This window comes from Schistocerca gregaria, chromosome 2 (assembly GCF_023897955.1).
Source record: "Schistocerca gregaria isolate iqSchGreg1 chromosome 2, iqSchGreg1.2, whole genome shotgun sequence".
NCBI lineage: Eukaryota > Metazoa > Arthropoda > Insecta > Orthoptera > Acrididae > Schistocerca > Schistocerca gregaria.
Window position 1 is genome coordinate 585816263 of NC_064921.1, and position 144179 is coordinate 585960441.

Consider the following 144179-nt stretch of genomic DNA (forward strand, 5'->3'; position numbering starts at 1 on the left):
TACTGGGATCGGTTACCCACCTCAGACATCAACACTCGCATCACTGCACAAGACATCACACTTGTCCTCTGCTCCAAATGCAACACTGACCCTGGTCATTATGGCGACACCTACCGAAACCTCAAGGAATCCTCCCCCCTCCCAATCCTTCCTGACAGTCCTTGCTACCCTGTCCTCCTCTCCACTGGATTTTACACCAACCTTTGGAAGACTTCCCATGTCCTGCCATTCCCTAAACCTAACAACCCCCCCCCCCCCTCTGATACCTCTTCCTCTCATCCCATCTGCCACACCTCACTACTCAGTAAGGTCTTCAAGGCCATCCTCTCATCGTTTCACTGCCACCTTAACCAGCACCACCTCCTTCCACTTACCCAGTGTGGATTCCGGCCTTCCTTCTCCGCCGATGACCAGCTCCTTAACCTTACCAATCTCCTTTCCCTTCAACTTAACACTCGTCGCTCCATTATCTTTGTTTCCCTTGATCTCCAGAACGCCTACAACCATGTCTGGCATCCCAGGCTCCTCTTCAGACCTATGCTCTTCCCATCAATTTCGTCTGTCTCGTTGCTTCCTTCCTCTCACATCGTCCCTCCTATGTAACTATCCACAATTCCAACTCCCGTAATTTCTGTCCCTCTGCCGGCGTGCCCCAAGGCTCTGTCCTATCCCCTCTCCTCTATCTCCTGTATACTGCTGATGTGCCAAAACCTCCCCCACATGTTCATCTTCTCCAGTTTGTTGATGACACCGCCTTCCTTGCCCTTTATTCTACCCTTCAACGGTCCTAACGTACCCTAAAAACTCACCTTGACCAATTCACCACTTGGTGCAACCATTGGTTCCTCCGTACGAACCCCTCCAAGACCCAGGCGATCATCATAGGTCGCACCACCTGCTCCTTCCGTCTCCATGCTTTCTACCTCACCATTTATGACTGTCCTATCCATCTCACTCCTACCCTAAAATACCTTGGCCACAGCCTCGACCACCACTTCACCTGGACTCCCCATATCCTGGCCATCCAAAACAAAGCTCACAACCGACTCCGCCTCCTGAAATTCCTGTCCGGCTAGATGTGGGGTACTACCATTCGTATCTTAGTAGCGAACGAATTTGCAAGAAAGATAGTCATGTGGTTAATGTCCCCTGGTAGCTAACAAACGATTGTTTGATACCTTTCTTATTTCCCGTTTTGCTGCACAAGCAGCTATTTGATAAATGAGACACCTACTATTGATTACATAGTCCATCGCATACTGCATGCAATCCATGGTCTAACATAATATGCACCATTTTAACTAAAGTTTATAACAGTACAATAGGCAGTATTGTTACACCGAGACATGGTTTTTTTCTGGAGCGTTCCTCGTTTAAAATAGCATTTGAAGTCGAAGTAAAAAAGAAATAAAGCGGACGTTATCAAGTGATTCTTTAACCAAGATTCACGCTTAATTATTAGTATTTCATTAGAACATTATAACTTCCACTCATACAGTGCTCTTATTAGATACAACCAGTAAATCCCCCACCTCTGAGCCTTTAAAAAATCGAGCTTTCATATATAAAACAGATTCAAGCGTCTGTTTACTTTAGAAAGGGGTTATGTCTAAATATTATTCGTCAAGCATGGTAACAAGAAAAATTTAGATAAGGCTTGAAATTCTGTTCAAATTTTGCTAGACCCTCTACGGCATCATATGTTCTGCACAATGATTACTACAATGATATAATTTTGCAGATACCTTCAGTGGTATATGTGGATACTGTCTGCAAAATATGATGCAAATAATGTCAGTAGCGAAGAAGTAATGATTTATAACCCCATGCCACTTTCAGCGGCAGTTTCGCTCCCTCTTCCTCTATCCGCTCCTCCGCTCTCTACGACAAGGCCGTTAGCAGCATGAGGGTGACTTCTTATGCTAGAAGTCGTTGGCTGCGGTTGCTGATGATGTTCATTCAGAATGTAAGCAGTGGCGGGCTTTGAGCCCCGTACCGAGGACGTTTTGATTACTAATCAAAGACGCCAACCCCCTTTTCTTTGTTGATATATTTTTTTGCGGCATTGTACGTTGTATTTGTTCGGGTCGGATGTCACTTGACGCTCGTTCATCATTGATCCACGAACTCGGGACCATTGACTCTCAAGGACAAGTGCTCTAGCATCTGAGATACCCAAGCACGCCCTTGACCACGGGTACTTTGAGGGACTGTTTACCATTTTATTCACATGTCAATGTCACACTACCCCAGGATCATGCCACAGAACGAAACAAAAGAGGAGGGCTTAAATAGCATAAATGTACTTTGCTGTTGCTGTTGAACGGTCCCTTGTGGCTCCAACTTGTACACAGGAGCAAATATTGCAGTCGTGCTGTGCGGTGCGAACGCGTTCCTCGAGGATGCAGCACTACAGTGTCCTCAGAGAAGGCTTGAAACGTCTGAGGGAGTCAGCAGAACCAATCGTTGTCAAGAACGGTTTCCCTTTGCTCATCGCACTGCGAACTATCGTTTTCGACCGCGGAATGTGTGGGAATCTATGCCCAAGGGAAAGGGGTAGCTATATTCACGCCATTTATGCCATTGCTTGAGGCCCCTTTCGAGTCGATTCTGAGAAATTACAAGAAGGGGTGAAATGGGGGTAAGACTGCCTGTGACGGCCTTTCTGTCCTTCGCAACATTGACTGTGGCGTTGAGAAGAATTGTGATGAAATTTGGTGCCGAAGTGGCATCGTTAACACACTTTGCAGCTCACATAAACTTCTAAGTTGAGGCAAGCGTCACCACCTCGCTGTATGAAGCGTTGCCGAGCACGAGAATGACGTCCCAGGGCGACAAGCGTTTCTACTACTGCAGGGGAAGGCTTTAGACACCTTTGAACCAAATTTCACACTAACGCGTCGTAACGGTGGGCAATTACGGGGTTTCGAAAAGTGATGCTTTAATTCTGTTGCGAAGTGTAAATACCAATGGTGTCGTTTTGGAATCAGTTGTATTGTATGTCGCAATATATGTCAGTTACGTCATTACTTGATCATACAAAATTGTCGTATTAATGCAGTTCATGTGGTATGTTCAAGTACGAAAAGAAACTTTCATGCAAATTGTCAACAATTTAACATAAGGACGAAATGTAATTCTATAGTTGCATCATAACTAAAGCACGTTCTTTGCATTTTGTATTCTATGGCGTTGTTGATAGCAGAATAAGCGGTGTTCTAACTGATTTTATGGACAAAAGTGCACCTTTTTATTTTTAATCTGCTAATGCTGAAATTTGAATGTTAGTTTCAGACACTTAGTAGTGAGCTTCGTGTGTTGTTGGCCCGCCACCGCCTCACGTAGCCGACTACCGGCAGCGCGGCTCTTGTAACGCACGGCGGTCGGCCTGCGCAGCGGTGAGACACGGTCACCAGACGTGCCAGCTGAGTCCCGTCCACTTCCACTTGCCCTCCCACAACACACGTTCATGGTTGCCTAAAGCCGGCGATTTGTAGCACGGCAAACAGTAGCGTGTGAAAACAAGGGATTTGAGGGTAAAAAATATTGCCGACCCCGTCCGAGTCGGGACGCGACTTGCGTGAGAGGAAACAGAATACAACCAGTGACAAGACGTGCTCGGTACTTGGTGCTGCTAACAGCCGGACCCGGTGAGAATAAGAAATTGGAAGAATACAAAAACTACCGCACTGGCACGAACGTGCGAAAGAGGACAGGCGAGCAACGACACATTTCCATTACTCTGAGTCCGCTGTGGGTAGTTCAGTCGTGCAGGGCTCGTGTTCACGCCATTTAGTGTTTGTCATCTTCTGTTACGGTACTGCCGCCTCGTTTTCTTATTCCATTTACTGGGGTCACTAACTTCCTGCCTTACTTGTCAGTGAGCGGCAGCAGCAGCGCATATCGATAAGAGCACTGTCGTACCATCTCTGTAGCGACCGATAGTATTTCCGTCGTCGTGTGTCTCTGGCACCAGCAGTGCAGTCGGGACGCAGCAGCAGTGAAGTCGGGGACGGAGGGCCGGTGAGGCGCGGACACCCACTGCTCGCCGACCGCTGGCGACACACATGAACTGTCCGACGGAGGGAGATTGGATCGGGACGACCGTTGGTTGGTCGTTCGGTTGGTCGTCTCATCGGCCGACGTATTTTGGTCCTTTCACCGTTTCCGGGCCTGGCAATTGGTCGGTTGGCGCGGAGCAGCGAGGAAGTGTCCGTGGCGCGTGTCTGGCCAGGGACCGCTGGCGGCGTCCACGCGCGATCGGAGTTTGAGGGGCTGGTCCCATTGCTACGAGGTCCATGGCTCACTGATCCCAGACACGAAAGTTGAGTCTTTCCTTATCTACCAGCCACACAATGTGTCGTTTGAATTTCGTTGTCGGCTGTTGGGACATTCCCGCGAGCAACAACGTGTGTTTTCAAGTTGGCGAAATTCTAGCCGCCCTCCTCTGGAGTTTAACTTAACTTGATTATTTTGAATTGAAGTGCACCATCGGAATCTTCTGCCTTGTAGCCTTAACGTTCCCGTTACCTGCCCTGGCCCTTGACGCAGGCAGTGCATTTTCCTCGTCGTGTTGTGGTTGTCCAGCACGGCGTGTAGTTTCACATGTGAATGTGTAACTCGTTGTGGGCGCCGATACCTTCTGCGTTGTTCCATTGAACTCCCTGTTGTGTCCTGGTCGGGTGCAGCACAAGTTATCATGTCACTTGGTCTCTTGACTGTCTGTCGGTTGGGTTGCCGTCGGCTTGAGAATTGTTGGGCCGAATGCTTGTCTCACCAAAGCGAGTGTTAGTGTTTGAACTCCAGGCCGACTCTTGGAAACTTATAAGCGCCGTTTGATGTGCTGCCTTTTCTTATTTGTCCTTGTTGTTTGTTTATGTATGGCTTCTAGCCGCTTTTAAATTACAGTTGTTTTGCCCTCGAAGCGTGAGACTGAATGGCGCTTTTAGCTGGGAATTAAGTTCTAAAATTAATGTTTGGCTTGCTCTGTTTTAATGTTTTCCTTACTCTTATAATGTTTGTCAAATGAATAAAGTAGTATGTTCGAGTGCAACTGACAGCCACTCATTTTGGCTCCTTTCCACAAATTAAACTATCTGTCCTGTTCGAGTACAGCAGGGGATCTCAGTAGTGAATCGGAGGAATACGGATACTACTGGCTTCATCCGATACGAACGCGTACTACGTGAGAAGAACAAAACTTGTGAGTAACGAAACGTTTCAGTTAGTAACGAAACGGCACTTGGAATCTCACGGAGCACTCTTTAGTAACTAATGCCTACATTACCTGATCAAGATATCGAGTCACGATAATACCGGGTGTGCCCACCTTATGGCGGCTTCAGATCTGCTGAGGGGACTTTTCATTGGGGTGCATGAATGTCTATGGAGGAATGTCTGAAAATTTTTGCTAAATAGCCGGAACCACAAGAGGTAGTGATGTTGGAGCTGGGATCTGGAGCAGCACGACGTTCTGATTCATTCCAAAGTTATCCTACTGGCTTCAGGTCGGGACTGTGCGTAGTCTATGACAGGGTGCATGTCATGCTAATGCAAGCATTGTCTTCGGACCGCTCTTTTATTATGCGCAGTACACAATGCTATAGAATGTGTCAGTGTCATTCCGCAGTTGGAATTTTCTTAAGCGCAATACGTGAACCGCACATTAATCACAACAAACGTCGTCATAATCCACACCACCTAGTTCACTGTTGGCATTACACATCGTGATTGCAGGTAACGTTCTCCTGACATTCCCCAGACCCAAACCCTTCCATCGAATGGTCACAGTGTATAGCGCGACTCATCTCTCCAAATCACTATAGCCGTCCATAATTGCGGAAGTGTTGCCGGTGCAGGGTTTTGTGTACGAACTGATCTCACTATTATGTCCCAGAAATGTTCGAGGGAATTCATGTCGGGTGGCGAAATCATTCGCTCGAATTGTCCAGAATGTTCTTCAATCGCAAACAATGTGGTCTAGTGACATGGCGCACTGTCATCCAGTTGTTTTGGAACATGAAATCCATAATGTCTGTAAATGGTCTCTAAGAGGTTCAACTGGATCAGAGGACTCGGTTTAGTTACATTTTAACACGGCCCACGTCATTAAGGGAGCCACCACCAGCTTTCACAGTGCCTTGATCACAGCATGAGTCCATGACTTCGTGGTGTCTGTGCCACACTCGAACCGTACAGTCAGCGCTTAGCAACTGAAATCGGCACTCGTCTGACTAGGCCACCCGATCTGGTGACGAGCTCTGGACAATCGTTGCAGGCGGTACCGTGCTCTCAGCAAAATGGCTCTATGCACTATGGGACTTAACATCTGAGGTAGTTAGTCTCCTTGACTTAGAACTACTTAAACCTAACTAACCTAAGGACATCATACACATCCATGCCCGAGGCAGGACTCGAACCTGCCACAGTAGCAGCAGCGCGGTTTTGGACTGAAGCGCCTAGAACCGCACGGTCACAGCGGCCGGCGCTGTCAGCAAAGGCATTCGTGTCGGTCCTCTGCTGCCATAGCCCATTAACACCAAATTTCGCCGCACTGCCCTAAAGGATTGGCCCCACATTGATTTCTGCAGTTACTTGACGCAGTGTCGCTTGTCTATTAGCACTGACAACTCTAGGCAAACGCCGTTTCTCTCCGTCGTTAACTGAATACCGTCGGCCACTGTGGTGGGAAGTAATGCCTGAAATTTGGCATTCTTGGCAGAATCTTGACACTGTGAACTTTGGAATGTTGAATTCTCTAACAATTTCCTAAATGGAATGTCCCATGCGTCTCCTTCCAACTACCATTCCGCGTTCAAAGTCTGATATTTGCCGTCGTAGGGCAGTAATCAAGTCGGAAATCTCTTCAAATGAATCACCTGCGTACAAATCACGACTCCGCCAATGCACTGTCAATTTACTTCTTTTGTGCGGGATACTACCGCATCTGTATAAGTACAAATCACTATCCTATGACTTTTGTCATTTCAGTGGGTTTTTTTTTCTTTTTCTTTTTTTTTCTTTATTGAGTTTCGATTCCCTCCCAAGGGGGCGGGCTGGCAGCAGCTTAGTACGCCGCTCTTCAGCCTACAGTATTTGTTTTAAAAAGATGAAGATAATAAATAATAAAAGCTGGCGATAAAGGAGGTGACTTAAATGGTAAAATGAAGAAAATTGTGGAACTTAAAACATAAAACAAAGGGTTGATGATGCTAATAAAATACAAAGGAAGCAGAATAACAATAGACAGACAATTAAAAAACACGGCGACTGTCTGGTTTCTGCTCCCAAGCGATATAAAATTCACACCCAGCGACAGCATGATTTCTGTTCGCAACACTTTGGAAAGACGCACAACACTGAACACTCACTTGAACACTGCACGAGAAAGTTGGCACAAATATGACATTCCACATCCGAGGGCAGAGGGGGGAACCTGGACAGATGATGGGAAAAAAAGGGGGGAAGGAGAGGAAAAAACGAAGAGAGGGAGGGGGGGGGGAGGAGCCGATGGAGGCCACCTCACCTCAGTGTATCGCTCACCTCCTTTTATAGTGGCGGGTCCACCTCTCGTGACACGATGTGGTCAATTCCGGATTACACAGGGGTGTCTGGATAGCGTACGATAAGCAGCCCCCCTCCCCTCCACCTTCCTCTATTCGCCATATGGCATTTAATACCGAGGCAAAAGCAGTGGACGGGGCCTGCCGCCGCAGCGGAGCAGCGCGGCGGAACTGTGGTGCGCTGCCGCCATTGTTGGGCGGTCCGGCGACGCAGCTGCCGCCGTAACTCGGTGCGGCGCAACACGCGACGTAATTAGCAGCCGCCTCTGCGGAGGCGGCGGCGGCGGCGGCTGGCGCTAAATCAACGTCTGGGGGGCAGCGCCGCGCCGGCTCGTTACCGCGTCGCCCGCGCCTGCCCTGGCCTGCTCTGGTCGCGTGTAGGCTGCGCTGCGGCCGCCACGCCGCCATAGCATTGCATCCCGGCAGGTGTCGCTACCTGCCCGCGCGCACGCTATTTAGAGGAGCTCCCGACGGCGCAACGCAGACTGTCCGGCCTGCACACCTCTATACCGGGTATCTCAAACGTTTTGGATCGAAATGAAACAGGCGGCGGGGGGCCAAAACCGATTATATTGACATAGGGAACCAGTGGTCAGAGATACATATGTGTTATGCGTACATTGCGTAACAACAAAGTAGCTCATAGTACATCTACATCTACATCTACATCTGCATCTGCATCCATACTCCACAAGCCACCTGATGGTGTGTGGCGGAGGGTACCTTGAGTACCTCTATCGGTTCTCCCTTTTAAAGAAAGATGGTCGCTATGCCTCTGTGTGGGCTCTATCTGATTTCATCCTCATGGTCCCTTCGTGAGATATACGTAGGAGGGAGCAATATACTGCTTGACTCCTCGGTGAAGATACGTTCTCGAAATTTCAACAAAAGCTCGTATCGAGCTACTGAGCGTCTCTCTTGCAGAGCCTTCCAGTGGAGTTTATCTATCATCTCTGTAACGCTTTCGCCATTACTAAACGATCCTGTAACGAAGCGCGCTGCTCTCCGTTGGATCTTCTCTCTGTCTTCTATCAACCCTATCTGGTACAGATCCCACACCGGTGAGCAATATTCAAGCGGTGGGTGAACAAGCGTACTGTAACCTACTTCCTTTGTTTTCGGACTGCATTTCCTTAGGAAATCTGGCATCTGCTTCACCAACGATTAATTTTATATGGTCATTCAATTTTAAATCACTCATAGTGCCAACTCCCAGATAATTTATTGAATTAACTGCTTCCAGTTGCTGACCTGCTATATTGTAGCTAAATGATAAAGGATCTTTCTTTCTGTGTATTCGCAGCACATTAAACTTGTCTACATTGAGATTCAATTGTCATTTCCTGCACCATGCGTCAATTCGTTGCAGATCCTCCTGCATTTCAGTACTATTTTCCATTGTTACAACCTCTCGATACACCAGCAACATCCGCAAAAAGCCTCAATGAACTTCCGATGTTATCCACAAGGTCATTTATGAATATTGTGAATAGCAACGGTCCTACGACACTCCCATGCGCCACACCTGAAATCACTCTTACTTCGGAAGACTTCTCTCCATTGAGAACGACATGCTGAGTTCTACTTAACTTTGAAATACGAGTAACAATGATGTCGCAAGCGATGGGCGACATGCAGACAGTAATGTTCTTCCCTAAGGCAATGTCCAAGCAAGCAATGGATACGGATCACTAATAACTGATATCTTAGCCCTCTCTGTTAGGCCGTGCTAATGCTGTCCACTAATGATTCCCGCAGGAGAGGATGAAGACCTGCTTGCTAGTCTCTTGGCTGCATGTCTCCTGGTACAGCAGACGCCAGGGATCTTTGACAGGGTGTGGCTGAATTTCGTGCGCCATTGCCCTGTCCCCGTCCCCCCCCCCCCCCCCCTCCCAATGAACCATGGACATTGCCGTTGGTGAGGAGGCTTGCGTGCCTCAACGAATCAGATAGCCGTATCCTAGGTGCAACCACAACGGAGGGGTATCTGTTGAGAGGCCAGACAAACGTGTGGTTCCTGAAGAGGGTCAGCAGCCTTCAGTAGTTGCAGAGGAAACAGTCTGGATGATTGACTGATCTGGCCTTGTAACACTAACCAAAGCGTCCTTGCTGTTGTGCTACTGCGAAAGGCTGAAAGCAAGGGGAAACTACAGCCGTAATTTTTCCCGAGGGCATTCAGCTTTACTGTATGGTTAAATGATGATGTGTCCTCCTAGGTAAAATATTACGGAGGTAAAATAGTCCCCCATTCGTATTTCCGGGATGGGACTACTCAAGAGGATGTCGTTATCAGGAGAAAGAAAACTGGCGTTCTAGGGATCGGAGCGTGGAATGTCAGATCCCTTAATCAGGAAGGTAGGTTAGAACATTTAAAAAGGGAAATGGATAGGTTAAAGTTAGATATAGTGGGAATTAGTGATATTCGGTGGCAGACTTTTGGTCAGGTGAATACAGGGTTATACATACAAAATCAAATAGGGGTAATGCAGGAGTAGGTTTAATAATGAATAAAAAAATAGGAGTGCGGGTAAGCTACTACAAACAGCATAGTGAACGCATTATTGTGCCCAAGATAGATACGAAGCCCACGCCTACTACAGCAGTACCAGTTTATATGCCAACTAGCTCTGCAGATGATAAAGAAATTGATGAAATGTATGATGAGATAATAGAAATTATTCAAGTAGTGAAGGGTGACGAAAATTTAATAGTCATGGGTGACTGGAATTCGGTAGTAGGAAAAGGGAGAGAAGGAAACGTAGTAGGTGAATATGGACTGGGGATAAGAAATGAAAGAGGAGCCGCCTTGTAGAATTTTGCACAAAGCATAACTTAACCATAGCTAACACTTGGTTCAAGAATCATGAAAGAAGGCTGTATACATGGAAGAACCCTGGAGATACTAAATGGTTTCATATATATTATATAATGGTAAGACAGAGATTTAGGAAACAGATTTTAAATTGTAAGACATTTCCAGGGGCAGATGTGGGCTCTGACTGTAGATTAAAACTGAAGAAACTGCAAAAAGGTGGGAATTTAAGGAGATGGGACATGGATAAACTGAAAGAACCAGATGTTGTACAGAGTTTCAGGGAGAGCATAAGGGAACAGTTGACAGGAATGGGGAAAAATACAGTAAAAGAAGAATGGGTAGCTTTGAGGAATGAAATAGTGAAGGCAGCAGAGGATCAAGTAGGTAAAAAGACGAGAGCTAGTAGAAATCCTTGGGTAACAGAAGAGATACTGAATTTAATTGATGAAATGAGAAAATACAAAAATGCAGTAAATGAAGCAGGCAAAAAGGAATACAAACGTCTCAAAAATGAGATCGACAGGAAGTGCAAAATGGCTAAGCAGCGATGGCTAGAGGACAAATGTAAGGATGCAGGTGCTTATCTCACGAAGGGTAAGATAGACCTTTGGAGAAAAGAGAACAACTTGCATGAATATCAATAGCTCAGATGGAAACCCAGTTCTAAGCAAAGAAGGGAAATCAGAAAGGTGGAAGGAGCATATAGAGGGTCTATACAGGGAGAAAGTTCTTGAGGAGAATATTATGGAAATGGAAGAGGATGTAGTTGAAGATGAAATGAGAGATACTATACTGCGTGAAGAGTTTGACAGAGCACTGAAAGAACTGAGTCGAAACAAGGACCCTGGGTGTAGACAACATTAGATTAGAACTACTGACGGCCTTGGGAGAGCCATTCATGACAAAACTCTACCATCTGGTGAGTAAATGTATGAGATAGGCGAAGTTCCCTCAGACTTCAAGAAGAATATAATAATTCCAATCCCAAAGAAAGCAGGGGTTGACAGATGTGAAAATTACCGAACTATCAGTTCAATAACTCACAGCTGCAAAATACTAACGCGAATTCTTTACAGACGAATGTAAAAACTAGTAGAAGCAGACCTCGGGGATGGTCAGTTTGGATTCCGTAGAAATGTTGGAATACGTGAGGTAATACTGACCCTACGACTTATCTTAGAAGCTAGATTAAGGAAAGGAAAACCTACGTTTCTAGCATTTGCAGACTAAGAGAAAGCTTTTGACAATGTTGACTGGAATACTCTCTTTCAAATTCTGAAGGTGGCAGGGGTAAAACGCAGGGAGCGAAAGGCTATTTATAATTTGTACAGAAAGCAGATGGCAGTTATAAGAGTTGAGGGACATAAAAGGGAAGCAGTGGTTGGGAAGGGAGTGAGACAGGGTTTTAGCCTGTCCCCCATGCTGTTCAATCTGTACATTGAGCAAGCAGTAAAGGAAAGAAAAGAAAAGTTCGGAGTAGGTATTAAAATCAATGGAGAAGAAATAAAAACTTTTAGGTTCCCCGATGACATTGTAATTCTGTCAGAGACAGCAAACGACTTGGAAGAGCAGTTGAACGGAATGGACAGTGTCTTGAAAGGAGGATATAAGATGAATATCAACAAAAGCAAAACGCGGATAATGGAATGTAGTCGAATTAAGTTGGGTGATCCTGAGGCAATTAGATTAGGAAATGAGACACTTAAAGTAGTAAAGGAGTTTTGCTATTTGGAGAGCAAAATAGCTGATGATGGTCGAAGTAGAGACGATATAAAATGTAGACTGGCAATGGCAAGGAAAGCGTTTCTGAAGAAGAGAAAATTGTTAACATCGAGTGTAGATTTAAGTGTCAGGAAGTCGTTTCTTAAAGTATTTGTATGGAGTGTAGCCATGTATGGAAGTGAAACATGGACGATAAATAGTTTAGACAAGAAGGGAATAGAAGATTTCGAAATGTGGTGCCACAGAAGAATACTGAAGATTAGATGGGTAGATCACATAGCTAATGAGGAGGTATTGAATAGAATTGGTGAGAAGAGGAGTTTGTGGCACAACTTGACAAGAAGAAGGGACTGGTTGCTAGCACATATTCTGAGGCATCAAGGGATCACAAATTTAGCTTTGGAGGGCAGCGTGGAGGGTAAAAATCGTAGAGGGAGACCAAGAGATGAATACACTAAGCAGATTCAGAAGGATGTAAGCTGCAGTAGGTACTGGGAGATGAAGGAGCTTGCACAGGATAGAGTATGATGGAGAGCTGCATCAAACCAGTCTCAGGACTGAAGACCACAACAACAACTGCATTGCCCTGTATGCATTGAGACTGGCGGTCGTCAGTTTGAATAACTGGGGTGAATCCGGGAGACCTGAGCCATCGCCTGAGAAGGACCAGTGGCATATTTTACAAATTCGACGCTGCAGAGTAGCTTCCCCTACTCCAAAGGAAGCTTTTTTATAAACAAACGCAATGCAGAAGTGTTTCTGTCATTTTGTGTTATTTCTGAAGAAAAATCACACTGTCCTCTGTGGTAAGCCGAAAAATTTTATCGTGTAGTTACTTGATTTTAGTATTAAGACTTATTTACACATTTTTTCTGACAAATATGTAGTCATGAAACTAACATAATATGATTATCGAGTTATCTCCTTGCACACAGAGGTGTGGGTGATCCATCTGTCCCAGGCAATCGGGAGAGATGAACCAGTGTTATCTGCGAAAGATGCACCACTTGTTTTAATGTGAGAGAGATGTTTTCACCCCTAAGTGACTTGTATTGTATTTCTGTATTCCTGAATTTGCCTGAACATTTGTGTACTTCCTCCTTTCGTCGATCAACTGAAGTATTTCTTCTGTTGCACATAGTTTCTTCGCACTTACCTTCTTTGTACCATGTTTTTCATTCCCACTTCTGTGATTGCTCTTTTTAGAGATGTCCATTCCCCTTCAGCTGTACCGCCTATTGAGCTATTTCTTATTGCAATATCTATAGCCTTACAGAACTTCAAGCCTATCTCTTCATTCCTTAGTACTTCCGCATCCCATCTTTTTTGCGTATTGATTCTTAAACTTCATCCTACTCTTCATCACTGGTAGATTGTGATCTGGGTTTATATCTGCTCCTGGGTACGCCTTACAATCCAGTATCTGATTTTTGAATCTCTATCTGATGGTGATATAATCTAGCTGAAATCTTTCCGTATCTCCCGGCCGTCTTCCAAGTACACGTCCTCTTCTTGTGATTGAATGACCAACGAAAGGATAACTTTCTACGAGTAGAGGTGTGGAATGTCAGAAGCTTGAACGTGGTAGGGAAGCGAGAATATCTGAAAATGGAAATGCAAAGGCTCAACCTACATATAGTGGTGGTGAGTGAAGTGAAATGGAAAGGAGACAAAGATTTCTGGTCAGATGACTATACGGTAATCTCAACAGCAGCAGAAAATGGGTAACGGGAGTAGGATTCGTTATGAATGGGAAGGTAGGGCAGAGAGTGAGTTACTGTGAACGGATCTGTGACACTGCTGTTCTCATTAGAAACGACAGCAAACCAACACCAACAACGATAGTTCAGGTATACATGCCGACGCCGCAAGTTGAAGAGATAGAGAAAATATATAAGGATATTGAACGTGTAATTCAATACGTAAAGGGAGATGGAAATCTAATAGCTATGGGGAACAGGAATGCGGTTGTAGGGGAAGGAGTAGAAGAAAGGTTACTGGAGAATATGGGCTTGATACTAGGAATGAGAAAGAAGAAAGACTGAGTTCTGTTTTATGTTTCAACTAGTAATAGCGAATACACTGTTCAAGAATCACAAGGGGAAGAGGTCTGCAGGTACGCAGCTTAAGAGATAGGAATACCTCATCATTGCCCTCTGCCCGGCAGTCCACTACTCGTGGCTTCAACGGTGATTCTCGTACCAGCCTAACCTGGGTCCTGTCTACTGCTTGCTGCCTAATCGGTCTAATCATTTCCTTAGTCACTAAGAAGTCTGCGGCTTAAATGCAGGTCCTTTAATGTGTTCAGATCCTCGGGAACGTAGCGGCACCCCTTATTTAGGATTCCCCATTCAAGTCAATGTTCAGTATTTGTAAACCGCACTTGTTTGTCTTGCCTGGCTTTGGGAAAGTCTTGCGATAACAAGGCATGGATTAACTGGATCCCATTTGCTCATAGCGTCTGGATGCGAAGTATTACAATGTTAAACTCACTACATATTCAGTAACTGCAGAACTAACAGGCCAATACGGGGTAGCGTATTCGTCTCGAACAGCAATAAGACTTCGAACTAAAATAAATAATATAGGTTAACTCACCAGATTATACAACAATATTATCTGTAGGCTCGGGTACACGTTACAAAACATCTTGTCACTGCGAGATTTCAAGCCAAATTCATTTATTTTACATTACTTGTCTTCTCCCTTCGCGTTTGCCAACGATTATATGAGGAGAGATGGGACCCACAGTATGCAGTTTCTTCGCTTTTAGTTAGATGTTTATGCAAAATAATTACGTGGGTAAACTAGCGACAACACTTTATGTCATACACAATTTTTAATCGTTTATAGATAAAGTTTTGCATGAATTTTGAGGATTTTTGTTGCTGTTTACGTTTATTTCTAATTTTCTACCAACCATTAACCATTTCTACACATAAAGTATGTCCCAGGAGAAGTGGTCAAGAAGGATCATTCGAAGCAAAAAAGTCCACTGAACATGATCTCTAGAATGTATACCCTGAAAACTATGAACACTTCTTCCTCTTTTCCTCTTTGATATTGTAAAACGAATCTCTTCCACTGAAAGCTCTTTGCTTTCCGTATTCTGAGAGGTGGTAGTATGGACCAAGACAAAGGCCAATGTCCAGTGCACTTGGGCCCAAAAACACACAGCTTAACAATTATTAGCGCTTGTTCATCTTCTACGAAACATGTACTCATAGCTATCAGGAATAGATTTTAGAGCCCAAGTTCATTAAACTTTTTTGCTTAGAACAGTCGTTCCTGTCAAGTCCCGGAATATTGACCATGCCTCTGGGACAACCTGTATAAAGCAGTCCCTGAAAAGATTTCATGGTTTCTGGTCAGCATACACGGTCTACAGATAGGCTGGGAAGAGTTGTAGAGACCTCACTATTTGCTAACGACACAAACGCACGCCAACAGAAAAAGTGGAAGAATAGTGGAGCAATATAATGTTTTATTCTGCATTGTAAATCACATTAACCAGTATTTATCGTATGTTCCTTTACCAGTGTACTTCACTTTACAAGTGAATACGATTGTCAGTGAGCCAAGTCACCCCATCTGTGACAGCTTGCTGGGCCGAGTCCTAAAATTGACCGTACTCTCCTAGTTATACATAAAAAAAGAACAGTCAGATAATAATAAATAATTTAACAATTAAGTGGAGTTAAAAACGGATCCAAATTTTACTGATGCCTGACGGTGTAACAGAATCAAATTTTCCTGAGAAGTTAACCAATCTTCTAAAAATAACTCTATTGTGACAGTATTATTCAACAATCACTCATGATAAACGATGAATTTTTTGTTTCTTTGGCATTTCATTGCATGCAAAATGTGGCAAGCGAGTGTTCTTTTATGTGTGCATGTGTGGGACATCTTGGTAGCATGTAGAATTTTCCAACATTGTCAATGGCTTTTTGTTATTAAATGCAGGACTGTAGATACTCGACCTCGTTGGCTAAGTTGACAAACGCAATAAACAATATTATTATCTGCCTGCTCCTGCTCTTGACAAGTTACATCTTCATTGAATAAAAAGTTCTCAGTTTACCTGCCGCGTCAAATTTGGATAAAATCCCAAGCTTTCAATGACTACCTCCGTCATCTTCGTCAGGGGTGGTGGAAAATATTATGCCAGCCATGGGTTCGCCATTGTCACTAGTCATAGCTAACTTTTTCATGGAGGATTTCGAAGAACGAGCGTTGAACAGTGCTCCCTTACGTCCATCCTACTTCTTCAGGTATGTTGACGATACATTTTTAATCTGGCCACATGGCAATGAAGCACTGCAGCAGTTTGTGGATCATTTTAATGGGATACATCAGAAAATAAGATTTACAGTGGAGGTGGAGAAGGATGGGAAGTTACCCTTCTTAGATGTGCTGGTGGAGCGAAAATCAGATGGACGTCTCGGACATTCTGTGTACAGAAAACCCACGCATACAGATTTACATCTAAATGCGCGTAGTTAAACCACTCAGCTCAGAAGAGAGCTATGCTGGATACCTTGGTACATAGAGCAAGGACTATTTCGGACAAGAACCATCTCGGCCCCGAGATTAGCCATCTGACGACGGTATTCAGAAAAAAATGTATATTCTGATCGTGATATCAGATCTACTCTGGCGAAGAAACCTAGGAAGGGCGCTGTTCGAACAGATCAAGAGGACCAACACATCGCGCGGCTACCATTCTGCGGTGCAACGGCCACCAAGATCGGCAGAGTCCTGAGCCGGCAGGGAATTAGACCAGTCTTACGGCCACGCTGGAAGATTAAGGAAATGTTGCGATCCGTGAAGATAACCTCGACCTGAGAGTACCGGGAATTTTCAGCATTCGTTGCGAGTGTGGCAAAAATTACGTGGACCAGTCTATAAGAACCGTTGCCGATCGCTGTGTGGAACTTAAGCGTCACCTGAAATACAGGTATCTAGAAATATCAGCTGTGCCTGAGCACAGTCTGTTAAATAAACATAAGATTTTATTCGATGAAACCCGAATACTTGGTACGCTTCAAACTATTGGGACGCTGTCATCAGGGAAGCAGTTGAAATTAGACTCTGTGACAATAATTTCAAGAGAGACTCCGAATATGCACTCAGCAATGCATCGAAGTTCGAAATTGATAAAAAATCTCCCAGAGGGAGACTTCTTACATTCCTCGCAGTTCTGCGCCTGTTGCGATGGATGGCGCTGCAAGCAACGCTGGATAAAGTGCGCAAACAAAATCTATGGACATAGAGGCCGCCATCTCTGTACGCGCCGTTATCACCATGACGTCATCCAGCCAATGAGAAGCCGTCCACTGCTTATAAAAGCGGAAGTCTCACCGGTCTACGACAGCCAATTTTACCCCTGACGAAGATGACGTAGGTAGTCATCGAAAGCTTGGGATTTTATCTAAATTTCACGCGGCACGTAAACCGAGAACTATTTATGCAAGGACTCCGTCGCAAAAAACTTCGTAGTCCTCATTAACTGTTTGAATAACAGTACCATGTTCAACCAATATTCATAGCACATGTTGTGATTTGTATGGATGGTTTTGTTCCCGATAATCAGTGCCTTGTACTGTTATGAACGACTATTAGTTAAAAATTCGACCAGAGCTGCTATACATTTTTTTAACATAGAAAAAATTCATGCCCGTGGAGTTGTGACGTCTTTGACCGTTACTGCACACTTAAGTCGGGTTGACGATAGTCTACTCAAGCGATTTTGTACGGGTTGGGCGTAAAATGATGAGATATGGTTTTGGCCGTGGGCTCTTCTGCTACTGCATTAATCATTAGTACATCACACGGTCAAACTTTTTGTGAAATAACACTTCACACGACATGTACAGCGTAGTGAAGGAGTGTCGTAAAATGGCACACATTATTTCTTTTAGTATGGCAAGACGAATCGCGTACCTGACGTGATCGATGAGATACTAAAACTGGTACATACAAATCATTAACAAACGTGAAACATTTTGATGATGGAATACTGTCATGAACGGAAAGCCACTTGCAGTCAGCTATAGAAACACCACCATGGGAGCATACTCTGACAGAAGTGAAGCACCCAGGAGTGTATATGTTGTCGCTTCAGCGATTACAAAGCCGAGTCAAATTTCCAAGGAACCTGACTGTATGAGCTCACTTACCAGTGTGACGTGGCATCCCCTCTAGGATGGATGCATGTACTAATTAGATTTGGAAGGGTGTCGTAAACCCGTTGCTTCCTATCCTGAGGCAAGCTGACCCATAAGTGTTGTTAATGGTTCTTACTATCATGATTGTGGGCACTACGATGGAGTTGTTACCCGTGCTGGTGCCACACATTTTCTATGGGGGACGGGTCAAATGATCTTCCTGACCACGGGAGTACCCCAACGTCACGCAGAGAGTTCACAGAGAAATGTGCCAAGTGTGGACGAGCAATGTCATTTTGAGGAAAAGGTGCCACGACAGTGTTGTCGTGTTGTAGTGGTCTTCAGTGCTGAGACTGGTTTGATGCAGCTCTCCATCATACTCTATCCTGTGCAAGCGTCTTGATCTCCCAGTACCTACTGCAGCCTACATCCTTCTGAATCTGCTTAGTGTATTCTTCTCTTGGTCTCCCTCTACGATTTTTACCCTCCACGCTGCCCTCCAAAGCTAAATTCGTGATCTCTTGATGCCTCAGAATATGTCCAACCAACCAGTCCCTTTTTCTTGTCAAGTTGTGCCACAAACTCCTCTTCTCCCCAATTCTATTCAATACCTCCTCATTAGTTATGTGATCTACCCATCTAATCTTCAGCATTCTTCTCTAGCATCACAATTCGAAAGCTTCTATTCTCTTCTAGTCCAAACTATTTATCGTCCAAGTTTCACTTCCATACATGGCTACACTCCATACAAATACTTTAAGAAAAGACTTCCTGACACTTAAATCTATACTCGATGTTAACAAATTTTTCTTTTTCAGAAACGCTTTCCGTGCCATTGCCAGTCTATATTTTATATCCTCTCTACTTCGACCATCATTAGTTATTTTGCTCCCTAAATAGCAAAACTCCTTTATTACTTTAAGTGTCTCATTTCCTAATCTAATTCCCTCAGTAACACCCGACTTAATTCGACTACATTCCATTATCCTCGTTTTGCTTTTGTTGATATTCATCTTATATCCTCCTTTCAAGACACTGTCCATTCCGTTCAACTGCTCTTCCAAGTCGTTTGCTGTCTCTGACAGAATTACAATGTCATCGGCGAACCTCAAAGTTTTTATTGACAGCATGACGCCAGGGTACCACTTCTGTACATCTCGAAAACATAGAAGAATGGGACCTCTTTGCAGGTCCCCGTAATACTATCCGAAAATGGTCATATGGAGTGCAGAACCGCCATTCGTTGCTGAGCACAATTCAAAGCCATTCGTCGGCAGTCTATGGTTCCTGGTCACGGCACCAATCCGGAGGCAGCCGTCTGCGTTGTGTGTTAACGGCAGCCTAGCATGGGACGGTACTCTCTTAGTCTGGCTGCTGTCAGTCTCTGACCAACAGTGCGGAATGACGCAAAATGTTGCAGTGCACCCGTTACTCGTTCTCTGGTGGCAGGGGCCAATGTGAAAGGGCTACGATGTGCTTGGTGCACAATACGGTGTTTAACTGGACCCTTGATGAGTATGCTTGTCCAAAAGCCCCTCTTAATCCACACCGGACTACCTTCATTCCCGAATACCCCACAAATCTAGATGTTTCACAATTCGACGAGACATCCAAATGCAGATCTACAACGCATCCCTTTCAGACACTGTGTCACACGAATACGCGGCATATAGACGTCCTTCACAGTCATCACTCGACATATGATGCCTTTCAAATCCCTTTCATACCCTACCAATCCTGACAACAACTCTGAACACGAATGATAGTATATCATTCTGGTGGTTATTTTACCTGCCGCAAAGAATTGCAACTCTAATTATTTACCAACCTGTTGATGGTGTGAACGTGTAAGTATTTACATTGACGTCCGATCATGTCTTGCAAGCTGTAATGCACGTAGTACTTGAAGTTTGCATCGCTAATGGCAGTACTGTGTAAGAACACATTGCACCGAACTCTGAATTGAATGCTGACTCGAATTATATAATTTAAGAAGAAAAATCTAGAGTGCATTGTAGTCACAAAATAATACTTTAGTGATAAAGTTGTCCAGTTTTACGGCATGTAAGAAAGCAGATTCGAAAATTGTTGTGTTACTTTCCTCTATGGATCTAAATGCCCACTCTGTTACTTCTACAAGTCTGGAATAGAACCAGTGTCTTCTCACAGCCCCACCAGATGAAGTCCGTTCATGTTAGATTTGTTGATCTTGGCACCCAGTCCACTTCTCATGTTATTAAACTGAACTGCTTCAAGAATATATCAGTTAGATAATGTATAAGGGGCAATCAACTGAAAACGAGACAAATGGAGAATAACAAATAAACAGATTAGTATTTCAAAAGTAATCAGCATTACTGTTAATACATTTATCCCAACGTGAGACAAGACAATCGATGCCTTGAAGCAAATATGTTTGCGGTTGACTATGGAAACACGGTTGTACCCAGGCGAGCATCTCTTCGTCCGAAACAAAACGTCGATCACGAATGTCTTTCATCAGGATTAGAAAAATATGGGACTCGCATGAAGAGAGGTCGGAAATGAATGGAGGACGTGTAAAGTCTTCCCAGCGAAACTTCTGCAGTGCATTCGTAACAACCTTGACAACATGTGGACGGACATTATCCTTCAATATTCCTGTGCATCCACACTTTGCTACAGAAGTAACGGTTTCAAGCTCAAGAAGCCTAACAACTAGCGGGTTAGAGTTGTGCTGTCCACATTCCCGATGACGTCATTGGCAAAGGATGACCCAGTGGTCGGTCGTATCCTTTCTTTTTTACCTAATAGCATAGCATATCATATCAGGTGCCGACCCAGTACGACAATGAAAAAATGCAGTCTGTCAACGTTAGCCGTCCTCTCAAAGCCTTCAAAGACGGATGCGTCCATGGTGATGCTGTATGCAGTGGAGAGACTCGTCTGAAAATAGTACGCGATGCCACTCCAGTGTCCTGTCATTGGGCTCACCCATCTGGAAGCACCACTACCTGCTGCCGCAAAAAAGCATGCCGCAGCAATTGTCACCGTTCTGGAGACGTCGTTACACTGCCACACTGCCCAATTCCTGACTCAAACGACTTGCCGGGGTTGTGCGATCCTGCACGGCCGAGTAGACGATTGTGTGTCCTCTCTGGCGCTAGACGTGTTGGGCCATAGAAGTCTTGAAGTAGCGTTGGGATGAGCCTTCTCCCGTAGACCCATCGATTCCATATCCGCCTGGCAGAGGCGCGATACCGATCAACACGAGCAGCAGAACGGCAAACTGCGGGCTCTACAGACCATGTACCTGCCACTTTCGAATCCACATAATACGACCTTCTCACAAACAACCACACTTTTACATCCGATTCGTGAAAGAGAAACATGCTGCGTAATCTTTCCCTACATACAGTATGTAGAAAGCGTTACTACCGACTACTTCGTGCACTTGTGCCGAAGTGCTGATCAATTGCATATCTGAACATGCAGTACAGTTCATACCAGTGTGACGTTTGTTGCATGCCGCCTTCGTGTTGTTGGAAATTTAATGATCAGGAGTGTGTTTGCAGTTTCATAAAAAGTACGAATGTTAGTATTGACGTATCCACTTGGAGACCTGTTTAAAAGCGTATAGTCTGTTTGTGGACGCAATGCCACGCAAAAAACGCTGGAGACTGGAGTAACAGGTGTCTGATTCATCATGTCTTCCTTCCGCATACAAAGATGCTGCATTTAGGGTGATGCTACACAGAACACTCTCAAATTAGAAGAAAGGAATCCCCGGAAAGTATAAAAACACTACGTATATTCCGATAAACAGTGGCTATACAACCAAAAGAAACGAGTATTTATACACACAAATACACACAAATATGACAACAAATTGCCATACTAAGAAATAAGAGAAAATATTTGTTACCATGCTGTACCTTGGCCCCATTTCACAAAAAATTTCTAACATATTTACAAAAACAGCAACAAACAGTTGCATTCTCCTCTTACAGTAACTTAGGACTCCTATTGGTCCACGACTTAAGAAGAGAGTGCCAAAAAGTCTAGTATGTAGAATATCATGCTACAGTTGTCCTGCCTACTACGTTGCCAAAACAGGTAGAAGTTTAAAAATCAGTATCCAAGAACACAATAATTACTTCAGACATAACCACTTCGAATAATCAGTTATTGCACAGCACATACTCGAAACTAAATACACAATTAATAGCATACAAAATAATATCGTAGTATTGTACAATGAACCCAATCGCAAAACCCTATGTTTGTTATAACAAATGAATAGGAAGTTTTCCTTAACCGTAGCTATTTTAATAATATTAAAGTTGTATTTGAAATTTAGCAATTTTCAAATATTAAATTATTGCATAATTATAATATCTGACAATACATAATAAGCTCCATCTTTGGTTGCCACACATTATAGTCTTCCTTAGAGGAAAAAAAATGTGAAAAATGTAATTCGCAGAGATTAAGCTAGTCAGGGACTTAGACAGTGGGCAGGAATGCACAGTCCATGTATGGTGAAGCGCCAAATAAATTGCTATAGGCATGTGTATTCAAATGCAGAGCTATATAGACAGGCCTGCGGTCGCCAACGCCAATATAAGACAAGTGTCTGGTGCAGCTCGTAGATCGGTTACTGCTGCTATAATGGCACATATCAAGATTTAATTGAGTTTGAACCTTGTGTTATAGTTGGCGAACCAACGACGGGACACAGTATCTCCGAGGTAGCGATGAAGTGGGGTTTTCCCGTATGACCATTTCACGAGTGTACCGTGAATATCAGGAATCCGGTGAACCATCAAATCTCCTACATCGCTGTGGTCGGAGAAAGATCCTGCAAGAACGGGACCAACGACGACTGAAGACAATCGTTTAGCACGACAGATGTGCAACCCTTCCGCAAATTGCTGCAGATTTCGGTGCTGGGCCATCAGCTAGTGTCAGCGTGTGAACTATTCAACAAAACATCATCGTCATGGGCTTTAGGAGCCGAAGGCTCATTCGTGTACTCTTGATGACTGCACAACACAAAGCTTTACGCCTAGTCTGGGCCAGTCAACATCGGCGTTGAATTGTTATTGACTGGAAACATATTGCCTGATCGAACGAGTCTCGTTTCAGACTGTATCGAGCGGATGGACGTGTACGGGTATGGAGACAACCTCATGAATCCATGGACCCGGCGTGTCAACAGGGACTGTTCAAGCTGGTGGAGGCTTTGTAATGGTGTGGAGCGTGTGCAGTTGGAGTGATACGACTCAGACAGGTGACACATACGTCAGCATCATGACCGTTGTGCATTCCGACGGACTTGGGCAATTCCAGCAGGACTATACGATATCCCACACTTCCAGAACTGCTACGGAGTGGTTCCAGGAACACTCTTTTGTGTTTAAACTCTTCCGCTAGCCACCAAACTCCCCAGACAAGAACATTATTGAGCAAATCTGGGTGGCCTTCCAGCGTGCTGTTCAGTAGAGATCTCCCACCACCTCGTACTCTTACGGATTGATGGACAGCCCTGCAGGATTCACGGTATCAGTTGCCTGCAACACTACTTGAGACATTAGTACAGTCTATGCCACGACGTGTTGTGGCACTTCTGAGTGCTCGGGGCCCTACACAATATTAGGCAGGTGTACCAGTTGTTTGGCTCTTCAGTGTATGTAAACAAACACCACTCTCAACACTAAGTTACGTTTTCTTTTTTTTTTTTTTAATAGCACAAGTAAGTTTTTCTTCATATATGAAAACCACAGGCACAGTTAGTGACTGAAGACTTTTCACTGTTTTAAACCTCATACCGTCTCACATACGTGAACTTTACAGGATGGCAAGGTTACCACAGATTCTGCCTCAACTTTCTAATGCCGTGACGCAGGTTACCTGCACTGTCCTAAGGCGTGCTGTAGTCTCCGCATTATGGCAGAAACTGTGGTGCCGCTTCCATTAAAGTCTCCGTATTTCAGAATGTATAAGGTTTAGGATAGTGAGAACAAATCTGCCGTTACTAACTGTACCTCTAGTTTTCAATTTAGTGAAAAAACGTATATGTGGTGTTTAGAAATACGTAACTTCGGTTGAAAGTGATGTTTCTTACTTGTTGGGATCGTGTGTTCCTGCCCATTGTGTGAGCCCCTGACATATGTGCATCCCTGGTGAATTAATTCACACTGTTTCATTTCTGATATGTATGAGGTACCAAAATTTGGTAGAACACCCTGTATTCTGAATTGCATCACGTGACTTAATAAAACACAATTTTTATGTGGCTTAAGGTGTTCTTATTCGTACATTGTGTCTGTAAGACTACTTCCTCATTTTTGAATCTGATCACAGATGAGAAGAAAATTTCCTGTTAATAAATAGTTACACTCAGTTAGAGTTATAAAACTACCACAGTCTATAGTAGACTATCGCAAGTAACCATGGATTACGGTATCTCCATAGTAGCCTTCGTCAGTTCAGATAGTAACTGCATTCCCTGTATATTAAGTGGGTTGCATACCTATCTGGCACTACCTCATTTCGACCGCTTTGTCTTCGTATGCGATCAGTGTCGCAATACATTCCCCGAGAAACTGGAAACAGTAAATCGTCTAGAAACTGAGGATATATCACGAACTGCATAACATTTTTGTTCTACATAGTTATCCTAGTGTCTGTTATTTAAAAATAACAAGTGGTTATAGCAAAACTGAAACTGTCAATATTTAAATGAGATTTTATTCGAAAATTGTTGATTTTTAACCTGAAACAGAGGAATTTTGCAGTAAAAGGATTTATTACAGAGCACTAGGAAACGCAATATCCTCAAAAAAGGTCAAATTAAAAAAACGCACAAAAACACCAAAAATAGCTTAAATACTTCATTACAGCTATATAAAACATGTCTATGTTATTGATAAAAATTTCCACATAACAGGTAACTCTTGATTTTGATCAAGGATACATTGAGGATAACAAAAATTATATAGGTTTGTTAGGTTTGTGAATGTAAACGGTAAAAGTAATTCCTGCAGTTACGTAAAAGCGCAGAAGTTGCGCGATCAACTAATTTTTATCACTTACAAAATACAATTTATATTTTGCGAGGATAAAAAATACACAATGGACTAACAATGAATGATGTGTGGTTCTAATTATGTGCAAGACAAATAGACAAAAAACAAAGATAAACCGACTACTCCCAGTTCCTCTCTCGCACATTTATTAATGTTTGTTCCCCTACCAGTGCTACGAGCACTACCTGTGATCCTACTACTTACTACGTCATTTATGTACTGTATAATAACTACCGAAACTCAGTTTTGGTAGAGCGCAGCTCTTACAGGTTCAGTGAACACATTTTGTCCAGAACACAATTAAAGTGAGGTATGCGCGACCAGATGAGTTACGCACTACGAGCTGTAAGGGGAAGGTACTTGTAACAATAATTTTGTCGAGATATACGAGACGCTAGGAATCAGAGGTCGTTGAACGGAAGAGGGAGGGGCAGGGACGGAAGGCAACAATGAGCGCGGCTGGGGGCCCCTAATTAGTGTCGAGGCGGTGGCAGATAGTGGAGGCAGCTACAGCAGCGGCTGACAGCTACAGCGCCGGCGGCTGCCTACAAGCGCCGCGGCCGTCACCTGGACACCTCGCCTGCGTGAGAGGTAATTAGTAGACACTGACGCCACTGACACCGCTTTCCACGCCCCGCGAAGGGGAAAAAAAATGAGCAGTACGAGGTTTACCTGCGTGCCGAATGCAAAACGAGGTTCTGATTTTTTTTTTTTTTCCATCCATTGTATTCGGATTGAGGGACATACCTCTAGGTGGAGCTGATTGACTTTCCCTCTTCACAGGAACAACGGAAGCTGGTACACACCTCTGGCTAACTTTTGCAGATGCCGGTGTATAGGGTGGTCCACTGATAGTGTCCAGGCCAAATATCACACGAAATAAGCAACAAACGAAAAAACTGCAAAGAACGAAACTTGTCTAGCTTGGAGGGGAAACCAGATGGCGCTACGGTTGGCCCGCTAGATGGCGCTACCATATGTCAAACGGATATCAACTGCGTTTTTTTTTAAAATAGGAACTCCCGTTTTTGTTACATATTCGTGTAGTACGTAAAGAAATATGAATGTTGTAGTTGGACCACTTTTGTCCTTTTGTGATAGATGGCGCTGTAATACTCACGAGCATATGGATCTCAACTTTAGACGAACAGTTGGTAACAGGTAGGTTTTTTTAAAATAAAGTACAGAGCGTAGGTAAGCTTGAACATTTTATTTCGGTTGTTGTTACAGCGTGATAACCTGTAAATACCACATTAATGCAATAATTGCTCAAAATGATGTCCGTCAACCTCAGTGCATTTGGCAATACGTGTAACGACATTCCTCTCAACAGCGAGTAGTTCGCCTTCCGTAATGTTCGCACATGCATTGACAGTGCGCTGACGCATGTTGTCAGGCGTTGTCGGTGGATCACGGTAGCAAATATCCTTCAACTTCCCCCACAGAAAGAAATCCGGGGACGTCAGATCCGGTGAACGTGCGCGCCATAGTTTGGTGCTTCGACGACCAATCCACCTGTCAAGAAATATACTATTCAATACCGCTTCAACCTCACGCCAGCTATGTATCGGACATCCATCATGTTGTTGCTGGCCGCGGTGGTCTATCGGTTCTAGGCGCACATTCCGAAACCGCATGACTGCTACGGTAGCAGGTTCGAATCCTGCCTCGGGCATGGATGTGTGTGATGTCCTTAGGTTAGGTTTAAGTAGTTCTAAGTTCTAGGGGACTGATGACCACAGTAGTTAAGTTCCATAGTGCTCAGAGCCATTTGAACCATCCATCATGTTGGAAGTACATCGCCATTCTGTCATGCAGTGAAACATCTTATAGTAACATCGGTAGAACATTACGTAGGAAATCAGCATACATTGCACCATTTAGATTGCCATCGATAAAATGGGAGCCAATTATCCTTCCTCCCACAATGACGCACCATACATTAACCCGCCAAGGTCGCTGATGTTCCACTTGTCGCAGCCATCGTTGATTTTCCGTTGCCCAATAGTGCATATTATGCCGGTTTACGTTACCGCTGTTGGTGAATGATGCTCTGTCGCTAAATAGAATGCGTGCAAAAAATCTGTCATCGTCCACTAATTTCTCTTGTGCCCAGTAGCACAACTGTACACGACGTTCAAAGTTGTCGCCCTGCAGCTCCTGGTGCATAGAAATATGGTACGGGTGCAATCGATGTTCTACATCTACATCTACATCTACATGACTACTCTGCAATTCACATTTAAGTGCTTGGCAGATGGTTCATCGTACCACAATCATACTATCTCTCTACTATTCCACTCCCGTACAGCGAGCGGGAAAAACGAACACCTAAACCTTTCTGTTCGAGCTCTGATTTCTCTTATTTTATTTTGATGATCATTCCTACCTATGTAGGTTGGGCTCAACAAAATATTTTCGCATTCGGAAGAGAAAGTTGGTGACTGAAATTTCGTAAAAAGGTCTCGCCGCGACGAAAAACGTCTATGCTGTAATGGCTTCCATCCCAACTCGTGTATCATATCTGCCACACTCTCTCCCCTATAACGTGATAATACAAAACGAGCTGCCCTTTTTTGCGCCCTTTCGATGTCCTCCGTCAATACCACCTGGTAAGGATCCCACACCGCGCAGCAATATTCTAACAGAGGACGAACGAGTGTAGTGTAAGCTGTCTCTTTAGTGGACTTGTTGCATCTTGCATGTTGATGTACAATTTGAGATTCCCGTTTTTGAGATTCCCGATTCTCGAGCAATTTGTCTGCTACTGATGTGCGGATTAGCCGCGACAGCAGCTAAAACACCTACTTAGGTATTATCATTTGTTGCAGATCATGATTGACTTTTCACACGTGGCTGAATACTTCCTGTTTCCTTAAATAACATAACTATCCAGCGAACGATCTGGGCACTTGGATAATGTCGGCCGGGATACAGAGCAGCATACATAGCACACGCCCGTTGGTCATTTTGATCACAATAGCCATACATCAACACGATATGGACCTTTTCCGCAATTGGTAAACGGTCCATTTTAACACGGGTAGTGCATCACGAAGCAAATACCGTTCGCATTGGCAAAATGTGACGTGATACCACGTACTTAAACGTTTGTGACTATTACAACGCCATCTATCACAAAATGAAAAAAACTGGCCCAACTAAAACATTCATATTTCTTTACGTACTACACGAATATGTAATAAAAATGGGGGTTCCTATTGAAAGTATTGCATCTGATATCCGTTTGACCTATGGGAGCGCCATATAGCGGGCCAACCATAGCGCCATCTGGTTTCCCCCTTCAAGCTAGACGAGTTTCGTTCTTTGTAGTTTTTTCGTTTGTTGCTTGTTTCGTGAGATATTTGACCCAGTCACTATCAATGGACCACCCTGTATATATAGTGCGTGTGTATGTGTGTGTGTGTGTGTGTGTGTGTGTGTGTGTGTGTGTGTGTGTGTGTGTATGTGTAACAACTTTAAATACAGGGTGAACATTAATAAAACCGATAAACTGTAGGGACAGATTACTGACTAGAAATGGAGGAAAAGTATCCTATGAACACAGGTCTGGAAATGTATCGTCACCATGGTAGATGGTGCTGACGGTTGACATTTCCTCACACAATGTATCGTGTGTTGCTTGTGTGTGTCACACGCCTCGTGATTTACCCAGTGATCTGTAAGCAACTGAATGGTGCTGTGTTCATGTTGGGAATACGCTGAGATGGTGTTTGTGTATGGTCCAGCAGATGGGAAACGGTCGAGAGGCAGCAGCACAGCTATACCAAAACAAATACCCTCACAGACACCAGCCACGTCAACACAACATTTCAAAGCCTTTTTTGGACCTTTATGCGATCATGGATTCTTCCAGACTGACGAACGTACAATGAGGCAGCAGAATGTACATGAACCAGATTTGGAGGATCTATTTCTACAGGATACTGAGGTACACCCTAGCAGAAGCTTCAGGCAAGTGGCCCGGCAACATGATGTAAGCCAAAGTACGATTATGTGTATCCTGAGTGACAACCGCTACTATCCCTATTACCAGCGATCCCATTGAGGTCACTCTGAACATCTGTTGTGCTACTGATGCGATGCAGCTCTGCAGCTGTGATAGTTTGATGTCGTTGCACAGACGCCTTCCATTTCCAGTCACATGTTCATAGGACCTTTTTTCCCCATTTCCAGTCAGGAATTCGTCCGTGCAATTTGTCGGTTTAATTAATGGTCACCCTATATACGAGACGAGACAATAAAGTAATGAGACTGATTTTCTTTGCAAGATGTGGCAACCCTGCAGGCTTTGCTTAGGTACAATATCTTTGACCTTGATCTATAAGCTGCTTCTAGTCCAAGCAGCACATCGATGGAACTGCTCAGTCATGAGTGCTGTAATAAGTTAACACGTGTTTGTGTCTCTCGTCATAGAATTGGAACCGCATAATATTTCGCAAAGGTATGCCATTTGTTTTTCCATTAAATTGGGTGAAAACGCGACGACGACTTACGGTAAGCTTCAGAAGGCTTTTGGAGAGGAGGTTATGTCAAGAGCTCAAGTTTTTAATTGGTATAAAATGTTTAGTGAAGGCAGAACGAATGTTGAAGACCGCAGCAGACAACCATCAACCTCACGGACGGATGTCAACTTGGCCAGGGTGCGTGAACTCGTACGATCTGATCGAAGATTATCCGTGAATATGATTGCAGGAACTGAACATCAATCGAGAAACGGTTCGTCTAGTAATGATAATTGGATTCTGTATCACGATAATGCGCCATCTCATACTGCTCTGTCAGTACAGCAATTTTTAACCTCAAAACAAATTTCAGTACTACCACAGCCGCCTTATTCACCAGATATCACTCCGTGCGACTTTTTTCTATTTCAAGGAGTCAAAACGGCGGTCAAGAGACACCATTTTCAAACAACACAACATGTCCAAAAAGCTGTGACAAGGGTCTTGGAGGATATTACAGTAGATGAGTTCCACAAATGTTACCAACAACGGCAGAAGCGCTGGAAAATGTGTGTGCAATCAGAAGGGAACTACTTTGAAGGAGACAACACTAAACTTGAGGGAAACGGTAAACATTCACGTCAGTCTTATTACTTTATTGTCGCCCCTCGTATATAATATGGAACAATATGGTTACATCTATCCTGCTGCCCTTAAGAAAATTAAACTAAGCTCCGTCCCAACAGGCATCAGAATTCTCAACGGTGCCGGCCGACAGCCGGGTTGTTCTCAGCCGACTGGCGTCACTGGATGCGGATATGGCTGGTCATCTGGTCAACACACCGCTCGCCTGGCCGTTGTCAGCTTTAATGGCTGGAGCAGGTACATCTCCATCGAGTGGCTCCTCAATTGGCCTCAGAAGTGAAGAATGCACCACACTTGCCAACAGCGCTCGGCAGACCCGACGGTCATCCAAGTGCTAACCAAGCCCGACAGCGCCTAACTTTGGCCATCTGACGGGAACTGGTGTCACCACTACGGCATGCCCGTTGGCTCAATATCCTACAGTTGATGCCGTTTGTGTACTTAAGTTATTTACTTATTTATTTATGCTTCCGAATTTCTTAAGTGAAAACTCTTAAAGGTTATTAAGTAAAACAAATGCTGCAAAAGACTCTACAGTGAGGATACCTACAGCTATAAAACTATTACAGCTGTATCAAAAGCCGTTTTATTGGAGTCACGACCGTTTTTGTGGTATTACAAGCGCATCTGGTGGTGGTGGTTAGTGTTTAAACGTCCCGTCGACAACGAGGTCATTAGAGACGGAGCGCAAGCTGGTCTTCACATAATGGTTCCAAATGAGTTCCGGTCGGCATCTACCACGCACTTGGTAGTGGTATAGGAGCAGTGACAATTTTAATCTTTTCTCGAAGGTTAAAGCTAGCCTCACGACCCTTACTTAAATTGATTTAGTACTGTAGTAGACTCTTCCGGATCAATCTCCAAATCGGTACGTCATGTGATTTGTCTCGCGTGCTGCACGTCGCTGAGAGTCCACAAGTGAGGGCGAGCCAACGGGGCGCCGAAGACGGGCAGGGAGGAACGTTGCCTCGACGGTGCTGTTCCAAACTCCGATGGCACGCCTTCTAGTAAGTAAATTCCATACTCCAAATTGAGTAATCAATTGGTTGTCTGTTTCCCCGATGATTTTAAAAATTACGAGTAACGACATCAATTCCTTCTGCCTAGTTTGACCGCAGGTCTTCCATAGCTCTGTCAGACTTTCACTCTAATGTCTGATTCCCTTTGTCGACAACCGGTTTCTCGTTTATCAGATTAAAAGACATTTTTCCTTCTCATAGAGCCCCTCAAAGTAATCTTTCTACCTCTCCGCTCTCTGTGTTTACCATCGGAATTGTTTTTGCACCTTTGATGCTGACATCCTTTTCTTAGTCTTCTCTATGCTCAATCTCTCCATCTAACTATCGTTCCCATTTCGAGCTTTTTGATTTTGTTCCCCACACTTTCTACTCATTTCATTCCCAAGCGGTATATATATACTGTCCAACTTATGTGATTGCCCTTTACAGAGCTGTCCATCCTCCAACAACTGAGCAGTTAACCGGCATATTGATTATCGCCCCTAGAGCTTTACAAAATATCAAATGTAACGTCATTCCTCACTAGCCACCTACACAGCTGCACACGGCTCTGGTGGAGTGCACTCGCAGTGTCGTTGAGTCGGGCCGTAACAGGATTCGGTTACTCCTACTCCGCAAGAGATTACGCGTTAACAGGGATTACCGATCCGGCACCTGACGTAAAAGTGTTGAGCATTCGCGGAAACCTCTTCCATCTGCCCATACTCTGCCTAGGTTGCGACGACAAAGGTTTCGAAATTACATCCAGTACAATCGACGTATAAGTTGAGATGAACCTCCTGAGAGCATTTGCACAGTGACTTATCCACTGTATCACTTCACCTCGCTTGAGTGAATGGTAAACCGATACCGAAAAATTGTCTCATGTATAAAGGAAAATGAATGGTGTTCTTCACAAATCTGAAATGACAACTATGGATGATAGTCTAGAGCTGTACCATCCACATGCAGGATACTACTTCAGTGTTACAACATGTCCCAAAGATACGATTAATTTTACTTCTAAAAGTCATTTCCTTTTTGTCAAGACAAGGCCGTTCTTGACTACATCATCTATAACTGGCGTACATCTCGCTGAAAGTCGCATGTGATTTGAGTTCTTTGAAGGGGTGGGTGGGATGTATAATTACTCTCCAATGACTTGGCGCCATCGTCACACAGAGCGAGGTGGCGCAGTAGCTAGAACACTGGACTCGCATTCAGGAGGACGACAGTTTAACCCCGCGTCCGGCCATCCTGATTTAGGTTTCGCCTGATTTCCCTAAATCGCTCCAGGCAAATGTCAGAATGATTCCTTTGAAACAGCACGGCGACTTCCTTCCCTAATCCGATGACTTCGCTGTTTGGTCCCCTCCCCCAGACCAACCAACCCCATCATCACATATTATTTAGAGTCCATTGAAAATACTAAGTCCTATAACCAGTCACAGTTGCTACATTATATCTTACCTTATGTGTTTCGTCCTTCGGAATTATGTTAATTAATTACTCTAACAGAGGAGCCCGTTCATGGGAAACAGTAAGCTACAAGAAAATATCTATGAGTGAAGTAGAGATATAACTGAGGTCATTTTAGAAACAAATTCGAGGCTGACTGGCAAAACCGTGAAAAAATATAGAACCATATTTTCCTACGATCCACAAACGTTTAAGTATTAATCTATCAATATCACCGAACTTTACAGTCTTGTTAAGAGGTAAATTAAAAATGAAAGCCTATTTTAAACTGTTCAAAATAACTGAAGATGCACGGTTTACTTGTGCCGGAGAGGATCAAAGTATTGATTACCTGCTTTAGCTTGTATTATTGTAAGAAAAGAGAGAGACGTTCTAACGGAACAAATAACTGAAAAAGGAAGAACATGAGCCATCTATAAATCAGATTTACATTAGTCGAATATTCAGTCAGTACTTGGTGGAACATAAACATATTAAAAACTGAAACAGGATTGATGTTCCTTATACGTGAGTATCGATTTTTCTACATGATCTCAATCTGTCGAATAGATATCAATTGTAGCTCTGGCCCATGGGGCGTACGCCGCGAAGGAAAGTAGTTGTTAAGCAGCGCATAGAAGGGACGACTTATGTTTGAGTCCGGTTGGTGTGAGAACGGAGAGGAGCCGTTGCGGTGCTGAAGAGTGCCCGTTTTCTGCTACTACTGGACTGGGTAGTGGAGCTGCTGGAGTCACTGTTGACTGGAGTGTACACCGGGGAAAAGGAGAGCATGGAGGTCGGCATTGCTTTGGTCTGTTATTTTTAACACGAGTTGTGCGTGCCGTACCGAGACTATGTTCTGACCTTGTCTGACTGTAGTGGAATGAACGGTGAGCATCTTTTGTGCTCTGTCTAGCAACGCTGATTTCCCCAAAAGGAAAAATTGTGTTCTACGATGTCAGTGACATTCATCTTATATGATTCAGGTTTGAATCCCAGTGGGTACAATAAAGTCTGCCAGAAGTGTTGACCTTGCTTCCGCGCTGCTTAGCACTGTACTACAAAATCAGCTCCTAGTGTAAAAGAGAGATGTTTCTCCCATAGCTCCGTCCAGTCTACAAAAGTTGTTATTAGTTGAGCAGTGACTATTCAAGGCGGACGATGTGTAAACTAATTCAGGAACTGTATCTGTTTTAGACGACTGTTTGCTACTGTGTTCTCTGTCATTATTAGTGAAGGGCGTAGAAGCACCGGCGGGAGGCACCAACGGCGACCAAAAATAAAAATGTCAGCATTTGCCCAGTGTGAGTGAGCCACCGCCGGAAAAAGGAATGGTGTCGTGCACACTCCGTTTTTATTTCTGATACCAAATGCATTGTGAATTTTTTACAGTTGTTTTAGTGATAAGTGATTTTCCGTAACATCTGTTCTATTACTTAAGCTACTTTAATTATAATTTTATAAAGGTTCCTACTTTGAAGGATTTAATGATCAGGTACAATTTGTCCTTTGACTTTAACAGACGATCTCTGTGTCCGCAGCTCGTAGTCGTGCGGTAGCGTTCTCACTTCCCGCGACTGGGTTGCCGGGTTCGATTCCCGGCGGGGTCACGGATTTTCTCTGCCTCGTGATGACTAGGTGTTGTGTGATGTCTTTAGGTTAGTTAGGTTTAAGTAGTTCTAAGTTCTAGGGGACTGATGACCATACATGTTAAGTCTCATAGTGCTCAAAGCCATTTGAACCATTTGACGATCTCTATATATAAATGTCACTGCTTATTTCTATAATAAAGGTAAAGAAATTTAGTATCTCAGTTTTTTAAACTCTGTGAAGGTTATAGCCCTTGTTAGTATTAACTGCTACGTTGGGTGGAAATCCGTTGGATGTGTAACGGTTTGGACAGGTGCCCGGTAAAATTTTGAGTATTCTTGTTCAGCGGTAAGATTAACTTACATTGATTTAAGGGCTTGGTGCTACGAATTTTTTATGATAATTCTTAGAATACTAATTGAATGATCCTGCTTGCGTTAATTGTTCACCGGAGCAGAAGTCCGCTGGGTGTGTCCAATTATTTCGGTAAAACATTGTTAGTTTAAAAAATTCTGGTATTAGATTAAGTTTCTGATTACTGAAGGGGCAAGGCCCGCAAAAGTCTTCGACTTGCTAACTTCATTGGACACTACTGGCCATTAAAATGGCTACACCACGAACATGACGTGGTACAGACGCGAAATTTAGCCGACAGGAAGAAGATGTGTGATTAGATTTCAGAGCGTTCACACAAGGTTGGCGCCGGTGGCGACACCTTCAACGTGCTGACATGAGGAAAGCTTCCAATCGATTTCTCATACGCAAACAGCAGTTGACCTGCGTTGCCTGGTGAAAAGTTGTTGTGATGCCTCGTGTAACGAGGAGAAATGTGTACCATCACGTTTCCGAGTTTAATAAAGGTGGAATTGTAGCCTATCGCGATTGCGGTTTATCGCACGGCGACATTGCTACTCGGGTTGGTCGAGATCCAATGACTCTAAGCAGAATTTGGAATCGGTGGGTTCAGGAGGGTAATACGGAACGCCGCGCTGGATCCCAACGGCCTCGTATCACTAGCAGTCGAGATGACAGGCATCTTATCCGCATGGCTGTAACGGACCGTGCAGCCACGACGCGATCCCTGAGTCAACAGATGGGGACATTTGCAAGACAACATCCATCTGCACAAACAGTTCGACGACGTTTGCACCAGCATGGACCATCAGCTCGGAGATCATGGCTGCTGTTACCCTTGACGCTGCATCAGAGACAGGAGCGCCTGCGATGGTGTACTCAACGACGAACCTGGGTGCGCGAATGGCAAAATGTCATTTCTTCGGATGACTCCAGGTTCTGTTTACAGCATCATGATGGTCGCATCCGTGTTTGGCGACATCGAGGGGAACGCACATGGGAAGCGTGTATTCGTCATCGCCATACTGGCGTATCACCCGGCGTGATGGTATGGGGTGTTATTGGTTACACGTCTCGGTCACTTCTTGTTCGCATTGACGGCACTAGATGTGTTACGACCCGTGGCTCTACCCTTCATTCGATCCCTGCGAAAGCCTACATTTCAGCAAGACAATGCACGACGGCATGTTGCAGTTCCTGTACAGGTCCTCCTGGATACAGAAAATTCTCCAGATCTCTCACCAACTGAAAACGTCAGGTCAAAGGTGGCTGAGCAACTGGCTCGTCACAATACGCCAGTCACTACTCTTGATGAACTGTGGTATCGTCTTGAAGCTTCATGGGCAGCTGTACCTGTACACGCCATCCAAGCTCAGGCGTGTCAAGGCCGATATTGCGGCCAGAGGTGGTTGTTCTCGGTACTGAATCAAATGGCTCTGAGCACAATGGGACTTAACTTCTGAGGTCATCAGTCCCCTAGAACTTAGAGCTACTTAAACCTAACTAACCTAAGGAAGCGTCTAGATACGCTCGGCCACACCGGCCGGCCTGGATACTGATTTCTCAGGATCTACGCACCCAAACTGCGTAAAAATGTAATCACATGTCAGTTCTAGAATGATATATTTGTCCAATGAATACTCGTTTATCATCTGCACTTCTTCTTGGTGTAGCAATTTTAATGGCCATTAGTGTATTTATGTTGGCCAAATTGTAAACGGGTTAGAGTCCACTGAGATTTTTAAATTTAAATTTCTAAAAACAAGGGTGAAGGAAAGTGTTTTTTTTAATTGTTTAGTGATTAAAGGTCTAACTATGAGTCTACTGATGTGGCCGGTGGACAGGCGACGGCACCTATAACTTCGACGTCTTGTACCGTCGTTCGATGACGCTTCCGGACGCGTGTTCCTATTCTTATTTTGTTCCTCAAGACAATCTCTACACCCCTCAGAGTTTTGCGGGTTAGCTTTCAAATACTATGTACACTGGCGAAAGTAATGGTTCTATAACACTCCCTTGGGGCACGCCCGCCTTTACCTTTATGGTTGCAGATTTCTCGCCATTGACAAAGACATGCTGTTCTTCGTTTGCTAGAAACCTCTCACGCCAGTCATACAACTAGTGTGACAGTCCGTACCCTCGTATTTCCTTCATTAGACTGCAGTGCGGAACTGTATCGAATTCCTTTCTGAAATCGACGAGCACGGCATAAACCTGGGCGCCAGAACATAACGTTTTCTGGGCTCGTGGACGAACATAGCAAGTTGGGCTTCACGCTAGAGTTACCTTTCTGCTACATGATAAAACCACGTTCCTCTCACCTGATTTAAGGGGGGACGTTCATGAGAAATACACACTGTTTAAAACAAACAGCAAGTCCACAGTTTTGTAGATAAGGCAATAACATTTCGGAACATTACAAGAAATGAACACATTTACTGTTAAGTCCCTTGGATTACATACATTTAACTTTTTTCCGGGAATTTAAAGCTTTTATTTTCTAAAAAAACATATTATGTACCTTTCTCACAGACTATTTAAGAGATTTGTATAAATTTTTCCCTGTTTAATTTCTTTGCTTATAGTAAGCTTCTCTCATGAGGTTTGTTGAATATACCGAACAGCAGATTGTTAATAATCTTTAACTACAATTATCTAAGTATAAAATAAAATGTATGCAAAATTCGAAACAGTTTGCCTCATATCCCAGCTTACACGCATAATTTCAAAATTTACTCTTGAGACAACATTTACTGGGTTTATAGAAATAGTGTACAAACTTTCATAGTTCTTAGACTTCGTAGACTCTGAGAAAAGGTACATAAACTTTAAGAAACATAATTTTGAGAAACTGGTATTTAAAGTTCTGCATGGCATTTTCTTCCTTTGTCACCACTTCACAAGGCCCAAGATTTGTAATCAGGCTCCCCTTTCCCTTCAAGCCTTTTCTTCTTGTTCCCTGTTTTCTGCCTTCATTTCTTTACCAGGTCTTCAATTGAATTTTCAGCTGCAGAGATGTGCTGTAAATCTATTATTCCCAGGATGTCATGAGTGAAATTTACCATCTTAAAGCCCATTTTCTCTAATCGCTTCATCTTCCCTACGTTCCCAACATTAAGTACAAGAATCTGGAACCGCGAGACAGCTACGGTCGCAGGTCCGAATCCTGCCTCGGACATGGATGTGTGTGATGTCCTTAGGTTAGTTAGGTTAAACTACTTCTAAGTTCTAGGGGACTAATGACCTCAGCAGTTAAGTCCCATCGTGCTCAGAGCCATTTGAACCATTTTTAGGAAGGCCAGGTCACACAATTAATTATTTTTCAGGCACTTCGGATGCTATTACGTCACTGAAACTTTGGAAACCAATTGTCCATGAGTTCTAGTAACAAATCTGAAAAAATGAAAACTGAAATTTTCGGTCAATTTTATGAACGTCCCCGTTAAAGAGGTTCTCTTAAGACTGCGATAAGAAACTTAGGGTAATTTAAAATCCATCGTTCGACAAGAATATACGGAGCGCATCGTTTGTGGCGAGGCGTCCTTCCTGCGCCAGGAACCAGCGACCTGCGCCCACCCCCCTCCCTCCCTCGGTCCAGGGTGCGCCTGGCCGATGTAAAATATGTCAGCTCACCTCCTACTCTCCTACCCTTGGCGCCGGCCGCCGACCCTCGCTGTGATTCATATCCCGTATCCATTTACGTCGCCTACGCAGCACAGGATAGATGGAGAGGTCTGTGGAGGGAACGTTGCCAGCAAAGCTTACCGGATGAATATCGTACGACGGCTAACTATCATAGAGAAATCATTAAACATATGAAATAAAAGTACGAAAAAAAGACCAATACCGACATGTTTTCAAGCCTACATAAATAAGAGTCCATAAAAACTGTTACAAAGTCTGTAAATGTGTCACAAATGGAAAATATCTCGTATACAATGAGCAATACAAATTATAGTTTCACTTTTCCTAATCCTGTAATTATTTGCCAGGTGCCTGTTACCTTCGTCCTTATTGGCATATTCTTGGGCTCGACAAGAGCAAGATGTCAATACAAACGAAAAAGAAATGCCAGAGCATGCATTGTATTGTATAATGCCGCATGTCAGTTTGTGGGACGGAGTTCCCTGCCTGTTGCATTTAGTCAGTCGATACAGAGACGGTTAATGCTGTTTGTGGATGACGCTGGAGGAGTTTTCATCCGATGATTTCCCATATGTACTCGATTGGAGACAGATCGGATGATCCAGCGGGCCAAGGCAACGTCGACACTCTATAGAGCACGTCTGATAACAACAGGGATATAAGGGGTGAGCATTAGCCTGTTGGAAAGCATCCCCTGGAATGCTGTTCGTAAATGGCAGCACAACACGTCGAATCGCCAGATTGAAAAACAGTTTTGCAGTCTACATCTACATCTACATCTACATCTATACTCCGCAATCCACCATACTGTGCGTGGCGGAGGGTACCTCGTAGCACACTAGCATCTTCTCTCCCTGTTCCACTCCCAAACAGAACGAGGGAAAAATGACTGCCTATGTGCCTCTGTACGAGCCCTAATCTCTCTTATCTTATCTTTGTGGTCCTTCCGCGAAATATTAGTTGGCGGCAGTAAAATTGTACTGCAGTACTCAAATGCTGGTTCTCTAAATTTCCTCAGAAGCGATTCACGAAAAGAACACCTCCTTTCCTCTAGGGACTCCCCCCGAGTTCCCGAAGCATTTCCGTAACACTGGCGTGATGATCAAACCTACCAGTAACAAATCTAGCACCCTGCCTCTGAATTGCTTCTATGTCCTCCCTCAATCCAACCTGATAGGGATCCCAAACGCTCGAGCAGTACTCAAGAATAGGTCGTATTAGTGTTTTATAAGCGGTCTCCTTTACAGAACCGAAGACGACTATACACCTTCCCCACAACTGTCATTACATGCTTGTCCCACTTCATATCGCTCTGCAATGTTACGCCCAAATATTTCATCGACGTGATTGTGTCAAGCGCTACACTACTAATGGAATATTCAAACATTACAGGATTCTTTTCCTGTTCATCTGCATTAATTTACATTTATCTATATTTAGAGTTAGCTGCCATTCTTTATACGAATTACAAATCCTGTCCAAGTCATCTTGTATACTCCTACAGTCACTCAACGACGACACCTTCCCGTACACCACAGCATCATCAGCAAACAGCCGCACATTGCTATCCAACCTATCCAAAAGATCATTTATGTAGATAGAAAACAACAGCGGACCTACCACACTTCCCTGGGGCGCTCCAGATGGTACCCTCACCTCCGATGAACACTCACCATCGAGGACAACGTACTGGGTTCTATTACTTAAGAAGTAAGAGTGTGTGGGACAACCTCTAGAGTGCTACTACTGTCATACGAAATCGCATCCCAGACCGTAACTCCAGCTGCATGTCCAGTGCGTCTAGCACATAGACAGGTGGGTTGCTTCTATCCAACACAGAGTCGTCACTGGCACGAAGGCACCAGTTTTCATTAGTAAACACAATAGATCTCCACACTGCCATCCAATGAAGTCTCGCTTCACACCACTGAAGTAGCAAATGGCTGTAGGGCATCTTGGCTCGGAGCTGTCCTCAAAGTAACCGATTTCCAACAGTCCGTTGTGTAACTGTGGTGCCAACTGTCACTCGAACTGCTACTGCAGATGCAGTACGTTGCGCCAGAACCAAACACCCAACACGCCCGTCTTTCCCTTGATAGTGCCAAGTGGCCGTCGGGAGCGCGGTCTTCTTGCGAGCGTACAATTTCGTGACACTGCTGCTAGCAATCACGTACAGTGGCTACATTCCTGCCAAGTCTTTCCACAGTATCGCAGAAGGAACATCCAGCTTCTCACAGCCCTATTACAGGACTTCGTTCAAATTCAGTGATGTGTTGATAATGGCATCTTTGTCGCCTTAAAGGCATCTTGATTAACATCAACTCTCCACGTCCAATTCAAAGATAACCGATGCTCGAGACCGTTACAGCGCGTATTGAAAACAAACCTAATTAGCACGCTACTAGATCCACTCTCACGCGAAATCATGGTAGACGTCATTCGGATTTAGAAACTCGCCTAACAGCTATCGTTTATGTCGTGCAACTTCTTCTTGGTGTTGAGATTTTTTTTTTAAATCTGTGCACATAAACGAATTAGGACAAAGTTTTAGAAGCTCTCTTAAGTGTTTTTGCGTATGATGCTGTCATGTACCGTCTATTAAAGTTATCAGAAGATCAACTGGAATTGCAAAATAATGTAGATAAGATGTCTGTAGGATGTGAAAATTGGAAATTGTCTCTAAATAGTGAAAAGTGTGAGGTCATACACACGAGTACTAAAAGGGACCAAATAATTGTAGTGTCAACTGCTACTACCTACAAAATTCTAAGTTTCATCACAAATTTACACTAAGTGATGAAAAGTATTCGGACACCTGGCTGAAAATGGCTTACAAGTTCGTGGCGCCCTCTATCGGTAATGCAGGAATTCAATATGGTGTTTGCCCACCCTTAGCGATGATAGCTTCCATTCTCTCAAGCATATGTTCAGTCAGGTGCTGGAAGGTTTCTTGGGGAATGCAAGCCCATTGTCCCCGGAGTGCTGCACTGAAAAGAGGTATCGATGTCGGTCGGTGAGGCCTAGCACATCCCAAAGGTGTTCTATGGTATTGGGGTCAGGACTCTGTGCAAGCCAGTCCATTACAGGGATGTTATTGTCGTGTAACAACTCCGTCGTAGGCCGTGCGTTATGAACAGGTGCTCGATCGTGTTGAAAGATGCAGTGGCCATCCCAAAATTGCCCTTCAACAGTGGAAAGCAAGAAGGTGGTTAAAACATCAATTTAGGTCTGTGCTGTGATATTGCCGTGCAAAACAACAAGTTTTGCAAGCTCCTTCCATGAAACACAAGACCACACCATAACATCACCGCCTCGGCATTTTACTGTTGGCACTACACACACTGGCAGATGACGTTCACCGGGCATTCTCCATACCCACACCATGCCATCGGATCGCCACATTGTGTACCGTGATACGTCAGTGCACATAACGTTTTTCCACTGTTCAGTCATCCAATGTTCACGCTCCTCACACCAAGCGAGGCGTCGTTTAGCATTTGCCGGTTTATTAGCAGCCGCTCGACCATGAAATCCAAGTTTTCCCACATCCCGCCTAACTGTCATAGTACTTGCAGTGGATCCTGATGCAGTTTGGAATTCCTGTGTGATGGTCTATATACATGTCTGCTTATTACACATTACGAACCTCTTCAACAGTCGGCGGTCTGTCAGTCAACAGACGAGGTCGGCCTGTACACGTTTGTGCTGTATGTCCCTTCACGTTTCGACTTCACTATCACATCGGAAACAGTGGACCTATGGACGTATGACACAAGCGGCACCCAATCACCTGACCACCGTCGAAGCCCGCGAGTTCCGCGGAGCTCCCCATTCTGCTCTCTCACGATGTCTAATGACTACTGAGGCCGCTGATATGGAATACCCGGCAATAGGTGGCAGCACAGTGCACCTAATATGAAAAACTATGTTTTGGGGGGTGTCCGGATACTTTTGATCACATAGTGTATCTGCTGCTTCTCCCTCCCCACGGTGAGCTTAAACACCACCCAAATCGGCCAAACAATTATTTTCTCCAACAAGCCAATAATATTTTCAAAGTATCTACCTAAACGACTGAAGAGTGACTTTGAATTCTCCCGAGTCAAAACCCCATAGCGACCCTTTCATTGCAACACACTTATCCAGACTTACTCTTGTGACCGTTTTTAGACGGACTCTTGAGAGACTAACCAAAATTTCTTGAGTGACAAGCCAAGAACCATTTACGGCGAACTAACATATCATGCTAATTCTGTAACAGTAGGTGTTTCTTCTTAGCAGCCTCTGGCATGATCTTGAAGAAGCCAGCTACTACGTAGCTGTAATCTCTGCAGCACGCCGTTACACTGCAGTTGGCTGGTTGTAATAAACTCACTGACTTCTCTAGAAACCCTTTCCGTGTACATTACGGAACAAAATCTACGAACATTTTAACACACGCATATAAGAAAAGATTAAAAACTCATAAACAAACTCTCGATCCTTAAAAAAAAAAAAAAGAAAGAAAAAAAAACAGTGAACTCCGATAAGAAGATGAGGCGATAACACCTGGTAAAGCGCTTTTAATTTGGAACAATACATGGTGTTCTCCAAGTCAAGCACTTAAAGTTTGAGCTTTGTGAGAAGTTGCATTATCCTGTTGGTAGATGTCATCGTCCAGAGGAAAAACAAACTGCTTGTAGAAGCGGGTATTATCCCCAAGGGTAGACGCATAATTGTGTCAATCCAATGTGCCTTCTAGAAAAACGATATCTCCCACGGAATGTCACGAAAACATTCTCCAGACCTTACTGGATGTATGGTCCGGCTGTTATACAAAACACTTTTCTCAGGTGAACTAAACATGTTTCAGCACCTCTGCGCCATGAACAGTGGGTTTCCTTTATATAAGACAGTAAAATTTTAGGTTATTTTAAGTGATAACTAAGAAAATTGGGCCTAAAGACAGGTTTTATTTGTTTCTGTTATTATCTTGATTTTAGATTATGTTGTTTGCAGGACCATTTGTGTCTAGTTCTGTACCAATAGCTTGCCATCTGTAACTAAACAATGTTAATGTGAGGTTTATTAGCGAGTTAACATATCCGTTTATATTTAAAAGTAATTTTGTTGTGGCGCGATATTTCGTGCATATATTTGCTATTACTTACGTTCTGTTGTGCCAGATTCTTTTCTCTTGGGTTTTCATGAGTTGTTGAGCACCACAAACAAATGCTACACATATTGAGTGAGATTTTGATTGCAATGAACGTTTTTCACTTCACCAAAACACAGTGCATACGTTGTTATTGTATTTTCTAATCCAGTCAGCGTTCACATGTTCTCAAGCGAGATCGACGCCGAATTTTGATATTGTTTACTTTCTATCTCTCTTTCTGTGTGTGTGTGTGTGTGTGTGCGTGTGTGTGTGTGTGTGTGTGTGTGTGTGTGTGTGTGTGTGTGTGTGTGTGTGTGTCTGTGAGCATTTTTAGTTGTTTGAGTTGTCTTTTCTGTAAAAAACTTTATTTATAACCTGTATACATACCTTATGCTATTGCCTCCCGCAAACGACGTGAATTAGGCTCGTAAACTGACATTTTCAATCAAGAACAACATTATGATGCAGACACTAATCAACCAATGTTTGAATGAAGTTATGTTGACCAAGGCCCAAACTAACTGCCTGACGTCTGCGATCTGTTTCTTTCGACCGCTGTTTACCGTTGTCGCCGCCTATCGGCAAACGGCGGAAGCAAAGTTGTACACCTTGTAAAAAGGTAACATTGCTGGAAATGCACGAAATAACTGAGCATATGACATAGAGTTGAAGTTCAGTTTGGTATAAATAAATACGCCGGCCGCTGTGGCCAAGCGGTTCTCGGCGCCTCTGTCTGTAACCGAACGACCGCTACGGTCGCAGCTTCGAATCCTGCCTCGGCATTGATGTGTGTGATGTCCTTAGGTTAGTTAGGTTTAAGTAGTAAGTTCTAGGGGACTGATGACCTCAGATGTTAAGTCCCATAGTGCTCAGAGCCATTTGAACCATTTGAGCCACAAATAAATACGATTTTCATTTGTTCCTGACATGTATGAAATGCAGGCCACGTCCATACTACAGATTGTTTCTCTCCCTTCTTCACAACTGAGCCTGTTCCATATCCACATCCTTTCTTTCAGTTACTGTTCTGTCAGAACATTAAATTGTCCTCTTTATGACAGCTTCTATAATGACTATACCAGTACGCACAATATCTGTAACTTAACGTCAGTAACTTCATTTCTGTATATTATTTGAGGAAACATATAGGTTAAATAAAAAATCTAGCTGGAGAAAATTATGTTTGCGTAAATAACTCTGTCCGTAATACCAACTTCATTTATGGGAATGTTACTTTTGTAGCTGTATAACATCTCTGCCAGTTCTACGCTTATGTCATCTGCAGATGCTACAGTCGGTATTACGTCATTATTGGCTATGAAGCTGAGAACGGATTTATAACAAAAAAGACTGAATATAACGTATAAATTTTCCATCTTTCACCGGTTATTGTGTTCCGCAAGGCAGCGACGGAAAATTCAATCTTTAAATTTTTGTTTTTATTCATGGCACAGCACATTGCAAGTTGATAAATGGCAGGCTATAAAGTAATAATGTAAATTTCTTCAAACATTTGTGCAATCTGTATTGCTTGTTTCTCTGATATTAAACAATCTTCATTAACTTAATAACGACAAAGGTAAATAATGCAGCCTACCCCACATTCTAAGTACCGAATTTCGCATTTGTCAGGAGAATCACAAAACAATGTACTTCTCTTCGTACATAAATTATTTCTGTCCAAAAAATTTAGGATGTTTTCTGATACCACAGAATTATGCTGCTCAGCTCAGCACTATAGAATAAAGAACAAATTAAAAAATAAATAATTTATTAAGAAGGCTCCATGTGCCATACAAAGGAACTGACTAGTTCTAAGTTGCCAACAAGAAAGTTTTTGTTTCTAGTACCATTAATATGGCGACACTACCTTTTATTTGTGATATTACAAGCACATAAATACAACAGTAATGTCTTAACGACTAGAAATGTGGTCAGAAAAATCATTTCTCATATCTCCTAATTTTTTTTGCAAAAAAATAACAAAATTAAATTCAAGGAAAAAATTTCTTAGAACTAACTTCTTTTTCTTGGACGACTCCATTCCTGCGATCAGATACTGCATATTCTAAATCCCAAATTCCACATTTGTCAGGAGAATAAAAAAAACAGTTTATTCCTTTTTGTACATAAACAGTGTCCAAAAAATCCCAGTAGTGTCGAACGAAATGTGAGAGAAGCCCGTTCAATCGGGGACTGACGTGCTAGGACATGCATTGATACTATGAAATCGTTCACTGATAATGGTTAGGCACTAGCTAAAATCTAGATTTGCTTAATAAATCCTGAAAGAAAAGGAAGACTGATTGCTGTGCTCCATCATTTTGAAAGTGATATCACAGTAGTTGCGTGCATCCACTTTCCTAATGGAAGGTAACCTAATGAAGATATTGCAAAATATACTGTAGAACTCCCTGTGCTGTTGAGGAAGAAATGACAACATCGTCGACAGGTCTTTCTGTTTTGCAACTGATAAACGTGTGTATTTTGTCAGATGAAATTTTCTATTCTTCTGTTTCAAAGTAAAAGTCCGTAACATCTCTCTAAGATAGATGAGTGTGAGGCACTTTGATCATGCTGCATCTGCAATTCTAACACGAGAGCATCGACATCAATATTTCAAATGTTTCTTTAAAATCAAAGAAGTCAGTTGTACGCACTGGAATTACATCTCATGGGTTAACAGCTTTGGCTGACTCAACAACCTTGTGTAATAACGCCACGATGGCCTGGTTCAGGTCTCACAACTGGGCACCACTCCGGTCACTTGCGTATCCCTGAGCGAACGCTACCCGACTTTCCTGTCCACATACTGACTGGGTCCGATGTTGCTTTAGTTCGAAGATAAGGCAAAAACCTATGTATCCAACGAAGCGAAGCCACTGGCTAGCAACGTCTTCCTTCCACAACAGAGATGTTTTGTTGATACAAACAAAAGCTTTTGTTCACCCTGTTTACCATGCAAAATATGCACAAAGAGATGGGAAAGACTATGACGCATGGCACTTTGGAACTCCACAGGTAAGCATTGCTTGGCACAAATAGCATGTGGCATCTAATGATAAATATTCTTCATGGTTTGGCACTTGGAAGAAGAATAGGAAGATGAAACAGAGTAGTGAGAACACAAAGCGATGAAAACTCGTTTTTATTTATTCATTTATTTATTCATGTGCCATGATATAAATACGCTTATACAAAAAGTTTGTGTCCTTGCTCAATTTACATCTTAGCAACTGAAATATTTTTGTCTTAGCAGTTAAGAATCTTTGGAATGGTAACAACTGTATATGGAAGTGTGAAGTGGTGATGTGTTTGTTCACGTGCTCCGTGTACCGTATATGTTTAGCAAAAATAAAAGTGTAAACATCACCACGTTTATCTAAACACACACAGTGATGCATTCTAAAATAAATAAATCTTTCCGGACAGGAACAAATTTCGGTACATAACCTCACTTGCACACCAAGAAAATACTCTTACCGCACTTCAAAGGAACGTGTAAGTAAACATTAATTGCCGTGCATGGTGACAGCATCCTGAGGAAACGACGAGTCAATACAGATGGTTCAAATGGCTCTGAGCACTATGGGACTTAACTTCTGAGGTCATCAGTCCCCTAGAACTTAGAACTACTTAAACCTAACTAACCTAAGGACATCACACACATCCACATCCGAGGCAGATTTGAACCTGCGACCATAGCGGTCACGCGATTCCAGTCTGTACTGCCTAGAACCGCTCGGCCACCTCGACCGGCCGAGTCACTACATACTGTTTAATAAAAGTGACTGAATCTGAGAAATTATTTTACTTGTTTTCGGTAATACTGTATGTAATTCGTGACTGTGCCTTTGGGAAATAATTAAGATAAACAATTTCTTTTGAGCAGAGAAGAAAATGCCAAAACCATACAAAAAAGTGGGAAAAAAATACCACCTAAGTAGAATTCGAAGAGTCGACTTTTCTGTGATACGTGATTGCCTGCCACCTTTCTGTTACGATCACTTATTATGAAGTAAATAAGTAAATATCTAAAAGTATTACGAGTCCAAACATTGCTCGTTTTATTATAGTCTGCAGACTACACCACAAGTTCCTTACACTGCTGTAGACATCCTCCATTTCAAACATCCTCACGTCCCTGGAAACGATCTCCGAGTAAAGGGAACCACAAACGCTCCCAGAGACGGACACGTTTTTGCCGATACCGCGACGAACGTTTGTTGTACGTATAATCGGAACGAAAGCGGTGCCCCAACTGCCGCTAGCTGGCTTATTAAACGAAGATCTCTCTACCGTCTCGGTGCCCGGCAATAAATATGTCGGAGGGTGCAATCTCGCCATCAGAGAAATTACTCGCTGCCTCTGAGCCTCGCAGAGTACATTTTAATTTAGTGCCTTTATTAAGCCATTATCTCTGCAATAAAGCAAACATTAATCATCGGTCTCGGTGTCCGAAGGCGCGACCTCCTCCGTTTCTTGCCGGCCGTTCACGGTGTTCTGCTTGTCCGTGTGAAGTTACAGCAGTGATTTACGACGTGGCTCATGGCGGTGCTTAAGGCAGTGCCTACTGCGGGTTAATCTCAGCACCGCATTAAACGCGGGTTTTTGTCCTGCGTTAATGTTATTTATGTCGCGCGCCCATCCGTCATCCCGCCGCGGTAATTTCGTCGGACAGGACAGTTTGTCAGTACGGTTGTCACGCTGAAACCTGCTGCCGTCCTCTGCCAGAGGATACGCGCGGCTAATTGCTGCCGTGTTCCGGACTGTGCAGCCAAAAAGGCCACATCAGCTGTCGCCGGCGCCGTACCTAGACGCCTGCTCCTACAAGTGTCTCGGCTCACAGGCTGCTGCTGGCCACACCAGTACGAGCAACAGAGAGAGAGCTACCTGGAGTACGCTCCAAGTTGTCAGGAGCTCATGGCACCTAGTCTGTGGAAGCAGATCAGTTGATACTCGGCATATGTTCACTGTACCTATAAATTCAGAAGAAAGCAGCTATGAAATGACTGAAGAGAAATGATTCCACTAGGTTCAGAAGCTCACAGAAGTGTAAGCCACAGACCGAGGAAGGGAAGTGAATCCTCCTGCCCTGGCTGGAACGCTGGGACGTCACCGAAAAACGAAGACGAACCGACAACTTTGTAACAAATATCAAACAAAGGCTTGGTTTTCAACACCTGAACGCCTCATGAAGGATGACCCAATGTCAGGCGGCCACGCTCCTTATTAGAGTCACTTGCACAGAATCTTAGTGCTGCAAATGACGATATGTATTCTATATTTTTTTTATTTGTTTTTTGAAGATCGTCGCATTCTGCGAGGATAACTTTATCCTCTACATTTGTAATAACTTTCATTCTCTCTCTACCTACTTTTACTTTATTCAATACCTTGTCACTTAAACGGTCATCAAGGCTATTAAATAGGATTGACGCACATAGTATTCTTGTCTCACGCCTGTAAATAAGAACTTTTCCATTTCTCCCACTTTTGTGTACTGCAACTCTGAATAAATCCCAACTGCTTTTAGAACAAAAATGTGCTGCATTACTTACTTATAAGCAAATTAAGTAAAATACCTTACTTTCTATATTCCCTGATGATGCCTGCAATACAAATGGGTTCTTTAGGTTGCTGAAAGAGTTTTCGCGTTTTTAAGCTCTGACTCAATGAGACTGCTTCAACTGGTCCTGTGCACGTGCTCGGCGGATGAAAAAAACAGACCTCACGTTCCACTATTACCTACTCTGACAACAAAAATTAGGACAGAGCGAGGTGGTGCAATGGTTAGCATACTGGACTCGTATTCGAGAGAACGACAGTTCAAACTCTCGTCCGGCCATCCAGATTAAAGTTTCCGAGATTTCCCTAAATCGCTCAAGGCAAATGCCGGAATAGTTCCTTTGAAAGCCCGGCGGGGTCAGGGATTTTCTTTGCCTCGTGATGACTGGGTGTTGTGTGATGGGCTTAGGTTAGTTAGGTTTAAGTAGTTCTAAGTTCTAGGGGACTGATGACCATAGATGTTAAGTCCCATAGTGCTCAGAGCCATTTCAACCATTTCATTTCCTTTGAAAGGTCACGGCCGATTTCCTTCCTATCCTTGATACAATCCGAGAGTGTTCCGTCTCTAACGAGCTCAATGTCGACGGGACGTTAAACCCAATCTTCCTTCTTTCCTTTTCTTACAAAAATTAGAGAAAGTTATGTGGGTTCCAGGCCAGGGATATAGGGATACCTGCACAACAACTACCGTAACACAATTTGAAGCTCCATGATCTCGCTATTAAGTAACAGGACCTTGCGTCAGTGAAAAGATGAGTGGTTGGAAGGAAGGCACAACATGGTGGGGACCATGGAGCCAACTTCTCCACTGAGCCGTGGCCTCACCCAGCCACTGACACGGGGAGGGTACGAACTTCCCCTTTCCGACTTGGTTAGCATTAACAGCGTGTGTAGGGCACGATTGGGACTTCAACATATCCAAAAGGGAAATTGAAACTTTCCACCGTTTCCGAGAAAATCGAGTTTGAAAATTGTAAGGGTTCTTATATACTTTGTACGGTCGCGCGTCCGCTAGGAGTCGATAGCTGAACAGAGAAACTTTCAGTTTCATAAGGGTGATATCTCGGTATCGCATGTCGCTGGCGGTACTACATTTTTGTGTGCTGTCTGCACCGATATCCGGTGATATGCTTCGATAAGTGTGGTACGCCGCGATATTGTTTGACGACAGAGAACTGTTCATGAATCTCAACCAAGTTTGTTTGCGACTGACGCGTTGAAAGAAACATGCATATGTAAAAATTCGGTGTCCGTCAATTGTCTTGTATGTCGAAATAATTATTGTTTTCCATGTTTTTACGATCAGTTTCACCCTACTTCGTGCGGTGTTCCATAGTTACACATTATACTTGCCGCAAATGTAGATACGATAATATAAATAAAATCACTACACTGACTCGATTGAAAGTTCTCACGTATCCTTATTTTTTCTGTCTCCCGAAGAAAAAAACTTTTTCCCCTTTTTCGGGATAAAGACCTTAAAAATAATAAACGAGTGATTAAATATTGATAATTGCACTGTCATCTATCTGTTTTCAGAATTACGTAGAAAAAAAACACCGCGATCGGTAGTCGATCCAGAGGCCTTCGCTTATGAAACTAAGTGCTTATTCGCTCCACTGCGGACTCCTGAAATACGAGCCGCATTACAAGGAATATAAGCACGCCTAAAACTGTCTCGAAAATGGTTGAGAGTTGCGTCTTCCTGTTTACACATGCTCAAGTTTTAGTCGCGCCCTACACACCCAGGCGATATGAGTCAAATCGGTGATGAGAAGTTTGTACGGCGAGAGAAATGGTTCAAATGGCTCTGAGCACTATGGGACCTAACAGCTGAGGTCATCAGTCCCCTAGAACTTAGAACTAACCTAAGGAAATCACACACATCCCTGCCCGAGGCAGGATTCGAACCTGCGACCGTAGCGGTCTCGCAGATCCAGACTGAAGCGCCTAGAACCGCACGGCCAACCGGCTGGCTACGGCGAGAGAAGCCATCCTTAAAATGTTTCAGGAGAGCTGCATATCTTTTGAGGCACGGATATCTTTCAGTTACAGAGTCCCAGTAGATCAATGGGTGAGATAAAAATTTCGTTCGAAGAGCATAAATGCATATCACAAGGCTGCGGTCGGCAACTGGTGCTTTTTAAATCTACATTCTGTCTCTTCATTCTCTAGACTTGTTCAAAAAGTCACACACCGAGTAATTTTCTATTTTGGAGACGCTGTACAGTTCTGAACATCTATTTGTACACATCTACCTACTTGGTATTTTCGCAGATTTTTATTTTTTTTTTTTTTTTTTTTTTTTTTATTTTTTTTTTTTTTTTTTTCCTTAAGACTGTGGACGGCCGAGTAACTCCATACACCCAAAACGATTGCGCATACTGCACGAAAAAGACAACTGACGTTTTATGCATTCCAAGAACAGATCCTGCAAAAGGTGAAGCCAAATGATGAGCAGTAGTGATATAATTTAGGACGTTCAACAGACCTCGTTCCAGCAACTACAGGAGCTAATGTCAACGTGAAATGAATGTTGAACACTGACTTCAAGTCCTTGTGGTTTACGTTCGCAAGTTGCATGACCGTAGGTCTGTTAGTCTGAATCTTGGACACAACGGAAGTTTGTCACCTTATATTTGTTCTGTGTTAGTGAAAATGGGTGCATTTTCCATGGTAACCGTAGTGATCATTCTTAGCAAACCGTGATAATAAAATTAATGGAAAACTTGATAATAAAATCCATCTACTGGCTGTACAGTGATGCGAAATATGAGTATATTTTGTAGAAGTAAAACAACTGATGAAAAAGTAGTGTACAGGCTTAATTATTAAGTTTTCCAGATGTTACAAAGAACGTAGTACGTCGTTGGAACTTGTCGCCGGCTGCATCCGTAGTTTGCCTTCCGAAGTACATTCGACTCCGCCCTCGGGCTCACCTTCCATCCGACGCGAACTCACTTCTCTAGCCAATTAACCACTCAGACGGTTCTTTTCCCTGGCAAAGATGCTGCGCGACAGTCCACCGTTGGCAACACTGTTGCTGAATAAGCCAGCTCGCCTGTCCTGAGATACAGGCAGTTTCATAAAACTTTCCTTGTTCGTTTTTCCATCGAATATCTACTAGTAATTGACACGATGCTTGTTAGTTTAGGATCAAGCTATTAATATTCATATTAGAAAGCAGCAAAAACCTTTCCTTCTGATTTGTGACTTCAAATCCGATTAGCACGTCAAGCAGCTAGCCTCACTAGTGCTTCACTTTTATTATAAACGCGAAACGAGAGTGGATTTATGCAGTGAATGAGACTAGCTGCACCAGTTCAACGCACTTTGGAAAGGAGATCTGGCTGGAAGGGCATAAGAGCAGATGATTCCTCTTTTTGGGAAGTGGCACGTTGATATATTTTGATTTAAGTATTCCATAAATTAATGAAACATCTATTTTGTTGCAATCACACATGCAGAAAAAAGTGTAATAATCTCCTGATATTTTATAGCTAACATGGAAATGTCCATAGTTAACATAGAAAGTGAATGCACATTACTGAAAACAGACATTTTTTATTCATGATAACGATAGCTGAAGATGAAAATACACTGCAACCAGCCACTTTTTGCACTTGGTTGATGCTAAAACGTGCCTTGAGTTTTCGCCCATCTTCAGTTAGCTATATTCATCTACATATTTACGGTAATTTTTCCGACTACTGCAGCTGTACTGTGTGAAATTATTGTTCTTTAGCCATCCTGTTTTACGAAAATAATGTTAACGTCCACATTGCAATCAAGGTGTAACTCATTTCATGGTGCACTCAAGAGTTCCGTCTTCCAGTATTATATATGTATTTTACAAATACATTTGTGCGCTGTAGTATGATTAACTGAGTATATAGACACAGTGCTTTTTTATGATGTGATCTATTTATACGTTTTTTTTACTCAGGTATGACAAGTGAAGTTAATTGTGATTTTCGGATTTGTTCAGAGATTACTTATGAATTCAGATGCATTACATAAATCAGCATTGTAATCTCTCAACCACTAATTTATCATAATTTAAACCGTTTTTGGCAATTGTAATATTTAATTAGTAGTAGAGCTCACATACTTCGGTCGTATTCGCATCTAACAACGGCCGTGTGTCCTAACCAGTACAACAGATAAAGGCATTATTATGAGGATGTACTAAAAAAAGGTTCAAGAGAGAGATTAAAATTCGGGGTGGAAGGATATCAATGACAACATTTGCTCATGACAATGCTATCCTCAGTGAAAGTGAAAAAGAATTACAATATCTAGTGAAAGAAGAGAGTATGGATTGAGACTATGTTGAAGACAGTTGAAAATAATGAGAAGTGGCAAAAATAAGAATGGCTGGGTGTTGTGTAATGTCCTTAAGATAGTTAGGTTTAAGTAGTTCTAAGTTCTAGGGGACTGATGACCATAGATGTTAAGTCCCATAGTGCTCAGAGCCATTTGAACCATTTGAACCAAAAATAAGAACAGCGAGAAACTCAGTAAATGAAGTTATGGAATTCTGCTACCTTGGAAACAAAATACCCCACGATGGGCGGAGGACATAAAAAGCAAGACTAGCGCTGGAAAAAATGGCATGCCTGGCCAAGAGCAGTCTACTAGTATCAAACATCGGCCTTAATTTGAGAAAGAGACTTCTGAGAATGTGCACAGCATTGTATCGTAGTGAAACTTGGACTATGGGCAAAACTGAACAGAAGAGAAACAAAGCATTTTAGATGTGGTGTTGCGGAAGAATGTCGAAAATTAAGTGGTCTGATTAGGTAAGGTATGAAGAGATTTCCACAGAATCGTCGCGAAAAGGAATATGTGGAAAACACTGACAAGACGAAGCGATAGAATGATTAGACCTTTGTTAAAACATCAGGGAATGAATTTACTGTTACTAGAGGGAAATGTAGAGGATAATAAGTGTAGAGGAAGATGTAGATTGGAATACATCCAGCAAATAATTGAAGACGCTGGATGCAGATGCTACTCTTAAATGAACTTGCTGGCACAGGAGAGGAATTCGTTGCGGCCAGCATCAAACCAGTCAGAAGACTGATGACTCATAAGAAAACTATGTGCTATCGAATATAGCCACTATGATTTCTAGCTCTTACACGCACACTGTTGAAACCACAATTCTATCTTTTACACAAGTAAGTCTTTTACCCGCCATAATTCTTCCAGCTGTATGAATTGATTAACGTAATCCCGCCTCTGTAGCCGAGATCGCTAATGCATGGCTGTGCGGCGACGTTCGACTCGGAGGTATGCGGCCGGCGGGCAGATGAGGTGCTACTGTAAAGTTTGCGACCACGTCTTTGCACCAGTCTCCTGGGTTCACTTCCAAACCCTTCCGCAGTCTCTCTTGGAGTGAGGGTATGTGACATTGCTGATGGTGATCCGTCCGTCGCATGGGGACTCTGAGCTTGCTTGGTGCTAGTCGAGAGAAATAGGCAATGTATTGTCCCCAGGTTTCACCTTCTCCTCTTATCATTCTCATACAACACAAACGTAACGCTATACTATGCATGCATCGTTTGCACTCAAATACGCTCCTCAATTACACATACGACACAAATCTCACGTTCGTGCAGGGAGAGGGACCAGTGTGCGAGGAGGAAGAACACCCTTCGACACAGGCGGCTGAACCCACCCGTAGGATCTCCTAGCCAACAATTCCAAACGACGTTTACATTTTTACACCAAACTAAGATACATTCTGCGTCAATCAATCACGAGATAGTTTAGAAGCGAGGAGGGGCCGCACGGTTAGAGGCGCCATGTCACGGATTGCGCGGTCCCTCCCGCCAGAGGGTCGAGTCCTGCCTCGGGTATGAGTGTGTATGTTGTTCTTAGCATATGTTAGTTTAAGTAGTGCGAATGTCTAGGGACCGATGACCTCAGCAGTTTCGTAGCTTAGAAATTCACACACATTTGAGCGTCTCCCCAGTTAACCAGCTCTATTAAAGCGACGCCACAACGTACCTCGCGTCCGCAGCGTGGCCCCAGACTAAAAAGACTCCACTCTGTTAACTCAAACAGTGCATATCGCCTCCACTATCTGTGGGAAGAAAGGGTACACCGCCTCTGGCTGAGCCCACAAACTTTGCACAGTAATACATGTTAATGAAAAAAGGAAGTTGCAGATACTGTTACGTTAAATACTTAACATAATTTCATTTGTATAGTTTGAAGTTATGGGTTGAGCTTATATGAAGTAAGAAGAACAGGACTAATTATGTCCATTTTGCCACGTTATTGGCTGGGAGCCTCACTAACCATATTATTTTTAACTAACATTTATTTAAGTCGATGATCACTAAAGCTGTTTAATGGCTATACCGTCGTCAGCTTACTACTCGTTATAAGGGGACCATAAATACTTTTAGACAACGGCTCCTGCACTAGGTGCCCTACTGAAATGTTGACTTCCTACATGCTTTGACGCAACCATCTGTCAAGAAATATTCATGGAATTCTTTTAGTGCTTTTCTCAGCTGAAACTACACAGTCAGTCAGATAGGTTAGCAATGGTTATTAGCTGAATTTTTGTGGGTGATTTTCAGCATAAATTTTTAGATAAAAAGCTTCTAAGTTCTAAAACACAATTTTCGACTAGGTGTGGGGATGTTGTACTGTGCTCCTGGACAGGTACCACCAAACAATTAAACATTTTTTTCAGCATTTGAATTCGCACGACAATAAAATTAGATCTGCCGTGGAGTTAGGAGGAGACTCCGTCAACTTTTTACCCCTGGCCATTGGCAATATTAAGCAACAGCGTTTATTTAAGGTGTACACGAATGTAACTTCTACAGACACAGTAACACCTGCCAATTCCCGGGAACCAGAACACACAAACATGCTTCCTTCCAGCCCATGGTGCACTGCCTACTACCGGTACCACAGAGAGAAAACCAAATTTTGAAAAGTAATTGAAAATAATTAAAGAAATATCATGCAGCACGGTTATAGTCCAACCCTAATTCACGACATACTCAGTAGAAACAACAAACAGGTGATAACACCACTTCTTTGTCCTCCTCGGATAGAACTAAACCACATTGATAACAAATGGACCACCATGTTATATCTTCGTAAGTACTTCATAGGTCCTTGGCCAGGAAACTAAAATGCAGGAAACGTTCCCCGATTTCTACACTAGCAACACTGTTACACACATTCTGTTCAACAGCAGAGAGAAGATTCCTTCTTTAGAACAGAGTAGAATTTATACGATTTTCTACGATCTGTGTGGTAAATTATGTGTAGGTCTATCAATTTGGCTTCTTGACTGATTGACCATGAAAGCTCTTTCTTTTGATATTAAATATCATGTTCTCCATAGAGGAACTAAAGTCAGAAAACTAACATCACTCAAATTCTCGCCATTAACAAACGCCAATCGAAAAATCCTGACCTGGCACTTAATGACCAAACACAGTTCCAGTACTCACCCTCACTGAAGTAGCAGCAGCCAGTTAATATTTTTCTCCCCATTAGACCACAGGTGCACGCCCGTTCTAAGGCTTGCGTCATTGAGTAGAAATCAAAGCGTGCTGCGACGCGGGTTCGAACGTCGCCAGTCATTACATTTTGAATAAAAATTAGCAGCAATGGCGGCCCAAGACTTCCAGCATAAGAAGTCACCCTTGTTCTGCCAAGGGCGTTTGTCAAGGACGGCGGAAGAGTGCACAGGGTTTTGGGGCACTTTCTTCTCCTTCGAGTGGGAAAGTGCCCCTAAAAGGAGGAAGAATCACCAATGATCAATGGCATGAGGATGCAGAAGGCAATAGAAGCCACTGCATTAAAGATACGTAAAGGAAAAAGTGTCGTGATGATCACTCCATCGGCCAAAGGTTCCGAACTAGCCGCCATTTGGATCCCCGGGAGGGGACTGCCAATGTGGAGGTAACCATCAGTAAAAGATTGTGTAACCAACAAAAGGGTAACTTTCTATGAAACGCGACGTGGAATCTCAGGAGTTTGAAAGTGATATGGAAGCTAGAAAATCTGAAAATAGCAATGCTAAAGCTCAGTGTAGATATAATGGGATCAGTGATGCGAAGTGGAAAGAAGGATTTCTCGTCAAACAGTTGTAGGGTAACATCAACAGCAGCAGCAGCAGATTGTATAACGGGAATAGGATTCGTTATGAGTGGAAAGGTAGAGCAGAGAGTGAGTACTTGTTAGCAGTTCACCGTTGGCATTGCTCTCATCAGAACCGACAGTAAATCAAAACTGACAACAATAGTTGAGGTATATATGACGACGTCGCAAGCAGCAGATGAAGAGACAGAGAAAGTATGTGAGGACATTGAACAGGTAATTCAGTACGTAAAGGAAGGTGAAATTCTAGCAATCATGGGGGACTGGAATGTGGGGGAAGGAGTAGAGCAGAGGGTTACAGGAGAATAAGGGCTATGTAGTAGGAATGAGAGAGAAGAAAGACTAATTGAGTTCTGCGATAAATTTCAGCTACTAACAGCGAGTGCTTTGTTCATGTATCACTAGAAGAGAAAGTATACTTGCAAAGGCCAGGAGGTACAGGAAGATTCCGGCTGCATTACATCATGGTTAGACAGAGATTCTGAAATCAGATTATAAGACATACCCAGAAGCAGATGTAGTACCTGATCACAATTTAGTAATGGCTAAGAGCAGGCAGAAGTTTAAGAGACTAATAAGGAGGAGTCAATGCGCGAAGATGTGCGATGCGGAAGTAGTAAGAAATGAAGAGATACGCCTGAAGTTCTCTGAGGCTGTCGATACTGCAATGATGAATATCTCATTAGGCAGTTCAATAGAAGAAGAATGGACATCACTAAAAAGAGCAGTAACGGATGTTGGAAATAAAAACATAGGTACAAGGAAGATAACTGCGAAGAAACCATGGGTGACAAGAAATAGTCCAGTGATCGAAGAAAGAAGGAAGTATAAAAATTTTCATTGAAATTCAGAAAATAAAAATACAAGCCACTTTGGAATTAAATAAATAGGACGTGCAGATGAATTCATTGCACGGAAGATGTGAAGATCTCGAAAAAGAAATATTGTCGTAATGAGTGACTCAGCATATAGGAAAGAGAAAACAACCTTTTGTGAAATTAAAAGTAAGGTAATTCCACTGTTAAATGGAGACGAGAAAGCGGATAGATGGGAGGGGTACGTCTAAGCCTCTACGAGAGAAAAGACTTGTCTGATGACGTGATGGAAGAAAATGCAGGGGTCCACAGAGAAGATAACAGAATTTAAAAGACTTTGCACAACGAACAAATGAGGCGAAAAGGGATAGATAACATTTCAACCGACTATTCACTTTGATGGGTAGAATATATGAGACTTTCAGAAAAACACCATCCACACAATTCCGAAGATAACAACAGCTGGCAATAGAGAGAATTATAGCAGAACTGTCTTAACAACTCATGCACCCAAGTTGCTGACAAGACTAACATGCAGAAGAATCGAAAACAAAACTGAAGATCTGCTAGATGGGTATTATTTCGACTTTAGGAAAGGTAAAGGTACTGGACAGGCACTTCTGACATTGCGCTTCATAATGGAAGAAGACTGAAGAAAAATCAAGACACGTTCATAGAATTTTTCAACCTGGAAAATGTAAAATGGTGCAAAATGTTCGGAATTCTAAACAGGGGTAAGCTACAGGGAAAGACGAGTAATGAACAAGAACCAAGAGGGCAAAGAAGACTGGAAGACCTAGAATGAAGTGCTCAGATTGAAAAGGTTGTAAGACAGAGGTGTCGTCTTTCGTCCCTGCTGTTCAATCTATACATCAAAGAAGCAATGACGGAAATAAAAGGTTCAAGAGTGGAATTAAAATACAATGTAAAAGGATATCAGCGATAAGGTTAGCTGATGTCATTGCTATCCTCAGTGAAAGAGAAGAAGGATTACGTGATTTGGTGTGTGGAATGAACAGTCTAATGAGTACAGCATATGGATTGAAAATAAATCGAAGAAAGACGAAAGTAATGAAAACTAGCAGAATTGAGCTGAGAGAAAAACTTAACATCAGAATTGTTGTTCACAAAGTTGACGAAGTTAAGTAATTATTCTACCTAGGCAGCAAAATAATCCATGGTGAACGGAGCAAGGAGGACATAGAATGCAGACTACCACTGGAAAAAAGAGCACTCCTGACCAAGAGTAATCTACTACTATCAAACATAGATCTTAATTTGAGGAACGAATTTCTAAGAATGTACGTTTGCGACACAGCATTGTGGGAAAACAAGAACGGAAGAGAATCACAGCATTTGAAAGGAGGTGCTATAGACTAACGTTGAAAATTATGTTGACTGGTAAGGTAAACAACGGAGAGGTTCGCCGCAGAATCGTTGAGGAAAGGAATATATGCAAAATATTGAGACGGATAAGGTAAGGAATGAGGAGGTTCTCCGCAGAATCAGCGAGGAAAGGATTATATGGAAAATACTGACAAAAAGAAAATGCTAGATGGCAGGACATCTCTTAAGACATCGTAAAATGACATCTATGGTACCAGAGGAGGCAGTAGAGGAGAAAACAGTAGAAAGAGACAAATTGGAATACATCCAGCAAATAGTTGAGGACGAAGGTTGTAACTGCTACTCTGAGACTAAAAGATTGGCACAAGAGAAGAATTTGTGGCGGACCACATCAAACAAGTCACAAGAGTGATGCTTTAAAAAACAGAAAACTGTTCCACACCGACATTCCATAGACCCATTACTCCCTGCTGCCCCAACCCCCTTTTTGTCCTGATTATCACATTCACCAATTTGTCCGTGTAACATAGCCGTCTGTGTCACTATTCACTTTTTCGATATATTTGGCTTATACATTCCTACACCTTCAATCTTTTAATATTCTGTGATATACGATTTATTTGTACGGAGTTACTTTGTGTATTACATTATGACAGTGTTTTTGTATCGATATAGTGGTAAAACGTCGCATATCTTCGAAAAACAATTTTTGTACAGCTATGAACTCTCGCTGAAGTTGTGTGGAGAATCTCTTTAATATTAAGTTATCTGAAGATGGCCTAAGAAGCCGAAACTCAGTTCATAATGATCTCCTAAATTGTGGAACATTAATACTATGTATTCAAATATTTACTAGTAGTAGGGTAGTGAGGTTTGTAGCACACTTTTCATATCAAACTTATATGCAAATTAATTAAATTATCAATTCATCACCACCACCCCCACCAAACGCCATCCATCACTGCCCACTCCCACACCTGACCAAGCCCACCCCCGCCCCTGGATGACGTCACGTGTTTTCTCATCTGCACATGATCCGTAGCCCCCTCCGCCCTCTCCCCCTCCCCCACCCCACCCGCCTCCCAACCTACCCTATCGGCAGAAATTTCGAATTCTCGTGGGAATTTCATTGTGCAGGGCAATGCTGACATCCCATCCTACCCCCCAAACAGGAATTGGGGGGGGGGGGGGGCAAAGGTGGAGAGGCCCTTTCTGGGGATCGAACCCTGGTCCTCCTGGGTGGAAAGTCGAAGTGCAACCCCGTAACAAAACTAAACCATTATAGGCACTTAGAACTGACGGGAAATTAAAAATGGTTGTGTCCTTTCTGGGGCTCAAACCTGGTCCTCCTGGATGGAAAGCCCAAGTGGACTCCCCTAACACAAACAGCCAGAGGAGCTTGCAATTGATGGAAAATTAAAAATGGCTGTGCCGTTTCTGGGTCTCGAACCGTGGTGCTACCGGATGGAAAGCCCAAGTGCAATCTCTAACACATGGAAACTGTCCAGATGCGGGAGAGAAAGGTTACATTAGTGTATTTACTTTATTTATTTTGGTTAGGAAACTGACACAATTTTCAATCCTAATTACAAATTAATCACGAAGATCAGGCCTAATTTACACAACCATACGCATAAGGGTGGCACAAAATCGCAATACAACACAAAAACTGATGATACCATACAACTGGTATTGTCCTGCTGGGAAAAAGATTTCACAATACCACTTGAAACTAGCGACAGACACACTCAAACTCTACGCTGCACCTACAAGCTGACAGGAAAAGGGCTGGGGTGTAAGGTACTATTTTTATTGTCTTTGGCAGGAAATACGTTCGACTGATGAGATGGTGGTGTTGGACAGAGAGGAGTTTAAACAGAGTAATACCTGTACGCATACAGTATCTATCGTTGATTGACGTCAGAGTTCGTTACATATGTCTGCTCAAAAACCATCCTGCAGCCCAGGTAATGGAAGCCAATACATGCTGCCACAATTGATGGAAAAAAAGTGTCACAGTTCTAATAACATTTCGAAATTGTCGTGAAGAAACCAGTTCTCATAATGCAGCACATCTACTGGGGAAAATAGTCTTCCTAAAAGGCAGCAGAGGACACAGTAGTTGAATGTTCATTCTCCTCGACAGGCATCCACAAACTGCCGAAAATCGAGGCCCCCTTCATCGCTCCCTCCACTCCTCCCTCTCCCACCCACCCATTGAGGGACACACGCTCCTTCAAACGGCCAGCTTCTCCACTGACCGCCTCGTGGTGCGGGCAGGCCACTGTCCGCCCTTTTGCTGTCACCCTCTGCAGTCACTTTCCACACATGGCTTTCCACCATCTGGCCACCACCTTAAGACGGTGGTACTAGTCAACACAAAAGGGAAATTAAGAAGAATAACCTCACCCATCCCGAGAATGATGCAGATCAGCACTCAGCTTTCCACCATCTGGCTGCCACCTTAAGGCAATGCTCCCATGCAAACACAGTGGTGTGTGTAGTCAACTAAACAATAGGAGATAAAAGGACAGCCTCCTCAAGTGCAACTTGTCCATATAAAATATAGCGACAGAGTCCCCACACACCGTCCCCCCCCCCCCCCCTCCCGGACAGAGAGTTGCTGCGGCCGGTGACCACCACAGCAGACACATGCCCCCCCCCCCCCTTCCCGAACCCCTTTGCGTGCAGCAGCCTGCTGATCGGTGATGGAGAACAACTGTATTTTTTTATGTCAGTGCATCAATAATCAAGCATCTATTTAAAGAAGCAAAACACATTTGTGACCATAATAAATGTCCTCTTTCCATGAAAATACACTCCTGGAAATGGAAAAAAGAACACATTGACACCGGTGTGTCAGACCCACCATACTTGCTCCGGACACTGCGAGAGCGCTGTACAAGCAATGATCACACGCACGGCACAACGGACACACCAGGAACCGCGGTGTTGGCCGTCGAATGGCGCTAGCTGCGCAGCATTTGTGCACCGCCGCCGTCAGTGTCAGCCAGTTTGCCGTGGCATACGGAGCTCCATCGCAGTCTTTAACACTGGTAGCATGCCGCGACAGCGTGGGCGTGAACCGTATGTGCAGTTGACGGACTTTGAGCGAGGGCGTATAGTGGGCATGCGGGAGGCCGGGTGGACGTACAGCCGAATTGCTCAACACGTGGGGCGTGAGGTCTCCACAGTACATCGATGTTGTCGCCAGTGGTCGGCGGAAGGTGCACGTGCCCGTCGACCTGGGACCGGACCACAGCGACGCACGGATGCACGCTAAGACCGTAAGATCCTACGCAGTGCCATAGGGGACCGCACCGCCACTTCCCAGCAAATTAGGGACACTGTTGCTCCTGGGGTATCGGCGAGGACCATTCGCAACCGTCTCCATGAAGCTGGGCTACGGTCCCGCACACCGTTAGGCCGTCTTCCGCTCACGCCCCAACATCGTGCAGCCCGCCTCCAGTGGTGTCGCGACAGGCGTGAATGGAGGGACGAATGGAGACGTGTCGTCTTCAGCGATGAGAGTCGCTTCTGCCTTGGTGCCAATGATGGTCGTATGCGTGTTTGGCGCCGTGCAGGTGAGCGCCACAATCAGGACTGCATACGACCGAGGCACACAGGGCCAACACCCGGCATCATGGTGTGGGGGGCGATCTCCTACACTGGCCGTACACCTCTGGTGATCGTCGAGGGGACACTGAATAGTGCACGGTACATCCAAACCGTCATCGAACCCATCGTTCTACTATTCCTAGACCGGCAAGGGAACTTGCTGTTCCAACAGGACAAACTACCCTGGCCAGCAAGATCTCCGGATCTGTGCCCCATTGAGCATGTTTGGGACTGGATGAAGCGTCGTCTCACGCGGTCTGCACGTCCAGCATGAACGCTGGTCCAACTGAGGCGCCAGGTGGAAATGGCATGGAAAGCCGTTCCACAGGACTACATCCAGCATCTCTACGATCGTCTCCATGGTAGAGTAGCAGCCTGCATTGCTGCGAAAGGTGGATATACACTGTACTAGTGCCGACATTGTGCATGCTCTGTTGCCTGTGTCTATGTGCCTGTGGTTCTGTCAGTGTGATCATGTGATGTATCTGACCCCAGGAATGTGTGAATAAAGTTTCCCCTTCCTGGGATAATGAATTCACGGTGTTCTTATTTCAGTTTCCAGTAGTGTAGATAAAGTCCATTTTCTCTTAGTTTTACGAGCAAAATCGGAATAGTTTTTATGTTTGATTGCTGTCGCATCTCATTATTTTGTGACGTCAAGTGAAGTGTATCGCCACCGATCACAAATGATTAGTGGAGACATGCTCACCCTGCGTAAAACCAGGAAAAAAAACTTCGACTATTTTGATACGAGAACTATCGATCACCGCAGAATGTCGTCATTTTGAAACAACCATCAAAGTACAGAAAAAGTGAGACAAAAGGTGGCCAGATGGTGGAAAGCCAAGTTCGGCGAGCGTCCGCAGAGGCTGGCAGCAGAGGGCAGACAGTGGCCTGCCTGCGCCGCAAGGAGGTTGGTGGAGCAACTGGCCATTTGAAGGAGTATGTGTCCCCCAATAGGTGGGTGGAGGGAGGGGGGGGTGGTGGGAGAGAGGAAGAGGTCCTCGTTTTTCGGCGATTTGTGGACGTCTATCGAGGAGAAAACACGTTCAATAACAGCTTCCTCTGCAGTACATTAGGACGACGATTTTCCCCGGTAGATGTGCTGCATTAAGACACATTTATTACGAGTGTTGGTTCTTTCAAGACAATTTCGAAGTGTAATTAGAACTGTAATACACTTTTTTCCATCAGTTGTAGTAGCATGTATCGTCTTCAATTACCTGCGCTGCAGGATGGGTTTTGTAGAGAACTCTGACGTCAAACAATGATAGATACGGCATGTTTACTGGTAATACACTTTTTAAACTCCTCTCTGTCCAATACCAGCATCTCGTCAGTTGAACATATTTCCTGACAAAAAGAATAAAGATAGTACCATATACCCCAGTCTATTTCCTTCCAGATTGTAGGTGTAGGGTAGAGTATGAGTGTGTCTGTTGCTAGTTTCGAGTGGTATTGCGAAATTTTTTCCCAGCAAGATAACATCAGTTGTATGGTATTGTCAGTTTTTTAGTTGTATTGCGATTTTATGCCATCCTTGTGTAGCACTATGCATATTGTTTTCTAATTAGGCCTGATCTTTAATTAATTATGTAATTAGGATCGATATTTGAGTCAGTTTCCCGACCTAAATAAATAAAGTAAACTAACCTAACCTTCCTCTCCCGCATCTGGACAGGTTCCATGTGTTAGGGTGTGCACTTGGGCTTTCCATCCAGGATCACCAGGGTTCGAGTATTGGAAAGGGCTACAAGCCCCACTACCCTACTACTTTTACTATGTTCCTCAAATAATCGTTGGAATATTCCATAAACATCTCACAAATACTATCATGATGAAGTTCTACTTCATAGAAAATGTCATTAGCTATTTTGAAGCCGTTACTTAGTAACTCGCCAACTTAACAGGGCAAGAAATGCTCTCATGGCTGTGACAGTCAATGCTGTAGATGATAGAGATGTAGACAGATAAGTAAGTACTGCTGTATTTGAAAGACGCGAGGCTGAAAAAATATGTTTTGGTCACCAGTCCAACGACTGGTTTGATGCTGCTCTCCATACTACTCTATCCTGTGCAAGCCTATTCATCACCTAGTAACTACCGCAGATTACATCCTTCTGACTTTGCTTAGTGTATTCGTCTCTTGGTCTGCCTCTACGATTTTTACCCTCCACACTTCTCTCCAGTACTAAATTGGTGGTCCCTTGATGCCTCAGAACGTATCCTATCAACCGATCCCTTCTTCTAGTCAAGTTGTGCCACAAATTCCTCTTCTCCCCAGTTCTATTCAGTACCTCCTCATTATTTACGTAATCTACCCATCTAAACTTCAGCATTCTTCTTTAGCACCACATTTCAAAAGCTTCAATTCTCTTCTTTTCTATACTGTTTGTCGTCCATGTTTCACATCCTTACATGGCTACAGTCCATATAAATACTTCCAGAAAAGACTTCCTGACACGTAAATCTATAAACGATGTTAACAAATTTCTCTTCCTCAGAAACGCTTTTCTTGCCACCCCCAGTCTTACATTTTATATCCTCTCTACTTCGACCATTCTTAGTTATTTTACTACCCAAATAGTAAAATTCATCTACTACTTTAACTGTCTCATTTCCTAATCTAATTCCCTCAGAATAGCCTTATTTAATTCGATTACATTCCATTATCCTCGTTTTGCTTTTGTTGATGTTCATCTTATAGACTTCTTTAAAGACACTGTCCTCTCCGTTCAACTGTTCTTCGAAGTCTTTTGCTGTCTCTGATAGAATTACAGTGTCATCAGCAAACCTCAAAGTTTTTATTTCTTCTCCCTCGATTTTAATTCCTACTCCAAATTTTTCTTGGTTTTCCTTACCGCTTGTTCAGTGCACAGATTGAATAGCACTGGGGATAGCAACAAACCTATCTCACTCTCATCTCAACCATTGCTTCCCTTTCGTTCTGTTCGACTTGTATAACTGCCTTCTGGTTTCTGTACATATTATAAATAGCTTTTCGTTCCCTGTATTTTACCCCTGCCACTTTCAGAATTTGAAAGAGAGTATTCCAGTCAACATTGTCAAAAGCTTTCTCTAAGTCTACAAATGCTAGAAACGTAGGTTTGCCTTTCCTTAACCTAGATAAGTCGTAGAGTCAGTATTGCCTCGCGTTTTCCTACCTTTCTACGGAATCCAAACTGATCTTTCCCGAGATCAGATTCTGCCAGCTTTTCGATTCGTCTGTAAAGAATTTACCCATAAGTGTAGATAAAATATAGACAACAATTCCACTAAAAATCAGTAATGCATTGGTGAACTGAGGAATATACTGAATGCACAAGATATGGTCTATTTACGCTAACATGAAATGGAAGTTGTTTAATTTTGGTATTTGAAAACCTGATGAAACAATTACATGGACTTTGTGTTATCATCATCCTGGATAGTGTACTCAGATAAACACTGACAATTACTCGTAACATTTGTGTAATTACAACTATTCTACCTGCCGCTATGGTCCAGCGGTTCTAGGCACTTCAGTTCGGAATTACGACTCTGCTAAGGTCGCAGGTTCGAATCCTGCCTCGGGCATTTATGTGTGTGATGTTTCTTAGGTTAGCTAGGTTTATGTAGTTCTAAGTCTAGGGGACTGATGACCTAAGATGTTAAGTTCCATAGTCCTTAGAGCCATTTGAACCATTTTAACTACTGTTCTAGTAACCGCAAGCACTGACAACACGTGATCTGTCATATTTATTAGAAACTCTTCTTTTACGAAGGCTAGGCTTCACTTATTGCCAGTAGTACTTCGTCCTCTCTCTTGTCTGGCTTTTGATAGTGTTACGATTTTGTCTCCTGTTTTTTGACTCTTTTATAGGATAAATACTGAAAGGTGACGGGCAGTCTGTATATGTTTCCCATTCTGTTCTCCATTGAACCTAAGCTGTTTCTCAGTTCCTGCTTCTGTTAATAATCCCTGACTCATATATACATGCTGATGGAAACAGCAAGTGCTATACAGCGTGTGTATACTTATGCGAAAGTAACCTTTATTTAAAAAAAAAGATAAATAAGTTACAGAAAAGTTTGATACAGAACTGAACTCAGTATGTCTTCAAGTTTTATTTACAAATATTCAATGTGGCAAAAGTTTGTAATACGAGAAATGTCTTATCTGTCTCCAGTTCCCTGCTAAGTGTTATGGAAAAAGTCTTAATGCACGGCGGCAACTTCTTGTGTCATCCGTTGTCGTAGCTCGTCGATTTTTTCAGGAAGCGGAGAAATAAACACTCTGTGCACTCTGTTTTTAATGTAACCTTGCATACAGAAATCCGCTGGAATAAATCAGGTGATCATGCATGGTGGCCAGGATATTGTTCCAACACTAGTCCAAGTCGACACATTCCTACGGAGATCAAACCTTCACGCTGACACTGTGGCGCAGCGTCATTTTGCTCGAAAATGAATTTTGTACCCGTATCCTGTTGTAATTGAGACGTTAGATGATATTCAATCGTGTCCAGATGCAATATGGCACTTACACCTAACTCGACAAAAAAGAAAGGACCGTAAATCTTGTTACAGCAAACAACGCTAAAAAACATATTCCATAGGCGAGTCACGTACGTATTGCATTACGTGTTGCGATTTTTTCTGACGCCATATCCTAACATTATGCCGATACATTTTTCTGCGAGTATGTAAGATGGCTACGTCGTGAATACAGTTTTATTAGGAAAATCATCTTCAATCTGCATTCAGGTGAGATTAAGGTGAGATATGTTTGTTAAAATTTCGCCCCAATGTGAGCCTTATTTCAATACAGGAAAACGCCAGTCCTGCATCATCATTCCTACGACACACAGTTGCAGTGACTTTATAATACGTAGCTACTGAATATTGTTGCATAAAACAAATATAAACCAACTAAATATTAATCTCTAGGTTTCGAATCCATTCCATCGCTGTGGCACTGGCATTATAAAATCATACCACTCAAATTGTACCACGTGCCCTTATACAATGAGGTGCCAAAGAAACTGGTATAGGCATGCGTATTCAAATACAGAGATATGTAAACATGCAGAATTCGGCGCTGCGGTCCGCAACACGGCGAGCGTCTGGCGAAGTTGTTAGATCGGTTACTGCTGCTACAAGAGCAGGTTATCAAGATTTAAATGAGTTTGAAGGTGGTGTTATAGTCGGCGCACGAGCGATGGGACATAGCACCTCCAAGGTAACGATGAAGTGGCGATTTTCTGGTACAACCATTTAACGAGTATACCGTGAATATCAGGAATCCATTAAAATATCAAAACTCCGACATCGCTGCGGACGCAAATAGATCCTACAAAAATGGGACCAACGACGACTGGGGAGAATCGTTCAACGTGACAGAAGTGCAAACCTTCCGCTAATTGCTGCAGATTTCAATGCTGGGCCATCAACAAGTATCAGAGTGTGAACCATACAACGAAACATCATCGATATGGGCTTTCGGAGCCACGACACAAAGCTTTACGATTCACCTGGGCCCGTCAACACCGACATTGGACTGTTACTGACTGGAAACATGTTGCCTGGTTGGACAGGGTCTCGTTTCAGATGTATCGAGCGGATGGACGTGTACGGGTATGGAGACAACCTCATGAATCCATGGATCCTGCATTTCAGCAGGGACTGTTCATGCTGGTGGAGGCTCTGTAATGAAGTGGGGCGTGTGCAGTTGGAGTGATGTGGAACCCCTGATACGTCTAGATACGACTCTGACTGGTGACACGTACGAAAGCTTCCTGTCTGGTCACCTACATTCATTCATGTACATCGTGCTTTCCGACGGATTTAGGAAAAATCCAGCAGGACAATGCTACACTCTACACCTCCAGAATTGCTACAGAGTGGCTCCAGGAAGACTCTACTGAGTTTAAACACTTAAGCTGACTACCAAACTCCGTAGACATCTACATTGTTGAGCATATCTGGAATGCCTTACGACGCGCTGTTCAGAAGAGGTCTCCTCCCCCTCATACTCTTACGGATTTGTGGACAGCCCTGCAGCATTCATGGTGTCAGTTCCATTCAGCACTACTTTAGACATTAGTCAAGTCCATGCCACGTCGTGTTGCGGCACTTCTGCGTGCTCGCGTGGGCCCTACATGACATTAGGCAGGTGTACCAGTTTCATTGCCTCTTCAGCGTAGTATCGACGGATGCACTCCTATGTCTGATACATAGTTCTTGTTCCAGAGATGTCTTACCTTGGTACTAATTGTAGCTATATGTCCAGCGTACACTACTGGCTGATGTCTCGAAAGTGGCCTATTGCTTCTTAAGGAAGGCACGTCGTGATAAGTGGATAGTACCTTTTTCTCTTGCGTATTGTGGTAATATCTAATCAGGGTCTCAGTTCTGCGAATCTGTGATGGGTAGATATCACTTAGCAGGCGAAGCCAGTAGACAGAAAATGGTCTGCTTGTACCCATTAATCATGTGCGTTGTGTTGTTGACCTATGCATTGTCAAGGCTGAAGTACAGTACTCATCGGCCAGTGGAAGTCCTACAGATGACGAACGGTGTGAGTGCACGATGTGTACTGGGTGTGCCTAACGTAGCTCCAACATTTCATGTAGAGATCGCAACACATTGTGGCCAGAGCATGAGCTCGTGCACTTTACAGCCATCTTTCTGACTTTCAGAAAGTTTGCACCTGTGGCATAAGGGACTCGGAAGCATCATACCGACAGATCGCACACAGTTGGCTGTAGTGTAATGACACAGCACAAGTGGTGACGAGATGGGCTAACCACAACAAATGTGACGTGTAGGCAGTGTTCCTTCCACAAGGACTACACCAATCGACGGACGAAGGATTGTTTAAGTGGCTCTGTTTGTAAAACTAACGACAATACCTGAAGTCCAGGCTGAGATTACAGGCAGAGTGTCGCCACGAATCGTCGGGAACTGTAAGTTGGGTTGAGCGCTTAAGTTTCCACCGTCGTTGCTGGAACGGAGACTTAACAGATGCCAACGTGTCCGTAGAGGATCTGGTAAAAGCTCATAGGAAGCTACAGTTCTCGAGACCTCACACACCTCCTAATCTTGGAATTTGGATGTGGGAAGATATTGGATATGGAGGATCAATTTGATAATTGCTAAGGGAAATTGCTTGCTCGGCAGTATGCGCCAAGAATGGTAAACTGTTGTCGTGACCTTTATGACCAGTGTACTGAATAACATTTTCCCACCTAACTATGCAAGTGACCTGATATTGCGATTCACTGCACAAACGCCTTCGGGAATGATTGGCGTGTCCAGTCCCCTGATTTATCACCCACGTAACATGTCTTGGAAGCAATGGGAAGACGTACATTATCATACCAAACTTCATTAGTCTTTGTGAACAGACACAGTTCTTGTTCGAGGTGTGGCATGATATTCCGCAAGATGACATTCGGATGCTGTTTGCTTAAGGTTGTATTCGTGCTAGTGGATGTCGTACCTGATAATGATGTTGACGATGAAACGGAAAATTTAGTAATTTATAGCCCGCTATATGATGAACACCTAAACAAAGTTTCATAAACGTCGAATTGGTGCTTTACGGTGTAACAGTTTCGATGGGCATTTCTGTTCTTAATTTAAACCCCATGAAAAACATAAGTAGGTACATTTTCATTAGACGAATCAGATATCTCCAAAAAATTTCACATCCAACGATGCAGGAGAATTAACCTAGCTTTAAAATTCGCGTAACCTACGTGGGCAGCGCCTGTGGGCAGGCAACCATATCGACAGCAGCGTGGCGCGAGACTGTTCCGGCCCGGCGCAATATTTCACGTGGGCCGCGCCGTAGGCTCGCAAACAGGCCAACCCTCACTCCTCCACCGCCCTTCCTCTCCACATCTGATCGGCCTTTTAATCAATTTCACATTCGTAACGAAGGAGATTCATGCCTTCGGCAGCCGGCAATGGTTTCCACGCATTTATCATCCGCACAGTTTTCCGATTAAACGTCGACAATACGAATTAAAAACAAACGCGGCAGCCAGATCTCTCCCCGCTACATTCACAACCACACAGCCAGAACCGGCTTCAAAGCTTCCCACATCACTACAATGTGTGGCTCAAAAAAAATATACAATTTTCAATACTTCTCTTCTGTGTAAAAGTCTGGATTGTATGAGTTATTGTATTTCGTAATGAATAGTGATTATAGAAATATTTTCGCGTAACGCTTCTTGTGGAACTATAGTACGACTTTAACCACGTGTATATGGACTTCTCTACTTGTTAGTTACAGTAGTAAAAATCAGTGCGGGGTGGCATTGTTGCCTGTGTAACCACGAGAGACCGTTCGGCCGTCTGGTTGGATAGACTATCATTATGATAGAGCACTTGTCCGCGAAACAAAAGGTCGAAAGTTCGAGTGTCAGTCCGGCACACAATTCAGATTTGCCAGAAAGTTTCAAGACTATCATACATTAAGGACCGTGGATCCTTCCTTTTACGAAGTTCCCCTGGGACTTATGGATACTTGCAATATCTACCTTATAAATGGAAATGACCTTTCCTTAACTACTTATTACGTCTCATCATTCCATTTTGTAGTAGCTTTTATTTTGTTACAGTAGCGAAATTGGTGTAAAGGAGTGAGATATGAATAAAACTACTTTGAATGGCAGGTCGTCTGGCAATGCTGTCAACTTTTTAATTTATTTATATATTATAGGGTGCTTTTATTAGCTTTTATGCCGGAAGGTTTACTCTTCTACATCTCCTAACTTATCTCTTGCTACTGGTACTTAGTTCAAGATATCGGAGTAAAGAAATAAAACTCAGCAAATATTACTAACAAACGCAGTGGTATGTTTGTGTCATTACTCCTCTGTGTTCTGGGAAGCAAATACTGTATATAGCCTTCGAACAGTTTAAAATTAACATTGAAATAAATGATTTTTCCTTTACTTCTCTTTTGTTCGAGGCCCATTCCTAATTAGATTTCGTTGTTGTCGTCGCATGGTACATCTATAGATTACTTCCTGCTTGAGAATCAAATTTAAGAGATTAAATTTGTTTTATGTACACTATTAAATGAAGTATAATAGGCTGTTTACTTCTTTTCTCTACATTTTATTACAATCTTCACTGATAAACACATTCAGTGCAACACAATATGCCCACATCTTCCAAACACAACGACTTTTTGAATAAGTCCGAATGCAACCGAGTACTTTCCGCCAAGGGGCTAACAACTCCACAGATATTCCTTGCTATAAATATCGATTTCATCATAAACGTAAGCAATTTCATGTATATTTCACTTAAAATTTATTTTTAGTGTTAATGTTTCAGTAGTTAATCAATATTAATACTGACAGTAATAATAGTAATAATAATAGTATTAATAATAATAATTAACTCAATGCTTTTAGTTGCACGAAAGCACAAAATATGGATGACAGTTTTAAAGATATATTATTTGAATGAAAATAACTCTTTGTTAGATATTTTGAACATGGTTGCACTTCAGCAACAATTAGAGATTAGTAAATGAATCCAGAGCAGCCAAGCAATTGCAGCAAAAGGTAGTTTTATTCGACCTTTGACCATGATTTCAAATGGATGTATACTTGTCTTTTTCAGAAACACGTGTAACCAGAACCGAATGTAACAACAACAACATAACACCCGACAAAGGGGTGGGCATATCACACATATCACAAAAACCCAAAAGAATAAAAATCAGTACGTACTAAAATTTCATATTGGAAAAACAATAAACAAGCCATCTGACATTTGTCCAACGAAAATATACTGTCAGTGCATATCACTGTATACATTATTAAATATGCTGGTCCTCTATGATCAGGGCTTGTCAAGTAAGAATAGTTAAAATCCAGAAATAAAACCAATCAAGTAAAATGTCAGGTCAAGGCAGGTAGCGAGTGCGCCGAGATCGATGTACGCTTGCGACATAAACGGCCAATAAGTGGAAAAGAATTGTGGAAGGATTGGCGGGGGAGGGGGGGGGGCTATGAGAGAATAATGAGAAATAAAAAATGTTAAAGGACGCTACTGTGAAGCAAAATGCAAAATATGCTAACTTATAAGACCACAAGTACGTTATCGTGCAAATAGTAATAAGGCTAATGCATGCACACGCTGTGATAAACGTACGTGACGACGAAGGAGATTCGCGCATGTCATCGATACTGAAAGACATCCAGCGACGAGAGAGGGTAAAATCAAAGTCTTCACAAACTATAAAACTGGGGAAAGGAACACGTATGCACAAATAATGTATACTATTGGTTTCGTCTTTGAATAATCTTTACTGTTGGCTTCCCATTTCGTCCTATTTACTGCTGTATTTTCTTCCTTCATCCAAAAAATTGTGTCTGAGTTTTCCACGGCAGCCTTTCCTTTATCATTTTTGCAGCTGTGACGGTCTTTACAGTCTTAATTACTTTTCTTTATTTTTCCATACTTCTTCCCTTGATTTTTACTCAATGATTTTTGTTAGCTTACTGTTTACTCCTCACAGTATTACACATCATCTCACTCTTTCTTACTTTATCAATATTCTACTTTAAACGTGTCTCATATTTGAGGAGCTTCCCACTTCACAAAAAAGCCGATATCTGTTACACGTATCAAAAATCCTTTATATAATAACAACTGCCTTGACCACTTGCAAAAATTTCATTTAAAAAAGAGACCGGTTTCGACCAGTGTTTGATCATTTTCAGATCGATACTCGTTGCTCTACAGCAGTTGTTCACGTCACCCTAAAGCTGTTCATGCTCCATACCACAGTCTCCAGCAGTCATCATAGAGTAATGGTCAGAAGTTGATCAAATATTGATCGAAACCGGTCACCTTTTTTAAAAGAAAATTATTGTATGCCGTCTAGACTGTCTTTTTTTATTATGTAAAAATTTTTTATAGTATATTGATACCTCTGCTATAGCCAAGTACGTCGTTTCAAAAAATTATATCTGTTACCTCTTCACTGAAGAATTACCCTAAAATCTCTTGAGTTTTTCTTCTTCGCATTTCATTTCTTTTTTCACTACTGCACTCAAATTTCCATTCTTAGGATGGCTAACTATGCTATGGATATAATTTTTTAGTGAAGTGGTTTCCGTTCTCTTCTTCATACCTTAGCCATTGATTATTCTCTCTGTAGGTTTGAACACAGTAGCACAAAAAGGGTGCATGATTTTCAGACATATGGTTTCACTGATGTTAGTATTATAATATTTTCTCAAAAACTATACTTGATAAATTTAATTCTAGTATAGTAATTTATGGAAAGTTTTACTGTGAAAATACCCTGCTCAAAAGAATGGGGACCACGTGTTCCAACTTCCGGTATGTTAAACCTATGACCACGTGTTCCAACTTCCGGTATGTTAAACCTATTCTGATACAGATTTTACCTGTGGTCTTACTGTGTGGCTTCAGACCTTCGCTTTCAGTGTAAGCAACAATCAAAATCATGCTTCATCTCTTGGCTGTGTTGTGCATTACAGTATCAGTCGACCCTCAGAAGGATGTGAGTACTGGTGTCCCAGTATTTTATAGTGGGATACGCAGATGGCGTTTTATTCAACCGCGCACACTTAATGGGACATCTTAATGAAGCACAAGTTGTAACGGTGGTCTGTTTGATCCAAAAAGGATGGACTTTCAGTCGCGTTGCTGCAGATGCCAGTGCCTCTCCATTTCTTATACATGTTACGTTATGTTATGTTAACCGGGGACCTAGAAACGACGGAGAGGCTCCGTCCCCGCCGCAGCCGCAGTGGTCCATAGCCCCACGGCGGCTACCGCAGTCCATTTCACCCCTCCGCCGCCCCACACCGAACCCAGGGTTATTCTGCGGTTCGGCCCCCGGTGGATCCCCCAGGGAACGTCTCACACCAGACGAGTGTAACCCCTATGTTTGTGTGGTAGAGTAATGATGGTGTACGCGTACGTGGAGAACTTGTTTGCGCAGCAATCGTCGACATAGCGTAGCTGAGGCGGAATAAGGGGAACCAGCCAGCATTTGCCGAGGCAGATGGAAAACCGCCTAAAAACCATCCACAGACTGGCCGGCTCATCGAACCTCGACACAAATCCGCCGGGCGGATTCGTGCCGGGGACCTGCGGTCCTTCCCGCCCGGAAAGCCGTGCATCAGACCGCACGGCCAACCGGGTGGGGTTTTCTCATCCATAGGTTGTGGACGCGCTACAGGGAGACAGGTCAATACACAAGGTGAGTTGGAAGAGGTTACCGACGCATTACAACCCCCGCCAAAGATTGATATTTGGCCATCTCTACGTTGCTGCATAATATGGATACCACCAGAGCATTGCAAAAAGTGGTTCAAATGGCTCTAAGCAGTATTGGGCTTAACATCTGAGGTCATCAGTCCCTTAGACTTAGAACTACTTAAAGCTAACTAACCTAAGGACATCACACACATCCATGCCCGAGGAAGGATTCGAACCTGAGAGCGCAGCAGCAGCGCGGTTCCGGACTGAAGCGCCTAGAACCGCTCGGTGACAGCGGCCGGTCCAGAGCATTGCAAAACAGAAGGGCCACTAGAGTCATTGTGTCGGATGAGACTGTAATGAGCAGTTTATGAGAAAGCATCGCATGAGCAAGACATACTTTTCGGGTACCCGCTTAACACGACAGCTTGCAACTCGCCTTCTGCCTTTCGCATGTCAACTGGAAACTTCGTCACTGGCAAAAGATGTTATTTACAAACGAGTCCAGATATCCTCTGACGTAAGGATACGGCCGTACTCGTGTGCCGAGACCCGTGGTGAGTGGTACCCGCCAAATTTTGTCAAGGAAATCGACAATTTCCCAGGCTTTGTGATGACATTAGGAGGCTTCGGTGTTGACAGCGATACGGATTTGGTCATTTTCCATGGCCGCCATGCCTCCAGGCAGTACATCGAACATATCCTGCTGCATACGGTGGCCCCAAGGCCTGTGTGGTGGGCGGCAGCAGGGATGTCTTGCGAAACCTGGACATTGAAGTAATAGAATGGCTGGCGGTGAGTCCCTAAATAAACCCCATCGTGCATATGTGGAACATGCTTGACAGACGTATTCGTGATCGTCCTGTTCCATCACAGACTGTTCAAAAACTGTAATGGGCTCTCACTGAAGGATGGGAACGGATACCGCAGGGTGACCTATGTAGACTCACATAGGGCATGCCATCTAGGTATTTGGTTGCTCACGGAGAGCATATAAGTAACTGAAACTCTCAGTGTCCAATCAAAATCACCGAAAACGACGGAATAAATGTTTATTACCACTTTGTGTCGACACCTGTCGATCGAGGATTTAATGATGTTTTTTGTGTATTTAATTTTTTGAAGATAAAGGTATAACATGGTAACATATCTAGTACAAAATTATTGCCCAAAGGAGTAAGGCAGACGCCCTTAGACATTTCCTCCTACTCTTTTCGAGGAGCGTAGTATGTTACTAAGTATAACAAGCGCCTCTATTTAGCATTATTTAGTTTTTGGAAAGGCTTTAAGTTCAGTATGATCAGTAACTTCAAGCCCTTCTACCGTACTGAGTTTCCCAATTTAACTTAAATATTTTAGGTACCCCTGCAGGATGAAATCACAGGCAGATCTGGTGAGTGTTCGGCTGTAGGATCATCAGCCAAGTATTGGACAAGATATTGTACAAACACACGTCGAGCAATTTTCGTTTGCAGTCTGCGGCTTAATTGCGTCTTGCCAGAATCAGTTTTATTAATAGTGGAACTCTTTGATATGGTATGTGGAAAAAATTGCGTAATATATCAACATAATCTCCGTTGTCGCCTTCTTTAAAAATAGCAGCCTCAATTAAAGCAAATAGGCAGTGAAATACGGATACCCACGGACGACGCCTTCTGTGCCTCGCCTGGTCCCTCCATCTGGATGGCACATCGCCTTCATAAGGCTCGTCTCGAAACGCCACGGGCATACAGCCTGCTGCACACGTACAGCGCTATTTCCCTAACTGTCCAGCACAATGTAAGTGTAGACCAGGTGTGGCTTGAATTCAAAGAAATAGTCTCGGGAGAAGTTGGGAGATTTATACCAAATAAATTAACACTCGACGGAGCTGATCCTCCTTGGTAAACAAAACGGCGCAGAACACTGTTGCAGAAACAACTAAAAAAATGCCAAATTGAAACGGATGCAAAATCTCCAAGATTGGCCATCTTTTACAGACACTCGAAATTTAGCGCGGACTTCAATGCGAGATGGTTTTAATAGTTTCCATAACGAAACTTTGTCTAGATACCTAGCAGAAAATCACGAGAGATTCTGGTCGTATGTGATGTATGCTAGCGGCAAGACACAATCAATGCCCTCTCTGCGCGATAACAATGGAAATACTATAGACTACAGTGCTACCAAAGCAGAGTTATCAAACACAGCCTTTCGAAATTCCTTCACCAAAGAAGACGAAATAAATATTCCAGAATTCGAATCAAGAGCAGCTGCCAACATGAGTAAGGTAGAAGTAGATGTCCTCGGAGTAGTGAAGCAACTTAAATCACTTAACAAACGCAAGTCTCCTGCTCCAGACTATATACCAGTTATGTTCCTTTCAGAGTATGCTTATGCATTAGCTCCATACCTAACAATCATATACAAACGTTCGCTCGACGAAAGATCCGTACCCAAAGACTGGAAGTTGCACAGATCACACCAGTATTCAAGAAAGGTAGTAGGGGTAATTCACTAAATTACAAAAGTATATCTTTAACGACGATATGCTGTAGGATTTTGGAACATGTATTGTGTCCGAACATTATGAATTACCTCGAAGAGAAGAAGCTGTTGACACACAGTCCAAAGATTTAAAAAAATCGTTCCTGTGTGACAAAATTATCTCTTTACTCGCATGATGTGTTGAGTGCTATCGAGAAGGGATTTTAAATTGATTCTTATTTATATATTTCCAGAACACTTTTGACACTGTACCACACAAGCGGCTTGTAGTAAAATTGCGTGCTTATGTAATATCGTCTCAGTTATGTGACTGGATTCATGATTCTCTGTCGGAGAGGTCACAGTTCGTAGTAACTGACGGAAAGTCGTCGACTAAAACAGATGCGATTATTTTTGTTTTCCAAGATACTCTTATAGGCCCATCGCTGTTCCTTATCTATATAAATAATTTATGAGACCAACAGAGCAGCGTCTTAGGTTGTTTGCAGATGACGCTGTCGTTTATCTAATGGTAAAGTCATCAGAAGATCAAAACAAATTGCAGTACGATTTAGAAAAGATATCTGTATGCTGCAAAAATTGGCAATTGACCCTAAATAACGGAAAGCGTGAGGTCATCCACGTGAGTGACAAACGCAATCCGTTAAACTTCGGTTACAAGATAAATCAAATCTAAGGGCCGTAAATTCAGCTAAATACCTAGGTATTACGAACATCTTAAATTGGAAGAAACTGTTAGAAAATGTTGAGGGGAAGGCTAACCAAAGACTGCGTTTTATTGGCAGGACACTTAGAAAATGTAACACATCTACTAAAGACACTGCCTACACTACGCTTGTCCGTCCTCTTTTGAAATACTGCTGCGCGGTGTAGAATTCTACCAGATAGGATTGACGGAGTACGTCGAGGAAGTTCAATGAAGGCAGCACGTTTTGTATTGTCGCGAAGTAAGGGAGAGTGGTGTCGCTGAAATGATACAGGATTTGGGGGGACATAATTAAAATAAAGGCGTTTTTCGTTGCGGCAGAGTCTTCTTACGAAATTTCAATCACGAATTTTTTACTCCGAATGCGAAAATATTTTGTTGACGCCCACCTACGTAAGAAGAAACTACCATCATAATAAAATAAGCGAAATCAGGGCTCGCAGTGAAATATATAGGTGTTTGTTTCTTCCGCGCGCTATACGAGATTGGAATAGTAGAGAATTATTGTGAAGGTAGTTCGATAAACCCTGTACCATGCATTTAAGTGTGATTTGCAGAGTATCCATATAGATGCAGACGTAGTGATGACGAGAACGACGACAACGACGACGATTAACGCCCACCACTTCTGTAATGTAGTCAACAGCAGTCGCAGGTAGAACGTTCGCTGAGTGAAGACTACTTCTTGTGTAACCTGTTTGCTCTCTGTTGGATACCGATTTCCGACTGCTCCAAGAACCGATACAAGGGCGACTGCACATACTGATCTGGATATTGGGAGCGATCTCGTTTGCGACGTAGACAAAGGAATAGCCGCGATTACTGTCCTTGAAAACTAATCTAACGCTCGGTGGGCTGATGAGAGCGACCGTAAAAGGATTTTCCATGTACGCTGGTTCCCATCAGCCACCGCGCCGAGTGTGAAGTTAGCCTATACGGATAATACTCAGGGACACTGCTTCGTCTACACCACAAGCAAGACGGCTTCCAGTACCCACGCCAGCATGTGCACAGACGATCAATCGCACTACCATCTGCCGTCGGCCGTGGATTGCTGATAGCGACTTTAAGAAGACATACAGATATTCTAGTATTATTCGTCCTCAGCCTAGTTTGCTAACTCGCACCGACTCGGCACGTTCACGTTTCGGTATTTAAGCTCCTTCCTTTGTTTTCATTAATTAGTAGTATCAGTTCTGGAGGTTGGTACTCACGAATCTTTCTGTCGTGATCTAAAGCGTCGACTGTGATGAGTCGGTCTTCGAGCACGAGGAGTAACAGTTTTCTTGGGATTCCCATCCTCCACAGAGAGATGTAGCCTCACAGATCGCGTTCATATCACCAGTGCTCTACATCTCATTCACATACTGACTGCTCACGTACTAGTAACAAGCTCAGGAACCCACAGTGTAGCATGCCTCTAACAAGTTCTCATAAACGAACGCGCTGCTCGGAACTACACGAGCTTGGGCACGGTACAGTCATCAACAAGTTCCCATCATCTCGCCTCAATTAAATCCTTTACTGCGCAATCACAGGAAATCTGAGGTACACTCACAGTTTTGACAACCCGGTTACTGTTCAACTGCATACAGGAGCTTTCATTCATTTTGCACACCTCGAAACTGAATGCCGTCTGGTATGGTAACGGACACGAGACACGCTAAGAAAACCACGTAGGCAGAACAGAGACGAATGAGGAATCATGCCAACGAGGATAGAGGCTGCATGCGGGGAAATCCACAGACACAAACTAATTAACTAAACATTATTTCTTTAGTGGAGATTTTAAAACTTTGTTTCGTATTAATGCCGAATACACTACCGCATTGCTCATAACCTGTAAGGTGTCAGGCAAAACCAACACCTTCCATCAAAACCCTGACATGATAAGCAAATCCAGTAGTATGTCACACAGCTCCGAATAAATCGTGACATTAAATTAACCAAAGTAATACGAGTAATGAGTGAGCAAATGGAATACCACAGACTAATACAAGAATGCCTAAATGCATGTCATACCTTCCCACCGTGAAACAGACGCAGTTCCGAGGGGAGAAACGAGAACAGAAGCCGAGAGTAGAACTGTGTTAAGCTAGAAGGCCGTATGATAAGGGACGGACACCCACGTCGCCAGCTAACCGACAGGACCACCCCCCAGTCTATGTTAAAAGCTAGAGCCCTCCAAATGAACAGTATAGATCTTACGATAACACTAAAAGGGCCACACCAGCCGCAAGTTTTAGCGTGAGACATTTTCGCGTCTCTGTTACGTTCCAAACCTTAAAAACATTGCTCCACAACGGAAAGTATAATATTTCTCATTGGATTGACAGAATTTTTGTAGGCGGAGCTTAAGGTTAACATTGAGACCCTGATTGGTCAGATGAAAACACATCCAGATAGTTTTTTTCTTAACCAACTTCGGTAAATGGTAGTAACGAGAAGTTAGGAGGAGTTACTTCTGAGACGGCGAGCTGTAGGGAGCTACGCCAGCCACCGCCCCCTGACGAACACCGACAAGGTAATGAACGCACGCGATGCCGCATTTTTGAGCGCATAAGGCTTCACTCAGAACTGCAGAAGTCTCAACTGTTACATCCCCTTTTTACATAACACTAGTGTCGATCGTCAATTAAATCTCATGGTATTCACATTTGCTACGTAAGTTAAAATCTGAAACGCGATGATTTTTCTGTTACATAATTATTGAGAAGCCACATCAGTCACTGTAATTTACAACAAACTAGATAAGTAATTAAAGATAACTGAGGGTCACTGTAGACCATTTTGATAGTTTTCTCTTTTGTGAAACTTAATTTAAACCTAGATCCCAGATGTGATATGGCATAGGTCATCCTTCAATCCATTGTAGAACTTGGAAAACCACTCAGGGAATATTCGCTCATATTTTTGTTAAACGCAGTTGGTTTTTATCATCCTGTATTAAAACATTTCCTTATGCCATTAGTGCAATTTATAAACAATGTTTTGTGAGTAGAATAAAATTTCCAATGGTAAACTTAACTGCTTTTTTAAACGTTATTTCACCAGCTAATTAAAAATAGGAATGCCTTGAACCCCTTCCACTAAATTTAGTTAGTATTAAGATTCTTTTACAGGGAGTGCAGTGAAGCTGACGCTGAAATCATTAAGTATTTGGTTATATCATCGCTAGTCTCACTGAACTCTTCTGAACTCTACATGTCATGTGTGGTCTGGGGTCTCCTTACCAGCAACAGGTCCCATGTTCAAACTAGTCAGTTCTCTAAAAAACACGCTCAGAGCGTCGTTGCGCGAAACAGGTAGGGAGACACGATATAGAACAAACAGACACCATCATGAATGTTTAGAAAATGGCGACCCTGCAAGGATGGTAAAATACCATGGTTGAAGGTCGACCACATGCCTAACTAGGTCAGAAAAATACCTGCTGAAAAAAATTTCGTAGTAAAAATTTTTTTCTAAAGTTATACATAGTCGAAGATTGTAGCTGCAGCGATAGATAGTAAGAAAGTATTCAACAGATAATGAGTCATTGTAGCAGAGGCAATAGCATAATTAAGTTATGAATTTGAATATTGCTAGAATTAAGTTTTCTCTCCAATGCAAGCGCAAGGTGGCGGATACATCATTGACAAGTTGGTTCTGACCCAACAAGTAAGTGAATGGTTGGTCAAGTCGTGTGAACAAAAAGTTTATGAAACGCGTGAGATCGTATGAGCGCATGTTGACTCAAAGTAGGGCGCGTGAATTGCTTTTAAAACAGAAAATAACGGATCCGGAAAGATTAGCAATGGCAGATCGAGACCTTGACCGAATTGAGGTAAAGACCTAGCATGAAGATGGACAGAGAATAGAGGACAGTACAACAGACGATTCAGTATCGCGAGAAATAGGACAGATAACGCACCATAACGAAGATAATGTACGCCAAGGCATAGAAACGTAGGTCGGCATACGACAGAGGAGCAGGAAAGTAGAGAGACAGGCGATGAGGATTCTGACTTGAGTCTTGAATACGTAGAACCCATAGTACAAGCAATCAGAGCTCCCTCACCACAGAAACGTGTCACAGCACAGTTCAATGCAATCGGTTGCGAACCAACACCTGGGCGAAAACACAGAGCGTAGGACGTCGGAAGAAAACGCAATAGGACCCACCAATCTGGCAGAATTATTACAACAAATTACGGAAACCATGACAACGCAAAATAAAGACATAGCGATCCAAATTCAAATTCAGAATGCAGAAACCACGAGACAAATGCGTGAGATTAAAGAACAAAACAAACAAAATCAGTTACACCTAACTCATATTGAAGACGAGGCAAAAGAATCTCGAGAAGTGATAGGAAACTTTATAACAGGTCACAATCAATTGAGAACAGACATTGACAAGGTACAAGTGGACGTACAAACATTGCGTAATCACATTCAGGACGAGATCAAAACATTACGTAACAACACCCAGGGAGAAGTCAAGAAACTAGAGAAACAGATAAACGAAATTACTAGAGAAGTAGTAGGACAGCGCGTGAAATTGTTGAAAACAGTGTGTTACACAAACGTATCACAAAAGCAGTGCTGAAAAGATATGATAACCGCATAGTCAAAATAGAAGCGCAAACGAAGCGACAATTTCAGAAATTGCTAACAGAGTTGTTGCAAACCATTAAAGAGCGTAGTGAACAGGATCGAACAAGCACAGAGCCTGCAAGCACATCCGTATCTGTAACAGCACCGTAAAAACAAGCAATTAACGAAGAATTTACTCATTTGCGATTCCAATCACAGGCGGAAAGTAACATACGTGACAATGGAAAGCCAGGTCGCCAAGAGTACAGTGCAATGCATTCAGCCACACGTTCACAACCGATGGAAGAAAATTATTGCGTACCACTCCAACGATACTACGCAAGGGTAGGCGAAAGTTACAGTGGACAATATCCAATGGATCTACCACAACCGGAAAGAACGACGGGAGAAATGATCAAAAACAAAAGTGCCGAAGAATCGCGAATTTCATATAGAACTATGACAAAGTACGACAACGATCATTTCCTCACAGTCAGAAAATTTCAGCACTTTCGAGAAGGAAACTCATTACATCCATGAACATTTATTGATCAATTCCGAGTAGGATTACCAGAACACTGGACGCTAGCACACAAATTAGACTTTATATGTGCACACATGTCAGGAACATTCGCAGAAACCATGAAAATGTTGCAGCGACGTGCCTATCGTACGAAGATTTCAGAGAGAAGTTTCCCTCACGTTACCGGTCCAGCGAAGCACAGAACAGAGTGAAGTAAGAATTATTACAGAACCCATATTTGGAAAATTCAGGAGAGAAGAGTCCCGTCAAATTTTTCGAGTTAATGGCAAAGAAAAATCAATGCCTCGATGTACCACACAGTGACGGAGAGTTGATTAAATTATGCGTGATGAAGTTACCATTGAAATATCAGCAATCATTAGTAGGTCGCGGAGGCAATGACGTCAAAGCATTTAAAGGTATTCTAAGGGAACTAGAATTCATATTTTCGGAAGATGATGCAAGAAAAAGACGAAGCGCACGTGAAAACGAAAGCAAAAAGCAGTGGAATCCACAAGAGACAGTACGAAGAAACAAGAATTACGAACCACGTGATAACTTGGCACCAAGAAACGACAATAGATTTCAACAAAGAAGCGGTTATGGATTTAGAAGAGAATATGGCAATAACTATAATTCACCCAGGAACGGCAACAACTATCACAAAGGGAATAACGACAACCGGAACGGGTATTGGAGCGCCAATAGACCGACAAATTTCAACAAAGAAACCAATATCAACAAGTGGAGCAAGAAAAGAGAATACAGATAGAAGAGGTGGAGGTAAGACCACCAAACCCCGATAAACGTTCGAATTGACAGCTAAGCGCCCATGCCAAAGAGAATGACGCACCGACCCAGGACAATTGCAGCACCTTGAACAGAGAAGTAAAAATCTTATCACGAGAAGAGAAGAAGGAAGAAACAAATCCGCAGGGACCAGATGAAAACGAGGACAAAAAATCACAATATCGTGTTGGAACGAAATTACTTGGGAGAATACTGACGAGGAAGATGAATTACCAGAGGCATGCACAACGAATGTAGGAAGAAAGGACGAAGTAATGAGTATTGCAGAACTATTTGAGACGGAAACCAGGGAAAGCGAATTCAATGAGGATAATGCTCAGTCGACAGAAGTTGAAAATAAGTTACTAATGGGCACACAACCCAACGTATATAATGAAGGAAGTTATGAAGCGATAATTAGAGCACTTAGATGCGATAATGTGGAAGTAGCGACGAAGAAGGAGAAGATAGACGAGGATAAGGAAAAAGTAGAGGATGTTGAAGAAAGCGTAAATTAAGGAAGAAATAGAGAAGAGGAAATAAAAGAGAGAGAAGTAGCAGTCGAAGCTTATCCTCCAGAAAGTTCAAATTCACAAGGGAAATTCCTGAAAAAACTCATGTATGATTCAGTGGAGGATTCGTTGATGCAAGAAGAAGAAGAACAGAACCAACCCTTTCGAATTCAACCAGTTATGAAGGCCATGGTAAAGCATATCCCAGTCAGTATTGTAATTGATAGCGGAAGTGAACTGACTGCGATCTCAGAAAATTTATTCACGCAGTGTAATGCCAATGAGGAATTGCCAGTTCTGAAAACATGTAAGATTAAAGTAAGAGGTCCTATTACAAACAATGCTGCGGAAGTTACGAGACAAACAAAGTTAACTCTTTGGTGTCAAGGTCAAAAGATCGAAGCCAACTTCGTGATTATACCTAAACTAACTGTAGATTTGATTATAAGTGCAGATTTTTTAAATGCGAGACGAGCGATAATAGATATGGAGAAAGGTAGAGTAACATTCGGAAATGTCACACTTCTCTTTGAGCAAAAGCTAAAATTAGAAGAAATACCAGTTATAAACAAACAATTATGAATGATGCGAGATAAAGAGGATGAACAATTAGAATGGTATACACAAAAGAAGGAATCGCCTCAACTCATGTTAGAAGTCCATAAAGATATCGACGAAAAATTGCAAGAAGTTCAAGGTATTTCAGAACACAGTAAAAGAGAATTAGAGGGTATTTTACGAGATAAAGCAGAGGTATTCTTACCTAAGACTGGCAGTATTAAACACTTTCAGTACAAGTTTGAAGATTAATTTTATTACTGGTAAATAATCAGCACAATATATCAAGATTATGTTGCAGAAAAGATCGTCAGGAGAAAGAAGAATGAAGAGAGAGGAAGGTGGGAAAAAGAGAGTAGTTTCAATAAAAACAAAAACAAAAATAACACCAATAGTACTGTAGATCAAGGTGAAGGGATAAAATGTAGATAGTGTAACAGCATGAAATACTAAAATGCAAAACACCATGACAATAAACAAAAATAAAAAACGAAATTGAGAATTCTTGTAGAAGTTAAGACTCAAAATATCTTAGAATTGTAACATGCAAAGGGCGCCGAAATTTGTAAAGCTTTTTAAGAAGGTGTACAGTAATGTAGGTACTAGACCTCGATGATTATAAGTAAAACTTTTTGTAAGAACGGTTGTAAAAACACCATAAAGGAAGAGATGCAACGACCCACAAGTTTCAACGCGAGAAGTATCAAGAAAGAAAAGGATGTAATTAGCAAGACACAATTCCTACAAGGCAGAAGCGTCGAGAGAAGGGAAAGGACAGCGAGACCAACAGAGGGCTCTTGTAGCCAAAGAGAGCAGTAAATAAAGCTGCTGCCAAGTGGAACCACAGAGTGGCAGAACCCTGCTGGGACAGGACGCCCTGACTCAGTGGAGCGAGCAAAAAACTGACCGACGAGAAGACTGCTTGGGCAAGCCACAACTGTCAAAAAAATATGTGTAAAAGTCACAATACTGCAATTAAACAGCACGCTGATGCAGGAAACTGAAGAAAACTTCCACAAAGTAAAAATGACACCCCCAAACAATTTATCAAACTGTTACTAAGAGGAGAACTTCAAAGCGACTAGTTATCAATAAATATTTCCATATCCTGCCCAGAGAAGAACCAAGAATCAAGTAAGAAGCAGAGAAGAAGCAGAAAGAACAGAAGTTGAAGATTCGCAAGATTGAGAGCAAGAAAGAAGATGGGTGAAAAATAGACTACATACCTTCCCAAATCCCTATCCTATTGTAAACTAGTCGTCTGCGAAGTATTACAACGAAGAACGACCGCTTTCAGCGACACATAACGATGACTTTCACACATAAAAAGCCAGTAAACCATGAGTTTCTGCACTCACAGCTCCATTCCATTATGGGACCTCCACAACAGCAACACACACTTGCAAAGCCAACAAGGAACGACGAACGAAGCTGTACATCAGATACTTGCCCACATCCATCTCGCTCAAGTCCATCACGTTCGTGCAAAAACATTCGCCAACCTCATGCTTAAACATTCATAAGATTGTGTGAATCTGTGAAATCAAATTATGTGATGTAGGAATTGTGCAAAAGAAACGTGTGAAAAACTAAATAAGTGAAGCACACCAGACAGAAATAAACAACAAAATAACAGTCATCGACTTAAGTAAAAAATAGACTGTCGATAAAAATAAGTCATTAGTTCTGAAATGGACAGTATATAAAAGAACAAAATTAAGGCATAACATTAAAACTATATTTTATTTATTTTGTCCTTATAAAAACAAAGAATATAAAATTATCTTGTTGGATATTTTCCCTTTTTTTTAACATTTGCACCATTTGTTAGGATTGGAAATAATTCTTATTTGTTAGTGTAACAATGTTGAAATGAGTGTCTAGAAACAAAAACATTTTACTTGTACATGATATTTAGAAAATGTGTTAGGAATAGATTTTACTTAATTACTACATTTAAAAAAAATATTTCTAAGAAAATCGATGTGAAAGACTTCTCATTTTCGATAACAAACTTCTTAAAAAACAAACTTTACACTTAAATAAAGAAAGAAAATAATTAAAAATTAATAATAATAATAATAATAATAATAATAATAGAAAAATTTTTCTCTTGTCAATATAAAGATATTTTTGAGAATAATGTGGAAGAATATAAAAATATAAATTACTAATACAAACGTAATCAGAATAACGTGTCTGAATAGTAGGCAACAAAATTTAGATAAAGGAATAATTTTTGACTGACTTAGACAAGTATTCAATCATTAACTAAATTCAGTGCAAAAATTAATTTCTAAGGGCGGTGATATGTAAGGTGTCAGGCAAATCCAACACCTTCCATGAAAACCCTGACATGATAAGCAAATCCAGTAGTATGTCACATAGCTCTGAATAAATCGTGACATTAAATTTACCAAAGTAATACGAGTAACGAGTGAGCTAACGGAATACCACAGACTAACACAAGAATGCCTAAATGCATGTCATACCTTCCCACCGTGAGACATCTACATCTACATCCATACTCCGCAAGCCACCTGACGGTGTGTGGCGGAAAGTACCCTGAGTACCTCTATCGGTTCCGAGGGGAGAAACGAGAACAGAAGCCGAGAGCAGAACTGTGTTCAGCTAGAAGGCCCTACAATAAGGGACGGACACCCACGTCACCAGCTAACTGACAGGACCACCCCCCAGTCTATGTTAAAAGCTAGAGCCCTCCAGAAGAACAGTATAGATCTTACGATAACACTAAAAGGGCCAGACCAGCTGTAAGTTTTAGCGTGAGACTTTTTAGCGTCTCTGTTACGATGCAAGCTTAAAAAACATTGCCCCACCACAAAAAGTATAACGTTTCTCATTGGATAGACGGAATTTTTGTAGTCGGATCTTAAGGTTAACATTGAGACCCTGATTGGTCAGATGAAAACACATCCAGATAGTTTTCTTTAAACCAACTTCGGTAAATGGTAGTAACGAGAAGTTACTACCGAGGAGTTGCTACCGAGACGGCGAGCTATAGGGAGCTTCGCCGGCCGCCACCCCCCGGCGAACACCGACAAGGTAATGAACGCACGCGATGCCGGATTTTTGAGCGCATAATGCGTCACTCAGAACTGGTTACATTCCCTTTTTACGTAATACTAGTGTCGATCGTCAATTAAATTCATGGTATTCACATTTGCTACGTAAGTTAAAATCTGAAACGCGATGATTTTTCTGTTATATAATTATTGAGAAGCCACATCAGACACTGTAATTTACAACAAACTAGATAAGTAATTAAAGATAATTGAGGGTCACTATAGACCATTTAGAAAGTTTTCTCTTTTATGAAACTTAATTTAAACCTAGATTATACATGTGATATGGCATAGGTCATCCTTCGATCCATTGTAGAACTTGGAAACCCACTCAGGGAATATTCGTTCACATTTTTGTTGAACGCAGATGGTTTTTATCATCCTGTATTAAAACATTTCCTTCTAACAATAGTGCAATTTATAAACAATGTTTTGTGAGTAGAATAAAATTTCCAATGGTAAACTTAACTGCTTTTCCGACGTTATTTTACCAGCTAACTAAAAATAGGAAAGCCTTGAACCCCTTCCACTAAATTTAGTTAGTATTAAGATTCTTTTACAGGGAGTGCAGTGGAGCTGACGCTAAAATCATTAAGTATTTGGTTATATCATCGCTAGTCTCACTGAACTCTTCTGAACTCTACATGTCATGTGTGGACTAGTCAATTCCCTAAAAAACACGCTCAGAGCGTCGTTGAGCGAAAGTGGTAGGGAGACACGACATAGAACATCAGACAGACACCACGCAGAATGTTAGAAACCCTAGACGTATTTTGGAGGAAGTGATGTGGTTCTCTGCTCATACTGAACCATGAGTTATCGAAAAACTATACGTCAGTACGAGATGCACATCGTCTTTTTTGTAGCACGTCCATCAGCAGTCTGTTGAGCGTTTATGTGTCGCTGTCCCACTCAACTAGACAAACGAAATTCTTCTTGGAATTTTCTTTATATCATCCGCTTTTGGATGTAAGGTTTCTAGACCGACGAATTATATCTCAAGATCTGATCGAAGGGCGGTTCTGTTAGCGAGTGTGGCATCTGTCTTCTCAGAGGCAAGATTTATGTGGTCGTTGCATCTCAAAAAGCTGCAGACAGGTAGTAATACATTCTTGACGGTTGCCGCTGCTTCCAGTGATGGATCGCGCAGCTAAGTCAGACGATATCGGACCTTTTCGTCAATTTACAAGCATTATATTTATTTACTTTGAGATACGTTAACTGGCGATGTTTTTGTCGACAGAAAAGTTTCGTGATGGGATCATCTGTCTGTAATCAAAGCTAAGTGTGAAATAACAAAGAGGAAGTCTCCGATACCTAAAGAAAATACCACGAAGCGTTGTTAAATGAGATGATCACCTGAAATCTGTAGCTAGCGTTATTGCCAGTTTTCTGGCAAAGTGTGCTGCATCTGTAGAGGAAACCGCACCCAGTACACTTGTGTTACCTGTTCTAGAACACTGAGTGTACGTTTGGAGTTTTTTTCTGACACAGACGTAACAGCAGCCATCAATGATGGTTAGTGTTTCAGGGCGCACAACGACGAGGTTATCAGCGCCCGTGCAGCCATCAAACAAAATCAGAGGCGTGCTATTACCATTGTAACAGCTCGTATGACAATGTAATTGGAATGTTCGTGGCACTTAAATGAGTATCTCTGGAAAAGGGGAACGTAGTTCTCGTAATCTCTGTTCGTGAATTTAGAGAATCATAATTAGCGTAATGCTATGCAACAGTTTCGCTGACGTAATCGTATATCGTGCTTAGCTATCACTAGAAGGAGGTAAGACGTACAGACGTACACCGATGGAAAAAAATCGCAACATCAAAAAATAATTTGTGTAGAGTAATGAAATTTCAGGAATACATTTGTCTATGTAACACTGAGTAACATTGTAACATTACAGAGGTATGTAAGCGCGAGATATGCCATTGCAAAAATGAAATGCTGTTACATTAACAACCGGTGCAACTGCCAGAATATTGAAGACAAGCATGCAAACGTGCTTGCATTGTATTGTAGACTTACCAGATGTTAGTTTGTGGTATGGAGATCCATGCCTGTTCACTTGCTCGGTCAATAGAAGAACGGTGAACGCTGTTTCTGGATGACGCTGGAGTTGCCGTTCAATGATGTCTGATGTATGCCCAACTGGAGATAAATCTGGCAATCGAGCGGGCCAACGGACATGTCGACACTCTATAAAGCATGAGGGGCTACAATAGCGGTATGTGGCCGAGCGGTATCCTGTTGGAAAACCTCTCCTGGAATGCTGTTCATGAATGGCAGTACAATATGTCGAGTCACCAGATTGAAGCACAAATTTAGAGTAAAGGTGCGTGGAATAACCACGTGAGCATTCATGCTGTCATACGATACCGCTCCACAGACCGTAACTCCACTTATAGGTCCAGTATATCTAGCACGAAGGCAGGTTGATTGCAGGCTCTCAACTGACCTCCTTCTAACACTCTCCCATCAATGGCACTGAGGAAGACCCAGCTTACATCATGAAACACAAGAGGCCTCCACCCTCCCCTCGAATGAGCTCTCGCTTGACGCCACTCAAGTCGCAGACGGTGATGGTTTGGGGTCAGTGGAATGCACGCTACAGGGCATGTCATTCGCAGCTGTCCTTGAAGTAACCGATTTGTAACAGTTCGTTGTGTGACTGTGGTGCTAACTACTGCTTAAATTGCTGCTGGAGATGCAGCACGATGTGGCAAAGCCCTACGCCGAACACAATGGTCTTCCCAGTCGATAGTGTCACGTGGTCATCCAGCGTCCGGTCTTCTTACGACCGTAGATTCCCTTGACCATCGCTGCCAGCCCTCATGTCGTGGAGGATTCCTAGCAAGTTTTTCTGCAGTATCGCGGGAGTAACACCCACCTTCTCCTAACCCTGTTATTCGACCTCGTTCAAACTCAGTGAGGCGTTGATTATGGCGTCTTTGTCGTAATAAAGGCATTCTCGACTAACTTGAACTCACCACGTCCTATCTCAGAAGTAACTGATGCTCACGACCGCTACAGCGTGTATTTAAAGCAAACCTGATATGCAACCTCGCGCCACTCTTATGTGACTGGCGCATCTTTCTGATGCATAAAACCGCCCACCAACTTTCGTCTGAGTCGCACTACTCTTTCTTGGTGTTGAGATTTTTAATTCGTCAGTATACAGGGTGATACAAAAAGTTACGGCCAAACTTTCAGGAAACATTCGCCACACACAAAGAAAGAAAATATCGTATGTGGACATGTGTCCGGAAATGCTTACTCTCCATGTTAGAGCTCATTTTATTACTTCTCTTCAAATCACATTAATCATGGAATGGAAACACACAGCAACAGAACGTACCAGCGTGACCTTAAACACTTTGTTACAGGAAATATTCAAAATTTCCTCCGTTAGCGAGGGTACATGCATCCACCCTCCGTCGCATGGAATCCCTGATGCGCTGATGCAGCCCTGAAGAATGGCGTTTTGTATCACAGCCGTCCACAATACGAACACGAAGAATCTCTACATTTGGTACCGGGGTTACGTAGACAAGAGCTTTCAAATGCCCCCATGAGCGTGGAGGCCATGGAATTGGTCCGCCTCTACCAGTCCATCGGTCACCGACTCTGTTGTTGAGAAGCGTACGAACACTTCGACTGAAATGTGCAGGAGCTCCATCGTGCATGAACCACATGTTGTGTCGTACTTGTAACGGCACATGTTCTAGCAGCACAGGTAGAGTATCCCGTGTGAAATTATGATAACGTACTCCATTGAGCGTAGGTGGAAGAACATAGGGCCCAATCAAGACATCACCAACAATGCCTGCCCAAACGTTCACAGAAAATCTGTGTTGATGATGTGATTGCACAATTGCGTGCGAATTCTCGTCAGCCCACACATGTTGATTGTGAAAATTTACAATTTGATCACGTTGGAATGAAGCCTCATCGGTAAAGAGAACATTTGCACTGAAATGAGGATTGACACATTGTTGGATGAACAATTCACAGAAGTTTACCCGTGGAGGCCAATCAGCTGCTGATAGTGCCTGCACACGCTGTACATGGTACGGAAACAACTGGTTCTCCCGTAGCGCTCTCCATACAGTGACGTGGTCAACGTTACCTTATACTGCAGCAACTTCTCTGACGCTCACATTAGAGTTATCGTCAACTGCACGAAGAATTGCCTCGTCCATTGCAGGTGTCCTCGTCGTTGTCTGTCTTCCCCAGTCGCGAGTCATAGGCTGGAATGTTCCGTGCTCCCTAAGACGCCGATCAATTGCTTCGAACGTCTTCCTGTCGGGACACCTTCGTTCTGGAAATCTGTCTCGATACATACCGCGCCACGGCTATTGCCCCGTGCTAATCCATACATCAAATGGGCATCTGCCAACTCCGCATTTGTAAACATTGCACTGACTGCAAAACCACGTTCGTGATTAACACTAACCTGTTGATGCTACGTACTGATATGCTTGATGCTAGTACTGTAGTGCAATGAGTAGCATGTCAACACAAGCACCGAAGTCAACATTACCTTCCTTAAATTGAACCAACTGGCGGTGAATCGAGGAAGTACAGCACATACTAATGAAACTAAAATGAGCTCTAACATGGAAATTAAGCGTTTCTGGACGCATATCCATATAATATCTTTTCTTTATTTGTGTGTGAGGAATGTTTCCTGAAAGTTTGGCCGTACCTTTTTGTAACACTCTGTATATAAACGATAGGAGACAATCTGACTCTCCTAGGAACGTACGCCCTCGGAACATTAACAATAAACCAAACCATGATGGAAAACGCCTCTCTTGCAGCGTCTGCCGCCGGACTTAGTTGAGCATCTCTGTCGCACTTTGGTGCTTGCTGAATGAAACTGTAACTAAACGCGCCGCTCTTATTCGGATCTTCTCTATTTTCTCTATCGCTCGTAACTGGTACTGATCCCACGCTGACGAGCAAGACTCAAGTATTTATCGAACGAGTGTTTAGTAAACTGCTTCCTTTGTTGAAGGAGTACATTTCCTGAGGACTCTTCCAATGAATCTCTGTCTGGCATCTGCCTTACTTACGATTAATTTTATGTCGTTGTTCCATTTCAAATCTTTCCCTAAGCGTACTTTTAGATATTTTATGGAAGTAACTGCGTCCAGTGACTGTTCTGCAACCGTGTAATTATACAATAAGGGTCTTTCTGTCTGTGTATTCCTTATGCTGAGGGTCCATTGCCACTCCCTGCTCCCAGCACGAAGCCCTTGCAGGTCTTCCCTCATTTTGCTACAATCTTCTACCGTCGCGACTTCTCTTTACGCAATAGTCGCTAACTAATCTTGAGCGCAAAAGCAGAAAAGTATAAAAGAAATAATATTTTCAAAATGCGTAGAAAAAGAGAAGGTAACTATTGTAATAATTTTCTGTTGGTAACAGTAGAGAATAAGTGCTCAGAGGTACAAATTACATGCATTACGCCTGTCTAGACGATAACAATGTATTAAATACTACTCGATGGAAAGGAAAAAGGTAGAAATAGTGAATTAGCATAGATAACAAGGACAAAAGAAAATATTTGATAGTAATAAGGTATTTCCTGGAAATCGTCATAAATGGTTGAGTATGTTATTTTATCCTCATTGCATGCTTTTTTCCTTTTTGATTTTCAGTATTCTTTTATAAAAACGGAAATGAAACTCGAATAATCTGAAAGCCCGCTAAAACGCTCCATTCGAGTCATGTAATGTCTGTAACGTCATTGGCTAGCACGCTGCTCCTACTGTCATAAAGCTAATTCACAGTGATGTCTGGTTTCGGAATTAACGTTTCGAAAATGGATTACAAATGGTGTGTAGTACCACACTGTACAGACACATTCACGAACGCTCTTGAAAAATTGTTTTTGGGCGTTTCAGAGAATGATGATGACGATGATGATGAGGTCCCATACTCCGAGGCGAGTAGGGGACGATGCGGCAGACCCGCACCGCTGACTAGGCAAGGTCCTAGTGGAGGTGGTTTGCCATTCCCTTCCTCCGAACGTAATGGGGATGAATGATGGTGATGAAGACGACATGACACAACACCCGAGGCAGGGAAAATCCCTGACCCCGACGGAATCGAATCCGGGACCCCGTGCGCGGGAAGCGAGAACGCTACCGCAAGACCACGAGCTGCGGACTTCAGAGAATGAGAAGGAGCGTAAAAATCGATTGCACTGTATCGGCAAAAATGCCAGCACGTCGATGCCCAAGTTCCCTTACTTAATTCAAAGTGTCTTGGACTCTACAGTTAACTTTAATTTACCTCGGAGATACGCTTTCCCATTGTTACAGGGAAAGATACCGTCAGTCGACGAAATCAAACTCTCAGTAAACGTTATCGTTACACTCACCTCCATGCCAGAGATCATTGGCAGCTCGGTGTAAAGAGCTGTGGATTGTCGAATATTAAAAGCTGATATCCATAGGTCATTGGTTCTAATCTAGTCAGCAACAATATTTCAACTTACTTATAAAACAAATCGACAGGCCATTCATGTGAAAACCAAACCACAATTACAAACCTTCACAACGCCGATTAGAAACAGAGTATTATACTGTTTTCCTTGGCGTTTACATTCTCTCACATTTGCAACAGCTACTCACACACGTTACGTTCAAAAAAAATTCTAGTTAATGTGTCCACACACTTTTTACTTTATGAGAAACAATGTTTTCTTTATCTTCGAGCTGTCCAACTAGGAGCTGTATTTTGAAGATTTTGAAATTTCATCACTTTACATAAGATGAAGCTAAACCTGCTTCAGATACTGACGTTAGTTTTCACTCACAAACAGCACAGCATATTTTTTATCTCTCCGCATCGTCGTACTGTGGAAGTTTGCTGATATCTTCACTACTATCAATGTCTTCCGAAAAATTTAGTTGTATGTAAGCAAAGTAGATGCATTTATCCTCAGTTGTTCCTTTCTCAGACTAAGATCACTGTGAAGCTACATAAAACACATTCCACCGTCGAATAAACTATTATAACAAGTTCTTGCTAACGCTGTTTTCAAATTCCGTGGAAAACTTAAAAAATTTCGACTCTTCCAGTATTTGAACACATGTGCTATCCATTGCACCACAGAGCGCTTGCTCCTAGCAATAGCTCTGCTGACTATTTTATATACCGGAAACCAGAGCTATGATTTGGCAAGAATAGTTTTTTTTTTTTACTTAATTTTATCCATTGTTTACCAGTGTTTCGTCCGCGACTGTTTTACTTTCGTAAAATAAAGAACAAACCGCCTTCAGTCACAAGTTGCATTTATTTATTGCACTATGCATTTCGAGCCCTGGATGCTCATCTTCAGGTGCTTTTTAGTGACTTTATTTCATGTGTTTTAGTTGTTTGCAGTTAACATTGTATACTGTCTGCTTCCGTTGTCCAGTAGGTATACACAATACACATCTTTAATTTTACGGTACATACTGGTATATATAGATATTCACACACTTTTTTGCACATTGTGCATCATGGTGTGGGGAGCGATCTCCTACACTGGCCGTACACCTCTGGTGATCGTCGAGGGGACACTGAATAGTGCACGGTACATCCAAACCGTCATCGAACCCATCGTTCTACCATTCCTAGACTGGCAAGGGAACTTGCTGTTCCAACAGGACAATGCACGTCCGCATGTATCCCGTGCCACCCAACGTGCTCTAGAAGGTGTAAATCAACTACCCTGGCCAGCAAGATCTCCGGATCTGTCCCCCATTGAGCATGTTTGGGACTGGATGAAGCGTCGTCTCACGCGGTCTGCACGTCCAGCACGAACGCTGGTCCAACTGAGGCGCCAGGTGGAAATGGCATGGCAAGCCGTTCAACAGGACTACATCCAGCATCTCTACGATCGTCTCCAGGGGAGAATAGCAGCCTGCATTGCTGCGAAAGGTGGATATACACTCTACTAGTGCCGACATTGTGCATGCTCTGTTGCCTGTGTCTATGTGCCTGTGGTTCTGTCAGTGTGATCATGTGATGTATCTGACCCCAAGAATGTGTCAGTAAATTTTCCCTTCCTGGGACAATGAATTCACGGTGTTCTTATTTCAATTTTCAGGAGTGTATTTACATGTGTAGAACTAGACTTTAAAGAACCACATATCCATTAATTTGGCACTTCGCATCTTGTCAGCGAATTATTAGTTAAGAGAAAGGATCTAAGTTTTAAAGATATAGTAATTGAACTAAGTCCAGTAAAACGTGAATTACGAGTTAATAAATTACAACATTAGCTGAACACACGCAAGGTATTTACGTGTTACTAATTTTTCAGAACTGTTTGGCGAAAGACTAAAGCTACTGTGTTTGAATAATTTTATTTAAGTATTAATTGAAAGATATACTACGGATGTTGCTATACATATAAAATATTGTATTAGTTGTTAGTACTTGAGTCTGCGTCGAAGGATATTCTCGATTTAATATTATAAATTCAAACATACTCACACAAAACCCCAACGATATCTGGATCTTTGCACTGGGTATGCGTCAGTCAGATGCGAAATTGCATAAAGTTATATGTACGCACACATTTAAAACGTATACTGGAAGGAGTAATATAGAATCGATACGAGCAGAGCGTCTACTCACTATTTGCGCACGTAATCATTGATTACTTACAGAAGTATCCTTCGTTAAAAGATCTCGCTGCAAAGAAAAAAAAAGGCCTGATTATCGATCCATCTCGAGAATCGAACATGTGGCACCCTCACTTCCACCCACCCTGTGGCACGTCAGTGATATAAAATTGATTGAATAATTAATTAAATTGGTCATGAGAACCGCTTTCCATGGTTAGTAACGTTTCTTTTTCCTACACCCGGATTACACTCGCCAGGCAACAGAATCGGAATCCCTGGAGTGAAGGCGACGTTCTTTCCGGGGAACAGTATTGAGAACCGACCTTTGAAGCTGACCGCAGCAGGATTCTAGCGCTGCCAACATACAGCGCTGTTATGAAGGCATGTAGACCATAGTTTTTCCCTCACTCTGTTAGCGAGTGGAATAGAAAAGGAATTGACTAGTAGTATAAATCTAGTCTACCTATTAAGATGTCACTCCATCCATTCAGAGGCACGCACAAGTCATTGAAGACATCTCTCAGTAGAAACTTTTGTATTAGCTCTAATTTTCTCATTGCACTCACTTCGCGACGCATATGTGAGAGGTCGTAATATGTTTGCCCACAACACTTAGATGAAGCGGTATTTCGTCGGAGTATCGCTTACCTGCCCTATTCTCACGTATCTTCCAGTCTTCGATATATAGTATTTGAATTCACCTGATGTCGACGAGTAAGAGATGTCTCCCTCCAAGTCACAAAACCCTGCAAATTCCCTCGAAATCCCATCACGTTTTGACAGCATTGTTTCATTATATAGAACGCTGTCTTATCCTACATTCACCACTGATTATGCAGAGAGCTATCACAGCGAGAAAAATAGCACACTGACGTACAGGATCAGATTCACAACCATGCAGAGTATACGCTTACTGCACAAAGAAAGTCAGAAGCATAGCACCTCCAGCGATCGCCAATGATCATAAATATCGCCATGTACGTGTCCCTATCTCCTCTACTGCATTCCTATGATAGTGTCAGAGATTTTGTTAACAGCATAGTGTTCCGTGAGAAATACACTACCTTTCTTCAAATGGAGCATACCTCCATAATACGAATCTAACAGTAACACAGAGCTTCCAATACTCTTTCCACTGAAATTGTTTTGCTCAAGATAGTGGGAACATTCAGATGGAGATATGCTGTTCGTTATTTCGGTCATTTAACTATTCTAAGGTCAACTAAAGTTGTTTGCAAGATGTTATACCTACTACAACAGGTTGTGCATGCAATAAATGTAAAATTCTACGCAGAAAACAATTATATACGAAATACTGTCGCATTGTTTCCAAACGTTTGTCAGGGATACTTAAGAAAAGTGATGCTGCGTGTGGTTCTCTTCCCACCATCAACAAATGTGCTACTAAAACTCTTCTTCCATGCCATATAGGTGTGTATAGATCCCCTTCTGATTTCGAAATGTAATTTGCATTGGAAGAAAATACGCAGTAACCCAGTAGTGCAATGAAATGAGATACGTTTAACTTAATCTCCAAATGTTTGTCAGGGCTGTTTAAGTACAGTAATGCTATGTGTGATACTCCCTCCCGCCAGCCGGCCGGGGTGGTCGAGCGGTTCTTGGCGCTACAGTCTGGAACCGTGCGACCGCTACGGTCGCAGGTTCGAATCCTGCCTCGGCCATGGATGTGTGTGATGTCCTTAAGTTAGGTTTAAGTAGTTCTAAGCTCTAGGGGGCTGATGACCTCAGCAGTTAAGTCGCATAGTGCTCAGAGCCATTTGTACCATTTGAACTCCCTCCCGCCGTTAAAAGGTCCTATTAAGATTACAGTCTTCCATGTCATATACATGCATATAGACTAATCATTTTAATTTCGAAATTTTTTTTTTTTTGCCTACGTAGAAGAAAATATCCTGTAATCCTTCAGTGCATTGAAACCTGATGCATGTAATATAGGTCCCAAACGACTGTCAGAGTAATTTAAGCACAGTGATGCTTTGTAGGGTACTCCGTACCGCAAATAATAAAAACTACAGTTGGTTTTTCAAATACACTTCCGTATCACTAGAATTTAGACAGAATCAGGCTCAAACAGTCTATTTCCATAGTTATAAATCAGAGCTTAAAAACTAGGTTCTTTTTAACGGAAGAAGATGTAAACATTTCTCCCAACGTAAAGCAGTCGCACATATTCATTTTGATTATTCGAATCCTTTAGCTAGTAGTCATCCATAGATAGCCTTTGGAATAGTGCACTCTCATTGTACACTTCTAACATACGCCATGCTCCCGACTATGCGACATAACACAATTTCTCTAGACTGCACAGACTGATGGAGTATTCATATATGACATCATCCTCCCATCCAACATATCATGCGTAAATTAAGAGACCAAGCACTTTCAACCACCAATTCCGATTACATCTGCTGTGTAACGCATTATACTAAAGTAATTTGATGCAAGACCATAGGCAGCTCTCAGATTTTCTTGTTATCGCTCCAATACGCACCAACACAGAATCAGTCTCTGCTAGCTTAGTGGGGTGTACATATCGCAAAGCACTTATTACAAGAGCATATGGAACACTATACCACAGATCTTAACATTAGTACTCACCTGCAGGGCGAAATAATTTTTTTTAATTCGTCAAAGGTCGCATACGTCGACAGAACGGTGATATTGTATGTCAATTCCACGTTTCGACACTAAAAAATCACGAGTCTTGAACACAGGTACTAAGATACAGCGAAATCATAGCTATCATATTAAGAGCAGACCTAAGATTAGCTGATGTAAAAAAAAGAAAAATCATTTTCCGATAATGCTTTATTCTTCACAATGTGTGCTACCAGCGTATAAAAATACATCATTGCCTTCATCAAAAATGACCTTACTGTAGCTAAAACAGTTCTCTGATATACAAAGCACGAGGAAAGGGTAGATCCACATTTAACACAAGCAGCTATATGTCTGCATGGAAATAATACTACTCCCACTTCTTTCTGGAAGCAGATTTTACACAGGTGAGCACTGACAGAAACTCTCACAGTCTCATGATCTTTTGTTGCTGCTTTCGGAGCATTTGATGGAGATTTAATATTAACTGCAACCTTTGCAGTAATTTTTGCATCTATCTTGTGACTGGTATTTTCCACAATATCCCTACCCCTCGCACAAAGCACAAACAAGCTCTTGTAAAACCACACAGCATATTTAACACATGGGTTATTGATTTTACCCCAATATTACAACCTTCCACCAATGGAAACATATGATTTCACCTCTATCACTTGTATATAAGAATCCTGCTTCACTTAGTTTGTCAGGACGTTGTTTAATAGCTAAAGCCCAACATTTTGAAGATGCCAGCCTATATGATTCAGAGGGCAAGGCCGGTGTCAGCACACATATGGGTTGCGTATGTCAGGGGCGATTATACATTCAGGGACAAAACTATTGCTCTCTTTTCACTGACAGGTCCTTAACCTACCGTTCTGCTAAGAGGATTATGATCACTGGGGATGATCTGTCCTTTTGATTGACAGGTCAATAACCTACTGTTCAGTTAAATGGTTTTCCACGTCACCCCTACCCCTTCTCCTCCACCTGTACCTCCAACTACACTTGATCTCCCTCCCCCAACCCTCTAGGAAACACCCCCACTGATACAATCATACTTTGACATCAGTTTGATTGACTAATTAATTAACTCGAATAATTAATTAATCCCTCCCTTCTGCGAAACCCCCACCTGGAAATTATCGGGGAAAAACACTAAATTATTGGCCATTTGATGGAAATCGATTGTTGTATGTGGAATATTGTTTAAACAATTACAGGTAAGCAAGGCAAAGTGTGGAATATTGTTCATTTACAAGTTATGAGATACATGGCAATGTTTGGAATGTAGTTTATTCATTTATTTAAGGAATTTGCCAGGAAATTGACGGTAGTGTATGGAATACTCTTTATTTTGACAATTTGCAGGATACAAGGTGTAGTTAATTTAAAGAATTTGTCACGAAATCGGTTGCAGGGTGAGGAGTATTTGAACAATTGTGGCGCTTTTCCATTCCCATCACATAACAAAACACGCAGTTACACTGTCACAGATGGCTTTAACATATCTGAAAAACTTTCTCAGTCTCGCCACCCGCACTGGCCGCCCGGAGTAAGGGTGCCCCAGAAGGACTTGGAAGCACCAGCGGGCTCGCCACACTGCTGTCTGCTGTCTGCTGCCCCGCAGTTCCGCGAAGTACCCCGCTAATCCCTGGGAACAAAAGCACACTACCTGTCGGCGTCTTCTGCCACGTCAAGTAGCTTGTATGCATGAGCCAACCTATTGGATTCCAGTGCATGTGAGAGAAACTCCTCTTCAAAAGAAAATGTCTGACAGGGATTCGATCCAGAAATAAAGCAGAAGTTAATATTTAATTAATTTCTAGGCACGTGATCATGATGCAGGGGATATATGGCAGACGCGGTAGCTATTTCACACACACAATTTGACGACCTCACAGAACTAGCTGCAGGCTGACTCGAAATACACTTTAAAAAATATTGAAACTAAATTTGCATACAGAGAGAGAGAGAGAGAGAGAGAGAGAGAGAGAGAGAGAGAGAGAGAGAGAGACAGACAGAAAGAGAGAGGGCTGTAGTTTGCTTTGCAGATGACAGAGGAACTAACATGGGAGATTTAAACAATTATACTTCATCATTCAGCCATGGACTCTAAACTACCCCCAGCCTTCCTGGCGCACTTTCTGGTAGAACACGTCATGAACTGCTTCAGCAATTATAAAATCTGGTGCAGATGAAGGTGAGGAAATAGTAATTAAATCATTAATGACTTTAAAGAATTCACTTCAAACACACACTCACACAATTTGCAGTTTACGTGTATAAACAATAGCATTATGTTTTTGGCGATAATTTTCATTAAATAATCAAACGTATTATTACTTAACGTCACGATTGGAAGCGATGATGTATGAAATGATGGAATTTCAAATTTCGATGTGAATTTGAATGGTCATGATTTTAGAGTTCCCGACCACTACATGAGTACTAAATGCTTTTTCTTTTTAAAAGTACTATATATTTCCTAAGTTGAGTAGTTTTCTAAGTTACACCAGGACGAAGAAGGTAGGAGGAAAGGGTCTATCGCGTGACAGAACAGTAACAACAACAACAACAACAACAACAGTGAAGACCACTGCATTGTATGGGAAGCACTAAACACGACACACTTAAACCGCGATCCAATCTGTAGTAATAAGTTGTCTTGGCTATAAGTCAATGATCGCCATCAATCGGGAATTTGACGTCGCGGCTGGGAATTTAAAGCACTCTAGAATTCCTAAATTGGTTCTCTCCACTACATTCGGAAGGAGGAACGGCCTGTTGCATGACGTGATAGAGATGACGGTAAATACCACTGCAAGACAAGAGTCCAGCGTGATGTATAGAGAAGCACAAAACACGACACATTTAAGCCACGATCCAGTCTGTAGCTGCAGTTGTCATGGCTACACTCCTGGAAATGGAAAAAAGAACACATTGACACCGGTGTGTCAGACCCACCATACTTGCTCCGGACACTGCGAGAGGGCTGTACAAGCAATGATCACACGCACGGCACAGCGGACACACCAGGAACCGCGGTGTTGGCCGTCGAATGGCGCTAGCTGCGCAGCATTTGTGCACCGCCGCCGTCAGTGTCAGCCAGTTTGCCGTGGCATACGGAGCTCCATCGCAGTCTTTAACACTGGTAGCATGCCGCGACAGCGTGGACGTGAACCGTATGTGCAGTTGACGGTCTTTGAGCGAGGGCGTATATTGGGCATGCGGGAGGCCGGGTGGACGTACTGCCGAATTGCTCAACACGTGGGGCGTGAGGTCTCCACAGTACATCGATGTTGTCGCCAGTGGTCGGCGGAAGGTGCACGTGCCCGTCGACCTGGGACCGGACCGCAGCGACGCACGGATGCACGCCAAGACCGTAGGATCCTACGCAGTGCTGTAGGGGACCGCACCGCCACTTCCCAGCAAATTAGGGACACTTTTGCTCCTGGGGTATCGGCGAGGACCATTCGCAACCGTCTCCATGAAACTGGGCTACGGTCCCGCACACCGTTAGGCCGTCTTCCGCTCACGCCCCAACATCGTGCAGCCCGCCTCCAGTGGTGTCGCGACAGGCGTGAATGGAGGGACGAATGGAGACGTGTCGTCTTCAGCGATGAGAGTCGCTTCGCTTCTGCCTTGGTGCCAATGATGGTCGTATGCGTGTTTGGCGCCGTGCAGGTGAGCGCCACAATCAGGACTGCATACGACCGAGGCACACAGGGCCAACACCCGGCATCATGGTTTGGGGAGCGATCTCCTACACTGGCCGTACACCTCTGGTGATCGTCGAGGGGACACTGAATAGTGCACGGTACATCCAAACCGTCATCGAACCCATCGTTCTACCATTCCTAGACCGGCAAGGGAACTTGCTGTTCCAACAGGACAATGCACGTCCGCATGTATCCCGTGCCACCCAACGTGCTCTAGAAGGTGTAAGTCAACTACCCTGGCCAGCAAGATCTCCGGATCTGTCCCCCATTGAGCATGTTTGGGACTGGATGAAGCGTCGTCTCACGCGGTCTGCACGTCCAGCACGAACGCTGGTCCAACTGAGGCGCCAGGTGGAAATGGCATGGCAAGCCGTTCCACAGGACTACATCCAGCATCTCTACGATCGTCTCCATGGGAGAGTAGCAGCCTGCATTGCTGCGAAAGGTGGATATACACTGTACTAGTGCCCACATTGTGCATGCTCTGTTGCCTGTGTCTATGTGCCTGTGGTTCTGCCAGTGTGATCATGTGATGTATCTGACCCCAGGAATGTGTCAATAAAGTTTCCCCTTCCTGGGACAATGAATTCACGGTGTTCTTATTTCAATTTCCAGGAGTGTAGATATCCTTCACCGCTGAAACACTCTCACGTCCCGCGTGCTCATATCCCGAGTCCCTACGCAACACGAAAATCTCCTCCTCTGCCGCCAGCGCCAACGCTCAGAGGTCGATGAAAACTAGCGCCGCGACCGCAGCCGCAGTCGTGGACACGGGGATGTTATCAATACGTCCAGCGCAAACGCCCATCATTTTGAATGTACTCTTACGCAAAATACACGTGCGATTCTATCCTCGCTCACCCAGCACACTGGACACTTCGCTAGACCATGCTGTCGTGAGGAAGATCAGACAGGACGGCGTATTCTTTGTACCTAATCGCCTGTCACAGGCTGAGCTGTTCCGTTAGACCCAGTCACCAGCTCCTCGTGACCACTCCTGCCGCTAGTTGCAGTCCACTGCGAAACAAACAGCTGTGACTTGGATGTATACAGTAGTTGTAACCAATTCCACCCGACATAGACGCCTCAGTTTAAAAATTCCACTTTACCCAACCAGAGACAACGATGCTTTTGACCATAAACCTCGAATTTTTTATGTGAAATGTAGATTTCTCTTTTTTAGACATTTTATTTTCGGAAACAAAAAATCGAGGCATACATGCGTTTTCACATCCCTTAAGTATAGTTACTTGTTGTGAAAACCCTGTAACAATATGGCACTGGCTGCACTTCCCCTAAGTATCAGGTAGGAAAAAAATCTTTTCTTATTCGTTACGTCCTGCATCACAGGACTAAAACATTAAACTCATTTTTGGTCCATGGCAGAGTGCTAAGATCATGTGTATTTCTGTCACAGGATGCCTCCTCATTTTCCAAATTTCTCTTGAAGTAACCAAATGCGTTGCCACATGTGAAGTCTTTTAGGTAACAGCACAGAGAAGTAGTAAATATCAGGTATATTTCACGTAACACTTTATAAATTTGGCCATACATCTGATTTTATTACGATGACCGCCTCTCCCTGTGTAGCTGGGAGATTGAAAGCTCGTTAAAACCTATTGCCGCAACGAAAAAAGAGAATCGGAGCAATCGAGATGTGGCGCTACAGACGAATGTTGAAAATTGGATGGGATGATAAGGTAAGGAATGAGGAGGTTCTACGCAGAATTGGGGATGAGAGGAATATGTGGAAACACTGACAAGGAGAAGAGACAAGATGACAGGACATCTGTTAAGACATCAGGGAATAATTTCCATTAGTAGACGTAGTTGTAGAGGGCAAAAACTGTAGAGGAAGATAGAGATTGGAACACATCCAGCAAATAATTGAGGACGTATGTTGCAATTGCTACATTGAGATGAAGAAGATGGCAAAGGAGAGGAATTCGTGAATTCATGGCGGGCCGCATCAAACAAGTCAGAAGACTAGAAGACTATTGACTCAAAAAAAAGACCAAGGCTCTTATTTATTTATTTATTGTTCCTTGGGACCAAATTAAGGAGAAGTATCCGTGGTCATGGAACGAGTCAATACATGAAATTATAACATGATATTAGAAACAGATAAAATGAAATATAACAAAACATATTCAGGTGATAAGTTGTAAGTTTAAATAAAGAAAATCAACAATGTAACACTGGAATTTGCTTAATTTTTCAGCTCTTGAAGGACCTCTTGTAATCCGGCGTCGCTTCCATTATAGTACTGCTGACGCCTTGGCTGCGTCCGGAGAGGAGGCAAGCACAATCGCGTCTTGTATGCGATCTGCTAAACCTACGACGGCGTTGAGAGAGATCTCCGTCTAGGACACCACGATTTCTTTCAGTGGTGCTGGTGACCTTTTACTCCATAAGGTGCAGATAAACGTATCAGGTACGGTGTGCGCGTCGACCTTGCTTCTCAGATGGCGCAGGTGCTATCGCTATCTACATCTACATCTACATCCATACTCCGCAAGCCACCTGACGGTGTGTGGCGGAGGGTACCTTGACTACCTCTATCGGTTCTACCTTCTATTCTCTTGTCTCTTCGCGAGATACACGTAGGAGGGAGCAATATACTGCTTGACTCCTCCATGAAGGTATGTTCTCGAAATTTTAACAAAAGCCCGTACCGAGCTACTGAGCGTCTCTCCTGCAGACTCTTCCACTGGAGTTTATCTGTCTTCTCCGTAACACTTTCGCGATTACTAAATGATCCTGTATCGAAGCGCGCTGCTCTCCGTTGGATCTTCTCTATGTCTTCTATCAACCCGTTTCTGGTACGGATCCCACACTGGTGAGCAGGATTGAAGAAGTGGGCGATCAAGCGTACTGTAACCTACTTCTTTTGTTTTCGGACTGCATTTCCTTAGAATTCTTCCAATTAATCTCAGTCTGACATCTGCTTTACCGACGATCAACTTTATATGATCATTCCATTTTAAATCACTCCTAATGCCTGCTCCCAGATAATTTATGGAATTAACTGCTTCCAGTTGCTGACCAGCTATTTTGTAGCTAAATGATAAGGAATCTATCTTTCTATGTATTCGCAGCACATTACACTTGTCTACATTGAGATTCAATTGCCATTCCCTGCACCATGCGTCAATTCGCTGCAGATCCTCCTGCATTTCAGTACAATTTTCCATTGTTGCAACCTCTCGATACACCACAGTATCATCTGCAAAAAGCCTCAGTGAACTTCCGATGTCATCCACCAGGTCATTTATGTATATTATGAATAGCAACGGTCCTACGACACTCCCCCTGCGGCACACCTGAAATCACTCTTACTTCGGAAGACTTCTCTCCATAGAGAATGACATGCTGCGTTCTGTTATCTAGGAAGTCTTCAATCCAATCACACAATTGGTCCGATAGTCCATATGGTCTTACTTTGTTCATTAAACGACTGTGGGGAACTGTATCTAACACCTTGCGGAAGTCAAGAAACACGGCATCTACATGGGAACTCGTGTCTGTGGCCCTCTGAGTCTCGTGGACGAATAGCGTGAGCTGGGTTCCACACAACCGTCTTTTTCGAAACCCATGCTGATTTCTACAGAGTAGATTCCTAGTCTCCAGAAAAGTCATTATACTCGAACGTAACACGTGTTCCAAAATTCTACAACTGATAGACGTTAGAGATGTAGGTCTATAGTTCTGCACATCTGTTCGACGTCCCTTCTTGAAAACTGGGATGATCTGTGTCCTTTTCCAATCCTATGGAACGCTACACTCTTCTAGAGACCTACGGTGCACCGCTGCAAGAAGGGGGGCAAGTTCCTTCGCGTACTCTGTGTAAAATCGAACTGGTATCCCATCAGGTCCAGCGGCGTTTCCTCTTTTGAGCAATTTTATTGTTTCGCTATCCCTCTGTCGTCTATTTCGATATCTACCATTTTGTCATCTGTACGACAATCTAGAGAAGGAACTACAGTGCACTATTCCTCTGGGAAACAGCTTTGGAAAAAGACATTTAGTATTTCGGCCTTTAGTCTGTCATCCTCTGTTTCAGTACCATTTTGGTCACAGAGTGTCTGGACATTTTGTTTTGATCCACCTACCGCTTTGATATAAGACCAAAATTTCTTAGGATTTTCTGCCAAGTCAGTACATTAGAACTTCACTTTCGAATTCATTGAACGCCTCTCGCATAGCCCTCCTCACACTACATTTCGCTTCGCGTAATTTTTGTTTGTCTGCAAGGCTTTGGCTATGTTTATGTTTGCTGTGAAGTTCCCTTTGCTTCCGCAGCAGTTTTCTAACTCGGTTGTTGTACCACGGTGGCTCTTTTCCATCTCTTACGATCTTGCTTGGCATATACTCATCTAACGCATATTGAACGATAGTTTTGAACTTTGTCCACTGATCCTCTACACTATCTGTACTTGAGACAAAACTTTTGTGTTGAGCCATCAAGTACTCTGAAATCTGCTTTTTTTCACTCTTGCTAAACAGAAAAATCTTCCTACCTTTTTTAATATTTCTATTTACGGCTGAAATCATCGATGCAGTAACCACTTTGTGATAGCTGATTCCCTGTTCTGCGTTAACTGTTTCAAATAGTTCGAGTCTGTTTGTCATCAGAAGGTCCAATATGTTATCGCCGCTAGTCGGTTCTCTGTTTAACTGCTCAAGGTAGTTTTCAGATAAAGCACTTAAAAAAATTTCACTGGATTCTTTGCCCCTGCCACCCGTTATGAACTTTTGAGTCTCCCAGTCTATATCCGGCAAATTAAAATCTCCACCCAGAACTATAACATGGTGGGGAAACCTACTCGAAATATTTTCCAAATTATCCTTCAGGTGCTCAGCCACAACAGCTGCTCAGCCAGGGGGCCTATAGAGACATCCATGTCTGGGCCTGCTTTAACCGTGATCTTCGCCCAAATTATTTCACATTTCGGATCTCCGTCAATTTCCTTCGATACTACTGCACTTCTTATCGCTATAAACACGTCTCCTCCTTCACTGTCCAGCCTGTCTCTGCGGTATACATTCCAATCTCAGATTAGAATTTCATTACTGTTTACATCTGGTTTCAGCCAACTTTCTGTCCCAGTACTATGTGGGCATTGTGACCGTTTATTAATGAGAGAAGTTCTGGGACCTTTCTATAGACGCTCCTGCAGTTTACATTTAGCAGATTAATATTGTTATTCCCTGTTGCATTTTGCCTACTCCTACCTTGCCGCGTCTCAGGAGGCGACTTGTCGGGCCTAGGGAGGGAATTCTCTAACCTAAAAAACCCACATGTGCAATCCACACGTACTCCGCTCGCTACCCTTGTAGCCGCTTCCTGCGAGTAGTGCACGCCTGACCTATTCAGGGGGACCCTATATTTCTCCACCCGATAGCGGAGGTCGAGAAATTTGCACCCCAGATCCCCGCAGAATCGTCTGAGCCTCTGGTTTAAACCCTCCACTCGGCTCCAAACCAGAGGACCGCGATCGGTTCTGGGAACGATACCACAAACAGTTAGCTCTGATTCCACCCCGCGAGCGAGGCTTTCCGCCTTCGCCAACCGCCTGTACTAACTGAGGATAACCTCTGAACCCAGACGGCAGGAGTCATTGGTGCCGACATGAGCAACAGTTTGCAGTCGGGTGCACCCAGTGCTCTCTATCGCCGCCGGCAAGGCCTCCTCCACATCTCGGATGAGACCCCCCGGCAAGCAGACAGAGTGAAAACTGGCCTTATATCCCGACCTTTCCGCTATTTCCGTAAGGGGCTCCATCACCCGCCTAACGTTGGAGATCCCAATCACTAATAAACCCCTCCCCCCGTGTGCCTGCTCGGACCTTGCTGAAGGAGCAGCCACTTGTCCACTCACAGGCAGAGTGGGCGATGCCACACGGCCAGCCTCCACATTGACCCTCCGCCTCGTGCGCCCCGAACACCGCTGAACCCGCCACTCCCCTTGGGGACAGCAGGGACAGGGGCTGAAGCATGTAGCACCTGGGGTGTACCATGCGACGCACCAGACTCCCCACTGCCGCTACACTCCGAGGCAGCGGCCTGAAGACGGCTGGCCGCGGCCATCAACACGTTAAGCTGTTCGCGAACAGTGGCCAGCTCCTCCTGCGTCCGTACACAGCAGTCTCACATCCTATCCATCCTAAGAAATTAATTTACTATAGAGAGTTAATCAACTTTTAACTAGACTGCTAATTCACTAAAGGCGGCTGATAGTTGACTAAACTGTGGTTGCTAGACACTTCTTGTAGAAAACAATGAAAATAGCACTACCTATCTCTGGACTGTATTCAAAACAAATACTAGCACTACTGGAACTGTAGCTGACTAAAGGGACTCTCTCTGACTGTATTCAAAACAAACACTAAATCTGTGGAACACTATTACTAGCACTCGACAATTAAAGCTTCCTAAAAGCAAAAATACACAGAAGAAGTAGTAAGAAAAATACAGTTAATACTTAAATTAAAGTAGCTCGCTGCACAGCAGACGTGACACAGGCGGCAGTTACGACGACACTGTTCCGAGCGGGAAGGGGTGCCCGTCCCCGACACACATCCGCCCGGCGGATTGGTGTCGAGGTCCGGCGTGCCGGCCAGCCTGTGGATGGTTTTTAAGGTGGTTTTCCATCTGCCTCGGCGAATGCGGGCTGATTCCCCTTACTCCGCATCAGTTACACTGTGTCGACGATTGCTGCACAAACACCGTTTCCACGCACGCGTACACCATAATTATTCTACTACGCAAACATTTGGGGTTACACTCGTCTGGTATGAGACGGTTCCGGTGGGTGAGGGGGGGGGGGGGGGGTGATCCACTGGGGACCAAACCGTACAATAACCCTGGTTTGGTGGTCTCGTGGCGGTGGGATGGGTGGACTGCTGTGGCCTGTTGAGGGATTGTAGACCACTGAGGGCTAAGGCAGGACGAAGCCTCTCCGTCCCTGCTTTAATACTTACATACATACTTGCATGAGGACATGCTGCCCCTATATCCTCTTGTGTAAGGACTTGTCACACACGCTCTTCCTGAGATTCGCAAACTCGACAAATTAGTTTCGGGTACGATTCTGTTCCGGGTGGGATGTAATGACGTCCTGCACCTCATCAGCATATCTAAGGTCAAGTTGGCTGACCACCAACGCAATCTTTACTGCATCCATCGTCTTTCCAGCACACAGGAAGCTCGTTGCATCTTGAGCAAACCATAGTGGCGGATTACGCAGTCAAAATGGCAGAGACATACCGCTAGTTTAGAGATCGCTGGCGCTTTTGCCGGTAGGGTATTTTCGCTTCCGAAATATTCAGTCTTGAACCTTGAAGGTGTATTTAAAGGTCTCGTCGGTTGTAATCATGTCGAGGACGCCTAAGTCGCTGGCGTAGGTCTGAAGTGCGAGATTAGCGAACAAATATCGTGTCCATGTACGGAAGAAGGCTGTCTGTATATTTAAGCTTAACACTTCATTTCTAATGACACGTTGTCTGGCGTACATACAACACAGTAAAAAAAGGAAAGTAATGTTCAATTAAGCGTAATAAGTATTACCATACAGTCTCCATCAAAAAGTAAAACAGTTGGAAGTAAAGAAAAGTTCACTGTGCGGAACACCTGTACCTCAGCAAAGAGCAGTGAATTGCCAGCGCTCTTTGCGGCCAGTGCACGAGCTCAGCTATGTTTCACAATCATCGTATAGCTAGCCGTCTGGCGCGAATGATCGCAACCTCCCACAGTTTCAACAAACTCTTCAAACCAAAATGTGGTACCTGGCTTACCATCATTAAGGGAGCACAGAGACCATAAAAGAAAGAGGGAAACAACGTTTCGGAAATGGAAATGAACGGAGAAGTGGACCAAGGCACCAGAAAGCTCCGCACAGTGGCTTCAAGGCGATAAAGAAGCTATTGTTTCGTAACTGTATTTGTTCGTTTAAGATGAGGTCATCGTTACTGTCCATAAGTCAAAAGATGTCAAGTTCCTCTAAGAACCAATTTTCCACCCATTCTTCTCTCTATATAGAATCGTCTTTACGTCTAATTGATTACGTCCTGATCTGAATAAATGCTCTGCGGAAGTAGTAGTACCTTTCTTCCCTAGTAAGTGTTCCTTATATATTATGTTAAAAGACCTACCGGTTTGTCCGATATAAAACACTGGGCAACTATCGCAAGTAATTTTCCAAACGTCATTGGACGTTTTTAAATTATGGATTAATTCTTTTAAACTATTATCTGTGGAGAAAACAGCTTTGCAGCCATATTTTTTAAGTAAAAGGCGCTGAATCCTATGCGATACATTACCTAAGCAAAGTATTGCAATACATTTTTTTGTCAATACCTTCATTCAGACCCTTACCTAGACTAATGATTCTTTTATTGGTTTTGGCTTCGAAAACTTTTCCACTAATGAGGGTTCATAGCAGTTATTAAAGACCACTGTTTTAATTAAAAATTATTTTCTTTCTTTAACTGGTGATAGTGGTGTGACTATAGCGTGATGAATAGCTGAATGAAAGCAAGCTGTTTTATGGGACTGAGGATGTGTTGAATCCAAAGGCACAATCTGATCAGTATTCGTTGCCTTGCGGAAGATATCAGAAGTTATTTTATCATCTATTACGGCTTAATTTGGGTCCAGATAATTTAGCTCTCGTGTTTCATTTTGTAACTTGCAAGTGAAACTGGTTGTCTCACGAAGATCATTAAGTATTTCAAAGAGTTGGTTAACCAGTACATCAAAAATCATCTATGTACCTAGAGTAGGATTCAGTGCTTAATTCTGTAGCATCATAACTTCTGAAAAATTTCTCTGCTAGTGAATTTATAAAACCGTCTGCTAGAAGGCCCGCTGACGGATTGTCCATTGCAAGCCCACCTGGCTGCTGAAAGAGTTTTCCAATAAATTAAAAATAGGTGTATTCAGCTACCACTTTTACTAACTGTATAAGGTCCGAAACTTGTTCCTGTGTTGTATCTTTTTTGAAGGCAAACATGTTTTTCTCCTCAATTTCTACAGTTGTTGGAACTGGTACATTAGTGCACAAATTAGTGACATCGATCGATGTTCATTTTGATTCTCGGTTACATTCCGAGTTTTTAACTTTATTCACCAAGATCTGATTATCACACACGTCTTCCGTTCCATAAGACAGCTTTCCTTCATTCAGCTATTCATTGCGCTAGAGTCACACCACTATCACCAGTTAAACTAAAGAAAGAAAAATTTAATTAAAACAGTGGCCTTTAACAACGGTTATGAACCTTCGTTAGTTGGAAAACATTTCGAAGCAGAAATCAATTAAAGAATCACTACTCCATGTAATGTTCCGAATTGATAAAGGAAAATGCATTTCAGTGCCTTACCTCTTGCGATGGTGGTGACGGTCTAGAGGGCCCAGTGGAAACACTACAGGAGGTGTCACACCCTCCGCTGTCGACTGAGGTGACGTCACCTCCCCTGACAGCACTCTAAAGAGACCGACGACTGCTGGCAGCGCTCTCAAGAGTGTAGTCCTGCTCAGAGGAGTGAGTAGTGCCGGTGACAGGTCGGAATGCCCAGTGGAAACAGTGCTGACAATAAAAAAGGCTTTATTCTATCTCTCTACGTGCTTCGCTATGGCTCGTCAGGGCAAAACTTGCCTTCTCTGTTGACCGTGGCATATGGGCAGTGGCTTAAACCCGGGTGAGAGGATGCTACTTAGGTGCCCTGCGTTGCTGACGGCAGTCCATAGGCAGTCAGCGGGCCCTGTAGGCTTCAAGCTACTTCGTTGTCGGCAGTTCGCTTGGAACGGCCCATTGTCTCCGTAGGCATTCACTGCATTAGTGCGGAGACTGCCGTGCATGGGATTCAATCCGTTGCTCATTGGCAGCAGTCTGACAGTGGCTGGTGCTTTGGCGCTAGCGAGGAGAACACGGCAAGTGTCGCAGTCCGATTTCCCAGGAACTTTACTCAGTGGAAGAGTAGTCAAAATAAGCTAACACTTACTCGACCGTATCTGAGGAAACGACCATCGAAGTTTTCGACGTAATTTAGATCTCTTTTAGTATACAATACGCTAAGCCTAACTGGTGGCATAGTGGCTAGTGTCACAGCCTCTCACTTTTGCGTCCCGCATCCGAAACTCAATTATTATTTTTATTTATTGTGCCTTGTTGGCTCGTTCTATATTTTTACGTCCTTGCTTACCGGCTCGACACGTCACTTTCTGGTCGCACGTGACTCTTCCTTCGCCTGCTAGTACAGTCTTTGGTTGTAGTTCCTTGGGCAGTTTGTTGACTACATTGGCAGTCAGTCGGACACAGTCGGGGCGAGAGAGGGAGATAAGAGGCACATGTGACGTGCGGCGGACTGCACACGGAGCTTATGGGCGAACGATTGTCTAAGCGGCCGGTTGTCGCTAAAGTCTCGTTCGTTGGCGATACTTGGACTTAATGTCGACGTAGCCGATTTACCCTGCATTAAGGAGGCATAGTTGCTGATGTGGGTGTTGGAGTGCTGTTCATATTCTAATGCTGTCTGTTCCGCCCTTGCGGGTAAGGTACCGTTGGTTGATTGCCAAATGTGCTCCCATGTTGAAGTTGCTCCTGCTACACTGTATTGTCTGTGGTTCTCCAACACTCTGTTCCAAGAATTGAATTTTACCGTTTGGTGCCCTTGTTTGATACTGCCATATTTGTCTATTCTAAAATTCCTTTTGATTACAACTTATTCAATGACGGTGTATTTGTCGGCTGCGCCTGATATTGTCCTATGTTGTAGACCGCCGGGTGTGTTACTGTCCACCAAAGTCGAAATTGGAAGTTGTTGGTTCCCTCACTGATGTAGTCACTACAAAATTTCCTATAGTTGTGTTAAGCAAATGCTAGTGGCCCAGTGAATCTTGGCTCTTTTGCGTAATTGAGTTCCATAACTCTGGTGAGATTTTGCCCTTTCAGGAAAATTAATATTTGTTTCAAATATCATTACGATTGTAGTTTTTGATAGTTAGCCCTCAAGATTACCTTCTAAGCCACTTAATTAATGTGTCTGAGGGTTGTGGGTGTTTATTAAGTTAAATTATTATAGACTACTGGCCATTAAAACTGCTACACCACGGAGGGGACGTACTACACAAGCGAAATTTAACCCACAGGAAGAAGATGCTGTGATATGCAAATAATTAGCTTTTCAGAGCATTCAAACAGGGTTGGTGCCGCTAAAAAAATGGCTCTGAGCACTATGGGACTTAACATCTATGGTCATCAGTCCCCTAGAACGTAGAGCTACTTAAACCTAACTAACCTAAGGACGGCACACAGCACCCAGTCATCACGAGGCAGAGAAAAACCCTGACCCCGCCGGGAATCGAACCCGGGAACCCGGGCGTGGGAAGCGAGAACGCTATCGCACGACCACGAGCTGCGGACTTGGCGCCGCTGGCGACACCTACAACGTGCTGACATGAGGAAAGTTACCAAACGATTTCTCATACACAAACAGCAGTTGACCGGTGTTGCCTGGAGAAATGTTGTTGTGATGCCTCCTGTAAGGAGGAGAAATGCGTACCATCACGTTCCCGACTTTGATAAACGTCGGATTGTAGCCTATCGCGATTACACTTAATCGTATTGCGACATTGCTGCTCGCGTTGGTCGAGATCCAATGACTGTTAGCAGAATATGGAATCGGTGGGTTCAGGAGGGTAATACGGAACGCCGTGCTGGATCCCAACGGCCTCGTATCACTAGCAGTCGAGATGACAGGCATCTTATCCACATGGCTATAACGGACCGCGCGGCCACGTCTAGATCCCTGAGTCAACAGATGGGGACGATTGCAAGACAACAACCATCTGCACGAACAGTTCGACGACGTTTGCAGCAGCATGGACTATCAGATCGGAGACCATGGCTGCGGTTACCCTTAACGCTGCATCACAGACAAGAGCGCCTGAGATGGTGAACTGGACGACGAAGCTGGTGCACGAATGGCAAAACGTCCAGGTTCCGTTTCCTTGTTTGGCGAAATCGCGGTGAACGCACATTGGAAGCGTGTATTCGTCATCGTCATACTGGCGTATCACCCGGTGTGACGGTATGGGGTGCCATTGGTTATACGTCTCGGTCACCTCTTGTTCGCATTGACGGCACTTTGAACAGTGGACGTTACATTTCACATGTGTTACGACCCGTGGCTCTACCCTTCATTCGATCCCTGCGAAACCCTACATTTCAGCAGGATAATGCATGACTGCATGTTGTAGGTCCTGTACGGGTCTTTCTGGACACAGAAAATGTTCGACTGCTGCCCTGGCCAGCACATTCTTCAGATCTCTCACCAACTGAAAATGTCTGGTCAGTGGTGGCCGAGCAACTGGCTCGTCACAATAAGCTGTGGTATCGTGTTGAAGCTGCATGGGCAACTGTACCTGTACACGGCATCTAAGCGCTGTTTGACTAAATGCCCAGGCGTATGAAGGCCATTATTGCGGCCATAGGTGGTTGTTCTGGGTACTGATTTCTCAGGATCTATGCACCCAAATTGCTTGAAAATGTAATCACATGTGAGTTCTAGCATAATATATTTGTCCAATGAATACCCGTTTATCATCTGCATTTCTTCTTGGTGTAGCAATTTTAATGGCAAGTAGTGTATTTTATAGTAAGATTAACAGATTAACCCTTATTAATTTTTCTTGTAACATTCTTGTTGTTCCACATCAGGTTTGGTTGGGGTTTGGGTCGGCTATAACATTGAGCTTCTTGTCTTTGAGCATTTTCGTGTGTTGCATGATTTATATGTTTTCTTATTTTCTCTCGGCCTTCCTAGCTGTTCGTAGCGCTTGGAGGCGCTGCTCTGGGCTTGTTATTTGTTACCCCGTTGGTCCCCCTGGCGTATTCTTCCCGCGTCGGGTGTGTAAATGCACGCGGGCGACGCGCGGCTTCCTGTCTCACCGTAGTCTCTGAGACGTTACGGCTTCCTGGTTTTCTACGGCATCCTTTATAAGTTGTTTCTATCTCGTAGGAATCGGGCGCTAATTTACCCAGTAGTGCCCGTTATTCTTCGGTTAATTCAAATCTGGCCTGAGGTATCATCTGCTCCTTCCGTGGTTTCCCGGTCTGAAGTTCGGTTTTTAACGTAATAGTTTTAATATTGATGTGATGCTCAATTGCAAAATGGCATTTTATTATTTTTCCACACCAGTATCTTGAATATGCCAAAGAGCCTTCGCTGACTGAGAAAATATGTTTTCAGGATTATGAGATTCACTTTGGACAGTGTTATAAGAAATTTATCTTTTTATTTATAACATTGAACCTATTTGTGTGCTGTTTACCTGTAAATCTGACTTGAAAAGTTTCCATTTTTAATGTATATCTGAACAGTGCTCTATATTTATGGTGAAAAGATGGAATAAGAGGATTAAGTGGAAATGTGTTTTTGTTAGGCAGCCGAATATTGTTGAACTCTTGTGGAGTAACAAATGACTTGTGATAAATGGCCTGCATCTTTCCATGACGGTTTCGTTGTTCCTTTATCCTGGGGTGTCCACTAACATTTCGTTCACTGTAAGCTAATTTTTCATTTATCTACCCATGACCGTAGAAGGTTACTACACGAAGATTTATCAACTTAGGGGATACAAGGGCATTATACTAGTAGTAAAACTACAACTGGATTTACAATAAAGGTCATACATTTGTTATATAATATGTGTGTATGGTATTTGCAAGGCTTACAATCTCACATGTCTTATATCTCATTCTTGTATCAATTCTTAATTCTTATATTTTGTTTTCATTTTTATTCTTCATGAGGATTTGGTGCATTCCTCTGGATGATACCAATCGTAGGAACATTCGAAACTTGAGAAATTCCGAACACGACGAGCATCGCGCATGTGCACGTTTACCATAGAGCCATTTCCTCATATGAAATAACTGGAGAAAGAAAGGTCGTCAACACTAAGGATTATACGCACTGGGAATAATTTCGTGGCAAACCGCTCATGGCAGACCACTTTCCCAAAAACTAGCGCTTGTAATTCATTATGAATAAAGATACACTACAGGAACGTCACCAAAAACAATTCCAAAAATATTTTCCATTAATTCAAATGGCTCTTAGCACTACGGGACTTAACATCTGTGGTCATCAGTCCCCTAGAACTTAGAAATACCTAAACGTAACTAACCTAAGGACCTCACACACATACATGCCCGAGGCAGTATTCGAACCTGCGACCGTAGCGGTCACACAGTTACAGACTGAAGCGCGTAGAACCGCACGGCCACACCGGCCGGCCTAGACTTAGAACTACTTAAACCTAACTAACCTAAGCACATCACACACATACATGCCGCAGGCTGGATTCGAACCTGCGACTGTAGGAGCAGCGTGGTTCCGGACTGAAGCACCTAGAACCACTCGGTCACAGCGGCCGGCCTTCCATCATTTTGTCTTTTTCTTTTTTTAAAAAAATTCATTCACCAGAAATACGAATAATGGCAACGTTATTTCGATATACACTGGCAAACATTTGTGTAGTAATCTTCTATGGACGTGGGTAGATAAATGAACAACGAAAATAGAAATAGAAATAATAATAGGATTTCGAACGAGGGGCGCAAAGGTGTGAAGCTGGGACTCTGGTTACTGTGCCAGAACTTCGGTTGGACTGTTTATTCGCTAAAAGTCACATAAATTACCTCGAAAACTTTGACCATCGTTTTCTCAGAAACGGTCGAATATCTGCGCATAACCTGAGATACGTGTTCGATTAATTTGACTGCGCTTCCACTGAGCGAAGTATCTGCGAAATCGGTTTATGGCACTTGCTGTATTCTCCCCGCAAGTGCCGGGAGGGAAACCAGTGCTGGCGGCAGCGGGCGCGGACGGTAAGATGACGGCGCTGCGGCACCAAGTCCTGCGAGGAACTTAATGCTGACAGCGACGGGCACAGCTCGGTCGCGAACCATGGCTGCTGCTGGCTACGCACATTCATCTCGATGCACGATGTAGCCCTGACGCCATGGCGGTGCTGCTGGATTGCGGCGATGAGAATGCTTCTGCCTCAAAATTCAGACCTGTTTATATCGCTCTGAGACGCATTTGTTTCACTAAAGCCCGGCACCTAGTCACATCGGCCATAACGAGCGACTTGCTCTGGCTTGGTGACATCGACCCACCTGCTGTAGTTATTACCACTGCTCAGTGCAGTTCTCCACTTAGCGATACCCATACATGCATGTTCATTCTGACCTACATGTCACAGCACTGCGACTACCAGTCGGCTGCTGCTAATGCAATACTTCAAGATGTCTTTCTCACTATTCCTTATCTCTTTTTCTAAATGGAAAAGGTTATGTAGCACCACTACAACTGTGTAGTTTGTTTTTTTTTAAAAATACCTCTTATTTCCGCCAGAAGCAGTAAACTGGCAAAACTATCGACATAACATGCAGCATTAACGTTCTTGTAAGAAGCCCATCTGTGGAGGTTAACAGTCACATTTCCATATCTTTTTTCTTCTTGGTTGAAGCTTCTATCACAAATACACCCCGAAAATGAGATCTTTCCAGTTGTTTAGCGTAATATTCTAATTCTATGTTAGTTATTGGCCTTGTTGTAAGGTTGCTTAAGTTTTTTTCTTCTTTTTTTTGTCAAATATAGACGAGCAGTTTTCCCTATAAGGTCCTAAACACAGCATTTGACCTTCATGAAGTGCTATTGCTTCCATTGCATCACTATGTCTTTCCATCTCAACTACCATTTTGTGTGCAGTTTTTACATCGTTAACAACTTTAGCAATCCCCCTTGTACCTCCAAATAATCCTCCAAGGACTATTTAAGCATAAAATATTGATATGATACGTTAAGTTTCACCTGCTTCGGTGTCTTGTTTTGTATGTGATTTTTGCAGCAACTTGTGCAGCTGTTTTACAAGCAACTTCCACATCTGAAACTTCCTGGCAGATTAAAACTGTATGCCCGACCGAGACTCGAACTCGGGACCTTTGTCTTTCGCGGGTAAGTGCTCTACATCTGAGCTACCGAAGCACGACTCACGCCCCCTACTCACAGCTTTACTTGTGCTAGTATCTCGTCTCCTACCTTCCAAACTTTACAGAAGCTCTGCTGCGAACCATGCAGGTCTAGCACTCCTGAAAGAAATGATATTGCGGAGACATGGCTTAGCCACAGCCTGGGGGATGTTTCCAGAATGAGATTTTCACTCTGCAGCGGAGTGAATACCCGGCAAAGATCCCGAGTTCGAGTCTCGGTCGGGCACACAGTTTTAATCTGCCAGGAAGTTTCATATCAGCGCACACTCCGCTGCAGAGTGAAAATCTCATTCTGGAAACTTCCACATCTGCTATGAGATTACTGCCCGGCTTGACATGTTGTTGTTGTTGTTGTTGTTGTCTTCAGTCCTGAAACTGGTTTGATGCAGCTCTCCATGCTACTCTATCCTGTGCAAGCTGCTTCATCTCCCAGTACCTACTGCAACCTACATCCTTCTGAATCTGCTTAGTGTACTCATCTCTCGGTCTCCCTCTACGATTTTTACCCTCCACGCTGCCCTCCAATGCTAAATTTGTGATCCCTTGATGCCTCAAAACATGTCCTACCAACCGATCCCTTCTTCTAGTCAAGTTGTGCCACAAACTTCTCTTCTCCCCAATCCTATTCAATACCTCCTCATTAGTTACGTGATCTATCCACCTTATCTTCAGTATTCTTCTGTAGCACCACATTTCGAAAGCTTCTATTCTCTTCTTGTCCAAACTAGTTATCGTCCATGTTTCACTTCCATACATGGCTACACTCCAAGCAAATACTTTCAGAAACGACTTCCTGATACATAAATCTATATTCGATGTTAACAAATTTCTCTTCTTCAGAAACGCTTTCCTTGCCATTGCCAGTCTACATTTTATATCCTCTCTACTTCGACCATCATCAGTTATTTTACTTCCTAAATAGCAAAACTCCTTTACTACTTCAAGTGTCTCATTTCCTAATCTAATTCCCTCAGCATCACCCGATTTAATTTGACTACATTCCATTATCCTCGTTTTGCTTTTGTTAATGTTCATCTTATATCCTCCTTTCAAGACACTGTCCATTCCGTTCAACTGCTCTTCCAAGTCCTTTGCCGTCTCTGACAGAATTACAATGTCATCGGCGAACCTCAAAGTTTTTACTTCGTCTCCATGAATTTTAATACCTACTCCAAATTTTTCTTTTGTTTCCTTTACTGCTTGCTCAATATACAGATTGAATAACATCGGGGAGAGGCTACAACCCTGTCTCACTCCTTTCCCAACCACTGCTTCCCTTTCATGCCCCTCGACTCTTATGACTGCCATCTGGTTTCTGTACAAATTGTAAATAGCCTTTCGCTCCCTGTATTTTACCCCTGCCACCTTTAGAATTTGAAAAAGAGTATTCCAGTCAACATTGTCAAAAGCTTTCTCTAAGTCTACAAATGCTAGAAACGTAGGTTTGCCTTTTCTTAATCTTTCTTCTAAGATAAGTCGTAAGGTCAGTATTGCCTCACGTGTTCCAACATTTCGACGGAATCCAAACTGATCCTCCCCGAGGTCTGCATCTACCAGTTTTTCCATTCGTCTGTAAAGAATTCGCGTTAGTATTTTGCAGCCGTGGCTTATTAAACTGATAGTTCGGTAATTTTCACATCTGTCAGCACCTGCTTTCTTTGGGATTGGAATTATTATATTCTTCTTGAAGTCTGAGGGTATTTCGCCTGTCTCATACATCTTGCTCACCAGCTGGTAGAGTTTTGTCGGCTTGACATACACACACACAATCCTATTTTAAATATAGCTCTCACTGCACCAGATACTGCTAAAGCAACTAATTTTACACTCAGCTTAGCGTCTTTTCCGGTGAATCTTCACCACACATTTCCCAACCAGAAGCTAGTCCGCTGGATGACTAGCAAATTGTCTGGTTGTACTGCACAATTGATGTCATTTTCCTTGAGTGCTTCATCTTATGGATTGCCTCTAAAATCACGTTTCTTTTGTCACTTTGTTCCTGAGCCACGATATGAGTAACGAAGTAGGTGAATTTCTGTGGCCAAGTTGTTAATAACGCAGATAAGTAACGATCCGACTAGCTATTTCTTTTTCTCATTTTTCGTTGCCCAAATTCTTCCTTACGTGGGAGCTATTGGAATCTAGACCATGCTATTATATATAATATGAAGATGGTATCTGTTCATTCGGACATGTGCAGCTCTCTAGAATGAAATTACAATTGAATAAATAACATAGCTGCTAACAGGAGTTGAAATACATCAATGGGGAGGTTGAAAATGTGTGCCCCGACCGGGACTCGAACCCGGGATCTCCTACTTACATGGCAGACGTTCTATGCATCTGCGCCACCGAGGGCACAGAGGATAGTGAGACTGCAAGCTAATGACCTTCTTTAGTACGGATGCACACGAATTGCCTGAACTCTTACGGGACTCGGTGCATTGTCTGCCGCAAGTAATGGGTATAATGGCAGGAGCACTACGAGTGTAGATTGTGGACTATAAGTTGAGAATGTGGGTCTCACGTGGAGCGTGCTGGTGATAAATCCCTGCAGTCGGACTATCCTCTGTGCCCTCGATGGCTCGGATGGATAGTGTCTGCCATGGAAGCAGGAGATCCCGGGTTCGAGTCCCGGTCGTAACACACATTTTCAACGTCTCCTATGATGCATTTAAACGCCTGTAAGCAGCTAATGGTATGGATTTAATCGTAATTTTTATATAAGGTTCCCGAAATGAAAACGAGCAGATAGAATAAAAGTAAGTGTTCATGATTTCAAAAGTAATGCCAGTAGCTGTTAATACACTTATCCCGCAGTGAGACAAGATGGTCGCTGCCTTCATGAAAAATTTCCGGTTGACTTAAGAACCTTGACTAAGGCCAGGCATCCGCCTCTTCATCTAAAGGAAATCGACATCCACGAACGTCTTTCTTCACCAAAAATGCCGAAATCGCTTCAGGAGAGATCGGGAGCATTCAGAGGGTGTGTAAGGGCTCTCCAGCGAAGCTTTTGCAGCGTAGTCGAAACAACCGACCAACAAAATGCCCTCCCACATGTTGCCAAGTTTGTCTCGAGTACGTGTGTGTGAAATCTTGTGTGTGTGATATCTTATGTGTGTGAAATCTTATGAGACTTAACTGCTAAGGTAATCAGTGCCTAAGCTTACTCACTACTTAGCCTAAATTATCCTAAGGACGAATACACACGCCCATGCCCGCGGGAGGACTCGAATCTCCGCCGGGACCAGCCGATTAGTTCATGACTACAGCGCCCCAGACCGCTCGGCTAATCCCGCTCGACATCTCGAGTATACTGCAGAAACTTCATCCCAATCTCTTCCCATGATATTTCTATATGTTTGGAGCGCTGAAGTAAAACATTCATAGCCGTCTATTTTCTTCGAACGAAGAGATGGATGCCTGCGTCCAATCATGGTTCTGTAGGAAAACATTTTTCCATGAAGGCAATGATCGACTCGTCTAACAATAGGATAAATATGTTAACAGTTATGGAGATTACATTTTAAATAACAAAGTTTACTTACCTTTTCCCAACTTAAATTAAAAAGAAAATGGTCTGGCGTAAAAATTAAAGAAATGTGACTGGACAATAAAATGTTTGTAATGTTGGAGAGCTCTACATGTGTGCTGGTTTAAAAGCTCTGTGACTGAGCTTTCTCGAAAAAAAGGTGTCTGTGTTGGGAGAAGAGAGTTATCGGTGGGGCTTAGGAATGGGGTAGCAGGCTGTGCGTAGGGATGAGAGGAGAGGAGAAGGAGGTGAGGCCAGAGGAAAGGACAGAACAGGTGATTGGAGAGCGGTGAGGAGGAAATGAGGGTGTGAAGGAGGGGGGACGAGGTCAAGATCAAAGGTCAAATTTGATCAAGAACCGACATCGTAAATGCTACTGCAATTTCTTCGAAAACAGTAATCGGATTTTGAGGAGTGAAATCCGTCTGTTTAGAACCTCGATACTAACAGTGGATGTCAAATTTTCATTTGTAAACGTGATTTTTATATGGAAATTTTGCTCCACGTACGTCCTAAAATATATATTCTTCGTAGTATACTGTATATGGGCAATATGTAAAATTTCCTTATTTGCTGCCATTCCTGATGTGGACATGGGGAGCAGAGCAATTTCGTAGACAGCGGGTGAAGAACGTGCGCTTGCTGATTGTGGTAGAATCATCTAGCGAAGCTGTGAAAAGCATGTGAAGGTGTGCCTCTGGCTCTTCTGCCGGCCGGCGCCTTCGGTCGTGTGCCGCTGTTGCGAGCCGGTCCGCGGTATCTGGAGCGTGGGGCAGCTCGCTCGAGGCTTCACGCGCCGCTCGTCGCCAACGGCCCGAGCCGACGGCCGACAGCAGACAGCCGCTGGGCGCCGCCCCCGCGCCGGGCGCCACGTGTCGCGGGCAAGGCCAGGCCGGGCCCCCGGCCCCTGACCGGCCGCCGTGCCGCTACCCGGCAAGCTCCCGCGCCTGCGTCCAGTTCCTTCCGTAGGCGCTGGCGCCTTGCGCTACGGCAACATCACAAGTCTTTTAGTAGAAAGTGCAGTTTAAACACGCGCCCTGAAAGTTTTTACTGTTTGACAGCTTCACTGACAGAAACGCTCTAAGCTACTAGCCTCATTTCCGTTATAGGAAAAATGTTATCAATGTTTGTATGAGGCGTAGTCATATAGCTTTAACTATCAGTTCGAAAAAATTTTGTTTATTTCCTTGCAGGTGTCTGCAATCTTTATGCACACTGAAATCCTTGCTCCATACAATAGCAGCACGCTATTACAGTGGCCAAAACAAAACGGCGGAGGGTAGAGATAATGTCGAATAGACATTGTAAAGTCGTACGACAAGATGTGATAAAATAAGGTGATTTCAGACTTGAAGATCTCCAGATCGTTTCAGACTGCTGACTTTGACAGATTAATAGCTTTTTACAAAACCGGCGGATCATGATCATGAGTGATGGTCAAAGATTCAGCTACAAACTAGTCCAGGAAGGCCTCCCACAAGGATCGGTCTTGTTGCCGACACTCTTTATCCTGTATTTAAATGATTTACCAGTGCTTCCCAAGGTCGTCCTCGCACAGTTTGCGGACGACATCGCCCTACTAACGAGCAGCAAATGAATCGCTGCTGCCATTGGTCGATTACAGAATCAGCTCACTTTAACGAAATGTGGGCAGTAACGGACCACATTCACTCAACGCCGGAAAAAATCAGAGTTCACTCGCCAACTTCCTGATGTCCGTCACAAACTTACCCTTCGCAACTCAGAAATTGGATGGACCAATCAGGTTAAATATCTAGGGATAACTTAGGACAGCAAATCACCTTTCAAACTTCGCATCCAGTCTAAGAGGGCGCATTTATTACTTCTCCTGCACCGTACACCATACTGACCAGCGTGCAAATGAACGTAAAGGCATAGCTTAGACTATATAAGGCAACGACCCTACCCGCATTACACTATAGCTTCTCAGTACGGGGGAACATTAGCACGGCGAACCTCAGGCTGCTACAGGTAATCCAGAACTGGTATTTAGCACTCGTTCTTGAAGCCCCGAGATAATTCAGGATCAACGGTTTACACCAAGAACTCCACTTTGGTTCAAATGGCTCTGAGCATTATGCGACTTAACTTCCGAGGTCATCAGTCGCCTAGAACTTAGAACTAATTAAACCTAACCAACCTAAGGACATCACACACATCCATGCCCGAGGCAGGATTCGAACCTGCGACCGTAGCGGTAGCTCGGCTCCAGACTGTAGCACCTACAACTCCACTTTCCACCGACCTGTGACACACCAAACTCTATTGGACAAAATCGACGTGCTACGATTCTATCACCAGACATATGGAATATACAGGCTCAGTCGTTCCAGAATAATGGCACCTGGTAAAAGTTCCTCTAGGAGTTGCGGTGGCTCCACAATAAAACTCCAAAATAATGTCTGAAACCACAACTTTAGTAGGGCCTACGGACCATGAGCCCAAGCCTCTTCTCATGCCTAAGTAAAGCGGAAATTGGATCATAAATTTCCATCACCCCAGGGGCTCAGCGTCAACAGAAGGTAGCACGTACGCACGTACGCACGCGCCCACGCACAAACACACACACACACACACACACACACACACACACACACACACACACACATGTAAAAAATGTAGTATGAGCGTGAGTTGCGCGATTTTGTTTTGGTGTCTCGCGGCATTTTCTGTTACCGTGGGCCTGGCACTTCAGTGTTATCACGTCTGCTAATACGCTCCAGCAACCAAACAGAATATTTCTTACCTATCTTCACTTTTTTGTTACTCCCTCTTGTACGTATTTCACTTTATCGATGGGCTGTGTCATTTTGTTTTCACTCCTCTCGTTGCATACCAGGGAACCATAAGAATAATGAGCAGTTTCTGCCATTGAAATGTGAACCAGTATTTACTTTGCATAGTTCCGTTCTGTTATGGTATTATATGTCGCGGTACCGGTGAGCATTGGCAAAGAATATTCTTAGCCCAGAAAAGTGCAGTCACAAAAGAGTACGGTTTCAGTTCGTGAACTTTGTGTAGTGCACCATCTGGTACATATACTCTGTATGGACGCACTCAGAAGTAACTACCATATCCACTTTTAATACTAGTAAAAATTATTTGCGCTTGAATAACACATATACAGCCTAAGTGTAGTCGGATTTTCACTATTCTATAGGTTCCATGTTCAACAGGTTGCCACAGGAATTGAAGAACCAGGGAAGGGTAAGACTGGAAGACCAAGAACGAAGTACTCGGTTCAAGAAGCATGTCAGACACGGATGTAATGTTTCGTCCTAACTGATCAACTGATGTTTCGAAGAAGCAATTATGGAAATAAAAGAAAGGTTAAAGTCTGAGGTTGAACTTCAATATGAAAAGATATCAATTATAAGATTCGCTGAAGAAATTGCTGGCTTAGTGAATGTGAAGAAGATTTATAGGATCTGTTAATCGAATGAATAGATTAATGAGTACAGAATATGGACTGAGAGTAAAAAATAAAAAAAGAGACAAAATTAGCGAACATAACATGACAAAAACGTAAACATTTCTAATGGGGCCACACTTGCCTCGTTCGACATACAAAACCTTTGTGCCTCTGTGCCAATAGAACCCATACTACATATAATTAATGCCAGCCTACAAAAGCAAAAAAAATCACTTCTACTCACATTACCTTCCCATGAAAATATAAAATTCACAGTTGAACGCCAAGCTGATGACAGCTAAAATTTTTCAGACCTTACCAGTAGAATAAAGAATAATAGACACCAGTTTGAAGTTTATTGGAAACCTATCACAATGCAAATTACCATCTACAGTTCCTCCTGCCATTCTACAGTCAATAAAATGGCAGCATTCCGGTATATGATCAACTGAGCTATCCACCCATCACACTGTGAAGATAAATGTAAACAAGATATTGAAATAATAAAATATGCAGCTATTGCAATTGCCTATAACAGCTCCATGATAGATACCCTAAAATACTCAATAATGTCAAAGTAATCACATCATAAGGAACAGAAAGAAAAATAAGGAAAAGAAGATCAAAACGAACTGCAAAACGATTTAGAAAAGATATCTGAATGGTGAGAAAAGTGGCAGTTGACCCTAAATAACGAAAAGTGTGAGGTCATCCACATTAGTACTAAAAGGAACTCCTTAAACTTCGGTTACACGATGAATCAGTCTAATGCAAAATTCAACTAAATACCTAGGTATTACAATTACGAACAACTTAAATTGGAAAGAACACATAGAAAATGTTATGGGGAAGGCTGACCAAAGACTGCGTTTTATTGGCAGGACACTTAGAAAATGTAACAGACCTACTTAGGAGATTGTCTACACTACGCTTGTCCGTCCTCTTTTAGAATACTGCTGATCGGTGTGAGATCCTTACCAGATAGGACTGACGGAGTACATCGAAATAGTTCAAAGAAAGGCAGCACGTTCTGTACAATCGCAAAATATGGGAGAGAGTGTCACAAAAATAATACTGGATTTCGGCTGGAAATCATTAAAAGAAAGGTGTTTTTCGTTGCGGCGGAATCTTCTCTCGAAATTCCAATGACCAACTTTCTCCTCCGAATGCGAAAATATTTTGTTGACACCGACCTACATAGGGAGAAAAATCACCACGATAAAATAAGGGAAATCAGAGCTCGTACGGAAAGATACAGGTGTTCATTCTTTCCGCGCGCTGTACGAGATTGGAATAATAGAGAATTGTGAAGGTGGTTCGATGAACCCTCTTCCAGGCACTTAAATGTGATATTCAGAGTATCCATGTAGATGTAGATGTAGACTGCGAATGTCTTCAAACGAAAAGGCATAAGCATATCCTTTACCACTGACAACAACATTGAGCAGAAGTGCCCTCACAACAGGACAAAAAACAGAATGCACTTCATCATATGAGTGTGGACAAAAATTGAATGTTTGGACTATGACTGTTTCTACATAGACCAGACTGGTAGCACATTGGAAATTGGATTCAACGAAGACATGGAAGCACTAGAAAACAAAAATTACCACACATCAGTAAGAGCCACCCACCTGCAGGAAACAAAACACCATGTCAACAAGATTGGTATCACATTCCTACACATTCAATCTAAAGACAAAAGACTAAGCGTCCATGAAACACTCCAAATACACAAACATCAACAAACAAAAACTGAATCCATTTTAAATGACTAAAATGACAAAATTTACAATAGTAATCATCTTCGTATCCCCTGCCAGCTTGAAATTATGTGTACATCAACCAACAGCATAAATTGTATATGCACCTGCATATTTTAAAACACTGACCAATGTATTACTCCAACCTATACTTAGTCATTGCATGTAACCTTAAGAACCACCTGCTCTTGAAAAGTTTGCTCTCCTCTAATCACCCGTTTCACCCTATATTTAAATCTCTCTCTCTCTCTCTCTCTCTCTCTCTCTCTCTCTCTCTCTCTCTCTCTCCCTCTCTCTCTCTCTTCCTCCATCCTTTCATCCCTGTTTCTCAATCCCAGCAACATAATTATTGCACTTTAAGTTTGCAACATGTTACCTAACTATATAAACGAGTATAAAACGAGTACGAAAATTCAACATATGTAAACATAAAAGGATTTCTATACCCATTGAAATATTTATTCCGGCGCATCTATTGAACAACTCAAAGAAAGATCTCCACATTTCCAAAATAATAATGTTGGTACGATCTATATTCTTTGTGCTTCGAGATAATGTTTGCGTTTTACTGTATGCTCTTTGCACCTAGTAGTTCCAGATGACGTCTTTGTTTACAAAACATGACAGTTCACATGTAATGTGCAACAACACAAAAATGTTCCTATGACCACTGGAGGTATTCTTTTTTACTTGTTTATATTTTTCTTTAGATATAGGTTTGGTTTAGTTTTTTAGCCAAAAACCTCCTCAAAACTATGTTTTGAAATAACGTTTCTTCAGTTGCCCCAAAATCGTAACACAACATACACATATGTTATACTCACACACGTAAATCCACCTGGTGATGGGGCTTCGAACCGCAGAAACGCGGTTTGATTGTAAATAAACAGCTACTGGTAACAGTAAACTTGTTGTTTCATTCGATAATGATAAGTAGTGTAAATGAGAAAAGCGAGAAACTTAACATCAGAATCAGTGATCACGAAGATAAGGAATTCTGCTGCTCAGGCAGAACAAAACCCTTGACGGAACAAGGAGGACATAAAAAGTAGACTAGCAGTGGCAAAAAGGGCACTCCTGGCCAAGAGAAGTCTGGTGATATCAAATATGACTCAAGGTAAGAATGAAATTTCTGAGAATGTGCGTTTGGAACACAGCTTTTCATGGTAGCGAAACATGGACTGAGCGGAAACCGGAACACGAGAGAATCGAAGCGTTTGGGATGTGGTGTTGCAGAAGAATGTTGAAAATTAGATAAGGAATCAGGAGGTGCCCCCCAGAATCAACGAGGAAAGGAATAAATGGAAAACACTGACGAGAAGAAGGGACAAGATGACATCAGTGAATAACTACCATGGTACTACAGGGAGCGAATAACTACCATGGTACTACAGGGAGTTGTAGAGGGTAAAAACTGTGTGGGAAGACAAAGTTAGGATGACATCCAACAAATAATTAAGGACGTAGGTTGCAAGTGCTACTCTGAGATGAAAAGTTTGGCACAGGAGAGGAATTCGTGGCGGGCCGCATCAAACCAGTCATAAATATTTACTATTAAAAACAGTCTTGATCACGATTTATTTATCAAGGAGACCGATTTCTACCACTACTGTGGTCATCTTCAGACCATTGAGTAGGCACCTCTTTCTGTTGGAGAATCGCTAGTAGTAGGTGACCGGTTTCGACCACTACTGTGGTCATCTTCAGACCATTGAGTAGGCACCTCTTTCTGTTGGAGAATCACTAGTAGTAGGTGACCGGTTTCGACCACTACTGTGGTCATCTTCAGTCCATTGAGTAGGCACCTCTTTCTGTTGGAGAATCACTAGTAGTAGGTGACCGGTTTCGACCACTACTGTGGTCATCTTCAGACCATTGAGTAGGCACCTCTTTCTGTTGGAGAATCACTAGAAGTAGGTGACCGGTTTCGACCACTACTGTGGTCATCTTCAGACCATTGAGTAGGCACCTCTTTCTGTTGGAGAATCACTAGTGTTAGGTGACCGGTTTCGACCACTACTGTGGTCATCTTCAGACCATTGAGTAGGCACCTCTTTCTGTTGGAGAATCACCAGTAGTAGGTGACCGGTTTCGACCACTACTGTGGTCATCTTCAGACCATTGAGTAGGCACCTCTTTCTGTTGGAGAATCACCAGTAGTAGGTGACCGGTTTCGACCACTACTGTGGTCATCTTCAGACCATCGAGTAGGAACCTCTTTCTGCTGGTGAATCACTAGTAGTAGGTGACCGGTTTCGACCACTACTGTGGTCATCTTCAGACCATTGAGTAGGCACCTCTTTCTGTTGGAGAATCACCAGTAGTAGGTGACCGGTTTCGACCACTACTGTGGTCATCTTCAGACCATCGAGTAGGAACCTCTTTCCGCTGGTGAATCACTAGTAGTAGGTGACCGGTTTCGACCACTACTGTGGTCATCTTCAGACCATTGAGTAGGCACCTCTTTCTGTTGGAGAATCACTAGTGTAAGGTGACCGGTTTCGACCACTACTGTGGTCATCTTCAGACCATTGAGTAGGCACCTCTTTCTGTTGGAGAATCACCAGTAGTAGGTGACCGGTTTCGACCACTACTGTGGTTATCTTCAGACCATCGAGTAGGAACCTCTTTCTGCTGGTGAATCACTACTCAATGGTCTGAAGATGACCACAGTAGTGGCCGAAACCGGTCACCTTGACAAATAAATCGTCATAAAGACTGTTTTTAATAGTAAATATTTGTAAGACATTGATCACTGCCTTTCCCATAATGCATTCAAAAGTAAACCAGTCAGAAGACTAATCACGTCTCCCCCCCCCCCCCTCACTCACTGAAATACGTAAACACACACACACACACACACAGAGAGAGAGAGAGAGAGGGAGGGAGAGAGAGAGAGAGAGAGAGAGAGAGAGAGAGAGAGAGAGAGAGAGAGAAAGCCCGCTCTGTAACGTTTCTATCCGTAAATCAAGTACAGTGGTAGCTGCGGCCCGTCCAAGCGCTCCCTACTTTTGCTAAGGAAAACCCTATTACGTCTGCTCACAGCCGTGAGTTTCAACCAAAAAGCACTAACCTTCCTCGTCCTTACATCTCGTGTCAAATGTTGGGGGTCAGCAGGGAAGGGAGCAGTACACGTGCGTCTTATGACGTTTGACGGGACATAAACTGCAGAGGGAGATTGCAGCCCTCCGCGGTGGGCGGCGCTCCACGGTGCCGCGCGTAATGGCCGGCACGTGCCGCGCTAACGACCGGCCGAGCCGCAGCCTCAGGCGCGCCAGCCACTCGGCGTCTGGCCGCCTCCGGCGCCGGCCAAAATACCTCTGCAACAAGTGGACTAATTCAATGCCACCAGCTAATGGAGTCACTCTCCGAGGCACTGTGTTTTCCCGGCGTCAGCCACGTGCGCACCGCAACCACGACCGAATCCCTATTGAGGAGGTACTGGAATCTGCAGCAATCGGGCTGCGAACAAACTTCGCTGAGCGTACACCTCCACTAACGCTTGCGAAAAATTCTGCAAGGGGTAGTGATAAAGCTGAAATTATGTCGCAGCAATGAACGGTGATACATAGTGGTTGGATTGCGACGACGCTTTCAATCTGCTCAACCAAGTCTCAGCGGCAAAGAATGAAGTGGCAGACTACATCTCTGTGAAGAAGCGGGAATGGCAAGACAAGTTGAGTCCTTGGTGGGCGAATACTGGTGTGCCGCAGCCCCGAAAAGATCGGGAATTGTGAATTTTGAAAGTTTTAGGCAGTAGAGGCCAGCCCAGCCGATGTGCTAATCAAGTGAGCCACAGGACAGGGTTGTTGATATTATGACAAAACACTCTGGGCAGACGGCAGTTTACGATACTAGTCAAGGGTCGAGTGCATGCACCAGCTAACTCGATATGCACAAGAGTGAAGTTACACTACGTGATTAAAAGTATGCGGACACCTGGCTGGAAATGACTTAATAGTTCGCAGCGCTCACCATCGGTAATGCTGGAATTCGATGTGGTGTTGGCCCACCATTAGCCTTGATGACAGCTTCCACTCTCTCAGGGATACTTTCAATCAGGTGCTACAAGGTTTCTTGGGGAATGGCAGCCCATTCTTCACGGAGGGCTGCACTGAGGAGAGGTATCGACGTCGGTCGGTGAGGCCTAGCACGAAGACGGCGTTCCAAAACGTCCCAAATGTGTTCTATAGGGTTCAGGTCAGGACTATGTGCATGCCAGTCCATTACAGGGACGTTATTGTCGTCTAACCACTCCACCACAGGCTGTGCGTTATGAACAGGTGATCGATCGTGTTGAAAGATGCAATCACTATCCTCGAATTGCTCTTCAATAGTGGGAAGCAAGAAGGTTCTTAACACATCATTGTAGGCCTATGCTGTGATAGTGCCACGCAAAACACTAACTCCATGAGAACCACGATCACACCATAACGCCACCGCCTCCGAATTTGACTGTTGGGACTACACACGCCGGCAGATGAAGTTCACCGGACATTCGCCATACCCACACCCTGCCATCGGATCGCCACACTGTGTACCGTGATTCGTCGCTCCACACAACGGTTTTCCACCGTTCAATCGTCCAACGTTTACGCTCCTTACACCAAGCGAGGCGTCGTTTGGCATCTACCGGCATCATGTGTGGCTTATGAGCAGCCGCTCGACCATGAAATCCAAGTTTTCTCATCTCCTTCCTAACTGTCGTAGTACTTGCAGTGGGTCTGATGCAGTTTGGAATTCCTGTGTGATGGTCTGGATATATGTCTGCCTATTACACATTACGACTCTCTTCAACTGCCGGCGGTCTCTGTCAGTCAAAAGACGGGGTCGGCCTGTACGCTTTTGTGCTGTACGTGTCCCTTCACGTTTCCATATCAGTGTCACATCGGAAACAGTGGACCTAGGGATTTTTAGGAGTGTGGAAATCTCGCGTACAGACGTATAACACAAGTGACACCCAATCACCTGACCACGTTCGAAGTCCGTGAGTTCCGCGGAGCGCCCGATTCTGCTCTCTGACGATGTCTAATGACTGCTGAGGTCGCTGATGTGGAATACCTGGCAGTAGGTAGCAGCACAATGCACCTAATGTAAAAAACGTAATTCGCTGGTGGTGTCCGGATACTTTTGATCGCATAGCGTATATTTTGGAACTGGGCACTTGGGAGCTACCGATAAACTCGCTCGTTGCAAATTTAACCGGGCCTAGCAAGCCGTGCTCGGGGCAGAGCGAGCTAGTGAAGGCTGACATGACAAGTAATAGGAAGCAAACTTTCTCGTTCCACTTCAGTAGGACTACGTCAGAACCGTAGCTACTCAAGGGTGTAAATAGTCGAGCTGAAGGGCCAAAAGCATTCAGTCGTACCGCCATTCTGACTGTGCCCTGAACCAAAGAGAACGACAAGCTTTTGAGTTTCGGAGAAACCACGACCCACGCTTGGTGATGATTGGCTGACTTCTGCCACTGATTGACTCATCGAGTTCTGGCGAGGCGTGACTGCCTGTGGCGTGGCGGCCGTGGGACTTGGGAAACCTCACCGATGCGGGGAGCTGGTGTGCACCCAGCATCAATCGTCTCAGGGACTTCAGTCGATGGACTGGAAGCTTTCTACGATTCATGGAGGGAGGCGCGGCCTCACAGCCTCCTAGCTACATCGCTGGGGGAAGAGCTGGACATTGCTGGTGTCGGTTACTGCACCCAATCGCACGATATGGGGATCACGAGCAAGAGCAAGGAGTGTGTAGTCAGCAAGACTGCGGAGGACTTTGACGGGCTCCGCTTGTTCTTCACCACTAGCAGCTCGTAATACGTCGCCTGCTGGTGGCTGCTCATTCTGCGATTGCCTCCCGCGACCCACAACAACGGACGTCACCGTGAATTTCGATGTCAGTACATTCCGCCATTGGCTGCATTTGCAAGCAAGCAGAGTGGCCATGAGGACATATAGAATTCTGTATACGACTGCTTGAAGAAACACCTGTCAATACTACCACTGTTTGACTGTATGCCCCGGGGTAAATCTGCCCTCTCCCTCACCATTTCTCTCATACATCCTGAAGTGTACTGGTCCGAAATAGGCCAGGTCGTTACAGGTGCACCACAATCAAGGGAAAAGTGGAAAAGGAGAAACTCAGTCAAGAATCAGTTTTCAACTCCTTGTTCGTAACTTTGACCACCCTTTCAAAAAAATGTATGCCACCGAGGCACAAGTGGAAAAGCTGCAGTTGTATTAAGCTTATCGAGGCTGCCTCATCTCCATCGACGACTGCTGGGTCTATTACACTAGGAGTCAAACTAGCAAAGGAAGCAGTGGGAACAAGTGGATTCTGTAACGTTTATGTTACACAGCAGGTATCTGCGAGAGCACAAGATAGTACAGTACCCCGTAAAGCCTACTGTCTGCATAGAAAGACAATACGGCGTCTGACTGACGTGGAGGTTCCAGCGTGTCGTGGCCTGGCAAAATGACAGAAATTAGCGATTGGCTGAGCTGTCTCAACACATCATGAAATTTCCGTGGCAAGGAGTGACTGAAACTGGTGACATAGAAACTCCGTTGTCTCGGCTAGCTCAAGAGCTGTGCTGGTAGCGGCAGTCTGAGCAAGGGCCACAGTCATAGAGTGTGTCGACGGTGGCTCTCGTCAAATGTTAAAAATATTATCAAAATATAATTAAAAATATCATAATTGCATAATCTAGGGCCGATCAGTCGCGTAAGGAGTGTCGGAAGCGGATACTTAAAGAGTAATTTGCCAACAATTGCAGAATCGGTAACTAATGTTGTGCAGCCCATTAAGCGTAAAGGGATGTGATGTGAAGAACCACAACAATAATTAAGTGCCGTCCCTTAAAACAAGTTAAACGCTGTGTTCTTTACTGCATTGCAATAGCTGAGGATTTCCTTCAAATATCACCATCAGAGCACTACATCCACCGCTTCTGTACGAGTTCACGACCAGTACGTCCACAGCAGCAAAGGAACATCTCTGAAGACGCAGCCTTAGTGACTTTCAGAAAAACCGCGAGATGTGACAAACTTGCTCATCTCCAGTGACATCTCGCGTGTACTGTCAATGTATTTCAAATAGAGCCAGTGGCACAGCTTGCTATAGCAAGGAGACTGTTGTAATTCACCACCATTGTCAAAGGTGAACACCCAACCATCGTCGTGGGAGGTAATGCTAGTTGTTTCTAGCGACTGCCACAATGTGGGACTAAAAGATAATTCTCATCGAGAACATAGTATCAAAATCTCCTGATGACATTGAGGGAGGCACTCTAGACGAAGCGACGTGACAATCTATCCAAGAGGGTGTTTTACCTCCACGACATCGCTTCGAATAACTCTGCACCGGACGCAGTCATATAAGCTGTTGTTCGGGATATTAAATTTTAATGACCTCCTGTATTCTCTGGACATGACACCCAATGATCTTCCTCTGTCCTGGGATGAAGAAATTACTGCGTCGGTGACAAGGTGGTATTTGAAGTGGCGTTTCCTGAAAGCAGACTTCGACAACCAAGTTAAGTCACCCATAGATGGGAAAAGTGTTGTGGATATGTAGACAAGGTCTAACACCATTACCAGGCTTCATGGTCGCAGGATGGTGGCAGGGCGAATTATTTTACAGGGTGATTAAAACTTCATTATACCCTGTGAGAGAGGAAAAATAGATCCAGATTTGGAGGATGTCTAGAACAGTGTAAAAACTTGTCCTAGTTAGCTGGACAACAATAATAAGAAATTCAGTAGGAGGGTCAAACGTGAACAGCGAAAGCGAAACCAGCGACTCAACCACATGATCTATATTCTCAACCATTTACAGTTTCAGAAATGTAAGCAAACAGGCTTAAACAACTCCCAAAGTGGAAAAACGTCAGACAACAACCGGATATTCCTAGACCCATTCAAATACTGTGGACATGTACTAAACGCTGATTCCCTTCCTTTAACAGTTACTTATTAGAAGCAAGTAGACAATCTTCAAGATGCCCTCCCGGTTGCCGTGGGGTCTAACGCACGGCTTTCCGGTTTGGGAAGGAACGCCTGGTCCCCGGCACGAATTCGCCCGGAGGACGTGTGTCGAGGTCCGTTGAGCCAGCCAGTCTGTGGACAGCTTTTAGGTGGTTTTCCATCTGCTTCGGCAAATGCGAACTGGTTCCCCTTATTCCGCCTCAGCTACACTATGTCGGCGATTGCTGCGCAAACAAGTTCTGCACATACGCGTACACAACTACTACTCTACCACCCAAACGTAGGGGCTACACTCGCTTGTTGTGAGGTCGTCACATTAATGTGGCTGGATCGCGTATATAAACAGTGACGAGGACGCCCTGTTCTTTCTGGTTAATAATCAATAAACATTTGTTCAAATATAGATGGGCTGTACGAACTTAACATGAATGAAATTGCAAACTTAACATGGATGAAACTGGCGTCTGTGCGCATCCCGTCTGAACACCCCGTCGTAAACTGTTCTGCATAAATTAGTTTTCCAGAAACTGCAACACTAACGCAGCCCCTCAACTACTGGTATCGTCAATAGCTACAACTAAAGGTAAAGACAAGAAAATATTCACAATAGATACAGCTGCAGAGAAGAATTTTGCAGTACCAACCGCCATTACAGTATGCCATCACGTAGAAACAGCTCACTTTCATACATCTTTAATTACCAAACAGGATTCCGAAAAAAATAAATAGTGGCACGCATCAGTTCAGGGATATATCTGGAGTCGTTATGTCAATAGACATACTTTTTTCTTTTATTTGATGAGATAAGCTATTTATTGAGAAACATTCCTACAATTGAAATTAGACCAACATTTCTCACATCTACACTGTCGTTTACTTATGAGTAACACCAGGTTTCGTATCCAGGTGCAAGTTAACGAAAGTTTTACCTAATTAACAATACGTTCATACACGAAAGGGCATATAATGACGTATGGTGTTCAAAGCTTTTCTAGCAGAAGGTGATTCTGAATGCTCATTCAACAAACTTCATTACTGTTCTAGTAAATAATAAACAGAAAATCAACAAACAATATAAATATTCTGGACAATTTCTAATAGAACTACTGGCCTCTTCTTTGTTTCCTATTGTATAAATTTTCCTTGTGTTATTGTTATGTGTTTGGGTCATGTCTGTATTTTGTGGGTTAAGTTCAGCATCCGAATTAAAAATTAACAACAGCAGAACAATAACATAAAATAAAACTAAAGTTATACTACCCTGGCATTCCACAACGCTGCAGGACAATTGTACTGCTCTCAGACAAAACAGGAATGGTGAAACCTGTTGATGTGTTGAATGTTCCAACCGAAAACTACAGCGATGGACCACTGAGTTTAACTTTCAATCATCTGGTGGGTGACTTTGTTTCGAAGTGTGTTTCCCAATCGTATTAGTAAATATCATTACAAGCTTCTAAACTAATTCAGCGAGAGAACGGCACATCGAATATGTGCTGTTTTTGACCCGGTTCTTGGTTTGTTCTTGAGCACATGTTTCCCCTTATGTGTCTGCAGCATAGAAGCAAAACTACATTCATGCTCATCAGTTAAGGATAATTGCAGAATGTGGTGCCACACAACGTGGCACTACACAAAACTGGCGCTAATAGCGTAGGCACATTTGGAACACACACGACACAGATCTGTAAGTCCACGGTATTGGTGATAAGTTGAGAATCCCGTCCCGAAACACATGTGCTACAAAACGCCACTGTTCCCTCCTCATGTATAACGACATCAGTATGGGATACGAACACCATGCATACGTACACTTGCCGCACAACGGGTTGGCATACTCTGGATCACGTGTTCGGGCAGCTCCTGGGGTATAGCCTCCCATTCTTGCACCAGTGCCTGTCGGTGCTCCTGAGGTGTCGTAGGGGTTTGAAGAAGTACAGCGATACGTCGACCGAGAGCATCCCAGACCTGCTCGATGGGGTTTGGGTCTGGAGAACAGGCCGGCCACTCCGTTCGCCTGGTATCTTCTGTTTCAAGGTAGTCCTCCATGGTGGCGGGTCGGCAGCGCCGTGCGTTATCATCCATCAGCAGGAAGGTGGGACCCAGTGCACCCCTGAAAAGGCGGACATACTGGTGCAAAATGACGCCACGATACACCTGACCTGTTACAGTTCCTCTTTCAAAGACATGCAGTGGTGTACGTGCACCAATCGTAATTCCACCCCACACCATCAAACCACTACCTCCATACAGGTCCCTTCAAGGACATTAAGGGGTTGGTATCTGGTTCCTGGATCACGTGAGATGAAAACCCGGCGAGAATCAATGTTCAGACTATACATGGACTCGTCCGTGAACACAACCTGAGGCCACTGTTCCAATGACCATGTACTGTGTTCTTGTCTACAGGTTTTATGGGCTCTCCTGTGACGATGGGTCAGTGAAATGCACCTTGCAGGCCTCCAGGCGAATAAACCAAGTCTGCTCAGTCGTCTGTAGACTGTCTGTCTGGAGACAACTATTCCAGTGGCTGCGGTAAGGTCCCCAGCAAGGCTACCTGCAGTACTCTGCAGCCGTCTGCGGGCAATGATGGTGAGATATCGGTCTTCTTGTGGTGTTGTACACTGTGGACGTCACGTACTGTAGCACATGGACACGTTTCCTGTGTCCTGGAACAGCTGCCATAATCTTGAGATCACACATTGTGGCACACAGAGGGCCCTTGCTACGACCCGCTGTGCTTAACCAGCCTCCGGTCGCCCTAGTATTCTACCCCTCATAACGTCATCAATATGTGTTCTTTGAGCCATTTTCAAAACACAGTCACCATTAGCACGTCTGAAAACGTCTGCACACTTACTTGCTGCACCGTACTCTGACATGCACCAACACACGTCTGCGTATGTGGACTGTTGCCACAAATGCACCGTTATACCCCTTATATATTATTGTATCTCTGTGGAGAAAAGAATTCGCTTTAGTACCCACATTTTTGAAGTACATGGCCAGCATGAAGGATCACAAGGTAATTTCTTTTTCCGTTATCTCACTGGTGAACCTCTTACAATGACAGTTTCTCTTTCTTTGTTTCTAACACGTTCATGACTGGAGAATTAACTTTTCTTTCGCATGGTAGAAAAACTTTTCTGAAATTCTTCGGAATATCCAATTATCATAAATAACTGATTGCAACAGCGAAAATAGTTCATTGAAGACACTAATCACATCATTTTTTCCACAGAATGTACAGTTGACGCAGAGATGTAATCCCACTCGAGCTGTTAATGAATGACGTCCACCTTCCTACTTCCTTCACATCGCTAGTGTGTAGAAGTGATCCAGAACAAGTGTTCGATGTGAGCGAATTTTACTTGCCAACATCAGGATAGAATTTATTTGCGTTTATGTGCAATTGTCACCGCCAGTGTAGTACTAGGCGGGGAGTATTGCATTGTGAGTAGAGAAGCCAACAGCGAAATAGGTCGTTCAGGAGAGTTCATTGATGTCGAACCTGAACTGGTCATTGGAGGTCACCTGAGTACCATTAGGAACATTTCAGTTCTACAAGGCTGCCGGCCGGTGTGGCCGTGAAGTTCTTGGCGCTTGAGTCTGAAACCGCGTGACCGCTAGGCCACAAGTTCGAATCCTACCTCGGGCATGGATGCGTGTGATATCCTTAAGTTAGTTAGGTTTAAGTAGTTCTAAGTTCTAGGGAACTGATTACCACAGATGTTAAGTCCCATAGTGCTCAGAGCCATTTTTTTTTCTACTAAGGCTGCCCAAGACGACCGCTTGTGCTGTGACTGTATAGTGGGAACACAAAGGAACAAACCCAGCTAAACCAAGACCGGACAGACTTCATCTACTGACGGACAGTTACCATCAAGGTTAGTTGTATAAAATCGCAAGAAATCAGAATAATGGATCACTCATTATTCCCAGGGTGCTACCAGCAGTCCAGTTAAAACTGTAACTGTGAGTAGGAAGTTAAAAATTATTTGATATAGCGCTCGAACAACTCTTCATAAGTCATACATTTCTGGAGTCAGTGCTAAGCGACCCTTGGCTTGGTGTGACGAGCGATGCCACCGGACAGTGGATGAATGGCAACGAGTGATTGCAGTGATGAATCACGCCATGCCTATGGAAATCCGATGGATTTGGGATTGGCGAATGCCAATGATGTGGAGTTCCCAACGATGAAGTACGAAGGAGATGCTGCTTCGGTGAAGCGGTGGTTTTAGTGTTCAGGGTGTAGTTCCCTTTTTGTGATAGAAAAACGCTAAAAGCGGAGGGAATACGAATACTGTACGTTTATTGCGTTGAGTACTGCGTACAGTAGCGTAAATATTCGGAAACCATGACTATCATAAAGCCTCATAGGCAGTGGTTCGTGGATAACGATATTCTTGAAAGGGACTGGCCTGCCTAGAGTCCCGACCTGAACCCAACAGAAGACCACCTGGATGAGTTACAACACGGGGGGCAACCGGAGGCCCGCGGGCTGGATCCGGCCCGCGATAACTTTCAATCTGGCTCGCGGACGATATCCGCGGGAGAGGACAAGGCGCTCACACTGGACTTCTCTTGGGGCACGTTTTCGGGTATTTCTGCCAACGCTCGGCTAGGCTCGACGCAGCTTTGTAGCTCGTGATGCAGACCAGTGAAAGTCTTGGTTAAAGACCCGGCCAGACAGAACGCAGCCTGGTGACCCGGCTCAGGCCGTGGGCAAGGGACGCCACACAGAGTGACTGCCTGTTGCTGTGTCAGCTGTTGCAGTGGAAGCGGCGGATACCTCACTAGCACCTTGCACGAGTAGCGCGGGAGAGGGGGTGCTTTCCACCGCTGCTGCATCAGCAGATCAGCAGTCAAATGTGCACGTTATTTCCGGCCTGCGTCTGTGCTGCGCACTGATTGAGCGCCAACGCTTGGTAGTTGACAACAATGCCACTAAAACTGCCGACTGCCCGCGAAATGCGCCGACCTCGACAACGGCAGCAGCTGTCACTGAACAAACTAGTTCGCTGTTGTCAGTTCGCATGTGAAGTTCTGTGTTAGTTGTTTCTTAGTTTCGTGCAATTGTCTCTGTGAGTCGTGTTTATTCTCAAATGTCTCGCTTTAGGAAGAGGAAAGTAGATTCTGAATGACGTCAGTTCCAGGAGAAATGGACTGACAATTACTTCTTCACAATGTACAACAATAAACCTGTTTGCTTGTTGTGTTGTGAATCATTGCCTGTTGTAAATGAATATAACATGAAAAGGCACTTTTCTACAAAACACACTGTTCAACAACAGCTCACCGGGCAAGTGCAGAAAGACAAAATACTGTTATTAATTTCCAGTTTGGGCAAGCAACAGCAAATGTTTGACAAACCGAGGAAACAGTGCGACAATTTGTTTAAAGTTAGTCTTACAGTGAGTAGAAACATTGCCGAGTTACTAAACCCTCTTTCTGATGGCGAATTGGCCGGCCGGGGTGGCCATGCGGTTCTAGGCGCTACAGTCTGGAACTGCGCGACCGCTACGGTTGCAGATTCGAATCCTGCCTCGGGCATGGATGTGTGTGATGTCCTTAGGTTAGTTAGGTTTAAGAAGTTCTAAGTTCTAGGGGACTGATGACCTCAGAAGTTAAGTCCCATAGTGCTCAGAGCCATTTGAACCTTTTTTTGCGGCAAATTCATGAAGGAGTGCCTTTTGGACATTGCAGATGTGCTATGTCCAGCTAAAAAAAAAAGGTGTTTGAACAAATAAGTTTGTCGCGACGAACAGTCGTTCGACTAACTGGAAAGATGGCTGATTTGTGTGATGGTGCTGCCACATTCGAAGCATTCTCCATTACCTTGGACGAAAGCATTGATTTGTCAGATGCAGCTCAGTTAGCGATTTTTGTTCTTGGTGTAGATGTGGACTTCAAAATAACAGAAGAATTATTAGCATTACAGCCATTAAAAGAAACCACTACTGGTGAAAATGGTTTTCACGATGTTGAAAAAATCATCGAAACCTTCAACCTGCAGAGGAGTAAACTCGCTGGAGTTTGTTCTGATGGAGGACCTGCAATGGTCGGTTCAAGAAAAGGCCTTATTGGCATAATAAATAAAAAATCTTCTGAACTAATTACTGACAAAGAAAGTTTAACAACTCTTCACTGCATTCTTCACCAACAAAATTTGTGTGCTTAATCGATTAAAATGAAACATGTCATGGACGTTGTTACCACGAGCATCAATTTCATTAAGTCACGTGCGTTAAATCACCTCCGACTCAAACAGTATTTGGACGACCTGTGCTCCAAACATGAAGATTTAGCTGACCATTGCGAAGTAAGATGGATGAGTAAGGGCCTAAATCCTAAAACGTTTTTATGATCTTCAACAAGAAGGGAAACCATTGGCTGAAATAAATGATCCCCAATGGATTTGTGAATTAGCGTTTCTGGTTGACATCACAGCTCATTTAAATGACCTAAATTACAAATTCCAGGAACAAAGGCAGTTAATTCACGAATTATACAGCCATCTGAGAGCTTTTCAGAGATGCGCTTGTGGAGAAATACCGATGAGAGCTGGAAACTGTTACCATTTTCCTACAGTGTCAACTCATGTTACTTGTGGTGATGAGCTGAAATCATTATTAGTGCAATTTACCACAACGTTTTTCGAGTTCAAGAATACTGTCAGTATGTGTGCTGTATTTGATAGTCCATTAATATCTTATGTAGAAAAGGCCCGAGAAAACCTTCAAATGGAACTTATTGAACTTCCGGAAGATTTGTCTTCAAAATCTGAATTTGAAGATGTAAACCTGGTCGAATTTTATAAAACATCTGCAACTGAAATCATTTCCAAGAAGGAAAATTTGTCATTTTGGAAACACACACACACACACACACACACATGGTTAACAGACGACAGGAAATACCTTAAACCTCAGTATCAGTGACATAAATCCAGATATCAACAATCTTGTGTTAAAAATTCTATCAGAGCTCACATTAATCTGCTGTTTAATATTTTCTTTAAATCAATGAACCACTGTAAACACATTTATTAAGTGTAACTTTTCAGCTCTCCTAATGGCTGATTGCAAAATTTGTGTGTTCAGCATACTGGATTTACACAAAGCCACCATGTTTCACATGGGTTTCTCTGCAATAATGTGATCTCGAAAAGTTTTATTGAGGGTATGAGTTATTATGGTGAATTGTAAGGAACGAAGACGGCGAGTTAAAATACGGAGCGAAAATACATATCAACATCTGAAGATGAAGTGTCGTGTATCGTCACAGTCACCGGCAATAAAATCCACCTTATTCGCTGGGCAAGCTGCTGTCGAACCAGGTCATTATCCTTGTGACTGTATGGCCGCGTTTTTGTATTTCGCTACGTATGATAATACCCATGGTCTCTTGAAAAGCTCAGGGGTGAATCCAAATATATTACCTGCAAACCTTCACGTCACAGATGTCTTCGAACTTACGCATTACAGGAGCTGCTATCGTGTCACATGAGTACTGTCTTCTTATTGACCGTACAATCCGCAAAACGTCTGCTGTCATTGGTGTTGATAGTTTCGCCCTTTCCTTTAGTGTAAACAACTTAAAATTTGTGCGTACCATTAGCAATGATATAAATTTCACACTGGAGTCAGGAGGCCCTCGCACGTTCAATACTATTGTCAATATAATGACCGTCTGAGGGCGAGTGTTATCTCATTGTTAATACTAGAAATATCGAGGAACAGTACTGGTGCCATCCAAAATACTCTCAGTATTACCAACATGTACTGAGCGTGTAAGGACAATTATGATCAGTTTCTGTTCACATGTGTACA